Source organism: Oreochromis aureus, linkage group 9 (assembly GCF_013358895.1).
Source record: "Oreochromis aureus strain Israel breed Guangdong linkage group 9, ZZ_aureus, whole genome shotgun sequence".
Classification (NCBI taxonomy): domain Eukaryota; kingdom Metazoa; phylum Chordata; class Actinopteri; order Cichliformes; family Cichlidae; genus Oreochromis; species Oreochromis aureus.
Genome location: NC_052950.1, coordinates 26,933,790 through 27,077,968, shown reverse-complemented (window position 1 = coordinate 27,077,968; position 144,179 = coordinate 26,933,790). Strand labels below are relative to the sequence as shown.

General features: G+C 38.2%; 1 protein-coding gene and 1 long non-coding RNA gene across 2 annotated transcripts; one reads left to right on the top strand and one right to left on the bottom strand.

Annotated features, from left to right (window-relative positions):
- Nucleotides 1-23,853: 23,853 nt before the first annotated feature.
- LOC120441656 lies at nucleotides 23,854-83,265 on the bottom strand. The gene is made up of 4 exons (XR_005614162.1): nucleotides 82,937-83,265; nucleotides 82,737-82,822; nucleotides 29,335-29,379; nucleotides 23,854-23,943 (listed from the first exon to the last, which is right to left on the bottom strand). It is a non-coding gene; the product is annotated as an uncharacterized LOC120441656 (long non-coding RNA).
- On the top strand, nucleotides 39,687-139,407 carry LOC116324447 (cadherin-12-like). Its single transcript, XM_031745040.2, has 12 exons — nucleotides 39,687-40,007; nucleotides 71,182-71,575; nucleotides 91,033-91,327; nucleotides 95,604-95,723; nucleotides 98,029-98,196; nucleotides 100,609-100,796; nucleotides 116,304-116,557; nucleotides 123,391-123,527; nucleotides 126,871-126,992; nucleotides 132,266-132,383; nucleotides 134,878-135,129; nucleotides 138,089-139,407. The coding sequence occupies exons 2-12, from the start codon at nucleotides 71,330-71,332 to the stop codon at nucleotides 138,598-138,600; spliced, it is 2,412 nt and encodes an 803-aa protein (XP_031600900.1). The 5' UTR covers nucleotides 39,687-40,007; nucleotides 71,182-71,329; the 3' UTR covers nucleotides 138,601-139,407.
- The last annotated feature ends 4,772 nt before the right edge of the window (nucleotides 139,408-144,179 follow it).

Here is a 144,179-nt window from a genome sequence, read left to right as displayed (position 1 = left end):
GCAGTTTCCACTTGCTTTCTTTTACTTTTACTAGCTGTGTTAAGGCACCAAATGTCCTTGCTTGGGGTACGGAAAATGTAACAAGGTTGGGTTAAAATGTGATGAGTTGGGAGTGAGACTAGTAGCACTACTGCCTTGATACATGTGCCACGGCACCAATTCCAAAGGACATCACGTGCCCATAAAAAAGTAAAACTCAAACTATAAAAACAATACAAGTAAGATTACTATTAGCAAATATTAAATATTTATTGAAGTTTAATTATCAGTCATTTCACAATTAATGGGTAACAGTTAATACAAAAGGGTTAGGCTGTCCTTTTAAACTCAATAATACAGTAGATGCATGGCTTTGGATGTAAACATACAAAAATGTATAAACAAACAGAACAAAAACCATGTATGCTATGTTTTGCAACATTAGCATATCTGCATTACTGACATATACACTCACTGGCCACTTTAATAGGTACACTTTTTAACTTATCAACAGTCCATTTACTCAAATATCTAATCACCCAATCAAATGGCAGTGGCTCAATCCGTTTAGCAGTGTAGAGACAGAGAAGACAACCTGCAAAAACCTAGAATCAAAATGGGGAAGAAAGGTGATTTAAGTGACTTTGAATGTGAAACGATTGTTAGTGCCAGACATGCTGGTCTGAGTATTTCAAATAACCATGTCTAGGGTTTAGAGAATCATCCACAAGAAAGAATTATATCCCGTGAGCAGCGGTTCTCTGGGTCAAATTGCCTTGTTTTGCCAAAGATCAAAGAAGAATGGCCAGAATGCTTCAAGCAACCTGGAAGGTAACAGTAATCACTTGTTACAGTCCAAGGTATGTAGAAGAGCATGTCTGAGTGCACAACATGCTGAACCTTGAAGGAGATGGGCTACAGCTGCAGCAGACCATTCTTCATCAAAGAACAGGAAGCTGAAGCTACAAATTCACACGGACTTGCCAAAAATTAGACATCAGACACCTGGAAAGATGTGAATCTCGATTTCTGGGATGATAGGTTCAGAATTTGAAGTAAGCAACATGAAACCGTGGATGCATCCTGACTGTATCGGTGGATCAACCTTGTGGTGGTGGTGTGAAAGTCTGGGAGAAATGTTCTTGGAACACTTTGGGCTCCCTAGTACCAACTAAGCATCACATCCGTGATTCACATCACAAATGTGCAGCAACCGTTGTGCAGCAAAGAATGCCATGAACTCAAAATGGACCCAAAACTCTGAGAAAACTTCCAGCGACTTGTTGAATATATGCCATGAACAATTAAGGTAGTCCTGAAGGAAAAGTGGGATCCAACATAAAACTAGCCAAGGAATACCTGATAAAGTGCACTGAATACTGTACATATGCACATTTTGGTACTGGTGTATAAGTTGTTCCACATACTTTGGCCAGTTTCAACTGGACAATCTAATTCAAACATTTTACTCATAATTGTAAAACCAGCCTTTTCTACTATCTCATTCAATATCAAAGTCACATGTATTTTTCTCACTGTCTTGTACTATTTCTATCACACGAAGCAATAAAGAAAAACCAAGCGAGACAAAAAGTTTAAATTACTTCTCACAACGAATCTTTGAAATGTGTAGGTGAGGAGACAGGCAGCAAAGCACTGATTGGCTTGGCTCGCTCAAAAAAAGCCCATATTGCAAGCACGCCAGCACATTTACAGCATTAGTCACATCACCGCTCTTGTGTCTGCCTGACGGAGAACCTGCAGAGAAGAATGCAGTCGACCCATTTCTTTTTTCTACCTCTTCCATCTCACTCGCTATGATTCTCACCCTTTATAATAAGGTCAGTGGGGAAGCAATCATACCGACATCCTTCCAGAACAAAGAAGGTAAATACATGTTTCAGTTGCAGGTAAATGAAAATTCCCCCGGTCTCTCAAGTCACATGTATCACAGAGTGAATAGTGGCAGGATTTTTATGTCTGTGTATCTTCAATGCAATCATAAATCCCTTGTTTACTTTGCTCTTTGAGCTCCACTTGTTCTGTAAGAAAGGTTTCGATAAAACCTCAGTTTTCCTCAGAAACCAATTTATGGGAATTATTTTCTATTCTTAGCTCAGCATGGTGAAAATTCTTTGGAGGCTGCATGCCCTCTGTCGTATGTCATACTGCTTTCATTTTGTAACTGACAAACCAATCACTACTTGCGTAATTTCCAGCTGTTTGTTGGTGTTGCTGTTGGAAGCCAAAGACAGCCATGTTTACATGTAAGGCGTTGGAGCAAAGTTTTAGAAAACTTTCAACGATGGATTTCCATAATAGTATAGGAAGTGCTGGTCCAAATGACAGTGGTGAAACGCTGCAAACACAGTACAAATTGTCATGGAATAGCAATGAAGAACATCCTCGCAGGAGTTCACTTTCATGGAGCCTATACTTTTGGCTTTGCTCTTTCAAAAACTCAGTTTCAGGCCCATTACCTCTCACTGTTCCTTTAAAAAAAGGAAAAATAAAGTACCAATACAAGTGCTTCTCTCACCCAGCAAGTTTACCCATGCGAAGCACAAAGTCACATAGACCCAAGTATCAAGTATAAATACAATTAAACACTTACAGCATCTGGACCCACAAAAGCAACAAACAAAAGAAAGACGCTGAATGATCAAGTTGGCTGGAATGAATGGTTCAAACATGGTGGTTTAATTTTTATTGTACTGTGCTGATGAACAGAAGATTCATTCAAACAAGCCGACCACACTTAATTAAATCTTTACTCTCGGAATTATCTCATGAAAGCATTTGCTTTGAAGCATTTAGACTTTCAACAGTAAAGAAATTGGCAGATGGAAAGCTGCTTGTTCAGCAAATGCCTCAAGCAGAAGAACAAAACAGCAGAGGTGGAAGAGGACCAAAAGGCAAAGTGGGCATATGATTAACAGCTGATTTTGTTCTCATTTCTCTCAATTTCCCCCACATGGGAACTAGATCTTTGTTTTCTGGTCAGCTGGAACAGAGGACGAATCCAGGATATGCAATCTTCATGAATATTCCACTTAAAATTTCAACTAATTATCTTTTTGTATATTTTAGAGCTCAGCTTCCAGCCAAGATTTTATTATAAAGAGTACATGTAGTAAAATGAAAAAGAATATACAGTCATGCTTTTTTAATTTAATGGTCAAACACATTTGTGCATTTACTGCAGTGATATCACAGGAAGAACGCAACAACAAACTGTCTCCGTAAAAAACTCCTCCTCTCACATGTGAGCAGCCTGAGTGAATAGTAAACAGCAAGCAGAGTGATCAAATCGATCAACACTTTTTTTTTCCTGACACTTTTTTTTAGCATTGTTAGAGAAATATCCAGGTTTGATTATTCCACTGTTGGCACAGTTTTGTATATTATAGAATTCCATCATAAACCTAAAGAATTGAATCATTTGTTTCTTTCAAACACTGAGATACAGAAAAAAAATGAATGTGAAAATTTATCTTACTTTGAAAATAGCCTAACCTTTTTCATGGCAGTGAACAAAACTGACAAATAAATACAGAACAAAAACCCCCACCAAAACACACATAGACACTGATTTTAGGAAAACACAAAGACCTCCTGTGCAAACAAAAAGAAACATTAAAGGAAAAAAAAAGAAGAAGAAAAACACCTCCTTTGCTTGTCTGTCTTCAGTCCCCATGGTGATGTGCATGAGCACTTAACCCGCCAGCAGGGTGCTCGGCAGGGCTTCCACCCAAACACAGGGCCTGTCACGAGAGGGAAGTCCAGAGGGACTCAAAACAAAAGGCCACGGGCACGCAAGGCCAGGCACAATCTGTCCACCTCTGCACTTACACAAGTAGACAAACAGTGACAGGCAAAGCGAGTTCATGTTCTTAAATAGTGCTGAGCTACACAAGAGATATGCCAGTGGCACAGGGAAACATCTGACCACTGCCCTGTCACTTCTACACTTTTTTTTTTTTTTAAATCTCTCATTGAACACACATGCACACTACTGTTACTACCAGGGTGATGAGTGATGAAAAAAAGGGTAAATGCCACAGACTCTTGACAGTGAATATCAGAATTAATATTCTGCCCCTGGTAAGTATGCTAGAGGAATGTTCACTGAGGAAATTAGAGCCTAAGAAAAAAGCCTTTAAGATAGAAACACAAAGCGAAAGCATAAATCCCTGAGGTGATGATACTAGCAGTGAGACTGTCCTAGAAATACTTTAATCTCAATATGAATCACTAATTTCATGGAAAGCAGAAAACTGTCTTCTATTTAGTTAAGCTTTGAAGAAACATATTCACATGCTGGATGGTGAAAGCGCCCATTTAAAGTGTAATAAAAACTTCTACCATACCTTAGTGATTAATAAGAAATATACCAGGAGATATTACACCACACTGCACCTCGCACTTCTTCAAAACAGGCCACCTGAATCTAAACATGAAAGAGAACAAATATCAGGTGAAACAATGATTGTGGTATTGACTTAACCAGCTTGAAAATTGTAAATGCTCCACATATCAAACCACCTATTGGGAAATGCAATACCAAACAGCTCAAGTGCTAATACAGCTCAGAAAGAGGCACAGATAGGCAACATCAACTGCTCCCGCCTGCCAAGACTGCAGTAGAACAGAGGGCTCTGGGGAGGCTTGACGAAGCTATTCAATCGCTGAGGCCGGCAACTGACAATGAGGATCATGTCCAGAGGACAGAAATAGAAATTAGAACAAAGGAAATGGAGGCACAGCACAGCAAGCCATCTGAGGTCCCCCTTTAAAACAGGACTATTAAGATGGCAAACTGCCTCAGAAATTTCTACAACCTTATGATTCACTGAGCAGTCAAGGTTATTGATACAGGAGACACCACCTCCTTTCTTTGTCTAATGTGGCTGAATATACGGCATGCTGCAGCTGACATGAAGCTTCATGTAAAATATTATGACTTATGCTGATGCATGCATGGCAGCATTGCAATTAGGAGCTGTAAAATTAGTGCAAATCATGCCAATGTTCAAAATTCACTTTTTTTCTCATGTAAAGGTGACCTATTGTGCTCACTTCCAACTTTATTACATATTTCTGAGACTACAATGTAGCTCAAACTAATACCTGAGCCCTGATGCACCCACTCCACAGGCTGTATGTAAAGGATGAACACAGTTACCTTGGTGTCATCCACTGGCTTCCTAAAATTATCGTTTTGGCTACTGTCATGTTAGAGCTGACCATAATTGGAGAAGAGGGCCGAATGTGAAGTAATCGGGCAAAGTCAGCCTATTTCTAAGCAGATTTGACTCAGAGTCAGTGATACTCCTCATACATGCTGTTTTTACATCTCACTGATCATTTAAAATTAATTTAGACCCAGCTTCAAAATAACTCCCCAATTAAGCGCCTGAGTGTTAGCAGGAATGCTGACAAGAGGCAAGGCTTGGGAGATCACTAAGGATATCCACTCTTTGTCATCATACAGAGTCAAGTTGGAGACAGAGCATCTAATTCCTGTGAGCTTTTGGCTCACAGGAATTACTTGTTCATATGCTGATCTCACTGTCTGCAAAGCTGGAAATGTTTAATATGAGTATACTGTATATGACATGTCATCGCTGATGATTCCACAGCTTTATGGCAGCAAAATGAAGTGACTATCAGAGTTCAAGAGGTCAAGCCATCCATAAAATGTGTTGAACCAGTAATAGGACAAAATGAAACAACAACATCAAAATGTGTCTTCCCTATCCATTACAGTCTACTCTCATCTTTTCCCCGTGGCCAATCGGCGCCCATAATTGACACAAACATTCTTTTTTCCATGCAAAGGATGAATAAGACAAGCTAATTAGACACAAGATCCAACAAAAGAGTATAATGACTCAGTATCATATGATGCAAAGTGTTGCAATAATAATTCTGCATGGTGAAGTACCTTTCAGGACTTGAAAATGTTGCTGTGAGCTTCTTTTTTTTGGCACCCTCAGTTGTTCATTTTTCTCATACACAAATAAAGAAGCCAACACAATGAGACAGTCTGCCACTAATCCATTATGAGCAACACTAAAATAGTAAAGGCATGCTGAACTATTGTACATCGCAATGAAACCGTTTCAATTGAAGCCATCAGAGACCACATCTAATAGAATAATTTACACTGACATCTCGCCTCAAATATGTAGCAAGTAAAGAGTATTCTATTCCAATTTTAATATTGCTCATTGGCTATTATACTGATCCCTTATATAAATAGTATATATAATAAGATATTTTTTAACAATTACTTCTAAAACAAATACAGTACAGTATGTTCACTCTACTTCCCCAGGTATTGTAAGAGCTCCACAGGTTTATCTTGATCAGTAGACCTCCCAGGTATGGGTTCCAGTTTCTTAGTCCTGGAAAGCCTTGAGGAAATCCCAAAACACAAAGCTGTCTCTGTCATTGCTCTCGTAAAAGTACAGTATTTGGTTCAAATATAACCAAGTAGCTTATGTACTTCCAAATTAATATGTTTTTAAGATGTAAAGTAACTCTTCCGTGAGGTCTTAGCTCAATCAGTATATTGTGGATCAGCTTCCATAAAGGATAAAGACATTTAGAATCTATTTGTTTTAGTTTTAAGATTACTCAGTGGCAAATCTGATGCTGAAAGTAACTCTAAGCTGCAGCCCTCATTTTATTGTGGAACAAAACTAACCCAGCTGACATGATGGGTAAAATGCAGCAAAGTAGAAACATGGCTTTTACTGCATTTTCACCGGCTTGAATAGGGATGTCTTTGCCATTATTGGCAAATTGTAGTCTGCTTCAAGGGCACTGAAGAAACACAATTTCCATTCTTTGTGATTCAAATAGTTAGAACTGATCCCTCCATGCACATGTTGAAGGGTAGCATATTGGAGGGCACTGTGCCCTAATAGGATGGATGAGCCACACAAATCTTGGCCGAGCAACAGACAAAGGGGAGAAGGCTAGGGGGCTCGTAAGTGCGCAGCCAAGTCTGATTCATCAACTTTTACAGTTCAAATAAAAGTGAGTGCAGCTTGCCAGCTTGATTATCAGATAGCTCCTGCTGCATTAGGGAAGATGACATGCTACATTTTCTCTGATGTCTCTGCATTGCCTGGAAACCGCTGGTCTTTTTGAAGATGAGGAGCTACCAGGATAATAGTGCACTCTCTGTTGTGGTTTGCAAATATATATTTACTTCTAATGTGACAGTGAAATGTATTTTTATAGGCTCCTGATTAGACATGAGGTGCTTTTGTATTTCACTGGAAGATGTTTAATATTTGAGACTGTAGCATGAAGCTTTCTTTAACACAAGGTGGGGACACTGTGACAAAAATTTACACCTGACAAGATATCAAAACAGCATTATTGACACTTATATGTTTGTTCTTTCCTTCTTCTTCTTTTTTTGATTAACTAGAAACTACTTTAAATTTCTGTAAGCTTGTACCAACTAAGAAAAAAGAATTCCAGACACAGTTGAATGTGGTTTAAAGGCCATAAGGATGAGGTAAACATACGCTTTTATTTTTCAAATCACTTAAGACCGCCCTGCTTCACCAATGAAGCCTTGTTGCAGTGACAGCACTTACTGAGATATAAAAACACTGACTTGACATGAAAACATTACACTACCCTTAAGCACATCACTTGGTATGGATCACTGCCATATACTGGCTATTGTGACTTAACATTAACTGGGCGTATTGACTCGGTAAACGACTATTTATATGGGAGTAAAAAAGGCCCAAGGGCTTTTAGGGCAATAAACCGGACGAAAGGTATAAAGAGATAATGCACACATACACAGCAGTCTCTTCCTTTAGTTAAGTGGTCTCAGTGTCTCAGTGTAGTTTTATGACAGATACCTTTTGCTTCATAAAAATAGCAACTTAAAGATTGCCCAAGTGCCTCTAGAAAGCTGAAGGTTGAATAGAAGAGGATTCTCAGCACCATATTAAAGCTGTGCTCTATGGATTGTATTAGTGTCTCCACAGGCATCCACACCAAACACAGTAGGGACCTGAAAATCACAGCCCTGAAACCAATGCTTGTCCAGTGAAGGTCATGGAGCAGAGAGTATATCTGCTCCAAAGGCAGGATTACTTGAATAGATGAATCACAAGTGGTCGGAGCAAACCTGATGTTTCTTTTTTTTCTCTCCCTCTTGCTTGCCAAGGTGGAACTTTTGTCATGAAAACAGGAAAGAAAATGTGTCACTGATAAAGTTAGGAATGAGACTTTTACAAGAACAAACACAAAGGAAATGCTCAGCTTACAAATATTCTTTCAGACACTTGTATATGAGAGCTCACTACAAAAAAAAACATGAAGCAATTTCAACATAACCTGTATATATTCTCATTATAGGGGTTCACGTACCCTAGCAACCACAGTCACAGGTCATCACAGGCAGCAGAGGGGCATATTTTCGAAAGAGCCAACTATAATACTAGAAAAATATGCAGAAGTTAAATGCATAATACAGGCTGAATGCAACACAGCTGCAGCAGACAAATATCAGAAAGAAAAGCTGACAGCAAACAAGAAAACAAAACGGCTTTTGTGAATTCACAAGTTAATGTTAACATTATTCAAATCAGCAAGTGCACTTACTTGCAGTCTTTAAACGAGATTATCAAGTACAAGGCTTTACTGTTCTTTGCTTTAGAACTGTGCTTCTCTATAGAAGGCATAGATGACCCTGGAATTGCTTTCATCCAGCAGGAAAAAGAATAAAGCAAGAAATCAGCAGAATCTACATTCACCACACACTTTATTAGGTACACCTTGCTGCACCTCCATTTGCATTCAGAACTGCCTCAATTTTTCATGACATAAATTCATCAGGTGTTGGAAACATTCCTCCAATATTGATGTGATCTCATCATGCAGTTGCTGGGAATTTGTCAGCTGCACAACCATGTTGTTAATATCCAGAAAGTATTTGATTTGATTCTGGATGTTTTTTGGGTACAGTGAAATGAGAGAAAAGAAGGAGAAATTAGAAATAAGTTTGAGATGTTTTAAGCTTTGCACTATGGTTTGTTATTCTGTTGGAAACAGCCATCAGAATATGGGTACATGAGGTCTTACATGGACATGGCCAGCAACGATACTCATTGCTCTCGCTCACAAGGGGCCAGAGTGCACCAGGGTAATGTCCCCAAAACCAATCGACAGTCTGGATGATTGATACAAGGGATGAAGAAATGGTTTTCTGATCTCCTGTTGTCCATTTTTGGTGAGTGGTGACAAACTGTAGCTTCAGTTTCCTGTGCTTAGTTGACAGGAGTGGCACCTGGTGTGGTCCATCTGGGATCAAGGTTTGACATGTTATGTATTCAGAGATGCTCTTCTGAATACTTCAACTGTATAAAGTGGTTATTTGAGTGAATTTCCACTTTCCTATCAGCTTTAAGCAATCCAGCAGTTCTTCTCCGACTACTGCCATCAACAAGGTATTTTCATCTAGAAAACTGTCACTTACTAGCTTGTTTTGCTTTTTCTAGACCATTCTCTATGAACCTTAACAATGGTTCTGTTGGAAACCTGCAGTTCATGAAATACTTCAGTAGACTGACTTGACCTTGTCCACAAGGCTAAATGTACTGAATAATTGGCTGGTGAGGTATTTAACGAAGAGTTGAACAGGTATAACTAATGAAGTGGCCTGTGAGTGTATATGTCTGGGGATATAAAGAACAATTAGGACAAATAATAATAAGGCAGAACACTCAATGTCCCACTTGCTTGCTTACTCAAGCTTGTACAGATTATGAAAAACGCTCCAATTACGTGTTATTTTTATAGGACAGATAATCTCATTATGTTGGATTTGAACTGAAAATCATTTGACAATTGAGCAAATAATCACAGTGCTATGGCTACATGGAAGTCCAAGTATCTCTGCATGAGGCATACCAATCATAAAAAAAACAACATGAACAACGGCATGAGCGATCTCGCTCAGGAAGCACAATAGTGCACGAGCTGCTATCTTGTCACCTTAATAATTACAGGACAAACACAATTGGAACCAACACACCAATGGTCCCCAATCTCAGCAGCTCGTTATTAGAAAGAAGCCCAGTGGAGCTCGTTAGAGGATGAGGGGAGCTGCGGTAAATAAGGTTAATTGGCCGATCTGTCAGACCCGGGAAGATGCTCATGCTGACACGAAACAACCGGAACATGATTTCACCCTTTGTGCCCACACCAGCCCCTCTCCTGTTTGTGTTCATTAGCATTTTGAAGAGGTGATGTGGTAGCTGTTGTGGTGGAAATTGTAGCCAAGGTGTGGTGTGCTGAAACCACAGGTGATCATCATGAGAGCTGTTTTCTGTAAAATAGCAATCGCATCCAATCAGGTAATGGTCTGTTTAGAATATATAAAACATACCTTTGTGCCACTGAACGATATAAAATATACAGATAAAAAATTGCAAAAATTTAAGATGTTTGTTTGTAATCAGCATGTTAATGTGCTACACAAACATTGCACTTGTCATGAAGATTTTATTTTATGCTTCTTGTCTTACCTGGTTTAAAGCAATGAATTTGACAGCAGTGCTGAAGGCTAAAGCACTTGAAAGGAGAAGCCCCAGTGTTAATGAGACCGATATGACAATTACTTCCAAGGGTAATTCATTAGTTTTGGATAAAAGAAAAAAAAAGACAAGATAGTACTGGGCTGAATGGTTCAATATGCATGACATCAGCATGCTCAGCTTTCTTTCTTCTTCATGCTCCAATTTGCTTTTACATTCACTATTTCACAAGTATGGTATCGGAACAGCTAATGGAGGCCATGGTTTTGCATGTTCTCATCAGCCATCACGAATTTTGGCAGCTCCTGTTAATGACAATAGACAGTTAATTAAAGGTCTTGTCTTAAGGGAAATGTACCCATCATCACGTTTACTGAACCAATCACAACCCTGAAAGAGAAAAGGAATTCTATAAGGATGCTGCAGCTAATGTGTCTTGATTAGGTGAATATTCCTTCATTGCATTGCTATGGTGGTGAGTGCACAGGGAAAAAGTCTGTTTTTTTTTTTTATTGGTTGAAAAAATAAATCTTGTGAGAAAAATAATTAAAAAAAAATCTCTCTTTCTCGGTTTACATACTTATGTATGTGGATAAAACTGAACATCTTCCAATAATGTAATAATAACACACATGATTAACTTCAGAAAATTCACTATATGGACAAAGACACTGGGCCAGCTGCACATTACATCTACAGGAACAATGCAAATCCAGGCCACAAAGGTCATGGTGCACAGTTTTCGTGCTGATGTTAATGCCAGAGGTTGTTTGGAATTCTTAGGAGAGAATAAATTTAACTGACTGGCTCAGGCATCCTGTTACAACAAGCTCCTTACAGTAGTCTGTTCTTTCACAAATGTTTGTAAAGGCAGACTGCATGGCTAGGTACTTTATTTTATATACAATGGACTTGTGGCATGCTTGAATTCAAAGATTAAGAGGAGTGGTCATATATTTTCATCCTTATAGTGCAGTTACAGGTTCAAGTGACAGCAGCAACTTTAACAAAAAGTGAATATTCAAATAGGAACACCTTAATATTACATCTTGGATTCACACCCTTTAAATCTGATGCCATCCACTGCAATATCATACTCTATATATCTTTGAAAGTCAAGATTATGAATATTATATGGATGTGTGAAAGGTTTCATTGAATAATAATAATTCACTGTAAGTAACGATGGCCAAGTCTGTGGACTTAAAGTGTATGCATAAACCCTGCAAAATTTACATAAAAGTCAAAGTATGTGCTCTTTGTCCTGTAAAGAGGCCTAAAATTACGCTAGAAATAAATGATTCAAAAGAACAGTAACGTTACATTTGCTGAATTTTAAGATCAGTTTGAAACCATGTTCTCGATTCTTGTAGAATAATTAAAGCAGGTAGGAACTGATAGTCATTTTACTTTTATATTGGCATAGTACTAGTAGTAGACCTTTCCCCATTAGCTCATCTGCCTTTGATGTTAATTTATACTGCTGGATCCCCTTGTCTCTGCTGTGCCAAAGTAATGGATATTGAACTAGCGATCAAAGCCCCCTCAAGAATTCTTTTTCTCGCCTTACAGCGTGTAATCCTTCTGCATTTAAGCAGTCTATGTTGAACAAACCACTAGGTCAAATTATAAACTTTATGCTTTAGTTACAGTTTCCACCAACTTGAAACTTGGGGCAAATATCATTCTAGGATCAAGCAGCTGACTGGCGATGGAACAGACTTCTCTTGATTTAATGTCAAAAAAGATATTGTGAGACTTGGAGAAGGATACATGTTGGAGAAAATCTAAGATGGCATGCCTATATTGAACAGAAAGTGTCTCTCCACTTCAGCAGAAACCTTCATCAGATTTTATGAGACATACATCCACAAGCACATACTATACTTTGACTTCTCATATCTTTAAAACACTGACCCAAAATGATCCAAGTAATTGATGGAAACCAATTCACAATTCAACATTCAAGTTTTACGCAGCAAATTTATGTCATCACTGCATGCGCGGCAATTCATAATAAAAGCACTCGCTTCCTATAGGACTTTAATGTTTTAATACCTCCCATTATGTTGAAAAGAAATAATGAACCAAGCTAAATGTCCCTCATCTAAATCATATTTTAATCAACTGAGTGCCCTCTATAATAAACGCCTGAGCTGAGAAATGCTAGATGTGTGTGACCTTGGGTGGTGATGTATCTGCCAATGCTTTCATTTATGCACCTATCTTAAGAGCCCACACCAATAAATCACGAATTATACTTTGGAAGCAAAAGACTAAGCCATGACCTGACAATGGATAGAATGACTTTACAAGCACAAGGAACAAAAATTACATAAAATAGCCCTTCATAGTGGATTGAGAAGAATGCACTGGTTTGCCTAATATGACTGCACACAGTTAATGTCTTTGTGTTGAAATGGCTGACCTTTTATTGGTATGTAAAAACTACTTAAAGTACAAATGTTTGACATAGACACTATGACATCACCTGTTGGTTTGTTTGTTTCAGCAGGTGGCGTGCCATGTTATTGGCTAATGCTGCCAAACATATTTAGCAATCCACAAATATAGGTTGTGTAGGCTGACTGTACACAGATACCAACTAATAACTGCTCTGTCATAAACTTGGTGTGGTGTGCACCATACTGCAAGCCATATTATTAGTTAGGTAATGCCATTAAAATGCTCCAAAAGGCACTAACATGAGTGGACAGGTGCGTTTCAATGACTCTAAAAAGATGAGGAGAGGCTCTTCAACAGGTAGCTACAGCTACCTGTACTTGTTGAAGAAAGCTGATATGAAGTGGTAAGGAATGGTTTTGTCTAACCCAGATGGGCAAATGAACAAATTTGTACCAGGCTGTAAACATGCCCTTTAATGCTAGAAAGTTGGGCATTTTACTATGGGAGTCTATAGGGACTAAATCACGTTGGGAGGCAGTGTCAAGTGGCCACTGGAGGACGAACAATTACGTTATCAGTGCTATGAGCAGAACTGCTGCTGTTGTCAAGCTGTGGTTAGGGAAACTGATCAGGGAAAATCTTATTTCCTTCTCCATGTCAGTCTGACTTAAAACGATATCAGAGTATAAAAAATAAACTTCTCTCTGATATGACACAATTGTACAAATAAAAACAAGATACAGCAAGGTTACTTAATGTTGTTGTTAAAGTCAGACAAAGATTTTTTTTAATGTTCAAATACAGAAATACTCAAAGCTTAAATCTTACAGGGGTAAGGAGTTATATCTGAGATACTACATCTGAATTAATGCTAACTAACTGACTAATACAATTCCAAACCCTACATTTTTTTCCTCATTGTATTTTCGGCATCAAATTTTAGTGATAACACAGTGATACCATAGTGTCAGTATTTTCAGAGCTTGAATGGCTTCATGCACAAAGACTTCAATCTTATCTTGGTGATATATGACAAAAAAAATGACACTTGCTAATCCATTACCACGGTGCCTGATTATTCTGGCACGGTTTCCTTTTTAAAAGGTCACAGTCAAAAGGTGTAAAAGGTCCTGGCTCAGTTGAATGACTGAATGACAGGGAGGATTAGATGTGTCATATTTTGGTATGTAAGTGATCTCACTCCTGCTTCTTGAAAGCTATGAATATGTGGTATAGGTTGGTAGCAGCCAATTATATAATCATTTCTAAAACCTGAATATAATTTGCCAATAAAAAATCAACATCAACATGTCAAAAATTAAACTCAGTAATACCTTTATCAACAATATTAAAAACTGTTGTGTGACTTATAATATTGGTGCAAGATTGGAAATGTATTGCAAATTTTTACATTTTACAGTATCAGTGGAATGAGAGTAGCAGCTGAAAATAATGATTCCAATATTTCTTTTTTTAATTGCTGGTCTTTTTTCCCCTTACAGGTCCACAAAATTCTTAAATTAAGGTCTTGGGAGTGTAGCCTGTGCCCTGTTTCTCACGTGTTAAGACTGAGATAATCAAAAAGTTCACTGACAATGAAAACTTGTGTTGGCCTCTTTTGCTCTCCTACACAATCAATCAATAGGTGAAGCCTAAATGAATTAAAGCTGAAATCAGAATTGATAATGGCACTAGTATCAATAAAATCTCATCGATATCAGTCCTTCATAATGGCATATTTCTGATGGTTTATTTTCAGTCCACAGCTCTCCCTTTTGTGCCATCTGATATGCATTTAAAATAAATGCCTGTTAGGGCAAAGTGCAGACTTTGAGCATTAAACAACCTCAAGCACGTGCAGAAATTCAGGGGCATGTGTCACGCTGCTGGTCTTATTGACAACCTCTTTGGGAGACCACTAAATTCAGGCATTCAGGTCAGAAAAGCATTTCAGCATCACTGAAGACCCCAAGTGACTTTTCCATAAACTTTTATTCTTTTATTTTCTACACCAACAAAGAACTGCCTTGTGAAAATAACAATGCAATATTTTATTTTGAAATGGGGGATATCAGGGATTCACAAAATCTACATAAATGATACAACACTACACACATTACATAGAGAATAACAACAATTTGATTGGTTGTGTAAAGTGATATAGTAGTCCGTTTACAGTATGGCATACTGCATAGCATATTGTTATACTGATACTTTTAGTATTACAACAACATTGTATTCCATGATAACTGCTTGTTTTTCATTGATCAGAATGGACTAATGACTGGCTGTCATTAACCCAAATGACTGACTGTCATTTGGGCAGCTAGATGAAAAGCTACAGAGCTGACCTTTTTTTTTCCACTTGTGAAAGCACTTGGAAAAATTGATGAAATATTAATGGAGATAAGAATGGAATATCACAGGATCAGTTCCATTCCAGGATTTTGTGCAGTGTATTATAAATCCAGCGGCCTAAACGGACCTCACACAAATATGTCTCTCTGAAAATTTGTCTCCCCAGGTTGTTGTTATCATTATTTATGTTAATGCATGTAAACATCTTAAAAGTACAACATGTAAGTTTTTACAAGGGGGAATTAAGAAACTGGAAAATACTTTCTTTCCCACTGAGAACGGTAGGCTAGATTATTCACCATGTATATAACCGATGTTCGACATGATTCTGTCTTCACCCTGTAGTACAGCCTGTTGGAAAGAAACCCCTGGTGACTGTTTACTCTGTCATCTTATCAACTGAATGTGCAGAGCTGCACCTACGCACATGCACCTATACCATCTTTGCCACACAATTTGCTCTACAGTGGGAGGATAGCACGACATTAATCTGGTAAAACATTAAATTTACATCATGGTGGGCTCACTTCATCACTGCTGGTATGTTAGCCATGCTGTGTTTACTTACTGTTAATCTGAGGGTCTCCCAACACCTTTTCTGGTCCTCTCAAAAGCACGAGTGTAAAGTATAGTGACAATGTGCTCATGTTGTCTCTGCTACATGTTAGTCATGCAGTACCTTTAATGTCTGGTTAAAGAAACTACTCTAATGAAAGTTAAAAATCCTGTAAAAATGTAAAAAAAATATGAGTTGGAAATCTAACTATTATATATATATATGTAGAGAGAGTTTAATTATCAATATAGTTCCGATCATGTGATCAACCAAACCAAGTATAGTCTTGTTTCTTCAAATTTGGTCTTGGAGTGTTGGTTTGACCTTTCTGTGAAGTAAACAAAAGACAAATGCTACTAAATAAAAAATTATCCTGGCTTCATGCTTTCTGTGCATGCCCTGGATCTTTGTATCATTCCAAATCTCCAGCTTCCAAACTGATACTTTGTAGCAATTTAGATGTTCATATAAAATTTAAAAAAAAAAAATAGCTAAAGGATAACACAACTTCTACATTGAAAACACACAAAATATCTATATTTTTGTAACAGATTTCAAAGAGGCAAGTTTACCTGCTGTAAACAAAATTCATCAGCAATTTTACCCAAGTCCAAATCTTGTCTGGACATCTGTCACCTGCAACACTGAGATGATATAAGATTTGGTTTCTGTGTGTTTAAACATACACTTACCTCAGTTGCTCCACCCACTGAGGAATACTATGAAGATCCTCTGGGTACACCAGCTATCTCCCACAGTCCAAAGACATGTATGTTAGGGTAACTATTAACTGTCCATGAAAGTTTTTTTTAGAATAAAGCTCTCAGTGAATGTATTACTGAATGAAGATTGCTGTCTCCAGCTCTCTGATTGGTCAGTAAGACTAGAAAAGCACTATGTAAATGTCAGTCCATTTATTCCAAATTGGCCATGATGTGAACTACAAGTTAATGGTGGTTCTATTCTTGACATTACTTTGGGCTAGTGCCTCCTGTCAGTGCAGCAAATTCTAAAATAGTATCCCCTATTATCCTACCACAGGAAATGCTGAAACTACTCAAGTATAGGAACACTCGAGTGTTTCTTTGCAGACACCTATCGACATGTGATTTGAATGTTGGTGCCAGATGCATTGAATACGTGTCTAACAATGGACCAGAAAAGCTAAACCCAACATCATCCCGAAGGCAATATATTTTTTCATTTGCTTGGCACACGACTCAGACAGTTATACAATCTAATGATGAAATCATGGCTGTTGCTTACTGTAACAATTGGACTCTCGGTTGGAAATCAAGTGGAAACATATCTGATGGGTGAGAGTTTTTTAGAGTTTTGAAGGCTCAAGTAGAGAAAGGACAAGTTAAATGACTATTTAATGTCATTCACTCTTAAATGACTTTTTAAAGTCACTCACTGTTAAATGACCATTTAAAGTCATTCAGTGTTAAGTGGCTGTTTAAATTCCTTCATTATAGGTTAGACCATATAGGTTACACTTACAAGTTGTTACTGTCCAGTCATGCTACTATCCTCTGTTCTGTGGAGTATTCTACAAAAATGACCACAGATAAATCTTGTATGTTTTAGTAAAAAGTAAATAAGTTGAAATTTTAAGTATTAAAATACATTTTTCCTTAATTACAAATTTTCTTTGAAAACCATTTTGAATGCAGAAGATCAGGTAAGACAAAGGAGACGCATCACTCAATAAGGACTGCTAATGACTGATGTGATAACTGACATCTGATGGTCAGAACTGACTGTTTTGCGTTCTACAGCTTTTGCCATCTACTGGTGATTTCTAATCCAAAATCAAATCTGGCGTAATGGACAATACTTGCACAACAGCCAATCAGCCTACACATGGGAGAGTTAATTTCACTCAAAGGGATCTGAATGTGATGCATCTTTGTCTCATAATGAACCACCAATTGTCTTCTGTTGTGGTTTTCAAGTAGACAGTTTACCCACCCAAACAACTGGACATTTCAGGGCTTTCAGAAAGATTAACAGGACACCAGTAGTACTGTGAATTCCTTTAGTTGCAAACTTTACATTTAGAGAAAGGAACCAATTCATTTACATTATCAAAATATGCAAACCTCAACCTTTTTCTATAATATTCACTCACTCAATCAAAATGTATTTCTAATAGCGCTTTTTCAAAACATACAATAAATAAATTCATAAATACATAGGATAACAAAGCGCAAGTATAGTAACAGACAGCTGTCTCACTGTGGGGTTTATTTCTGACTTCAAGGACAATTAAAAAACCATGACCTGAAGACCTGAGTGTTCTAATAGGCTTATAATATGAAAGCGGTGTGACATACAGTGACAACTAAAAGACTTAGTAAAAAATAAAGTTGTAAAATCAATTTGGAAGCTGACAGGAAGCCAATGCAGAAACTTCAGAACTGGTCTTGTATGTGCTCTCTCGTTCTGACTTTTTTTTTTTTTTTGCTTGTTTCTAGGGAGGCTAAAAAGTAGAATATTACAGTGTGTAATGATATTTTGCATTGGCTTGAGAGAGAAACCCTCATACCCTGACAGTATTCTTAAGGTAATAAAAATCAGTCTTAGTTACACTTTTTATACACTGCTCAAAACTAGGCTCCAGGTTAAAGATGACGATTTTTTTTTTTTTACTGTTTTGGAGGAATTCATTGCCAATAATTGTACATGCCAGTTTCTCTGTCTGGGCTTCAGTAACTAATAATTACAACTTCTATGTCGTTGTGGTTGAGCCAGTTTTGTTTTCTGCAAGAATCACAGAGAGTTTATGAGTCCACGATAGCCGTGTAAAGCTGGGTGTCATCACCATAACTACAAGAATTAATGCTCTCCTGATGACATCTCATAGGGGTAGAATATGAAGATTAAAAAGTGTTGGAACTGAAATTGAACCTTGAGGGAAAGATTTTACAAATATCTCTTTATTAGCAATATTAAAATCATTAAAAAAGGACAATCAAATTGTGAAGTCTGTTTAAAAGAATGGAGTGGTGGAATGAAGGCTGCAGTTAAGGAAGCACTAAAACTAAGTCCTTGTTCTGATCTGTATTGGATTTGACGTCATTTATGATCTTGAATAACACAGTTTCTGTACTGTGGAGAGAGTGGAAGCCAGATTGATATTTCTCATTTATGTTGAGAGAAATTAAGGTCATGTCACTGTTTAAAAATAAATTCTTACAAGTCTTACTTAAAAATGGCAAACTGAATATTGGCCAAACTGGTCCCAATCATTTTTCTTCCGATGGAGTTGCTGTGGAAAAAAAACCTCCCTAATGAAGAGAATAGTATACTATGCTCAGAAAGTCATCCTTAAAAAACTTAAAAGGTTGCTATGATGAGGTCTAAAAGACGGCTAACTGGTTAAAGGTAGAAGTAACTTTGGAAAGCATTTCAGCATCAACCAAGAATAAACTTCCAGTTTTCATCATGAGTAGGACAGTTCTACAGATGGCTCTGTTGATGAAGTGGACAGCAAAGCCATACCATGTAAAATAGTTTTAAGTGCACTGAGTGGGGCCAGAATTAATTAAACTACCTACTATTAAACTGACTAGCAAAGTGAGCATTTCTACTTTTTTTTCATAAAATACTTCAGCAGGTCATCTTGACCATATCTACTTACCATAATCTGTTGAGTTGCTAATCAGATGTGTGCATAAACAGTTGAACAGGTGTGCCTAATAAAGTAGCCAGTGACTGTAAATAATAAATTATTTAATATCTCTAATGCAAAAAAAATAAAATAAAACATTCATTAATGTTTTGATAATACTGAGGTTTCAGGAAAATGCAACTTACATTTACAATGATAAGAAAGCCATGTTGCTATAAAATTCATATTCATTTCTATGCACTAACTGTAGCAAATTGTATTCTATATTGAGATACATGGAGCTTGATAGCTGGAACAAAGTATTGGCTCATTGCAGATCCTTCCACTGTTTTCCAAGCCTGAAATGGAACACCCTTGTGCTATTCATCATACACTACTCAATTATGAATGTCTGAAAACTTCAACATGCTGCAGTAATATATTTGCAGGGGATAAGAGGAGAAAGAGCTGTGCTCGGAAAGCCAGAGCAAGTCAAACCACTATTAGAATACAGAATGGATTCTTTGGGAAGTCGATTTTGAAATAAAACCTTTTCTCATCTCATAAATTGGGCTGCAATTAAAATAAATACAAATAACACACTTCTTACAGTTACTCGTGTTATTGACTGAACAGTCTTATAAATGCACATGATGAAATTTTGCTTAGACAATGGGTGTAATAAAAGCCTGTCACAATTCTGTTTTTTTTAGGTACCGGAAAACATAGCTAAAGAATTGGGGCCAAGTTATCATTCCGGCTATTGTCCTTGCGTAAGCCTAACTAGCACCAGTGAATCAGCCAAAGCCATTGGAGCTCCCTGAGTTAATTACCAAAGTCCTTTGTCTAAAGAAGCTGCATAGAAGATCTAAAGCAGCCTTAGATGTGCCCAATCTGATCGCCTAACCGAGATGAGATTTCACTTCCTTTATGGCTCTAATTACTGAAAATAGATCTCCAACAGTGAGGTCTACTGTAAAGAACTGCATTAGACAGTGCCTTTATCTGTGCATTTGTAGTCAAAGCTTTTGTTCTGAGTTACAAATCTTCATTTCTTTGAAACAGGACCATTTTAACAGACGCAAGAAAGGCCCATTCTTAGTTGCACCACTACAAGTGAAATGATGATCATAGCAAAAATTTATTTTTTAATAGTACCTTAATATTAATACTATGTTCCTTCTTGGTTCCACTTTCTAATTTGGTCCCTAGATATGAATAATAACAGGAAGGACTTGCACTTGAATGTGTACATTTGAACTAGTCCTTGAACTGAGGTAGTTAAACCTTGCCAAGAGCTCAATAAAGTGTAACATAACTATCATTATCTAGTACAAGTATGATTAAAACCTTAAAAAATGCCTGCTTCAGAATAGTTACGTCCTTGGAGGTTAAGTATTTTAATAAGATACTCACTGGGGGTTACCCCCCTGCTGGCTTTTATTCAAGAATGTAAAAATTTTTAATTTTCAAAATTCAATACCATCTATTAATATTAAGGTTAGTTATCAACACTAAATGATATTTTGATAATGCTGATGTTTCAGGAAAATGCTATTTCAGTCCAACAGAAAGTATGACAGTTCCATAACAGCATTCAATGAAAATATACACTTGTATAACTTCTTAAAGTCTAGAAGGAACTTTAGTAATGTTCTTTATCCAGCTAATGTTGCTCAAGCTGACTCAAGAGGTACCTTGAAGTGATTATAATTTCAGATGAAATTTACCACAGGCAATTGAGAAAACAGCTACTAGCTTTGCCATCAGCCAGCACTATAATTTGTCAAACACATTCGGCAAAGACAGCAGGCAGATTTCTGTTTTCCTTTCCCAATTACAAAGACTCCTGCACTGCACTTAGCATATGGATAACAAAGCTGCACACTGAGAATAGAACACATGATTTTACTATCAAATTATATATTCCATTTTAATTTCGTTGACTCTATTATCAAATGCTTTCGGAGTCTATCCTAAAACGCTGATCAATCTTTAAAAAGATCAATCGCCCTCCAACACCAGCTGAAAAGCAATTTTATCATTTGATAGTTGATTAAATGCTGCTTTCAATGCGCCATAGATTTCCTGAAGCTCTGATAGAGAGTTCATTTTTCACAGCCACACTTGATTCATTTGTAGTCATGCTTGAATTGAGCCAGTAAAACACACAGGGCATAGATATATTATATAATTTAAACGGCATGTTCTGTGAACTTCTGAGAAGTTAATTCAATTCTGGAGTGTTTACTCTTTCGTCCAGTCACTTCGGGGAAGTAAGAGAGTGGATCTGAGACAGGCGGTTGTAAACAAACTCAGACAACTAGAAAAGGTGCATTTTGTTCCCACTTTTCTGAGAAACTGGATAACAATAATGCCACAAATGTCAGCTGTGAGAAAATAGCTGCTAAGTGACAGCGTTTACTTTTGCATTAACCTGTACAATGGGAAAATTGGTGTCCATATAGTAGTTATCAAAATTCTACACACTCCAGTTATCATGCAAGGTTTTTGTGATGTAAAGAGACCAATATAACATATTTGCTGAACCTTTTCTCCCCTTTAAAGTGGACTATAACCTACAAGTCAAATGTAAAAACAAACTGAAAGATTAGGAAAAAAAAGGCACAAAAGTGACATTACCAAGAACTGGATTTCCCTCAAAAAATTATGGAAAGAAAACTGATCAGCAAGGCTACCAAGAAACACTAAAGGAGCTTGACTGATTTCTGGCAAGCACTGGTTATAAATATGTGAACACAACCTTCCATATTCATCATATGTGGACAATAGGGAAGCATTGCAAGACGTCTTCTTATGATGAAAATCTTCCATTCCTCTCACAAAAAGCAGATGCAGTCACAGGAGAGAAAAACTGAACTTTTTTGGCAATGATTATAAACCGTATATTTGGTGTAAAAACAACACTGCATGTCTCCAAAAGCACACCATACCCATGATTAAGCCTGGTGGTAGCAGCGTTATGCTTTGAGGCTTGAACTACTGCTTTGACCCAGGCACAGGAAATCATAAAAACCTAACAGCACAGAATACTGTCAAGAAAGTGCCAGCTTGCACTTATTGCTACACAAAAACTAAAAACTTAAATAAAATCAAAACGTGCATCAGCAAAATTTTAGTTTAAGGGTGTTCATGTTTAAGTTTTTCAATTATAATTTTATCCCCTAAAAGATTGAAAAAACTCAGTTTGTTAACTGAATTGTACAAAGATATTTAAATGTATCAGGGGTTCATGAGCATTTCATATCTACTGTACTCTATTATTATAAATGTTGTTTATCTAATCTCTCCCAATAAAGCAACACGCTTATCAAGGGGACGAACTACGGTTATTAAGTAAAGCCTTTTCATTATCCTAGTAGTTTTACTTAGTAAAATAAATAAAATAAAATAAAAAGCTAGAGATACATCTGTAACGTCATATATCATAAATCAGTCAAGTGGTTTTAATCAGCAGCATTCTGGAGACAATTTATTGTTTTCTTATTTCCCTTTCCAAAATAGGAAAGAACAAAATGCAAAACGTATTTATTTATCTATTTATTACCATGCAGGGTGAGCATATTTGCAATAAAAATGTGTCATTGATGTATGCTTACCACAGCTGACTTAGCAGCAGGGATAACAATAATATTTTCCACAGTGCAACAATTCTGAAAATTGATGGTATCAATATTTGGAGACCCTTTTTCATTCTTCTGGGACCAAGTCAATACTACTTGCTCCTGAGCAAACACTGCAGGTATGAATGGAATTAAAGTGTCTTTGTTGAAAAGGTATAACACGTCTCTTGCCCCAAATGGAGCTAAGTTTTACCTCGGTGCTGTGCTTTCTTTCAGCTCACTTCAACAGTCTGGTCAAACACCCATGACCTATATGACACCATATTGTTTGTTGAATTGCTTGGGGTTGCCTTCGGATTGAGATGAAATATATTGCTTGTTTTTGTTGTTTAAAGAAGGAATGTCTTTAGCGTCAACAGGCACTCAAAGACAACCTTACCAAACTGAACCGAGTGTGGTTCTATTTCTGTGGGATTATGATCTTTAAACATCAACAACATCAACTATTGAGCGCATCGTAATAATGTGCACTATGATCCGCAGTTTCACAACAATTTCAAACTTGACTCAGCTTCTGTTATGGACATTAACTCACCCCTGTAGTTCAGACCATCAACACAAACTTCCTAAACATATTTGAAGGACACTATTCAGCAAAAACTGTCTGAACTACTGTATAGTGCATGCAAGAGTGCCATTTCCTGCCAGCTCAGAACTCCTTGAAAACATAGTTACAGCCACAGGAACACAATCTTTTCTCACCACCTGGTGATTTACCTCTCCACTGTGTGGTCCGATCACGACGATGAAGATGAGGTTGGAACATCAATGTTTTCACACACTGGAGGAGATCCAGGATCCAATGGACTGGCACAAGTGCAAAGGGGAAAAATGGGGATTTTTTGTAAAAATTTCACCAGCGCTGAAAACAATCTAGAATTGCAGAAGATGCTTAATGCTGAATGTGAAATCAGTCAAATTTAAAATAGAGTAAGGGCTTAGACTTTTATAGACCCACTCCTGAACTTTCTGATCACACCTCGTGTAACCTAGGCAGAGTATTTTAGGGTGCACTCATGTAAGTACAGTTACCCTCTAGTGTGCCTGACTGGAGTTGCCCCCCTCTCCCCAAATCTACCTGCACTCACACTGCACTTAACAATTTGTGCCTGAGTATGCTTCAGTTTATATCAGCATGTCATCTCTCTCAGTCGCTCTCTCTCTCTCTCTTTCACCTACACAAATGCTTTTGATAAGTGCTGTTGTGCAGCACTGTGAGCTTCACAATTTCATACATTTTGTGGTTTAATTGAAGCAGTTGTTGAAAGTATCCTCTCACATGAATTACAGATTCACTAATTCTTTAACACGATGCTTTTCACTGAGCCAGACATCATTGAAATAACATTGGAGTCCCTCGAGTGATCACACCATATATTACATGCTATATATAACGCACTTACATACATAAGTTCTACTGAACTGCAGAGCCTAGGCCCACCTCCTCAAGAGGGTCAGGTCATCATACATTAAACCTTGCCCAAGGATAGTACGCTGCATGGATCAACAAAGTTCAGTACATTGTAAGAAGCAACACGTCTGGCATGGGAATTCTTATTTGAATGAGAAATCATTAAGGTCATACACTTACGGGAAAGGAATATTGGATTTGAAACCTTCACATAGACATCAATAGTGACATCATCAGCCAGAGAATAATGGGCTGATTTGTTTGAAATGAGTGCCGAGACCTAGAGGACAAAACTTAGGAGACCAGCACAAAGAATCAAACAAGAGTTCGCTTCACTAGTGTTGCTGATTCTATTTAGGAAACTATGCATATTATTATCAGCATAGTCAAGAAAGTGTGCTTCTGAAGCATGAAAATATTTGTAACTTTTTTATACTAATTTAATCCTGTGCTACCGGCAAAGAAGCCGGGCCTTGGGTGTAAAATAGGAGCAAGTCAGATAAATCACTGACATGAATTTAACCATTTCATATCAAGTGAAATACTTGAAAAGTAAAATTCAATTTGAATAATGGAATTCAATCTGGCAATTGTTGCTGTTCAGCTTATAAAAGCAATTATAATTTGTGTGCTCTCAGTATTAATTGAAAGGATGCTGCTTTCCTCAGTACTCAGGTCTTTTGTATTAACTTCCAAAGGTATTTGGCACAAGTTCATACTTTCCAGTTTTATTAGAAATCAAACCGTATGACTTTAAAACATCTATCATTAAGAACTGGCACAGTCACAATGCAATAATTTGCGATTCAGTAAAAAAAAAAAATCAGGGAAAAAAGAGGAAATATGAACCAAAGTATCACTACTATGTGATTAGTATTTGGCCAAGAAAGAAGCAATCATAAGCACTGTGTAAGGCAGCCAGCGCCCTCTGAAACTGCGCCAACAGCAATTATGCTACATCAATAGCATTCTTCCATATACCCAGTTGTAAGCCGACCATAGAGGAAAAGAGGAATAGCTAAACAGCCACTGCTATTCAAAGAGAGGAAAATAGTCTGACATACCTCCATGAATACATACAAGCGTCACTCTCATCACACAATTATAAGACTAAAACAAAAGTTACTGAAAGATATTAATTCATCAAACCGTGATGTTTTCCTAAAGCTAAAAAGGTAGTTATGGTGCTCAAATTTAACCAAAGTGTTAAAAATTTGAAATAATAAAAACCGTAGGAATATCACATGTTTAGACCCATTATTGTAAAATTAATATGTTTTGTTGACCAACATAGAAGTTAAAAATGTACCAACTTGTTTTATAAATACTTTTTTGGCCAACCTCAGGGAGGAAAAGCCCAGTAAACCGTTACTCTCTACTTGACTTTGACACAACACAGGATGAAGTAAATTCAGTAAAATTAAAGAACTACTACACTAGTATACACTCTGATGAGTTATGAGCTCCATTAGTTCATTGTGCGTCATCAGAGTGCGTTCCCACGGGGTTCAAACTTTCTTGGAAACACTCTGACTTCTGAGTGTCAGCAGCACGACAGGGCCGCAGATAATGGCCCATGTTCTAAAACGCTCTTCGTCCAATATAACTTCACTTTGAAGTCCAGTCAAGGGATCAAGCAGAACATTTTAAGTAGTTAATCCCTCATTTCTAGTCAAATGCACAGTATCCGCTTAATATTTACTGCAGAGAGGTTTCTAATTGTCCTGCTTACTAGTTCAGACTTAAAGGACCATACTGATATTTTATGTGCCCGCTGGAGAACTATAGGCTGTGTGCTGAAAAATTGACGAAAGAGTGTAAAATGTTTTTAAATGGTATAATTAGCATACCTTTGAAAGGGGAAAGTAACATCTCCTTTTCTTAGTTGCCTCAAGGTCATGGTTCTTAAGTATGGTAGTTTAATTAAATTTGCTGTCCATAAAGTTTTTGGGGAACATTATGCAAATAAGATTTTAATTATTTCCCATTCAAAGTGTCATCAAAGTGCTTGTCGAAAAGGGAATATAACCAGTCCTCTGTGATTTCCCCTACCCACGTTTCCTGCCATAAAGCAGGGAAACTTGGGAGGGAAAAAACACAAGTGAAGTAGTTCCAGTTTATCAAACAGCAGAAACTTTTTCCCCCAGATATTACAATTGTGCCTCCTGAAAATAACTGTAAGTCACTTAAATGTTCACAAGATGATCATCCATTTTGCTTTATCCATTAGCGCTACTGTAAATTTGGTTATGCGAATGTACTTATTATTATTTCATGAATGTGAATTTACTTATACTTGTAAAAAGTTTGTAATGTGTGCTTCAGCGCTGTTTAAGACTGTTTATATTATTTCAGTTTAGCATCAGTCGACTTGATGGTGTAGTGATTTACACATCCACAGGAGCTAAGATCCCTGGTCTGATGCAGGAAGGACACACAAATCCCTTTGGGGTTGCATCAGCTGTAAAACTCTGTCAAATTAATTGTGCAGAGTTTGGAGAAGTCTTGTGAATAAGGTAGCTTTCTATTATTATTTGAACAGCTACAATATGCTCTGTAAACCCGCATATTTAACATTCTCTTTCACATGGTGTGTGTGAGCAAGTTCCTCAAATGCATTTACAGACTTTAATTGCTATTGGCTAATTCAAACTCCAAAGAAACTACTGTTGTCTGAAATTAATACAGTTCAAGGTGCGCGGACTGTGGCTGCACACTTAGAAAAATCAAATATTGGCAAAAGCAGCCATCCCAGTTTAAGGGAATTACACAACTGGGTAGGGAATTAAAAGTGAAAATGGGGATGCTTAGACTCTCATGACTAGAACCTTGATCAAATATTGATTGTGTGGCACAGTAGGGAAGGTGAAACTGCTGAGAAATCCCAAATCCATACTGTGGAATTTGTTAGACGTGGGCCTCCATTATTTAATTATCACCTCCTTGAGTAAGATCAGCTCTCGAGTCAAGCCCTGTCAGCTCCTCTTGAAAAGAACCTGCCAGAGGAAGCAAGGAGTTTAATTTGCAGCTTTTTGCTTTTCTTTCATTTCCGCATTACTGATTCACCCTGAAAGCAGTCGATTCAATCCCTCTGCAGTGAAGAACACATACCTATTCCAGCATGAGTAATAGGCACTGGAATTGGGATTTACCACCTGAGAGAATGTAAAGAGTAGGAAAATACTCATTTCAGAAACTCTTAACAAACTGTTTCAGGACATCTAGAATTTAAAAAAGAGCATTTTCTTAGTGAAAACTGATGCCCTATTACACATGTAGTGGGTTGCAAAGGGTAATTGGAAGTTTCTGTAGAACCTGAACATCTTAAGAATTTGTTTACCTTGTGTGGTGTGATTTTTAATAGGAATTAGAAATAGAAATAGAATTTTTAAACCGTTTTTATTCACTTTCATTATTTTGTTTAAGCGAGGTCAACCAACACATGGTGATTCACACAACACTAGAGGTTTGGCAACAGACCACTAAATTCCCATTTCCACAACTGTGACAGCTAACAGAAATATAGGTTCATGCTTTTAGGCACTGTAAGGAACTTCTAATATTTACTGTGAACCAGTTATTACACGCTGACATGTTGTTCTACAACAGATGGACAGAAACTCTTCTGTCTCTCTTTTGATGACACACAAAACAGAATTCATAGGTCTGCTTATCAGATATCTGCAGAAAACAAAACCTTAAACCAAAGTTTAAGTCAGAAAAAAGCAGGACATCATCTGTTTCCCCTCTTCAGCACCTGAGTTGCAGAAAAAGCATACAGGCAACTTTTTTTGTCCCCCTCATCCTTGCTTTTTTAAAAATAGCACATGTGAACAGAAAAGGGGCACAACCAGCGTATTTTTTATTCTTAATGTGTATATTTGCATTCATCTCTTTATGAGTGTATGCAAGTGTGTATATATCACCAAAATACATCAATGGGAGTATGCCTTGAACCCTGTTCTCTTGAGGCCTTCATTATGTAGGGACCTCAGGTAATGAATGAACTATGAAAAACCTCTGTGGTTAGTAAATTACACTAGCATATAATAAAAATTCACTAAAACCAGCAGCACCTTGAATACATGAATTGGATCATTGCTGAATGATTTAGCAGAACAAAACACTACATTTGTCCTGCCAGTACATTCGAAACCTTGCTTGCTTTCTTTGGCTTTAGACTTATTTTTTACTGGGGAAAAAACAAAAATCAAAGCACAGCTACAATATAGACATGTCAGATTTATATGGGGTTAGTGTCAGAGAACTTTCTGCAATTACATGCATTAAAGTTTCACTTGCAGGATTTATACACCATGCCTAAAGTGATGGTATAATTAAAGATTTGAAAATGTGGACATTTTGCACATATTTAACAACTATTTGAACTAAAACCAATATTATGCAAAAAAAAGTGAATCATCACTAATTTTGTTGATCTTTTAAATATTAGGAGTCAACTTGTCAATCAAAACAAAGGTCAGTGGAGAAAGCCAATAAAACTAGGATGCCTACAGTAAATGCCTTTGGATGTTTGGAACTGAGGAACAACTTTGGAGGAATTCTCAATCTGGTCTCATTGGAGTGTGGAAAATATTTCAGAGCGTTGGTCACTTCAGTCGTCATTTCTTTAGTAATATAAATTTGAAACCAGCTGCCAATCCAATTTCAATAGTGTGAAAAAAGTAATATTTTAACTCCCAAAGGAGTTCTGAATTGTCTTCAAAGAGGAAGAGGAAGTTACCGCTGGCGCACAACATTTATTGCAGTTTATGAAATATCCTTACCCAAAAGGCTCAGATGTCCATCCTGCACTTCCTGTGAACCGAGTCCTAAAAGAGCAAATGCATGAAGCAGATAAATAAGTAAACACGTAGTCGGCTTGATATTCTCCGTATACACCCACCTCCTTTCATATCGGTGGGACCAGCTTCAAACAAGGTGAAAAGATACACCCTTACAGACTTCAAAAGTGCATTTGATATCCCAAGCTGGACATTTGGGGCATAAATAATAGATTTGGTGATTTTATTATTTAAAATTGAATGGGATGTTTCTTCTTCGAAGACCGTTTCCTTTTTATCATCTCTATGTGGAAACCAGCTGAAGACCAAGATGGCAACACGGAGTGCAATATGGGGGAAACCGTCAAAGCAGCACAAACTGACCCTCTTTATTCTTTTCAAAGGCCCTCCTCTGCTATACGCTGCGAGCGGCACAGTGCATTTGTTCCCTGCTACTATGGAAGGCGGAGGAGATCGAAGGCCAGTAAGGGTGAATGACTCACAAAGCAATTCTTCTTCCTCTGCAGATATCCGAGTAAGTGGACAGCCTGAAGTTTACCTGTATAACCACAGCATTTCCTGTTTTCTTATTACAAATCTCAGCACCAATCCAGTTCAGTCATATGCTCCTCCAGACAAGCCAATGTTAAAAAAATAGAATATGTTCAGGTACAAATGGCTACAGATTCTAAAGATCTACCTTTCAGTAAAAGAAAAAAAAAAAGAATGTTGGGACACTCACCTCGAAGTTCTCTTTTCTGTAAATAACTTAATTTATTATTGATTGCTCTTGCTCTCTGCTTCCTTTAATAAGGTATACATAAGTCAATTTGCTGCTTGTTCTTAAAAAAAACTTAAAAATTCAACATTACATACTGTAGATGTGATGGTAGGAATAACACAATCAGCCATGAAATATATACTCAAAAGTTATGAGTGAATCCTGAACAACTGTAGATATGACTTAAAAATAAATAAAAACACTAAGTGAAATGCTCTGAAGTTCAAAGGGGCTGAGGATGCTTTTTCCCCTCTAGTAGATCAGAACAGAAACATCCAGCATCATGTTCCTTTTTTTTAACAAAGGGAAAGAGAGAAAGATCAATAACCCAGTTGTACTTTGTAATGAACAGACAACTGAATAAGTTTTGTATTGCTACATTAACCTTTCTTTAAATTTGTTAATATGTTTTTAAACAAATAAGCCTTTTTTCCCCCCCATTCTCACTACTACCCAGTCTTATTACTACTGCACACATTTGCAATATAAGCACCACTGAAGTTGTATTATATATAGTGTTTAATATATGTACATTTATAGAATACTGTTTAATGTAATTTGTAAATTGTACATGTAAGTAAGAAAAACTTACACTTACATTATAATATAATGTATACATTTAATGTGTCATTAACAGGCACTAATTTATTTTTATAAAAATGCTGTGAATAACAGATGGCTTTCTAAATACACTACCATATAAAATGTTTTTCACCTTTGTCTGACATTTCAAAGAAAATAGTTCTTTCTGTAACCATGGGAAAACAAATCTATTGATGGATCATGAAAAAAAAGATCAGTTGCAGGGAAAACTTTCTTCTTGTCTATAACTGATGAGTGAAAATATTACAAATAATGTTTTGCAGTTCCCCAATCCAAAGTTTATTAATAAAAAAAAATCTATTCATTTTTGACACCACTTCTTTTCTCCTCTCCATATGTTATTCACTTCTTTCTCTTTTCCTATATTTGTTCATTAGCAGAGTTCCTCCCTGAGCTTTGAACACTGTTGAGCTGACAGATTCTGGCCTTCCTGACAGAAAGCAATTAGTGAGCGTAAGGTTGAACAGCTTGAGGCCTAAGGCTGCCAAAACTACTCTTTGCCTGCGCCTGTTGAAAGAAGCCATTTGATCATGTAGCTGTGCTCACCATAAGTTAAGTCCAATAATGACTGGACCCCTTACCAGGCAGGCTGGACCTGTTGGTGACAGGACAGAAAGAAGTATGTGTCGAAATACTGTAAAGATGACAACCATTCTTTAACCACTCAAGTTGTTGTGCAGTGCCACATAATAAGCTCCCAGCAGAGACTGCAAGTATTCACAGCAGAACCAATTTATTTTGTCTACTTCAGATGTAGTGTGCATGTGTGTTTTTTGGATTTGTCTAAATGAGAAAATGCATGCAGATTAAAATCTCCAAGTCTCTAATAGCATTCATGCAGGAATGGCGGTATTTGTCGTATGCACGCCTGTTGACACTGGTGAAGACTGTTTTGTGATTTCCGCTTCCAACGACACATAAACTGCACAAAATCTAAAAACTTGATTTCCTTTGGTACAAGGAGAAAATTAAAAATGCCCTTGCATATAAGGAGATCACACACTGTATTGCCTGAAACAGCCTGATTCCACTATCCAAAGCTTCTTTCTTCCTTGCTATGATGCACAAATGTGCGTCAGAGAAGAAAAGCACTATGAACTATGAATTATCCAAAGTCCATATCAAATGACAGCCTGCTATTAGCTTACACATTCAGAGGCAACAGTAAGTCCCAGTAGAGCCTCTGGTAGAGATTACAGAAAGAAATGTGGTGGCATTTATAGCAAGCACCCAATTCATTTGTAACTTTTTTTTCCTATGTAAATTATATAACCAAGAAATATCCTTTCTTTGAATCTACCAAAAAAAGAAAATGCTGACCTCTGTAAACTATAACTCTAGTTTCCAATTGGCCAATTGAAGATTTTAAAGCAGACCTTACTATTCTGTGTTATTTGATAAATTTATAAAAGTAAAAATTATTTTAGGACAATTTTAACACAATTTTACGGTCACAAGAAGCGGCTCAGTATAAAGCACAACAACAGCTGGCAGATTCAGTCGCTAAAACAACTAGCTGGAGACAATCTGGTGTGTTTACGAGTTGCACTAATGAAATACAGCAGGTGATACAAGTTTATGAAGTTTATGTATTTATTCCCAGAATTTTAGGGTCCCTTATTATTCACGGTGAAAAGAGTTCCTGAAGGAGAAGGAAGTCATTTGCTTGTATTTGCACCATCATTTTTAAATAATCTAGCTCCTGCTCTCTTTATCTGCCCTATGTGTGTGCGTCTGTGTGTGTTCAGCCAAACCAGTCCAACTAAATATTAATTTAAGCCCCGCTTGCCAAGTGTGGTGGATGCAGCAGAGCTGTAACAGAATCATTCTGGCTTTAATGACACAGTGCCAAGTGAATTAGACTGACAGCAATTTATTGACCCAATTTTGAAACCGAATTGCTGGAATCATCATCTTCAGTGACAAATTAGGCTCTGTATGGTAACTGCCACACAGCTACCTTGTATGTTCATAATATCCGAGCTACTCGAGAATCATGTGCAGGAGCTCATTATTTTCTATGTTTTATTTTTTATTTACTCTTTTTTTGTAATGAATAAATAAGTGGCTCACTGATAGCCTATTAGACGGAAAGGCACATGTAGTTGTAGCATCTTTGGTCATTTGGGAAACTTTGCAGCTTATCTCCCTCCTCCTCTTCCTATATTAATGTTTTCTATATGTGATCCAATAATTTCAAGAAAGAAAAAATACTTAAGTCATAGCAGAGAAAATTGAACTACATATAATATTTTCAATTCATTTGATTTACTCCATTGTACTTTTTAAAGTTCCTCTTGTGCTTACTAGAAAAGAAGCCTATTTAAACGAAACAACAGGGAACAGTATTATAACAATAGATGTGCACTGTGAATCAACTGCTGAAGTTCAAAACTCGGGTAAAAATAAAGCAGTAGAGCCTTTTTTTTTTTTTAAACTATTCAGGTAAATAGTCATGTTGGTGGAAAACCATAACAAGCATAAACAAAAGAGTTACTAATATTTGTACCTTTCCTGTATGTCTTGAAACTAGCTCCATGTTAGACAAACATCTGACAGGCTAAACGTCAAATTTGCTTGACAGACTTTTAAACATTTCTTTAATAGACCACCAAGAGCAAAAGAAATGTCGACATTGTGTTAAATATGACTAACATTTTATCATTACAATCAACCCCAGCCAGGAGAGGCCATGCACAGTGGAATACAGATCATACAGCATTTTAATTATTTGAATATAATTAGAATATTAAACTTACAACTGAAAACAATGGTCATACTTAATTTAAAGTGCTACCTTTAATTTCTCTCCTAACACCACCAGTTTTAAATCGCCCCGAGCAAAATCATCCACTTGATGTTTTCGATGAAGGTCAAATAATTTCTGTCAGATACACGAGTAACCTATTTGCAATTCACAATACTTTGGCAATCACAGTGAATTAGCTGTGATTTGTTAGAAAATACAATATCACCAGTTAAGGGGAAAAGGGGGCTTGTTGGGAGAGATGACAAATTCAGTTTAAACACATCTGTTGATTGGCCACACAGTGGGAATTCAGGGAATAATAACTCTGTGACGGCAGTGGGAGAGAGCTGGGATGAAGGGATCTAAAATCCAGGAAAGCCGTTTCCCTGGCACCGTTCTTCCCTCAGAGATTACATGTCTCTCGTTTTCATCATAACATCCAAGTTGGCTTGTGACCATTAATAGGACAGACCTCAGTACTTTTCCCCATTGCAACAGAGTGGCCAGGCACACAGACCGCATCAGAGGAACTGTGTCATCTACACAGCACTGACTTACAAATGCAAAACATGACATCACAGTGCAAGCTTACTGAGAGATATTTAAGTATATCACTTCTTTTCAAATGCGAAAACAACATAGAATTCTTTTCACAGCACCAAGCTTGAAGTACAATTATGTAGTCTGGGAGAAATACTTAAATGCTCTCAATAGGCTTAAGCATGAGGCTGTGGGCTGCATTCAGGTGGACAGCATGGAAACGTAATATACTGTCGCTGCAGAGCACAGTTCAGAGCCTGCAGTGAGTTGAGGCAGTTTCTGCACCACAGCCCTCCCGGCTGTTCAAATCATCCTCGTTCACTCGCTCAATATACCTCCACCTCTGCAGGCTGGAGCCTATATACTGCCCGCCTCATCTCTCCACAGTATTTAATGTGTTCCTTCCTTCCCACTCTTAGTTCAAACCTTTGCCAAACGCTTGCCTGACAACATATCCCGCAGCTTTTGCAGCAGACAAGTAATATGGGCTCATTCTGCAGCAGCCTGTGGCACTGACAGGAGTGGGCTTGTGTCTGCCAGAGCTGATTACTTGCCAAGATTGCTGATCAAATTGTCAAATCACCCAAACTTTCAGACAGTTTTCACTCCCACCTAGTAAAATGTGACCCGGTTTTATTTGTAGGGCAATTTCTGTAATATCTGTGTTTTGCAGACATAGACTGATGCGACTCCAAATCAAAATTTATGGGTTTTTCTCCCATACAACTCGTAGTATTCTTCTAGGAAACGAGTTCCAGTTCCAGTGTATTAAATCCTGGTCCATTAATTTGTCTTGTAATATTACCTTTTATCTTCTTCTAGAGCAGGAAAAACAACAGGGAAACACGTGCCGGCCTCACTCAAATAAGCGTTTTTAATCTCTTTCATTAAGTTGGCATTAGAGCTTTGAGAAACTGATTAGATGCCTCATTCCTAGTGGCTGCACTGATTGTTGTTAATGGCAACCTGTATTGCAGGGGCATTGTCAGACTTGGTGTCTGGCTCACTCTGTTCAAGCAACTCTCTGAAACACATGGCTGTTTTAATTAGGTCTCCATTCAGATCAATGCAGCATTGGTACTGTGATCAGTATTCAGTATTTGAGTTTTCCTTAAAAACTCCCCTCGCTTTCCTTCTGGTCTTGATTGTGAAGAGCCTGCTTTATATGAAGAGCTTTAATGAAAGATTATTCCGCTGTGATTTAACACTGTGGATGTGGATCTCAGAACCAAATGCAACTCCAAAAGGCAAAGAGATGAAAAAAAAAAATGCTTTCAAATTGGTTCACTAGAATGAAGACTGCCCTGTCTAGGTATGAAATGTTTTCTTAATAAAACCTATATTATAAGGTATACTGCACCATTGTCATAAATAGCTTCTCACTGGAATATATATTAAACTAACTAATCATTGTTTCTTTGTAAGGGAGAATGTCACACCCTATGAGCAAAGATGGAGCCTGGATCAAGTATTCTTTCTACACAGAACACTATCACAGGTAAATAAAAAAAACAGGTTATTTAGGTTCAGTTTTATTGATGCACTACAGAAATCTTTATCTACACATGAGCTGTGTTGAGGATAAAGCCCGTCTCTCTCCTACTAGTAAATGCAGTGAGTCAGAGTGGGGGAGGCAGACCAAGGCTCCAGATGCCCACTTCTGGGCTAGACCTCCCTCAGGACAGGCTCGCCTCTTCTTCGGCTTCATGATCCGGCAAGAGGCAGACTGGTGTTTCCATTAGCTTAGCCTCTAATAAGAACTACACCTGGGTCCTTGTTGTCCTGCAACAAATCCCTCCCTGTGTGACCCTCTTGATCCTAGTCATGCTCCAGGAAAATAAAGTACAAATGAATCTACATATTTTGTAAGTAATATGGACAAATTTCTACTAAAAAAAGGAAAAAAGATTACTGAAAATATCTGAAATATCACCCTGCCTTTGTTTATACATTACATTGCTGATCTATGAGCATTTAAATAAAAACATTATAATATGAAACATCAGACCTGATGGCCAAAGAAAAGTTCATGAATAAATCTCATGCCCTTAACTGCCCACTATAGCTACACCATCATTTAATATTTGTAAATAAACCAATATAATAAGTTATCAATCCTTGAGCACCAAACTAAATGGTTTTTAAGCATTTTTTGCCATTTTTAGGAGCTTTACAAATTTAACTTTATTGAAATGACACAAGTTCATGTCTGGTTTTGGTTTCCCCATTTGGTTTACAAAGGAACCAAATTTCACTATTAAAATCTTCTTTTTTAAATATAACTAAGTCTTTACTTGCATTGAATGCAAGACGAGGCTTTCTTCCACATCTTCTTTGAATCTTTTGCAAATGTTTAATTGCCATAGCAGTACTGTGAACTGCTTTTCTATTAAATTGTTGTGGTCTAAATAGCCTAAACCTTGTCAAAAGGAGTTCTAAACTTCTATGAGACATGTTTTCTTTAAACTGATCATTGAATTCTTTTTAATGTTTCAATTTTTACATTGCTTGTATATTTTTCTGAACTTTATTTAGCCTTTTCTTCCCCTTTATGTATATTTAACTCATATACATACATATGTGTCTACTCATGTGAAACACAAAAAGAAAATCTAGAGAAATAAAATTCCTATTTAACAACATTAAACCAGAGTTTGTATCGTCTTTCTTGTATATCTACAGGGTAATGCAATGTTGAAACCTTAACCCTTATTCATCTTAATATATTGAATGTCTATTCAGTAAAAATGTATCATCACAGTTACTTTTTTTATGACACCAATGGATTCATCTCTTCCTCTGTCTTATATGCATGCTTCTGTGGGACACTTTTGTGTCCCATACAGCAGTCTGAAATGCCCTGATTGACGCCTGACTCCAAGCATCCGTTCAGCCTCTTGCTTTGCAAAGCTTGTGCCAAGAGGATTAAAAATGGAGTTCTCTAGGGCCATGCCATGCCATCTGGACAGAGTTGATCTGGGAGCAGGGTTGTCAGCCAGGAGTGCTGAGTGCAAAAAATACTGCATAACTATATTCAAACACAGCCTTTAGCCTTTTAGAAAGACATTAAAAAACACATTTTTTTTCTGTGACTGTTCACTCCATTCAGGAAGTAATACAAAATATGGTAAAAAGGAAGACAAAGACTTTGTTGTCATTTATTATTACTACTTTTATTTATTTATTTTACTTTCTTCTGCCTAGTTTGATATTGCCACCTATTGTTGTATAAAAATGAAATGAAATTGAAACAGGATGACTGACTAATTACAGTTAACAGGGGAGTCTTGATGTAAAGCTCTATTTTGCACTTTGAAGGCAATTACTTTCTCTAATATAATGCTAAACTACAGACAGGTGACACATTATATGAAAAACCATCAATGTGTCTAAGTTGAGATATGTTTTGTTTTAATGTGACTTAGGATTTATTCTACCCGTGGGTATCTTAAAGGGGGCGATCTTAATCCTGTATTTTCAGAAGTTATTTGTATATGCTGAAAAATCTTTGTTTTTCTGAAATTAAAAGCACAAACTTTTAGAGTTTGTAATAAAAAATAATGCAATGAAATGGACAGAAAAGGAAATATAGTTTTACCATGAGTCCTGTCTCTCTTTAAGACATTCAAAATGAAATATTGAGAGGACTAAATGCTAATGCCTCAATAACCTTTTTCCATAGAGTGATGTGTGTCACCTTTGATTCTCCCACTATATCTCGGTCTAACTTTAAAGGTTAAAGTGAGCGGTTGCTCTTCAATATGCCTGAGAGAGGCAAGATGACATCTGTGCTCTGCGTGGCCAAGAAAGCCAAGCATAAGTGCATTAAAATCATGCACACATGAAAATAAGAGAATTTAGGTCACCGTCAGTGACAACTGCCATACTTCAGAGGCATCCGTGAAGTTTTGATGTTTAGATGATGTAATTCTTTTTCTTTGGTGATATCTGTTGGGAATAGAAGCGGGAGATGTTGGGTTTCTTTATTAGCTTTTTCTCTTTGAGTGGTTATGGCTATTAGCAGTAACCAGCTGATGCCTCCTTTTCCGACTGGATTCCCTCACCTTATTTTCACTGCGGGCCATTCCCTGTACCATTGTATATTATTGCATTTTTTTTGAAAGCTGGCATCCACATAAAGACATATTTCACAACCTCATCCACAATCTACCCCTGAAGATGCACATATTTACACTGATGCATAGTATAAACTGATTAGCTTACCCAGTACAAGCTCTGGGGTAGCCTGCTAGCTCAGACATGAAAATGGAGACTTCCCTAATGGTGCTTTGTTCTACAAAGCTTAACATGTTGCCATGGCATTACATTTACTAGTCATATATGATCAGGGTGCAAAGAAAAGAAAAACAAATTTAGTTAATAGAGCCCACAAGTTCTGTGAACTCATTGGTTTAATTTTGTAGTTTTTATTTCATTGCAATACTTTACTGAACTACAAGGTCTACTATACTTTACAGTGATATACTGAGCCACTTAATACAATCTAATAATTGCAGTTTTTACTCAATTTCCTGATTTTGACATGCTTGTTTTATATAGAGAGATTTAACATTTGATTTGTCATATTTTATTTCTTTATATACCATTCCACTTTTTAAGGTATTTATGTGTAATTACATAATTACATTTATTTTTACTGCTGTAAGAAAGGATTTTTTTCTAATAAAATAAAAAAAAAAATGTATAAATTGTTCCCATTTTTCCATACACTGTAAAAAGCAGCTTGATAAATAAACAGAATTATGAAAAAAAAAAAGAATTTGGAGTTTCACCTTTTAATTGCAGCTAATATCTGTCCATTTAAGGATTTGCACAAGGCTACATCATTGCTATATATGAACAACGCTCGATTTCATGTTGGAAGTGCAAAAACAATAATAACGAAGACTTTCTTTTCCCCTCTTAAAATGAATCATCAAATGCCGTTTTGGTGATTTGGCAAATTTCAGTTTTAGCTTGTGAGTCCCAGTAAACAGAGTAAGTTTATTTACACTACACCTCCATCTGGCTGGTTCAGCTGCCACTCAGTCCAGGATAATGGCCCCACCCAACACTATACTCTTCAAAGCACTGACCAACAGTCCCAACAACTTCAGAAAACCAAACACACAAATATACGTGAATCTTCTTTTTAAAGAAATGATTAACTCACTTCTGTTTGCAAATACAAATAAGTCATCTAATTTCAGTTGAACTTTAAAGGCTCAACATCCACATGAGCTCTGGACAAAGGAAGCATCTCCAACCGTCTTTCTGATTAGAATATCCCCAGGGACCACAGCACGCATCATTGCCTCTGTGTGTGTGTGTGTGTGTGTGTGTGTGTGTGTGTGTCTGTCATTGGGAGTTTTGGGGGTGGGGTGCTTACTAGTCGGTTTAATCTGCTTGATGATGAAGATCCCGGTACTCAGGGGACCTGATGGGGAGGGTAAAGGGTTTTGAAGAGAGGTGTTGCTCTACTGTCTTGCACCAATGCAATCACGACCGTTGCTCGCCACTGAAGCCAGCAGCGCTCACAAACGCTCTCCCTGTCTCTTTCCCTCGCTCTCTCACTCCTCCACACACACTTCCTCTCTCACTCTCCGATACACGCACACACAGACTCGCACACGAGCTTCTTCTCTCACTTCACTGCTCACTGACTCGTTCGCCCTCCCTCAGTCGTCACTGTGTAACGGTACGGACACACTCGGCTTTGCTACGGCTCCTGTGTAATTCTCCAGCTATTCCAAAGCTGCTGTCTCAGTACCTCGCGTAGTGCATTCACTCATAAGCATCTGTTCTGATCCAGCGTGGGCTCAAAGTGTACACAGAGAGCGGGATAATGAAAGAAAGGCACCAAGGAGGAAGGCAGGGTGAGAGAGGGAATTAAAAGGAGGAGAAGGATAGAGCTTGCTCTTGCATAAAGGTGGGAGGACAGTTTGATTCAGTGAGAATTTGGATTAAGCTGGCTACGACTCCGCTCTAAAGTTACCACTAAAGGTAAGTGCATCTTCTCCTTCAGATATTTTCACTCTGCCTCTATGCATTTCACATCCTAGTTTTCGCCTCCATATAATTTAAACTGATTTCCAGCAACTCTGCAGCTACTTGGTTTAGTTGAGACTCGTTTTACAGCTTGTTGACAGAGCTTCACAGAATAGACGGAGCTTTATTCGATTAAGTCACTGTCATCGTTTCTTTTGAGACACACAGTTGAGACTCTTCTTTGCAAAAGCTGGTTAAGTGGGATGAAATTTGGATCGGCAGTGCCCTTGACAGTGTTGTAATGCCGTTTAAGTCTGACGACGGCAGACATTTAGTTGTCTGCCTCTTGCACTCTCTGTCACGTCTCCCAGAATTAAATGAGAATTCAGTGAGTGTCAATTAGACACATGTCAGGGAACACTTCACTCTGAATGTGCTAACCCCGTTTGTAGGTCTCAGTTATTTCAGCTCGTCTACATACAAAAGACTGTGAAGCTTTTCAACTCTGTGTACTGGAGGGTGCTCAACACTGATTAACACACCATGGTGTGTCAAGTGGCTTTGGCAAGTTTTCCTTGTGACTCCAAAATACCAAAAAAAACAAAAACCATGAACATGAACATGTTTTCTTTCTTAAAAAATAAAACTACGGTAAAATATTTAAATTAATAGCTTCACATTAGCACTAATATCAACGCTTTCAGCTCAGAGTTAAAGCACACAAGGTCTGATGGCTCAATCACAGGCTTGAGATTATTCTTTTTGTCTGAATAGTGTATATCTGCAACATTATTAGTTGGTAAGGCCATTCTTGTGGTGTGGAAAGGGATTAGGGAGAACAATCTAAGAGGATATCAGACAGGCTTGACAGAATCTGATTTGCTGAGAAACATGGGATCACAGATGCAACCTTGCCCCCATTTCGCATAACAGATGCTTATTTGGATGAGCTAGAAGGGAAATCTAAGGCCACAAAATATGGAAATGTACCCTTCAGCAATGCTGAGACATTTGCATTAAATATATACATCTGATCGTTACATCGGCAATTCCACTGTGATTTGTAATTGCATCAAATTTGCATTTCTCAGACGAGATCATGCAGTGGACAGACACAGACACAATGGACTTACCGGACTTCTGAACCAATGTGCGTCCTTTTTATTGCAGCAGGAATAATTAAGATCACAAACTTCCCAATCTCTCTGTGTGTAACATCATTTCAGTCTAAAGCGATACCTTTTGAATTCAAGCACAGCTTTTCAAAGTCAATCCCATCTTTACTTACAGATTAGATTTAAAAAAAGTCTCTTTCCTTCCTCTACTTTAAGCACGTCTAATGTAACTCACTTTAGTGTCAGAGGAGCTGAGTCTTCTTATCAGCATTCAGCTGAAAACACCTGCTTTGGAATAATCAAATTACGCTCCAAGGAGTTCACTTCCAGAGGAAAAAGAGGAGCTGGACCCTCTGAGTACACAGAGGCTACTGTGCAGAAAATGAGCATTCAGGGCATGCAGCCACCAACCACTCAGGTATTATAACTGCATTAGAGGGGATAAATGAAGAGGCATGCAGTATACTTATGGTATATTAAGTGATGACAGTGATATTTGCTGACTCAGGTGCATATTAGGACAATTATGTTAGCCAGTTTGGAGACAACATGAGGTGGGAGGAAACACTTTTCAAACGACAGGCAATCTATAGGAAATAAATAACTTTTTTTAGAATAAAATAATGTCAGGTTTGTATATTTTGTTTTACATTTTCAGCATTGCCCTACATAAGTGAAATTTGTCTGCACCGGGAATAAGCGGCATCCTTGCAGATTTCAGATCCCCCTGTTTCACGCACCACACTGCCTTCTATTTACATGGATTTAATCAGGTCTCAGTGACCAACAAAATTATGATGAGCATGTCTTGTTTTTTTAACTACCTCTTCTAATCACAACAACTGACAATTATGTTTGATTACTTCTTGGGATTTAGAATTAATTTAGTTCAAGGCACTATGAAAAAAAGATATTAGCACTTTGTTCTATTTGTTGTAAATGTAAATGTAGAATGTCCAGAATAATGCATATGCATATGCCCTGATAGATAGATGGGTGACAAATGAAAGGACATCAGGTGACTTAGTAAGCCTCACTCTGATTTGTTTTTATTCACCAAGTCTTTGTAACTACAAAAGGAGGCATGGAACTTTAATTTAAAGTTTTGGTGACACCATATAAGACATTTGTTATTGTCTGCATTAAGCACACTGAGTGGTCTAAATATTGCACAGGTATTTAGTGCTGCTGAGATCTGGTGTGTATGAGGAGGATAGTGTAAGAGCCACAACCCAAACCTTTCACTGACTTTTCATTCTCTATGAATAAGAGCATCTTCATCCTGGTGAGTCCTGACTGCTCACATCAGGGTAGACATGTTTCAGTACAGAACAAAGGTGACCACTCAAAACAACTTTGTATTGATTTGCTAACTCTAAAGGGATAAAGTGGATCCAAACCACGCCAGCAAAATACCTTTAACTACTCACTCTAAGGGTCAGTCATTCAGGTTTTTCCTTTAATTTGTCAGCTGTCCGTATGAGACCGTGAGCCCAGGAGAATGTAAAGCCAAGCAGCTCCTGATGCCTTTCTCTGCACTGTGTCCATGTAAATTTAATGGCAACCCAGAGTGCTTTGTGGTAAATTACAGCATTAGGTCTACAAAGCTGTCATCATACGTTAGGATCCACTGCTCTGTTTGATTAGGGCTGAGCTTTTATTTATGGAGAGTCTGCAGCCTTTACCGTAAGCAGAACTACGGTGATCAGTCATACAGATATGCTACCTATCACTGCATTTTGAAGTAAGTGTCCATCAAGAGCCTTGGGCTTAAACGGAATCAATACTTGAGATTATTTGAAGTCCCCAGACTCTCTTTACCTTGGGCTCTTCAATCTCCGCCCTCACTCAACGGACTCATTTTGACATCATTCCACTCTAAATGAGGTGTGTCCGAGTGTGTGTATATGTGTGACAACTAAAGTGTGTCTGTGTTCATTTCTGTAGCACCCTAAGATGTAATAAGCCATCTGTCAGAAACTTGCCTCCATCGATTAAAGCATCTGAATGCTAATCAGACAGTGGATTCGGTTGTTCTGTCTGCAGTCTCTATTGTACTTGCATAAATGCGCAGTGATTTCTTGCCCTCATCCACCCACACCCCCTCCCGCAAGCCGCTCTCAACTAAGAACCCTGCAGACCTCTAAGACCAGGCTCTCCCTGGCTCTCATCAGCAAGAGTCCTAAACATCTCAAATTAAAGTCTTGCAGTGATGGATGACTCTCAATCTCTAGGAGATATTGCGCACGCTTCTGCTCTGAATGATGGGCAACTCCTCTTCACTCTACTTAGTAATTATTTATATAGATTTGTCTCTGCTCGTTTGTCAGTTTTTGAGACGTGTCGTTTCTTCCTCTCTGTGGTATTAATACCCAGCAGAGGTAAAACCTCACAGTTTCTGCAGCCGTCTGATGCTGGTGTTTCTTCTTTTATATATATTTTTTTCTCCTTCTGGAAGGAAAACGAATATAACCTTCCCTGTGGTATACGCTTGTTGTCTGAAGCAATGGTGAAAACAGAAGTAGGAAGGATGCAGTTACCTGACGATACAATTTATAGAGGACACAACTGTTTTGCCCTACGAAAATACAAAACAGTGAGCTCAGTGTGGTGTTCTGTGTGAGATAAAAGGTGAGGCAGGTCCTCTGAGACTCAACTGTGCCGAGTTTCAACATTGATTATTACTCATATCTGAGCACTGCTGTGGCTTATCTTAGAATGGCCACAGTTGGAAGCATCAAGGAAAATGACAACAGTTTTTTCTTTTTTCCTTCCTCATTGACATTATTAAGCTGCTTTTCCTCATCCTCTAAGAGTTTCACCTAAATGCCTCGGATTTTTAAGTCTTCCCTTTGAAGATATTTCAAGGAAAGTGAGGTCACATCATTGTCTCTCCTTTTGTTCGATTGCTTTATGAACTTTCTTTCATAAATGATTTTAACATTGCAGTGCAAAGTCTTTAAATATCCCAAAGAGGCCCCTGGGCCTTTGCGTCTTTGAATGTATTTGTGCCATCCCTTTGAGAAATCCACCACAGATTCTCAGCCAACAGTGGGCAGAAACAGTTGTGGTTATAAAAATCACCGGAGGCAAAGCACAGGCACAAGTACAAGCGGATGATTGAGGGTGTTTTTGTGCCAACGCTTTTACGCCACCATTTATAATAGTTGTTCTTTGTTGTGTCTCCATATTCGAAGAGCACTGAATAACGGGTTGCATTGTTTTCAGTCTTGGTCAGACAGGCAATTAGCAGGTTATATATGTAATCTCCATCCTCTGCATTTGTGATGAAATACTTTCGATCTGACAAACATTTAATCACCAGGAGTCGTCCAAACAATAAACAGTCATCTCTGGCTGGACTCGACTTTATAACCTTAAACACAACCTCGCTCGCCCCAGGGGGGGACGTGGGAAAGATTTCCTGTCACACAGGTGAATGACTATTAGTTTACTGACCCTAGAGGTAGAGGGAGATTGTAATGATTTTTAGAGAGGGTGCTGGGGGGCCTTTCATTATAGGGGCTGAACAGGGCTGTGGAAGTCCTGCAGGAAAGAGGAAGGCAGATATGGAATGCTCTATTCTGGTGAACTGATTAAATCTCGCAGATGACTGCAACCCATTGGCTTTAAGGGGTCAATAAAATTATCACAAGTTTATTTTCATTTGAGTCCGGCTCTTCAGAAAACACTGGGAATCGTTTCTATGTTGGCAATCCGTCACTTAATCCGTCGGTGATGATAAGATGACCACTGAGATACAAATACAGTGACATCCCTAGGCCAGACAAAAAATAAAACGTGACACAGAGTTGCAAGGCACACACGCCATAGAGGGCTCTTACAAAGCGTGGGACTTTTCCCCTACAGAACATCCTGAAGCAGGCATTAGTGTTTTAAAGGCCCGTGATCCCAAGCCAAGTCAAGCCATTGGCTTTAGCTTCAATAATGCCAAAGATGGAGTGCTCAAAGCTGAGGTAATGAAAGCATAAGAGATGAGCCGAGGAAGTCGAGGGACCTCCTAGCCATCTGCAACCATTACGAACCCGGCTGTAAGAGGATATGAAGAGAAAGAATACAGTCTGGTGGTGCACCTGAAGCAGTGGAAAACTGAATGACTGCATCACATCTGAACACTACTAAGCTGAGCATTAGCAAAAAAAAAAAAAAAAATACCAAGAGTGATGAGTTTTGATTAGTATAGATTTTAAAATGGCAGGGTTTTCACAGACTACCACCCAAGTTGGCAACTAGGGGCATTAACATTCATTCATTTATGTATTGCTTTATTGTTTTTTATTCATTTGGTTGCAGTGTTGGTCACAACTTATAAAAATGCTGATTTAAAACTATACAAAAACCTGATGTTATGTTAGGTTATCTTTAATTGCTACTTTTCATTCAATTAGCATCAGCATTTTATCAGTCATACAAATTTAGCTCACAGCTCAAAAACATATTTGTCTCTCTTTAATGCTCATTACTTAGTATAGTATATAATGAGGCCACATGGTCAATCTTATTAATGCTAAATACAAGCTTAATTTTGATTTAAGAAGATGATTGTGTTGTTGTCTGGTATATATTATCGGCAATGCCTCCTTTTCCAGTTTTCAAGAAAACTTTGCAATTAATTAATTCTTCTACTACATGCCACATAAAATTGTCACTTTATTAATCAAAACTCTTTTGTATTTAATTAAAATGAAATTAGCTCGTTAAATGACAATATCCAAGTGCTGCAAACACTACTTTTCCATGAAGTACCCTCAGCAAATACATTTTGCTTAAAACACTTGAAGAAGCTAATCATCCGGAAAGTAGACTTCAGTAATGCAGCTGGTGAAGCCGAAGTGTTTTATACTCCGTTTCCCATGTCCAGCAATACTATCACAGTATCAAATTCATGTTTTATAAGTCTTTGACACTGCAGAATATTATATATATATATATTTCTAAAGATGAGAAAATCTCTTCCAAACTACAGGTGAGCCACAAACTAAAAGAACAAAGGGCATATAAACACAGTTGTATGATTTATAATGTCTGAGGTGTAATTTCAGTCCTGTGTGCATAAAACGCTGGTGTAGGTGTTCAAGGTGATTTGATAAAATTACCCATGGAAGTTGCTCCCGCTGGTATCTCCTCCTCTTATCATTATTGTGGTGGAAAGGAAAATTACATCATAACTTACTGAAGTAGAACAGAGGCTGAGCTAGCACAGTGGCAGGCTGCTGTTTGATATGGGAGCTAACCACAAAAATCACTTGAATTATCACTCATTCATGTTATCACAGTATTGGTACATCCTAGAGTCAGGCTGTTAGTCCTGTCAACCATTGCTGATATGGAGGTTCCACTCAGTGCCTGCAGAAACATGACATCAAACTTTGTAGAGTTTTTGTTGTTGTTTTTGTTTTTTATAGATTAATTAAAACTGGTGGCTTTTGGAATTAAAGACAAGCTTTCTAGAGTTTTGTGCAGCATATAAAGATGCTGATGTTAGCAAAACTTGGCTTTTCGAATGGGACCAAAAACATGCATTTTAGGCAATCTTTGATTAATTAACTGTAGAAAAAGGTAAGTTAGTAAACTTTCATATTAAACAACTTACAACACTGTAATTTAGGAGCTGTTGTTCAAATTAGCCTACAACGAGATTTCAGCCCAATCAAAAACCTTCGGAGGAAAAGAATTAAGACTCCGAAGTGTCGTCTTTGATGACGTCTTGAGGACAAAGAAACTGTTTCTTTTGTATTCGTTCGTGCTTATCTTCCAGTAAATGCCTCAGTGAAAAATGTCACTGAGATAGAAGCAGACAACAATGTTTGCCTAAGTTTACTATTGAGAAGAGCGCCAATCCAATCTGAAATTACCCATTCATTCCCAACACACTTAAATCACTGTGACTCTTAAGGACATGTCTTTTTTGTATACAGGGTTTTTGACTTAACAGCTTACCATTTCAAACAGGTTTGGCCCTTATGCCTTATATAAACCATGAACTTGGGGAGTGATAAAGCGTTGCACTTCTTCCATTAAATAGAATAAGAAATCATCCTGACAGACCCTAGATCTTGGCCTGGGTTAGTCTTCTTATGAGCGAGACTTCCTCAAGGTCAGCATGATGGTACTTTTCTTTGGTGTGTGCAAGCACCTGTGATGAATAGGACACAGTGTATGCGGGGAGAGGATGTGAGGGATGAAGATTCACGAGGGTTAATGTATTGTGTTTACCTGTAAATAGAGGCCACGGGTTTCAAAGACGTGACAAAGAATTTTTTTTTAAAAGAGCGTACCCTGATATGTCCCAGTATTTATAAACTGTTAATGTCACTGCACAGAGAGACAGGCACAAATCACCAGCTATTAAAACAGTTTGTCAAGTTAGTTACCAACTGAAAGATTATCTCTGTGTAACTAACTATGCTTTCTTTTCATTTCCTTGAATGATTTCACAACAATTCAAATCAAAAAAGATTGTAATAGTTGTATTCAGTACTTAAAAATGTTAACAAGAAGTGTGAGTCATTTTTAAAGTTGAAAAGCTTTCAAAGTAATTTCATGCTAAACTTGGAAGTTAAAAGCAGTGTGACACTGAGGTGACCTACATCAAAAGTGCTGATTGGAATACTTGAGATTAGCATGGAAAGTCCCTCTCTACAATCAATATATTATGCCAAAAGAATTTGACAGGTTTATGTGACAATGTTTCATCTGGAAATAACCCATTGAACACGGTGAAATGGGCAGAGGAACATGACAGTTTCTTTGTGTTTACGGGATGTATTTTTTCTGAAAGTGTGTTGAGTACACTAGGAAAAAAAAGAAAATAAATAAAAAGCACTACTGAAATATTACATATTACACAAAGGCGGCCCTTCAACCGGGGATGGAAATATGCTTCTTGTGTGCTTCAAAGAAAAGAATTGTATCTGAAAATGAGAGGATCTGAATACTGAGTGTGGATTTTAGCAGTCAAATACTCTTGTCAGTGCAACAGACAGTTCAAGACAGGTTGCCTTGATGTGGCTGGTCAAAACTAGTGTCAGGCCCATGCAAACCATCTTGGCTACAGTATCACAGGGGTGCTGAATGCTGAATGAACACACTATCTTGGAGTTTACGTGCAAAATCTACTTACACTGTAGGGACATTATTTTGTGGTTTACTTCTCTGTCCGATGTAAATAAAACTTATGGACACAATTACCTGAATCTATATGAAAGTGCTATTAAAGCAGGTTATCAGTGGTCGTGGTTTAAATAGCATGGGTGGCTTTTTCAATTCTAACTACCCTCAAAGTCGAAGTGCCCTAAACTTCCACAGGTTCTGCTGTACTTTACTTCTCCAGACCAGAACAATGAGTCACACAAAGCAACAAAACCCCAAAGGCTTAGGGCCTCTGTCTTTGACAGCTGTGGCCTAGCCTGCTGAGTTTTCCTGATGAGCAAGACTTCATTGTCTAGAAGATAAACAAGAATGTGCTCAGTCACCCTTCTGCAAGCAAGGCCTCTGTGAACCCCATTTCTGGTAGTCCGCACAATTCACTAGACTGACAGATCTATCATCTTTGTTATATAGAGCTATAAATCACTCTGGCTATGTTTTAGTAACTTAAAATTGGTTACATGTTTGATCAAATAACCTGCAGTAACAAAAGGTCCACAGTGTTTACAAAATATAATTTATGAAAGGGAAATCTAAGCTACACACACGGAGCAGCTTTTCTTTTTGAATAAAAAAAAAAGAATCTCCCTTCATACATTTTTAAATACAATTTGTATTCTTTATCACAACCACATGCATTGCACAAGTAAGTGGGCCAACTAGGACAACAAAGCACCCGGCAAGGCTATATTTTCTTTATATAGCGCTATCCATTAGCACTGCTGCCTCACAGTAAGAAGGACCTAGGTTTTAACCTGGGGCCTTCTCCCTGTTCTCCTTCTGCTTGCACGGGTCTCCTCTGGGTGATGCACTTTCCTTACTCAGTCCAAAGACATGTTTGTCAGGTTAACTGGTCATTGTCTGTCTCTCTGCGTTAGCCCTGTGATGGACTCAGAGGTGCAGCACACCTTTCGCCATTAGTCACTGGGACAGTGTATACACTCCAGGCTCACAAAGTTGGAAAAGCGGTTAAGGATATTGATTGTATCTAAAAGAACATCTGAAGGCTTGACTAACATCTTTAATTTAGGAATTAAATCAACTGAAATATGTTATAATTCAACTAGAAATGTGACATTGATGATTTAACTAAATTTTTGGTTCTCTGTCAGTGTCATTAACTACTGCTGCCAATATTCAAGTGACTGGCAACACTCGCGTGTGCTTGCATCCAAGAAAAAAAACAAAAAAAAGTACAACAGCTTATGTTAGTGTCATGACTCAAGAGAACTATTTCTTACTGGCAGTGATGATCTGTTTTAGACTGTGTGATTTTAAGAGTTAGGGTGAGAATTATTCCCCAAAATGTTTTTGTATCGTGCAACAATAGTGGTAGTCTCTGTTGTTTTTGGAGTATTGCACATTAACCCGACATGTGGACCCCACTTGTAGACCAGTGCACTTACTTTCATTAATTTTAAGTGACTACTAATGCACTTTGACATGTGGCACTTTGATTGCATCATTGAATAAGAGTCAAAGTACACACAGTACAAGTACTCAGGACTGCACGGTGCACCGTGTTTTGACTTAAAGCAAATACGACAAGGTTTGTGACCGTGGTTAAGACAACAAAATATGTGCTGTAAACTTGGATTTAGTCAAAGAAAAAAAACAATAAAATTCCATGTAATCCATGTATAAACTGGTGTTGCAACATTGCGTACAAAAATTTAATCCATTTATTTCACTCTACAGAGAGCCATTTACTTTCCACCTCAAAGAAACATAATTAAAACATTCTGCAGATGTTTTTGGGTGACGGGTGATGATTATGTCTCTACATGTTACGCACGATAACTGTGAAAGAAATAAATAAAAAAGGCAAATAACTGGTACATGTGACTCATTCAAGAAACACATGGCTGATCTCTTATCTTATCACACGAACAGGGATTACATAATTAACAGTTACTCTGAGAAAATAATGATTTGATGGTTGAAGCAGCTGGAAAAAAAAAAAAAGGAGCCGCATAGCGCTGTCAGATTATACAGACGATGCCTCACAGTAGCTGCTCATCAACACTTAATTTTCTCCTCTACAGAAAAAAAAAAAAAATCCACACGAAGATTAATTCCCCCCCCGCTTATACTGTTGTTTTTGGAATGTTATGGATGCAATTTCTAGTCATTTATAGCCAAATAAGAAAATACTTCTTGTTCATGCTGAAGCAGTGAAATCAGCTACGTGTGATTAAAATAATAGATTATAAACATTTAAACATTGCAGCTTATCTATATATTTGTGTTTAGATTTACAGATGTAGAAGTAGAGGTTGAGTGTATTGCAGCCGACAGCCAGCAAAGAGTAAAAATATCTTCTTCCTGTTGCATAACATCATACCTGGTATACAGCTTACAGTAAGAGATGGCTTTGAAACACCTATGTATAGAATAGTTTTATATTCACTTCAGTTCAATGGATGATGGATGAATAGTTTGTATTTTCTGGCAAAGGGGTTTTTTTTCTGTTTTTAAAGGAATTCACATTAACCTGCTCCAGTTTCACCACATGCCAACACCTTTTCTTCCCAAAGTTTACTTGCTAACTGGAACAGAATAATGTAGAGGAGATGAAATGTGGTATGTGAAGTTATTCATAAACCTTTTATAGCTATTGTCAGCATTAGACTCCATCTTTTCAATATTTCAATACAGCTTGCAAAGAATAAAGTACAATAGAAGGAAAGCAAGTGAGAAAGTTCCTCCCAAAGGGAATTTTAGGTCCAGCGCTGTTGCTTAACAGACAAAAGATATTATACCATTTTAAATACTGAAAGAGTCCTTTATAAAATAAACCAGCACAGAGATATTTCTTTTTCTGAAGTCAATTAATGTACTTTTTGCAACAATTAAACAGTCAATATTGCAGCTTTTAAATAGACGAGTAACTACTGATAATTAGCCTTAACTTCCAAATTCAATGACAAACACAGATGCACACAAATGCTAAAGGATATAAAGAGCCTTCAAAACAGAGGAAACCAAGTGACACAGACAGACTATCAGGTAAACCTAACTGCTTTGTTTATGAGCAGGAAAAGCCAGAGTCCTGTACTCTTTATTTATTTATTTGTTTCGACTTGGTTTGTTGCGGGGGAAAAATGTTCCCGTTCTCTTCCCATCAGTGTGAGTCATGAAACTCTAGTGCAGCAACCTCAAATCTTCTTCTCCAGTTTTGTATGCCATACCATTATGCACCATTGACCCAGTGAGACAGGGCCATTACAGAAAAGACTAATTCTTAATCTAGGATATTGCTTTCTCATTATTCCCTCTCCCTCTGGCCTCTTGCGTGATAACTGTTTGATTAAGGCAGTTATGTCACTTGAGGCCCTGAAAGAGCCCACCTTTTAATATTACCTGGCTGAGTGATTATGCCAGCACTGCTTGAGGCTAATAATGTTGAACTGTGATGCTTGATTACAAATGCTGATGGGGCCTCTTTGACAGCATTCAGAATTCTTAAATATTAATCAATGAACACTACAAACTGAATCCCAGTGCCAATTCATTTTTAATAGCATGCGCACTCAGATTGACTCTGAAGTTTACATTTTTGTTTAGTCCCTGTGTAATTCTAACATTTCATACAAGACACACTACTGCTGCCTTTCAAACTTCATTCATCTGCATTGAAACTGAAGAGTATGAGCAGTCCACTTCAATGAAATAAAGACTGTCATACCTTCAAGAATGCTTTGATTAAACACTGTTGGAATGAGGCTCGTGTCACTTTAATTAAGTGCTGAAAAACACTGGGGCTTAAGTAGCTTTCTGAATGCCTGTGGGGTCAGGCCACTCTATTATAATAGTGAGGCTCAGCTGAGGGTCCATTACATTATCTGTGCTTTGAGATGAGAACTTGACAGCTTGAAAAGGAATTTCAGGAAAGGGGAGCGACATGGAAGTCAAACTGTGAGGAAAAAAAACTGAGAAAAACTCTCAAAGGAACAGATTATCAGTCAAATAAAGACGCATGTAGCAGCTTTTTTATTTACTTATAAAATCTGTTTTCAATTTCAGACAAGCGCAGGCTTATATGCCGTGAAGTTACGCTGAGCTGGAAGTGTGCTGTGTATACAAGAAACCCCCAAAAAACAACCTCTGTTTTAACTGAAAGCATATCATCCTTGCCTGTCCTAATGCTCTTTGACAGCTTTGTGTCTCGTATTGTTTCTCAGTAATCAGTGGCAGACGACAGCAGGCAGGGGAAATGCCAAATAAATGAGATCACAACAGTTTCAAAAAGATAATCCCACCAAACAGCCACCTCAAAGTCACTGACTCACAAACTGTTCCCTCTTCTATTTGCACAAAAAGGTATTACAGGTTAAAGTGGACCTTTTTGCCGGCACAGTAATATCACCCTGCAGTGCGGGGTGCAATGCTGCAAACATCAATAGCTTGCAGTGCAAATTGCTAAAGGGGAGGAAGATGAGATTCCGTGAGGCGTATCATTTATATCACATAGTGTGGTCACCGAGGGCCGCCTAAGGCAAAACCCTGAACTCATTCTCTTTTACTTGCATTTCTTTGATCTTCATTAATTAATTAGATAATTATTACACCAAATTTCAAGCGTGTGAAATGTGCATAATGGACCATTAGTTTGGGATGATGTGATTGGTCTACTGGGTTTCTAACACTTGCAAGTCAATGAAAAGCCTAAAGAAATGTTTACTGCTCAGTTCTTCTGTGTCTTCTTGCATTAACAGTGAGATACTCTGCACTCAGTTACAAACTCGCACACTTTAATATACATATATACCAGCATGGCCATTTGGCTACATGGACACACATGAAAAACACAGAAGCCCATTAGCCTAAACCAATGACATGATCATAACTATACATCAGCGACTTCCAACCCAAATGTTCTTTGTGTTTATCTTTACCCTGATAATGAGACTCAGCTTAATGTGATTCTGTATCTAATAACCCAGAACACCATGACAAAAATATTTGCTTTTGTCTCTCCCTTTCTAGTTTTATTTTGCAGCATGGTTGAGCAGAAAATGTGCACCACGCGAGAGAAAATAAAAGAGCCATTAAAACAGAGGATAAAATAGAGCAAGCCGAGGAGGAGTGGAGGTTGACTGGAGGCCACAGAATGGCAAACTGGTCTAAGGTTGATTCACTCCCACACCTGTCCCCCCCCACCCTTGACAGATAGTGGAGACCAGAGAGTTCAACTGCATCATTTTAGGTTCACTGACTTGGCAAAACCTAACGGTTAATGAAATTAGGTGCAGAGGGTTTTTTTTGTCAAGAGATTTCATTTCAAGGACATAACTCCAATAAAGGAGAAATAAACCTGGCTGTGTTACTGATATGATATTCTTCCATTCTTCTGATATTCTACTTTTCCATTTTAAATGTTTCTCTTAAAGGGCTTACATCTATATGAGCTATGTAGATGCATTGATTATATAAGCTATTTAATCAATCTAAGTTAGATGTGTCACCTTACATTTAAGAATAGCATGTTTTAATCATGCTTTTCATCAATTAATGATTCAGAAAAGGATGAAGCTCATTTAAATCAGTTTTTCTGTCTACAAACGCGGATAACTACACTTTGTCTTTTACATGCAAATTAAACCAGCTTCTCTCTTCTTCCATTTGTCTTACAGTTCTGAAAATGTTATTGTTTCACAACACTTAAACCAGGATTTTTCAATAAAAGTTGCCCAGGAGCCCCAAACAAACCTAAGTTAACATCACTAACTGTGTAGTATGGGTGAGTCTGTTGCAGTGATGCAGGCTACTCTTCTGACAATGTGTCAGGAAGAGGAAGACAACAAAGAAAGTGTAAATTACATCAGCAGATACACAACAGGCACTGCTCATGAATAGAGGACAACAAATCAGACTCCTGATATGTTTTTGTTAACGATGTAGCAGTCTGACTGTGCACAAGTCCAGTCGCTCACACAACAGAAACTATTGCTCCAAGAGTAAAACTATAACTTACTAAGCTAACATAAATAATATAAATAACAAGCTCCAGGCTGCATTTACTGTCAGAGTTGGGTTCAGAAATTCAATGTTCACCGGTCACTAGGGGTGAGCTACATAAAAACGGCCTGCTCGCCATGTGAAATTGGCCTTTGATGATGATTTTAATTTAACAGTTCATTAATGCTCATAATGCCAGACCTTTCCCGACCAAGGAACAGATGTGGTGTACATCCCCCTGCTTTAAAGAACCTTTTTCTTTTTATGTTTTAGGCAATGCTTCCAAGTAATTAGGGTCAGACAGGGCAGGAAATACCAGGTTTAGTACGAACCATTTAGCTTTAAAACTACATGCAATATCCTCCACCTCTGTCTTGTGATCACAGGTCCCACTAAATGACTCAAGAAGAATAGGTGTGCATCCACATTGATCTCAAATGACAGCAACCACCTCAGAACATTTAAATGGGGATATGCGGTCAGGATCACTTCTCTTTTCCTTATCTTGGAGGTTGTCCTGATAGTCCCAAAATAAAATGTCAAGTGTTCGATCCATGAAACACCAATCAATAGTTTAGTCCTTCTCTCACACAGGCTGATTAAGAGACACATTGAACCTATGTATACAACGGTTCTGCGTAATAAATCTAAATGTTAATGTGCTGCTCAGTGTGCCAGAACTGTAGCGGACTCCCTGCAGTCACACTGCATCTTCGTTATCACTTGTTTCAACAGATGTAGGCCAACAATAGAAATACCTGCGGTTTTGCCTCATATTTAAATCTGTCAAAATGTGAAGAGACTGTTCACTTTGTGCGTGCTCTTTTAGTTGGGACATCATTTTCATTCCTCCTTGTTGTCACAAAGGTCATATCTTAAATAATTATTGCTTATTTGATAATACATGCTGGCATTTCACATTCGTTAGATGGGGCATGCAAATAAAAAAAAGTGTTTTCTACTTACATATTCAACTGGGTTTTCTATAGAGTTTCTGTGGTATTTCTGTGGTAGTAATAACAGTCATATGTGTGACCTCATGCCGGTGTTTATCTATTTGCTATAAACTACTGAATCCATTTGAGCACATAAATAATTTAGAAAACAACCTCTCTGCGATAGCATTTTCTCATTATACTCTAATTGCTAACTTTTAAGAGCTATTGTTTCATTCAGTGTTTCTACATGTTGTTTTGGTAGGTCACATAACCCAAGTTTCATACAGAGTTGACCGCAAGACAGAAGTGAGTGCAGGCATTTGATGATCATTATAAAATGTTCAAAATCAATTATTAACTATGCATTCAGTGCTAATGCTGCACTGTATGCTGTATTTAGCAATCTTGTGCAAAGTTTATCTGGTTTCAGATATACCCAGAACAAGCTGTGTGGCTCTGCTTCGATCCATCATGATACTGGGATGGGGAAAGGCAAATCAGCATGACAGAATGCTGAAGGATAGGAAAAACAAGACTACTGTATCTCCTCAAATAAAAACTAGCAGTCAGTTTAAAAGCTGAGTTGACATGTGGGTTTAAAAAAAATACAAAAACAGAATAGACAAGCTATTTCTGCATAATTTAAACCTGCCAAAGTCTCAATAAAAGTATAACGCAACATCTGTGTTTAGTTAAAAGTCAAAGTTACACAATGTGTTAAAATTACTTAAACTGCATTCAGATTGCATGTCAGAAAACTTGGCGTTTTAGCAGTAGCCAAGCTTAAAGACTAAAACGTTATGGTTGTTTTAAGTAATTTTATGTTTTGCCCCACCCCCTCCCCTCATTTACAGTTTGCTGGATCATGCTGCGTTTTATTTCACCTCAATTCAGATCAGCAAAGCTGTGACACTATGAGTGCAGTTGATGGAAGCATACTGAAATAAATGTGAGTAATCCCTTTTGAGGAAACAGAGCCCACAACACCCGCCCCAAATTTAAAACAAAACGCCAGCCTCTGATACAAGTTTGTTCTCTTGAATAGTAGAAGCAGATAAGTGCTCTAAGGTGCTGTCAGTACTTCATCCCTTTGTTCAAACACCCACATTACAGCAAAGCATTAATACCAGACGATTAAGATTTGGAATTTCTATAATCATATCACTGTGCCCATTGAAGAATAAAGTAAACCAGTCTGTGTCGCAAAATGACTGGGAGAATAAATAACAAATGAATTCACACAGTATCAGATGTAAAAATGCAATTCCGAAACACACAAAAAACACAATTATCTGTCACTCACTACAGTGTTTCTACAATTTAGCATTTTTGATTAAAAAACGATTCCACTTCCATCAGTGCAGGAGTGGGCGTACATTAATTACCTAGCAGTACTTTTTTGCACAGGTTTTTGTTCCTGTGCATTTGTCTGACCCTTGATCGTTTTGCCTCTTTCTAAGCTGTTGTGAATTAGTGGAAAATAACAACATTTTAACTGGAACATTAAATCCTCTTTACATTAGAACATTAATACACAGACAGTACAATTTGTCAGCAAAGACTATAAAAGTGTGTAATTAACCTCATCTGGAGAGCCTTCTTGCACTCACCAGCCTCTTAACAGGTACTTCAACAAGCACTGATGGCACCCACAGTGTCAGCAGTACTCAGTTCTTTGAGTCTCATTTTTATTTTGGTCTTTTTTTCAGGAAATTTTCCCGCTGTATTGGAAATTCTCTGTTTTTGACAGCTTTGAGGAGATTAAAATTGTTTAGAATTTCGCAACAAAACCAAAAAGGCTTCCACTGAACTCAGTTTTCTGAAACTCTGCTTGTTAACAGGAAAGATTGTCAAGAGAATAAAATTCCCTGTCTCATTTAAACATCCTAAGCCTTTAAATCTGCAACAGGGGAGTAGAAGACTGTGGGATTTCATTGCCCACAAAGTGTAAACCTTTTATTTAGTTTTTATGTTTTTTCTTCCAGGTTCATCCTAAATAAGTACAGCTCTTCTTTCCCCAAACATCAGGCCAAAATGTTCTATTTTTTTCTGAACAAACAAACTTTTCTTTTGGTATGCAGGAAAAATCCTGCTAGAATGATATGAGAAAGAAAAATAAATAGAAGGGACTGGACAGCATTTTCTTCTTGCAGATTAGTTTTGTAATTTCGAATTGCGAGAGGCAGATGTGTTTCATTTTAGATAAACTCAAACAGAAATTGAGTGAAGAAATGAATGATATGGACTCTGATATTCCACAGCTTCTAATGAAACGAAAATGATAGGAAAAGGCCATGAGTATCCCTGACCACGTCGGTAGAGTACAATTGAGTGGCAATGCCAAAGCAGCAGCGTGCAGAGGTAGATTATTGGTATCAGACCTCAAACATGTGGGTTTAAAGTTACAGAAGGACAGGCACGTTCAGCTCCTATGCTGTGGAAGTATTTACAGTGCTGCAGAAGAGGGGAGATAGGGGAAAGCAACTTCCCAGGTGTCACTCAGGACCATATCCATGCAGGGAAAATTGATGATGGCACAAGAAGGAAGGCAGGAATGATGAAGATTTTCACTGCCACCAATCCATATCTGTATCCGGGATGTCTGTGCCGCCACACTGCGTGTTTGTGTGTGTGTCTGTTTCCTCATTCTATGTGCAATCAAAGTCGGCAAACCTCTGAAAAGCTTCCATCTATGTCCAAATGATAAATGCAGCATATCCTCTAAGAAATGCATGTTTTATGTAAAAGTAAACTCCCCAAATCATAATTTGATTAGATTCAAAATTATCTGCATCACCAAAGACAACCGCCATCCATTCCTCACCTACTGACTGCTCCATGTCATCATTTAGTTCAGTATCCTATTCCGCTATTTAGGCATCCTTGCACATTTCCTCACTACTTTTATCGCTTTTCCTGAACGTACAGGCAAAAATGTGTCAGCATCTAACCAAAAAGCTTTATTTTGGTTCAATTAGTGACATCTTTTACAATATGTCAACCTGATAAGCAGTCTCTATTCACTGGAAGTAAAATTTATGTGTAACAAAGGTAGAATGGGAAGGGAAAAACCACATCTCAATTCTAGTGCACATGCTGTGCCAGAAGCATCATTCTGGTGGAAAAAGGGGCAGTTAAAATTTGCATTTAGATTACTATGGTAATAGAAAAAAACCACAGCGATGAATCTTGTTCTGAAAGAGAGACTAATGTGGTTGTATTTTGAATAAAATTGTAAAGTTAAATACTTGTGGTAATCTGTATGAAAAGATGTATAATGTAATCCTCATAATTAATTCAACAGGGTTAAACAATAAAAGCCAAGCCAAACTTACTACCATAAGGAAAACATGGCAGTAGTTTTATGGAGATGAGCCAAATCATGTGTCACTACCATTGTTTATCCCATCAAGTGCGCTAAAGATTATGTGAAGTTTATGCTTACTTTTGCCATGTGTACTTTATAAAATGGACTAATGGTAATGCAAAGCAGTAAAAGCTGAAGACGAGTCATTATTTCTTCAACGTGCATAATCTTCAAACATTGCATAAATAACTATATAATTGTAAAATAAAACTTAAAGACATGAGAAAGTCAGTCATGAGATGAATTTGCCACACACCACACAAGTGCTGATTTTCATATTCATGAGCACCACATTGTTTGTCAATAGTGCATACCAAAAGGGCTTAATTTGTTTTCAGTTCTCCCCCGTCCTCCAATCGCAAAAGTGATGGCTCTGCAGCATCAGAGCCACTTAATTAAGCATCGCCGAGCACACACACACGCGCTTTTTAGAGCTGTCTCAAATAATCAAATAATAAGGCATTCTTTGGGTGAGAATTCCCCCGTTGACTGTAGTCATTACTGTGGAAGGGAAAATGTAAACAAAAGGCAGGCAACACAATTGAACACAAGTTGGAGGAAATTTATTCAGAGAACTTATTTTGTACTTACTTCTCAAGTTGAGAGAAGTTTATTTTGCAGCCCAGGATGGCAACAGGCCAACTGTTACTCCAGACCGCCTGAATTATTAACTGCGTGTGACAAACAGAAGTTGGGACGTTTTAATTTCTGTCCAAGACTTACTTGTTGCACAGCAGATGTTTCAGTGTAAAGTCAGACGCCATTAGCATTCAGTTGACTGCAGAGGTGGAGATGTCAGTCCGATTAAAGATTCAGCATGTGACAATATGCAGAAGCTTGCAATTCATACATTTGTAAGTACTTAAAAGTTTGACTTAGTATGGACTTTTTCCCCCACTTCAACCTCACATGCTTTTCTCACTGTATGAGAACTATGATCCATCCCCTGCATCAACACGATGAGCATAACAGAGAAGCTGCGGTTGATGTGAAGACACTTATTAGGTAAAATGCTTTTGATCTGACTGTTGAATATAAGATGCAACATTAAAGCAGGCCTCCATAATAGCTATGCTTTTAAGTACATAACCACAATATCATGGAAAACAAAATAAACAGCAGGAGGGAGGGTGGGAAGAGGCGGAACTGCTCATAATATCAGCTCCAAACTGTTGATTAGAATCTACAGAAACACCTTCAAAAATACCACAAAAGCGAGCAAAGGCTGTTCATTCTCTGCTACCATCAAACGGGATTTCAGAAACTGTTTAGACTCATTTCTCTCTCCCTTTCTTTCTTTCTCCCTCTCTCGCTCATTTCTAATTTATTGCCATCTGCTCTGCTCGGGTGTAAATCTGAACGCAGGCTGACTTGCTCGCCCAAGCTTTATCTGTTAACATTTAGCAATGTCTAATTAAGCAAAAATGGGAAGTGCGTTGGCTGAAAAATGCTGCGGCCGGATAATGACAGTCATAACAGTTTGGGATATGTGTCTGTCACAGCAAGCAAATGCACTTATTAGATCAGGGTAATTAGAAGAAGACAACAGCTATAATAGGCAAAAGCTGTTCAGCTGTGATTAAAGAGGCCAACTTGCAGTACATCGCTTGCTTCGTTTTTAAGTTTCAGATGTGCAAATAGCTGATGAAGGTCACTAAAAAGGCAACATACTTCATTCACCGTACACACCTACTGACAAAGACAACAAATGCTTTAATTAAAACAAATGTTTTAATCTGATGAATGCAACAGTAATTAACTTTTCTGGCTCAGCTAGACAATACTCAGTAATCATCACTAAGTTGGCTAAATCAGAGCTTTAAGTTGGCGTATCCTGAAGTAGCCAAAGTTGAGCAACAGCAGAGATAAGGAGTGAGGAATTAAGTGCTAATGCCGTAGTGCCCCATAGGCCTTCAAATATTATTGCATTTGGATATTTAAATATATTCTATATTTAAATACGATTCTCTGCCTGTCCCACCAATCAAACGTGTGAAACCAAAGTAAAAACAACCATGTGGAAATAATTCAGCTGTCAGACTTCAATTTTATGAACAAAAATTATATTATGGCCTAGTGAACATAGCAAAAAGAACTTCTACTGGTTATACATTCTTTTTACATGTCGCCAAACCAGTATTTAATTATAAGATCGGTGTCGTCTACAGGAGTAAAAAAGTCTATACATAGAATCCCTTATAACCCCTTAAAACTCCTCTCAGCTTACATGGGGAGTGAAATGTCCCAAGGTGGGTAATTCAAGTCAACAAACAACTAAATAATGCTTAACAGACCAAAAGTAACACCTTTGCGATGCTAAATGGTTGTTCCTGAGTGTCATTAAAGAGTTTATCCCATGACTGACTTTAATGTGCTGTATTTGCTGCCTCACTAAAAGATTTCCAATTTGTAAGGTAAATCTAGAAAGGGCTATCTGCCTCACTGGAAGTTTAATGTTTATGTGTATACTAGGACCGGACAGTTTGACCAAAAATGTTCTTTTCACTGCAGTTCTTGAAATTCTGATGGTTTTACAGTATAAAAATTGAATGTCACAATAAATATATAAATACAAGTAAAAAAAAAAAAACACAAATCAATAAATAATCTTCTCTTAAGCTCTATCAGTTCAATTATTTTCCACACTGCTTGCAATGTTGAACAGCATTAGTTTGGATTGTTAATTGTTGTCTCGTGTAAAAAATGTATGTCATGTATGGAATTACATTAGTATAGAGGTAATAGAGTAATCTAATAGTAATTTAACTACACAATCCCCTGTTATAGCTGATAAGAATGTGTTTGGGTGGTGGATTTCTTGCATCTACCAGTCCTTTGGGCTTTGGGACTCAAAAGGTAAAATTCATACAGTCGACTAAAACAGCTGGATGAATTTATTCTATACTTTAATCCCAGCTGACTGTACTGTTAATCTTTCAACAAAAACTCTGTGTATGTAGTGAGACTATAGGAGATCAATGCACACCTGCAATGCAGTTTCTGGAAGCAGACAGAAGATAATGGCTTTATTTGACACTTGCATATACTCTGCTTCTTGGCATTTTAGTTAGCATTCTATATCTGGGATAAATAATTTTCATAAAGTTCATAAAATGATGTTTTAGATATTTTTTATCCTCAATTACCTTTAAACTTTTCTAGCGTAGAAATTAGAATCTACCTTTCTGCAAAAGCATTTACATTAAATTACCAGTGTTCTTCATGACAATTATGGTTTTTTTTTTTTCTTTTCATGAGTTTTGATTACATATGGTTTTCTGCAACTCGAAACTTAATTTTCTTCTCTCACCTTAAAGAGAACCGGTACTTGGCCACTTTCCTGGTGCTATCAGTCTTGTTATAATCTGACTTGCCTTCTCTAACCTTGTCTGTCAATAGTTGGTGCTGCCTTCAGCAGAATTTAATGGCACACACTGTAAGGCAGCAACAGAGTTCAAAATTCGGCCTTCGACCATTTCTTTCCGTAGCTCGAACTGAAGCAGCAGGGGCCGGAGCACTATCTGAGCTTCTACTGCGTACACTATAGTAGCGAGGTAAAGTAAGATTCCTCCTACTGCCAATTTGGCTTCTGGGTCTGTGCTCAAGCTGAGCACTGACTGGTCTTCACAGTCACACCTTTTATTTTAATGTACATTCATTGAGTTCAGATCAGAGAACAGCAGTAGCTTTGACTAAAACAGCATGAACCAGGAATCACTTTTGAGCTGTTCCACCTTTAGGGCCAGTTTTTCTTTTCTGTATGTGTGGAGCATGTCACAGATTATCCATAGCATCTGAACTTTAGAAAGAAAATACAGAATTCCGATCCTGGGTGCCTGTCTGAAGTTTTATACATTTTTCCTTTTTAATCATAACCTTTCATTTGAGCGATATCTGTTGCATCATAGATTTTGTTGGCAGGGGATCCAGACATGTTCACGCTGGGGAGAGCTGAGTCAGTGTGGAGCTTTTTTTTTTTTTATTGCCTCAGGCCAGTTTTGTCTCTACAGCTAAGCCTTCCATATCTTCAGGGGGGAAAAGTTCAGTTTCTAACAGATAGGCAACCTTCGTTCAGTAGGACACATAGCGAATTCATTTTTCATAATCACTGGATTATATTCAAGGTGTTATACCGTCTCACAGAGTACTCAGTGGTATGAAGAGTTCCTAAATGAACAAAACTAAACTGCTGAAAAGATGTTGTAGTTTGTAATCTAGTCTACTTTTCTTAAATGACAATACAATGGAAAGCCATGCAAGCTGAAGTAATCAAGGATTCCAAAAACACCCCAGCAAGCACATCATCAGTTTTCCCCTATCTGTCTCTGAACTGATAAGGAGGTGACAGATTTATGACTGGAATAATCTCCAAAGTATCAGGTATCCACAGCTTTGGACACATTTTAGCATAAATCTTTAGCTGTTGGTTGTCGTGCACTTGGTATGGTTAATTTGTAATCGACACCACAATATCCCAAATATGCATTCACCAGTGCACAGCCATTACTGAATTATGAGCACTGCTGCTGAAATTTCATGGTTCATCAATATCCACAATGGAAGGTAATCAACACAAATTGTGGTTTCTACATTGCAAGCAGCTAACTGGGATCAGTATGAAACAAAGAGGACTCTACCAGATAGCGACAAACAAATGCATGTATAGCTTAACCACTGCTTACCATAGATGGCTCATCAAGTGTTACACAGACAGCTGGAGTCAAAAGTTCATGGAGAATTTTTATTCCCAGGTACAAAATTGGAACTAGACTAGTGCAACAGTGTCCTGCACAAAGTGTATTCACTACAGAGCTCCATCAAGTCTCAAACTCCCCAAGGCAGACATAAATCATCCTAATGATTCAAAGTTTGTTTTAAGCTATTCCTTAGCTAGTGTCTGTGTGTGTGTGTGTGTGTGTGTGTGCGTGTGCGTGTGCGTGTGTGTGTGTGTGTGTGAGAATACTGGTCCAGTGTTGCACTTTAATGGACATGGGATCAACAGCTTCACTACTTAAAAGAAATATAAAAAATCTGCTCCTAAATATATTTCTGGAAGTCATTTCCTTTTGGCATAAACACAATAATCATCCATTGAATTGTGATTATTTCTTAGAGACAGAGCCCCATACAGAGGTACTGTCACAGAATGCATTCAGTTTAAAGTGAGAAACTCTGAGGACCACTGCTGCAGTCATGCTTCTCAAATGCAGACTTCTACTCTACATCAAGATAGTGACTTCCTACCTGCTTACTCTAAATAGATCCTCTAAGATACCAGTTATGTTAAAAAAAAAATGTAAAAAGCTAAGTGATACTAAATGCCACAAGACAGAGCTGGGAATCCCTCATTAAGTGCTGTTTTCAAGCAGCTCAAATCACAAGGTCAAAAATTTGTTGTTGTCTGGCATCCCTGTGAACTGTCTGCCTGAATGACGACAGTTGCCTGTGTACCATTGGTGCACCATGGCTGCCTTGGGGCAACAGGGATGTTTCATTTCATCTTAGTAGCTGCTTGTCTTTCACTGCTCCAGAATAAGATCAGGCATGTCTCCTGACTCTGAATATTTGTATCTGTCAAAACCTCAGATGTCAAAAAAGTGATAAAAGATAGCTGAGGACTGGCTTATCAGGATATAGGGGAAATATATTTGTTACTGTGATTCTTTGGTGTACCTGGGTATTAAAAAAATACTATAAGTGCTGACAGAAAAAAATGGAAAAGTCTGAGTAACAATATACATTGTTACATAAACTTAATACATTATGTATTAAGTTAGACTTACATAAGTCTAACTTAATACATAAGTTAGACTTATGTATTAAGTCTAACTATATTAAGTGTAATCAAAAATAGTTTGGGTATTTGGGATTTTTTTTTTTTTTTTTGTACACCAACACGTTAAATTTTAAATCAGACAATCGAGGTGTGACTGAAGTGAAGCCTTTCGCCTCTAATTCAACTGTTTAACAAAGGCAATGTGAGAACTGACACTTTGTGTCAAAGTGAAGTGACAGGGTGACAGACATTTCAAATCAAAGGCTTAAACAAGCTGTTTTTGCATTTCCTGCCCGTCTTGTTTGACTTTATTATAAAACTCCGCTTTTTGGCAATCACTTGTCAGTGTTTTCATTACAAAAACACTGCATGTTGCCAAATCCATGCACACCTAGATCAATATTCAAAGTCCTTTCAAAATAGCAATCTGCTGACTCCTCGTCTGATCAGATACTAGTACTAATTGTGTATCAGACACACTGAAATACCAGCCTTTTATTTTGTTGGAACACCTTTTACTTCACAAACTACTTCATCCAAATAGTGAAGGCCCTTGTTCCAAACTATTAAGGTGATGAGCTTAAATTATTGATATGACTAATCACTTCAGTGGGTGAAGTCATCTCTTGAAGTTGATATAAATTGAACTGCTGGAGAGAAGACGTCTCACTCTCTGGGGCCCACAGAAATGCTCAAGATTGTAGAATAGTCTTAGAGCAGAGCATCTCAGACACTAGCGTGTAAAGTTACAATAATTTGACAAGACATCAAACTTAATTACATAAGAACTTATTAAAATAAATACCAGTAGCATCTACAACTTTATTTTTCCCTTTCAAAAGGGAAGACAGACAGAAATCGGTGCACACAAAGCAATACTTAGCTACCGGCGTGCAAATGACAAAGACTCAAGATGGACAACGCGGTACAGTACAAAATGTGTCATTTTAGGCAGTTGAACTCCCTGTCCTTGTTGTGATATCTAAACATCGCATTGTTTATGTATGTGAAACAAGGAAAGCAGTAAAAGTATACTTCCTAAGCAGCTTCTCTGGACTACCAAAACCCCTGCAAAGTCTCTTTGTAGTGATGACTTCTGGTTTTGTCGATGTTGCACTTTAACAAACATCAAAGCACATTCATCACAGAAATAGTCTTGGCAACAAGTATAGTTGCCATTTGTCACTATTAAAAGAATCTGTTTTGGGCTACTGTCTTGTAGTTGTAATAAACTCAAAGGATAGAGTTATTCTTCAACAGTCCAATTTAACAGTTTAGTTTAAAAATGCATACTGGCATTTAACAGTGGTATCACCTCTTTCAAATCAATAGGGTTATTTGCTGCTGAATCTATTTGTTGGCAAGGTAGTTTTTTGAATGCTTTTCCAGTTGTTGATGCCCAAATAAGACACATATTGAGGGTGTATGCAAAGTGGAGAAACACTTCCCTACAGGACCAAAGTGTAAGTGCCAAACTTTTGTGATAACTTTTCAATACGTTTTATGATTGGAAGCAAAATATGTACGCAACCTTTTTGAAGGACTGAAACTTTGATAGATGTGGACACGAATGTATTGCAGACAGAATGCCACAGGGTACCTATGGGAAAATAAAATTCATCATATTCCTGTTATGCCCACAGTATTTCATATCGACAACAAAATTTAACATTTTTCCAGAAGTAACACGCGTTAAAGTAAGGAAGATGACTTATCACATCATAATAATAATGTTTTCATTGTTCAGGGAACAACATTTCGTGCTGCTTGCACATTTGTGCTATAGACCTTACATGCTGACGCCCTCCAATGAATGAAAGTGAAGAATGTTTCAATTTCCAACATTAGCTGTGTTATTTTACACATGAATAAAGGACTGTATTTTAGGGCAAGCCAACTGCATGGTAAATAAGTAAATTTATCTGAGTAACTAACGGAGCCCTTTTGTTCACTATTCATTACTTTGGTTGTGCTATAACCTACGCATGAGGTGTTCCTCGATAATTTACCTTGACTGGCCAGCTGTGTTGTTACTCCCATTTTCATTACATTGCTTCCACCTACACCTCTCTCCTCCCACTCTTTCCCTGAAGGGTTTCAATGATATTACTGTCTTCTTCTGCCTTAGCTCTACAAAAAAAAAAAATTCTTCCAGTTATTTCCCTGACACTTTTTTTTCCTCACATGTCCTCAGCTTTAGTGCAAATATTTCTCCTCAGTCAGAGCTGTACTTGAGATTTCTGCCTTGAACACTGTAGTGATAGAACTGTGACAAGTCCTTTCCTATTAAAACTTGGAAACAAAACTCCCACTATGTTGCAGATTCTTTAATGCACATAGAGACACACATATAGATCCTAATACCGTTATATCTTTTAATATCACCAGCTGATAGTTTGTCACATATAAGCACAGACAGAGGGAGACCAATTCTTATCTAGATGTATATGTAGGTGGTCTCAGGGAATTGAGTGAAAAGCCTAACAATAATGCAGAGGTGAATGAGTCAGCACTGTGCGGAAACACCTATATTCAAAGGACAAATTATTTCTCATGAAGCAGCATTTAAAAAGGTTATGCTTGGTACACACTGAGGAATTAAAAGAACTAAGGATTGTGGACTGGGTTCATAAAAAATGTCAGTATAACATTCTCAAACATTATATAAATAAGTAAAACAAACTGACAGCACATTACTTGAATATAACCCTTGAGATTATTAGAACAGCCTTGTCTGTTCTAAAGGGAGACCAGACATGGCATTCAACATAAAATTTAAATGTGGTCCAATGTCCAGTATTTACAAAAGGATTTTCAGTTCTGTTTAGAAAGGTACACTTTACACAGTTAAAGAGGGAAAAAATGTTTACTTGTTTTAGTTTGCTTGAGTCTCCACAAGAGGAATCTTTGGTGAAAGCTTTGGAGTTTTGCAGAGCTACGGGAAGCGAGCCTAGGATATGTTCAGACCAGAGTTCAATAAGCTTTCTGAGATGCCCTTGCACCCCTGTTGCCAAGAATGATTCATTACTCCTATGCACAGAATTCAATTTGTAAAGTATAAATTGTAGCACTAGGGATAAGGACCCAGGTCATTCATGGTCTGGCAAAACATGTGTCCATCACAGTCTGTGACCTCATATCCATAAACTCAACATCACTTCTGCAGAAGTGCAAAAATCTTTACGAAGATTTATGAAAAAAGAAGCCATAAGACAATAAATTATGTATTACATTCTTGCATTGTTCTGCTCAGGCTGCACTACTTGATGCTTCTGTCTACAGTGAAATGTGCATGCTGTTGCTCTACAATCAGTGGAATATTTATTCATCTCTATATAAGTCAATAACCTCATGTAGATGATCCTCAACATTTACACAAGGTTAGTGAAATCTCATTTGGTAGTTGTACATTCGGGAAATCTAAATGCTGCTGTTAGGGTTGGACAGGATGGTAAAACCTCTCATACAGGTACGTCTGAGGAAAATAACAGCATGCAGTACTAAATTATAAAAACATTAAATAATAATATTGTGGTATTACTTGTTATTTGGAGCGTCACATGGAGAATACTGTGCCTGACAAAAAAAGATATTACATTAATAGAGAAAATAACAATGTACAGTGTAAGAAAAGATGTGCTTTGTGCGAATGCTTTGTAGCAATTGTGTTACTGATTAAGCCTTCCTCTTTCATAAGGTGGCCTTGTGTGCTACCTGTGTGTATTGTACACAGGTAGCACTCTAATTAAAATATGAAATCAAGATAAATTCCTTTGTATATCAAACGTAGCTAAATCCCTAACCTTATTATTCCAAGTACAAATTCTCTGCTGGTCGCCACTGCAAAACACTGCAGTTTTTAAAGAAGGACGAAAACAAATATCTCTGCCCACTTGTCTACCAAGACATTAATGTGTTTGCAAAACAACAACTTGATCCAGATGACTCATTTCTCCCCTCTTTTCCAAAAGTCAATGCCTACTTATTCGTTTGTCATGTTTATAGCAGCCTTGACGACTAATAACTTTCTGTGGGAGTTTCTTGTGGGTGGTAATCTGCACCAGCAGATCGGCCAGCCATATGTTGTTTGATTATTGAAGGTGATGTGCGAGAACACTGTCAGCCTACTGCGTTGTGTTATCTGAAGTAGACACCTGGGTCAAGGCTCACAACCGAAGCCAGACATATGCTAATTAACTTATCTCATAAAATATGCATCGAGCCCTCCCAGGACCGTACAGTGGCAGAGGATCGTGATTTTCCAGGAATTATGGGAACAGTCATTTTCCATTATGTCGATGCTAAATGAGGAGTGACCTGCGGGAGAGGCATGTCTGACCCATGTCAAGACAGTTCCTGCCAATTTTGCACAGAGAACTTTGCAGATCAGTTTTGACTTTTAAGATACTGTCGTGACAGAGAGAATAAATGGATCCAGTTACACCGCATAACCTTGTTGAAGTAATCTTCCTCTGAAGCCGATGTTCCAAGTCAGTATAATTAATCAAAGACAATGATGTCAATGAGGGCTCCAGTTATGAAATTAGAGGCACGCTGTCTTCCATTACTGTACAGCTTATAAGTGCATTAGGAAGGAAAGAGGAATAATAAACCAGGTGTGGAAACCATTAGCTCTATTCTTCATTCCAACCATTTGTGGTTGCCTTCTCTTGTTTTCAGCACAATTAAGTGTCTTGTAACAAGGCCAGAGTTGAATGCGTGAGTGTTGATATGGTAGTCAAGATTGTAAACAAGGTGTGAACAGCAACACTCGGTACAACAGTCATTTGCTCAATAATGAATGAGCTTAACAAATTAGGCTCCTTGTGTAATATTTCATTCTCTTCAGTGCAATGGTCTAATGAGTGATTGTTCAATTACAATACCATTTCAGTCCTTTTATTAATAATAATTTTAAAAAAAAAGACTCACCTGACATCCATAATTGCAAGTAAATTAGTTTGAAACTGTATATTTTTATGTCTGTCTATACGCAGACAAAAATGGGGATTCTAAATTATGTACTTTTGCAATCCTGTTTCTCTCTATAATCTCTAGACACACACAAACAGACTTGTTTTTGTGTTCCATTCTCATTTGTTTATTTAAGACTGGTGGATATGTGTGTTAGGTCACCACTCTAAAGTATACCACATCATCTTTTTAGGGCCGAGCAGTCAGAAAAACTATTAAAAATGCACGGTTGAGTTGTTTCAATATCATCTAAAATCTGCATGCCATATTTCTGCAAATACTGCAGGGCCATTATTTAGATGAACAGCAACAAGAAAAGTTTCATTTGAAGCTGGCTTGAATTAGAGGCAGGCTTTTATTTCTAGTTTCCTCTGTTTAATCAATACAAGTGGCCATGTATCAGCATTAAGTCTCGTTACACACCAGTGTGCCCTGTTAAAGTCACCAGATTATGCTCTTAACACTGTGGGACGTGGTAACTTACTTTTGGGACCGAGAGAGCGTGTGATCAGCAAGGTACTTTGTATTAATGACTTCACATACATGTAAAAAAAATAATTCTCCAATGCACCGATGTTTAGGTCACAACAATCTGTAATAAAACAAGATGTTTACTGTACTGAAAAAAAGTCTCTAAGACTTCTCTAAGAAAGGCAGGCAAAATTAGGAATTACTTCTCTTCACCACACAGTCTGTGCATTTTCATTAACATAATTTATGAACATAAATATTTAGGCAACTTAATTTCTTATGTTTACCAAGCAGTTTAGGTTTGTTCATACTTTAACATCTGCAGCTATAGCACAAGCAGCAACAGTCAACAGGATTGTGTTTTGTTCACGCCGACCACAACACAATCATTATTGTTGGAACTGTTTTTTAAATTCTTCCTTCACTCATTAAAATCAGACCAAATGAACTTCTAATGAGTTTTATGCAAACAAAACCTCTTGGATATACTGTAAGTTCTAATGAAATCTAACATTATATGTCTTTGAGTGGTAATATATATATAATGAATATCTTCTGCATGAGGTGCCACTTTTGTAGAATACATGTCTGTCAAATGACACACTACAGCAATAGGTTCAATCTCCTGTGGCCACTAGTTGTCAAAATGCACTCCACAAAAGAGCGATGCCTGAAAGAAAGCAACGTATCCTAAAGAAATCACTGAGAGCATGCTGACATTTTACACAATACACATGTCAATTTGATATATGAACTGTCAATGTATCACATTTTATTTTCAGATGGCTGCGTGCAACGTTCGTCAGGAGTTTTTTTCAGTAAAGAATTCAACTTTCGGGTTTCAGTGGGTTTCATACTAAGAGAAGGTTTGTGAGGCAAAACATAAAGCTCATCAGCAACCTCTCATTAAAGCGTCACTAAATAATACATAACTTTGAACCTCTGTGGGAAATCATGGCAGTGACAGGCCCACAGCACAGTGGCACACACAGTGGTTTGACAGCGAGAATAAAGTCTCAGTTTTCACTAAAGAGATGAGTAGCCTACATAATTAGTGCATGCATCAATAAGAACCGTCTGGTGTAGAGGTAATCTATCACCAGGCAAATAATTACAACAATTATTTTTATGCTTGAAAATCAAAGTAGTGTCATTTATCACTGTGCAGTTAAAAAGTAAAGCATGGAGGTTGGGGGAAGAATAAAGGCTACGGTGTACTACCGATTCACTGACATTTATGAATAGCAGGATAACAGCACTCATATCAACCTGTGATAATCACAAGTGCTGTAAGACATTCCTGGACTGTCTCTAATCAGAATAAAATAATAATAATAATGCTGTATCATTACATTTTGGTGCAGGTCTGGAGGATAAGGAAATCTTTTTGACTAAATATTTGTTTTCCTTCCTTCAGGTGATGAGCTCCACAAATCTCTAAGAGGGATCCTGACAGACCCGGGAGAGCCACCCATTTTCCATACACGCCATCGCAAATTGTTTCACTGTGGCTCAGTTCTCGTCACTGGACTTTAACTTGGGGACCTGAACCGCACAGATCGCCAATGCTAACAAGGAACTGCCTGCTGCTGTTCCTGTGGATTCTTGTCGACGAGGGTTCGGTCTCTTATTTACGTCCACCTTTACCGCCACTGGGACGGAGCAGGACGGGGAGGGAGCACACCAGGAGCTTGGTGGGCCCAATGAGGAATGGGGCAGCTGGATTTCAGCGGGTCAAAAGGGGCTGGGTGTGGAACCAGTTCTTTGTACTGGAGGAGTACATGGGGTCAGATCCGCAGTACGTGGGCAAGGTAAAAAACCACCTTTTTTTTTTTTTTACTGTTATTTATGGTGCAGCAGAAGTCATAAATCACATAGTAAGGAGCCTAGGAGAAATTGAATTGGGAGTAAATGGAGGGAGCGATAGAACATGAGGAAGATAAAATGGGAGGAAGGGAACAGAAAAAAAACCCTCTAGTTTGGACTAACTATAAAACTACCCTAAAACTACCAATATTTCAGATGGGAAATATTTTATTCCTTGATGTTGTAATTAATTATTGACTATTTGTACTTATGTACTTATGCAAGTAACAGCAATTACTGGAAATCTCCTATTTTCATTCATCCCCAAGAACTTTACCTCTTTAATCTAATAATGCTCCTAAGGCTTGTAAATCTGCTCCTATTTGTTAGTGTTTTATGATGTGACCAGCATCAGGCAAGAAAAAAAATCCAGACCTAATAATGGAGCTGTGCCACAAGATTTCTATGTTAGACCAGCCACACATGACATTGAAGTGGTGAAAGGTTTGATGGTGTGGTAGAAATAAATTTAAATTACAGTCCTTGTAAAGCTGTCAGAACATCATAGTTATGAGCCACGGAAGATGCTGACAGCAATAAAAAGACCCAACAGCCTGAACCGAAACCAGACGGAGATATATACGCATACATCCCATCAAACTCACATCTTTTTGTGTCACCTCAAACCTTGGCCGTCCCCGCTTTTTAGTACAGGATTTCTTATTCGCTGTTCTGGCTTAAGACATTCGTAAGCAAACTCTGTGGGGGTTTAAGGCTAAAGTTGTAATTTGGCACTCCAAGCTTACATAGGATAATAGTAAGACTGACTTATCTGCCCCAGTGCCACTGCAATCAGCCCTGACAAGCCATGCTGTTTGTGGAAGTCTCTGAGGCTAAAGCAGAGAGAGGGAAGCAGCTGTCTACTGCACTCCTAAGTCACTTAATCCTGGGCGGCAGCTCTTCTTCAAAATAATTGACTGATTCTTCAACATATGAAAAGCATTTGGAGATCCTCGGACCTTTGTCGGGAAAATCTTAAGGGAGAGGATTTTCCTTTGAATCTTAACCTTTTTTATTGTACATTGTTAAATGGCACAGGAAACACTGGAGTGGTCTACCATTTACACACACTTCTGTGATATCATATTGAACGGTAACGTGAGAAATGTTCAAACAGAGAGCATACTAAGAGATAAAGATGTAGGTGAAAGGGTTCAAGGACCTTAGGAAGCAGCTTTGTTTACAGGGCACATTAATGGACTATAATTGACCGTAAGTCTGCAATGAATGCTTGTTCTATATTACATCAATACCTAATGTGGTAATGTTTTCACTTTAGAGTGTACTCATGATTTCCAGCCAGTGACCTGCAGTGAATTGGAGCTCAAGACACTTTTGTTTTATCCTCTGTGGCAGAAGTGCCCTTCTGGACCAATTGAAGTAGTAATTATCTGACAACAGCCTCTAAAGAGAGGCAACAGAACCCAAGAGGAAAAAGCAGTTTGGGTTTTTTTTTGGTTTTTTTTTTTTTACATATGCTAAGTAATATAGAAAGCACAAGTAGTGTACATGTGACTAGTTTATCCAAATGCACACCTATAGCTCAAAAAAGGTATTTTAATGAGACATGGTTTGTGAGTATGTTACCTGGAATTTATTTAGGTATATAGCAAACACAGTGCTGTTATTATTCATTACTTTTTGTGTTTTTATTATTATTTTTATTGTTTTGCCTTTATTCGATAGCTGCAGCAGAGATATATGGGAAATGTGGGGAAGGCAAAGAGGAGAATGGAACATGAAAAGGAACTAGGAACTGAACTGAATCCTGAATACAACAATCACTGTACTTCAGTACATGATTGTTAAAAATGCTGTCATAACAGATTTAGCAACAATGGACTAATAAGGAGGGAAAAAAATCCCGGTTTTGTGGTCACTGAAGTATTCATCTTTGAGTGTACGAGGTCCACTTGCATGCACCCGGAAACCTGAAGCTCTTCTCTGTACATAGCAAGGCAGATTTCAGAATTTACAACACCCAAATTTATCAAGAAGATGATTAATGGAGACAATTAATATTTTCTTTGTAAGCTTAAATGGCACGATCTGACTGTAGGAACAGCGCTCACAGAGGAAGCTCAGAAAAAGGTACTTCTGACAGCAGCAGGAGAACGACTTGCATCCATGCCTGTGTGAGACGAATGACAAACACTACTAAATCCTGACCCTGTTAGCAATAATCAAAATCTATTTCAAGAGCATTACATGCATCATTGCCAACTGTAATTTTGACAGCCAAATCACTACTAATTAGTGCTAGCCAATAAAAAATAAATAAATAAATAAAAAACATGAGTCACATTACAAACAAGGTGTAATTCTGCCAGTTGTTCTGACAGCACAGAATGCAAGACATGTATCGGAGTAGGAATGGGGACAACCACAGATGATGAAGTACACTGCCAGTACTGGTGTTATGGATCAGTAAGTCTGCCTATTAACTAGTGCCTTTCGCCTGAATACACCAGCTGTTTGTGGAGAAGGAAGATGTTGAGCACAGCGGGATAACATTTAGTTGTGCTTACATCTGCCTTGCTGTACGTCAAATTGTCAGAACACGCTCACCTCAGTCTTAGACTTCACTGAACCCATATCAGCGCCAATGCAATCAGCACAAATATAACTGGATAACATGCAGTTCTACCTGGTTTTACTGCCTGACTATTCCCACTAAAATAGCAAATGTTTCAAAGCATCTGACAGACATAAATAACCAAATCATTTTGTGTATCTCAGAATATCCTGGTTCTTCTATTAATCTATCTATCCATTTAATAATGATGCAACAAACCTAATTGGGCATTTCTGTACTTCTACCTGGGGCAGCATGAGCATGGTGATTAGTATCATAACAGCAAGAAGGTCCCGACATCTGGCCGGGCCCTTTCTCTGTGGAGTTCAGATGTTTGCAAGGTTCTCTCTGGGTAATCTGGCTTCTGCCCGTAGTCCAGTAATTGGGGTTAGGTGGTTCTAAATAGGCCATAGGTGCGTATGTGACTGTAAGTGTCTTCCTCCATGTGTTAGCTGTGACAGACTGGCGATCTGTGGTAGCTGGGATGGGCTCCAGCCCCCCTGCGACTCGGATAAGCAGAAGAAGATGGATGGATACAGTTACCTGATATAACTGATATAAAAAGATGATTCACTGGTCCAGCTTTAGTTTGCTTGATTTAATTTACCTTAGGCCTGTCTTAGTGGCTTACATAAGGTTTAGCTAGAGTAACTGATGAGAAGGTCTTTTAAACATGATATAATACTAAAAATAAATGACAAGGTTCTGGGTGACAGACCTATGTAGATTTGTGAGACTAGGTTGTCTGTAAAGGGCAGAAGAAAAACACATGGAAAAAAAAAAAAAAACATCAAATGCTGCCTGATCTATTTTGGATTAATGAGTGCAAGCAAAGCAACATTTCTTTTCTTCTGCACCACAAGCAGAAAGATATGCCATGTCTGCACTTTCACTTGTTCTGTTATTATCAGATGAGTACAAAATAAAGAAAATGAATCTATACTCCGGCTTATATACCGTTTAATATATGCCATCTAAATTAAAAATACAAACTGTATAACTGTGTGTGACAAAAAAGAACTACAGAGCTACAATATTCACACCATTTTTATACGCATCATATATCTTAATATTTAGATAGGATTTTATACATTCCAACACTAACAGCTACATGCTCAGGAATTTAAGGTAGGAGACACTAAACGTGAGGGGAATGTTAGAAATGCTACAGTCACAACTGCAGGTTCACCTCCACTACTTATTTAATTACCCCTATTGCTCCCAGAGGTGTAAGTAAGGTCACAGGATTCAGCAAGGTCTTTAGCACTACTACTACTACTACTAGTCCCAACTGCTTGTATTAACCAATGCTCTGAGTTCTTGCTTTTTTTTTTTAACTTTTCTACATACAATCACAATGTTTTATGGAGTTTTTTCTATTAAAGATGCACTTAGAGTGAATCACATTTACATTTGAAATAGTAAAAAAAAGGGCATGTTAATACCAGATTTGATTTGTAGTGTAAATAAAGGAAACACAGTCTGCCAAGGATATTTTAAAGGTTTTAAACCACATTAACATGTCATGCTCATTGTTCACTTTTATGGTGAGGTTGTTCTCGGCAATGTGAAGAAACAAGCTTTAATGCCATAAACAATAACCATAAAAGTAAAACAAATATATTTCCACCGTCTTTCTCTGCTGTTTATAAAGATAGCACATAAAGTATTGTGTCACTTATAAGCGTTTGTTTGTACAGCATTGTGTCTTTGCTGTTGTATTAGTATTTTCACAGCACTTTTCATTCACCGAATGGTTAGGCACCTAAATTTAAATTAAGCTTTCCACAGTGTAATTGTCTACTAATGAGACTGCATCATCAATGTGGTTTCATTCCCTCAAATTTAAAGTAAAACGCTGCACCGACAATACGTTTGCAGAGACAGTTACTGAAAGTTGCACCAGCAGGTAGAGCTTGTCACTAACAGAGGGAAAGTTACAACACCAGCTGTGGTGGCCACATCATCTTCTTGCTGACAACTTGATATAACTGCTGTGGAATGTTTGGCACACATTGCAAATGTTTTCTTAAATCTGATGCGTTGGCTGTTTCGATGTTTCGAAACTCGTGTACATTCAGTATCAGTTCAGTGCAATTAAAACATGAGCTGGAGGGGAACTTCATGTGCTGACCCAATGTAGCAAATAGTAAATTAATCAATTAATCTCTATCGTTAAACTATAACCAACAGAAAGGCATGATCGCTAATAAACGCAACGCTAAATGTGCATTTGCATAGGGATAAATTTACTGCTAATGTCAATAAGCTGCACCCGTTTCAATACGGGCATCAATAAAATCCTAACGACACCTAACCATGCACTTAATTGAAGAATATACGTGAAGAGAATTTTAAGACTCTCATGTTGACAACATCATTATTGCAGTTTAGCAACGAAGCCTGGAGGGCTCGTGGGGGTTAATATAACAACCCTCTGTACCCTCAATAAGATAATGCTGAGGCCTTTCGTGTGCCAAGTAGTGATTATCTGACGTAAAAAAAAACTATTAACAGCATAGCTGCATATCAAGTCAAACTGCTTCCTCTCACCCTCGATTAAACTCTCCAATGAGTTCGGGAGCTATTTTCAAGATTTTTCCTCTGACATCATGTCACTCTCTGTTTAAACTTGATGGCTATAGATGTTGGAAGCAATTCCCTGAGATTTTTAATAATATGGCAACTCAGAATACACTTAAACAGCACTTGTCTTTTGAATGACAACACTATCTTAATACTTAACAGAAGAGATGTAATCAAAACCCAATGTATCTCTTATGTTTGCCAACCAGACTGCTGGGATTTTTCTAACTTGATGCTCCAATTTTATATAAAGGTATGCATATTGTCAGTACTTTATATTGCACTGCATATGGATGCTCAAGACAATATGCTTATATACAGTTAGAGGAAGGTAAAGAGAGATTTATCAAAGAGCAGAAAGGTTAAGGCTTCATTGATAATAAATTAAAAACTTCAGTTTTTTCAGGGCAACATTATCTAAGAATTGTAACTGAGTACTGGTCCCAGATAAGAAATGTTTTCATGTTATCAAATCCATCTGAACAGTATGCCTGAATTGTTTTTTTTTTTTTTTTTAATCGAACAGTGCACTGTAAAATGACAGTATAAAGCTTGTGACAGTGGATGCTTTTGCAAATTTGAGTCACATGCGAGCTATTTTTTCCTTTTACCATGTCTTCATTCTAAGAGATAATTAACCAGTTGTACTGAAGCTGAAAACCAGTGCAGGCCTGAATGTAACCAAAAAATAGACATGATAGGGAATCCGCTATTTTCTCTTTATGCAAGTCATGAGAAAATGACAACAATGGAATGTGTTGCCAATGACACTCTCAAAAGATACTTAACAAATTATACACTTGGCAAGAAAAAGCAGACAGGGAATTGCTTTCATTAAAAAATAAAATAAAATTTAAAAAACGCAGCAACACTGTGGCACAAAGCAATCATTTAACCCGTAACAGCACTGAAGGTTAAAGAGAAAGATTTAAAGAGCCACATTTACAACCTATACAAAGAAAGAAAAAATATAACTTCAATGCAGCGCATGCAAAGACATGCAGGACATGCCCCAATGCCCTGCTTTTCACACTTGCAGACAAAAGGTCACTTATTTACATATAAGTCAATAAGCCTCTTTTTCTAGAAAGGGCAGAGCTGTTTCTCCCACAACTTGTTTATTCCCTTGTTTCCTGCCTGACAAGGAATGACCATCCTTCTTTTTATTGATGGCTCTTCCTCTCAGTACCACCCCACACCTGGCTGAGATTTATTACTGATGTGAAGCCTGCAATTTAATCTTTCAATGAGGACCTATAAGAAGGACATAAAAACCTTTTCAGCAAGACTTATGCACCAGGTCCAACAAAGAGAGCGATTCCATCAGCTGACCATATGAAATTTACAATCCTTACTCTGCGATAGTATGTTCCACACTGTTAAATACAGTTTGTTTTAAATGCTATGGAATTAAGCTGTAAAGCTAAAACCTGGAGACGACCATATAAAAGCAGCAAACCTGTTTACATCATTTGATGATGACAGCCACTGCTGTAAAATACTTGGGATAAAATACTTTGATTGACTGCAAGGCAAGCCAGCGGATAATTAACTTCAACTCCAAAAATCTCAGCTTTCATAAGACTGTTTTGCATGAAGCTATGAAGACTGGTAGCCAGTGATCAACAGCTAAGGAAAGCTACAATTTGAAGAGTCTTTCAAGAATCCTGTTGAATTGTGCATGACTTCTATACGGTATGTCCAATGCACCACAATACATTAGATTATGTTACACAAGTACATATGCTCCCTACCCGTCTCTGAATTCACCAAAGTTTGCCACCTTTTTAATTCACTGTCACATTCTACATAATTTGAAAGGATTGCTCTTCTGAAGAGTATGCATGGAGTGTGTCGGTGATTCAGCTGCTCGTTAGAACATATTAAGAGGTTGAGAGCATTTACAATTGTAATGTACGTTAGTGATGAATGTTGCAGGGATTTCTGAAAAGAACAGCTGAAATAAAAGCTAATGATGCCATTCATCTGTCCTGCCAAAGTAATATATATTTCACATATTTTGTCCTCATGGGTAATGGGCTTTTTCCCCTGAATTGCTTGGGCCATATATCCAAATGGTGCAGTAATGCTCCAATCAGTATCACTTTATACCATAGTCCACATTTTCTATGTTTACAATGACACTGATGGGCAGTATTGTTGGCACTGTAGGCAGAAAATTGCATTGTGCATGTCATATCACACATCAATATATTGTTTAATCATGTGTGATATGAGAAAATGGAATGCGGCCTTAACCCTGTTCTCTGGGATCAACAGAATCATGTATATCAATATTATTTTTTTTTTTTAAAAAGAAAAAAATCTGTTCTGCATAATGTTATTTGCAAAAGATAGCCTTGTATACAATCAGAAATCTTACCGCGAGTTCCTCAGATTCTTGGCCTAGGAAACATTTACATCAAAAACAATTTACAATTGACCCATTTCGAAAACGTAAACGCAGTTGTCTCAGTTTTGACTGCTGCTGTCGCACACCCATGACAATATCTGTCACTCGGTTATTGCCTCTTGCTTTCGCTCTCTCCATTCCTCACACGTGTTTTCTGAGATTGCATATCTGCCAGTATAGCCTCCTGTATGAATATCTTTTTTTTTTCTTTGTTAACTTTTCGTCCCCATTACCTGACTGAGGTGTGACACAAACCAGACAGGGAGCTCTGAGTTGTCAGCAGCAAAGAAATAGCTCGGAGGCCAGTATCGATCAGCTATAATAAGCTTGCAGGATTTGGCATAGTGTTGTCCTTCCATCAGCTGCTGCTCACCAAAATTACCTGCAAAAACTTACCTTGCAACCAGGAGTCATCATGTGCCCTGACAATACACGAACTTCAAGCCACCTGCAACGTACCCCCATGCCAACAGACTGCCAGACTGTCATCATACTCCTGAGTTGCTAGGACAGTGGTTGAATGGCTGAACTGAATGGTGGTTTCAGACCTTATAATGAATACAAGACAGCAATAGAACAGGGGCGCATAAGAGCAGTGGAATGTTTTACTCTCATTAACAGTGCACAGTATAAATTCTGACAGGTGACATATAGAATATGCCCTGGTCTTGCTCAAAGCATAATCCACAATTAAATATGGATTAGAATCAATTTATTTATAAAGTATAATAAATATGCAAAGAAGAGCTTTGTGATACCAGTCAGGAAACATGTTTCGCTTGTATACCACGGAATGTAAATAATCCACAGAGACATTTAATAGCATTTAAATACAAGAAGAGCAAGTACGTTCTAACTCTTTTCAGACTTGTTTACAATTTTGTAAATGCACTCACTGGTGCGGGATTGCTGGACCATTCAAGGAACAATGTTGGCTCGCTATCAGCAAAGGGTTGTGGCTGTGATATGCATTCCTTAGAGGAGCTCCACATAATCCTGGTTGCAGAAATCCAATTACAGCATTTTCTACAGAGGTTGGTTACGTTCTCTGAAATCACTCAAATTAATCAATATGCAGGGTTTACTGCATTGCCAATGAGGAACCATGCACTGCAAATCCTAAAAGGAACAGGGATCACCGACCTCTTGCACAGTCAAGAATTTACTGCAAGGCAAATTCCAAATATGTGACTATTTTACAGCCGGTAAGATGAGCTACCATTTCCCATCATTTCTGCTAGTAGTTGAGTAGTCTGAGTCAATATTAGTATTTTGCCCTGATGATTAATAGATGAGTAGTTGCCTTAGCCATATTTGTTTTCAAAACATTGCTGGCGCATTGGCTGCTCATCATTTCCTCAATACTGTGGAAATTAAAGGTTTAACCCTAAATCTAATCTTTTTTCCCCTTTAAAAGCTATGCCAACAAAACCTGAACTGCTTCGTGATCACTGAAAAATTTGTCTGACAAACTGAACACTAAAGGAGAAAAAAAAAAGAAAAAAATGCATGTAAACAAATGAAATGTAAGTGCAGTGACAGTGTGAGCTTGGATGGCAACAGGAATCTCATTTCAGCTCCACACACGAGCAGTTTCTTTTTATAGCTGCCATGTCACCTGATACCCTGAGCAGAGAATTTTACTAATTGTCCTTAACATGAAAAATGGAGAGGAAGGATATCATCACAAGCCAGCCCTTATTCACTGATTCTGCACAAGTTGATTTACTTAATGTGTGCAAATGAAATAATGGCATTACTGAAAACTGTAACTGTGTTGTTCACGTGTTAGAAATTGGAAACAGTGCTACAACAATGGAAGGAATTCCCCCGTCTTTATTTTTAAAAAGCCGTATTGTTAAAAAGGTTATGGATACGAACATGTCTCTTGTCTTGTGGGTGTTTTATAGCTTAAACAAAGCATTTGTCTCCCTTCTTATTAATGGACTTTCTTTACATAATTGATTACCATTGTTAGTGCAATGGAATTTTTAATTAATATCAGTCAAGTTTCACTTATAATTAATGGGGCAATGTGCCTGTTCATTTTGCATTTGCATTTCTTTTTCATCTCCAATTCTGCAGCTCTGAATCAATGTGCAGGTTCCTCTCTTGGGTACTTGTATTGAATAAACTACAAATGTGAAAAATATTCTTTTTATGCCAATACCCAAAAGAGGCTTGTTTTTTCCCCCACTCTCTTCTTCTTAGTTAAATGACAATTAAATATAAACTCTCCATTTAATCATAAATACAATGTGATTATTTGCTCAATAGTACACAAAAATATGAATGCGCCCACAGTAGTACTGTGTTGACTGATGATAGGGCAGCCTATTGAGTCATTAGTATATTGATTAAACACCATCACATCACAAAGTAGAGTACATGGAAGCTATCGCAAACAACTAAACAACCTTAAGCAATCTGAAACAGTGCACTGTAAGAGACAGTGGTGTGAAAATGTTGGCTCAGCACTACTGACTACAGACTTCAAGTGCTCCCTATTTTGTTCGCTGGAACTGTGTCAGATAGCGTTATGTAACTGCAATCACAATGTGTGATTCATGTGTGATCAAAAAAATTATTTTAAAATTCATTATCATATTACATTGCTTGTTGCAGAACCTGTATTAGACTGCAGATGACTGAACACAGGTGTTTGTGCTGAGTGCGACCCTGTATGTTTCCTGTCAGCAGAGGTGGCAAAAGTACAGACATCCTATACTTAGAAGTACAAGAAGAAGTGCAGATACTAGTGCTAAAAACCACTCCAGTAAAAGTCCAAGTACTGATTCAATTTCCTTACTCAAGCAAAACTAAAAAAGTACAATCTCTCAAATGTAATCAAAGTAAGAAAGTAAAAAGTTGCTCTTTGGGGGACAGTTCCATTTTCGTGCAAAGCTAACTGAACCTTGTGCTGTATTAACATAATGATAAAACAATATCAGGAGATGGGAATACAAAAATTTTAGTCCAAAAATCAACTGTAGTGGCTCAGCGTGGGGAAAAGGATCTCACAGTAATTTCTACTGAGAGCTCCAGTAGATTTTCTTAATGTACAGGCTGTGATCAGCTGACCTGCTTCTCTCTGTGGATGTACACAACTGAATTCAGCAAGATGTCAGCAGATGTTTCACGAGTTGTCTTGGCTGATTTCCATCCTCACTGACAGTACACCGTCTATGCCTTCTTTTTTCTAGACAGTATAAGTTGGTATGTCGGTGGAATTCAGTCAGTGAATCTAAGCATCATCTGCTAAAGTTCACATGAATCTCTGCTACACTTATTGTAACTCTGACCATGAAACCACAGCCGCTGTGCACCAGTCACACACTGTTCTTTACTTTAAATCCATCACAGTACAGCAAACTAACCTGTTTAACCTTCACCTTCACTAAACTGCAGAGGATTTTCATGCAGCCTTTAAATAGCAGTTAGTTTAGTTTGATTTACAGCATGTTCCACAATATGAAAAAAAAAAAAAACCCATAATTTTCCAGTTTATCAGATACCACTGAGCAGTTCTTACCTTTAAATATATCTCTTCCACTCCTGTCCTGTTTTTCTTATCTTTCTCCATCTCTGAGTGAAGTTAGCGCTCTTTCTTTTCTCTCCCTGTGAAATACAGCAACTTTAGCTAGCAACACAAAGTGCGACAAACTGCACATGAACAGTTTTTTGTCTTTGCTGGCGTTTGTTGAGCGGACAGAAACGTTGCATTTTAATTACCTGACACTTAAAAAAGTCACTCCTTTTATGCTCGCGCCTCTTCAGTAGGGCTAGTCGTTCCAGTGTTGTGGCAAAAAAATAAATAAATAAATAAAAACACCAACCCACTTTTAGCCCCTTAATTTGGCAGACGTCATCTCTTTTTATGCGACGTCCTCTGGCGATTAATACAGGAACAGGATTTCCTATCATATGTTACTGTTTAGGCTCAAATCGGTTTGTAGACAAGCAGTGACATAAAATAACTCCCCTCAAGTGCATTCAAGCAAAAGTTACGAGCCTGTTTTGAAAATGTAAAGAGTAGGACTTAGTCATGTGCGATACCACGGATTTCCTTTCCGATCCGATACCAAGTCAAACTCAGGGTGGTATCGATGATACTGATCCGATACCAATACTTGATGAAGAATTATCATAAAGAAATTTCAAAAGAACTAAAGTTGTGTGTTAATTGATGCTATTTGAACTTGTCATTTAACATGTACATACTTGCCTGGACATTTCAACAAAAGCATTCAACATTCACACTTTCCCTCATTCACAGTAATGCTGAGCTACACTACAAATTTTGGTATCGATCCAATACCAAGTAAATACAGGGCCAGGATTGCTGATATCAGTACCAATCATTTTAAGTTATTCAGTCAGCTAATTGGGGGAGAGTAGGTGCCATGACTTATGAGATTAATTCTCAATTTGCAAATTCTGAACACATTTTAAACACCACTATATCACTGTGATTGTTACTTTGTTACTATAATTAATTAACACAACAAAACACGCCTTTCAGCTTTTCATGTGTTTTGAAACTGGGTTTTTGGAGACCTGGGATATAAATTTTCTCTGTCTCTAAAGCGCACAAAAATGTTCAGACATTTTTTATAGTGCATATTTGAGGTTTTTTTGTTGCAAAGAAATAACACTGTTCAGTGGGCTACATACTGAACTTGATGGATAAAAGCAAAGTATCAATCCAATCGTGCTAGTATCGATCCAATACCAATACTAGAGTTGGTATTGATAATTTGATCGGTAAGCCCACCTCTAGTAGGAAGTACAGATATTCACTACGTATTCACTAGGGGTGAGTTTAAAAAATCGATTTCCGGATTCAAATGGATTTTAGTTTAAATAACGTCATATCGATTCATTAAAACCTGAATTGATTTTTAAATATAAATGTATTTTTCCAGTAACACCACAATCCTGCCGACATCTCACAGATTGTGAAGCTGCAGGTTTCATCAATATCCAAACAAAACTCACTGAACCAGCAGCAAAAGAAGATCAACACTACGCTTCACGTCTGAAAAACTTTGTCATGAATTCCCTCTTATTTTTGCTTTTAATTCCTGCACAGCTCTCTGTCAATGTACTTAGAGACCAGTTTACCATCAAAACTCTGTTTTCTGCATTATTTTCTTGCTTATTGTGCTTTCGTGCTGATTATGTGCCAGTCTACCGTTGTGTACAGTGCCTTTGGGAGCTGGTTTTTTTTCCCCAAAATGACCTCCAACAAGAAAGCCTCATTTCTGCTGTTCAATACTAAAGAAATTTAAACTTTAACAAGTTATGCCAAATTGCAAAACGCTTAGCTGTGTCTCCAAAAAAATATCTGTAACTTTGCCCTGCTTCACTTCAGCAGCATCAGGTAATGTTCATATGTTGATTCATGGTTTTCATCTGTTTTTGATTTCCTGTGGAACATTTTTTAATTGGTTATCTGCCATAAAAAGCCAGGCCAGCAAAATCTTCTTCATGGTTTTCCGTGTTTTATCCTCAGTTGCTTTAACAGAAAGGCATCTGCTGTGATGTTAACACCTCTGATGAAGTCTCACAAGTGTCAACTTTGTTTTTATACATGGATATAAAAATCTGAATATGTCTGATCATTCATATACTAATGAACAGAGATTGGCAGTAACGCGTTACTTGTAACGCGTTACTGTAATCCGATTACTTTTTTCAAGTAATGAGTAATGTAAGGGATTACCATTGCAAAAACGGTAATTAGATTACCGTTACTTTCCCGTAGGAACGCTGCGTTACTGCGTTACTAAAACCGTGAGTTTTTTGCGAGAATGTCTCATGACAGTGACGTAAGCGAGTGCGACGTTCGTGACAACAGCTGTCTGCAGATCAACAATGGATAATATATCGAGTGCGGGAGAGAGTATGAGCGTGCAGCTTTTAAAGCGTGGAAGTACTGACCTTATTTTGAGTTTGATTCCATAAAAAGTGACAAAAACATTAGTGTCCGTTGTGCGTGGGAAGAAAACTTCTTTTTACAGCGAAACCCCCCCCCTAAACTTCCAAGCAAGCACTGAATGCGCTACGACTGTAATGGGAAATTCACAGAGAAACTCGTGGAGTCTTCAACTGACAGCTGCGGCACCTGCACCAGGGCAAACCTCCGCCTACCCCAGTCCTGCTTTACAGGTGAAAATAGAGCAACTAGTCTTTGACTTTATTTATTTTCTGCTGTGTTTTACTTGCATCTATTTGAAAGAGTGAGTGTAAACACAAAAAAAATATTTTATTTTATGTGCTGGAATGTGCAGAAAATAGGTTTAAATGTTAAACAAATTTCTTCCAGTCAGAGAATGTTGCATATAATTAAATTTTTGCTTGATGCATAAAGTTAAAAGATTAAAACTAATAAAACAAGTTTTAAGAAGAGACTTTTCCATTTGATTACATTTTGTATGATGGATTATGCAGAAAAAGTAGAATTGGGCTGAAAGATCTATCGCTTTATCACCTATTCAGGTTGTAAATTGTGTTTTTAAAAAGTAACTAAGTAACTTAGTAATTAATTACTTTTGAAAATAAGTAATCAGTAAAGTAACAGGATTACTTTTTGGGGGAAGTAATCAGTAATTCGTAACTGATTACTTTTTTCAAGTAACTTGACCAACACTGCTAATGAATGATCAGAATTATAATATATATGACTGTCTGAGTCAAAATTGAATCGAATTGGGATCTTGTGAATCAGAATCGAATCACTTATAGAAATCAGTGGCGATACCCAGCCCTAGTATTCACTCGTACGTCAAAATTATTGAATTCAGGTGTTCCAGTCACCTTCATGGGCACAGGTAATATAAAGGACTTAGGCATGCAGAGTGCTTCTAAAAACATTTTCGAAAGAATGGATCACTCTCAGGAGCTCAGTGAATTCCACTGTGTTATTGTGATAGGATGCCACCTGTGCAGCAAGTCCAGTCCTAAAATTTCATCACTGCTAAATATTTCACAGTCAACTGTTATTGGTGTTATTATGAAGTTGAAGCGATAGGGAACAGTCGTGAATGTACGTCACATGCATCGCCAACACTAACAAAAAGCATCAGATACAGTGGTGTAAACGTTGGTGCCACTTGACTCTAGAGCAGTGTTCTCTGATATACCATATCACTGATGTATACCAATCTGATGTCAGTGGTCTCGGTTTGGCGATGCCAGGAAAATAGTGCGTCTCTGACTCCAACTTCCAAAGCAAATATAAACAGAGCAGATGTTACAGCAATCGTGCAGTTTGAGGAGAAGCACAATCAAAACACAATCTGTAGCAAGGATAGGGCAATAAAATCTTTAGTTAAGCTCACAGTGTGTAAAAAAACCCTCTTGTGGAAAACATTTAAGTGAATAATTCCCTCCCCAATTTTGAAATATGTATTTCAAGCCCTCGCTGTTCACTATTAACTTAATTTTATCTTCCGCTGTAGTACAAGTGATTTCATAAACCGTTTGAATAGATTTTGAACGTTTACAAGATTGCAAAACAGGACAGAAGGTGAAAGATGCATGAATCATAGTTACACAAAACCCTTATTCATCTTGTACTCTTCTTGATGCTCTGTTACTGTCCAACTAAAACACCAGGTACTAGAATACACAGTGTTTTATTAAAGACCAGCAAACTCTGAAGCACAAATTGCTGGGGAGCACCTGAGGGCAACAACACTTAAACCATACTGCTGTCTGTCAAAAGATCCACAAGAAATGGCTGCCTTTCACTTGGCTCAACAAAATACAACTCTCCACATAAGAGTGTGTATATCCACAAAGGACTGTGTTTATACCCTAGGCCCTAGGGTACCTGAATGTAGTTTAACCTGCAGACATGGTATTGTGTTAAATATAGCATCAGAAAATGATAAATAACTGTAATCATTACTGCTCCAAAAAGTGCTGCCCAGATTTTGTGATGAAGACAGTTTAATTAGAGAGGAAGCTCTCTGCCCAGCTGATTTTACAAGAGACTGATGCATCCTACAAAAGCGGAGACAAGAAGCAGGGAACTGCAGCCAGCAACATCATGGCAGGTCTACTAAATGATGAAATGCACAGCCAAGCACAATGGCCAAAGTAAGAGCACAATGGCTTAAACCAAAGTAGAATATGAACAAAGGAAAATAAAACAGCAAATTATACTTTATAAAGACAGAAAACATATCAGGAAGCTGGCGATGTTGGCGAAGCCATCCTTAAGCAAAGCCATCACAGGATTCTACGTTTTACAAATCAATAATCCGAATAGAGAAAAAGTAAACCACATTAAAGCCATCTTTTTATATAGCCACTGAAACCAAAACCCTTCTGTGTTTTCTTGATTTTTATAATTACTGAGTCACACTTTACATTTTTGAGACATGGCATGACTCAAAATGATGGGAAAAAAAGAATCATAACATCTCAAACTATTTCATCAACTTCTCTGCTGCAATAAATAAATGTCAATTGGATATCTGAAACAGCTGAACAGATGGCCCAAAACCATGACGCACATGCTTCACAAGCCTGCACACATGCTAACAGGAAATAAACAAAATTCAAGCGTACATGAATCAAATCTCACAGAAGCTATAAGCAGGACATCAGCCAGGCATAATGGCACAGCAGCCTATAGCCAAACAGCACAGTAAAAAGTAAAATAGATCATTACAGATAATAAATAACAATATTCCTCTTAAATGTTTTAGGTCAGACGCAAAAAGAAAGCAAGCAAGAAATCAGAGAAAAAAACAGTAATGATTTAAATTAATTAATTAATTTTGGACTTGAGAAACCTGGTGAAATAATTGGCATACACTGGCAGTCGATACGCCGTTATATATTATGCATCACCCAGCCCTTGCACTCATACACATACACAGGCAAAAATGAAACTGTGGCCAGCCTGAGATTGACAAATGGCACAGAGGCACAGTGGCACCCAGCAATGGAGAAAATGACAAATGGAGTCACTGAATCATATGCTATATTTTGTAATCAGTGTTTTCTTTAATGTGGTGTTTAATATGGTATTTTCATCAAACCCAGAACTCCTTGGGTCTTTGCAGTCCTTTGGAATGTTGCTATGAGGAATATATTGAGATGTCGCACTGACATTCACCTCCACACCCTTCATATGTTCTGGTGGACAAAGCCTTTTTTAAAAGCTCCCAAATGAACTTATGTTACTCCATTTAGCAGCAAACCATTGTAACATTAAGCAAAACTATTCCTGGTTTCTGATGGCATAGGTGTGTGTGTAAGTGTGTGAGTGTGTTTTTCTTTTTAAGCTGCTAATTACTTGGCATTTTGCACATTAAGTTCTATTGACTTCATCCACAACATCTTCCAGTTACCGTCTATCATTCCATCCATCCAACCATCCGCTTAACCAAGATCGTTGGGGACTGAAAGCTTTCCCAGGTAGGGAACACCCAGGACAGGTCACCAGTCTGTTGTCTGGGCAGTTCAAATTTTATTTTTTATTTTTTTATTTTTAGCACTTCAAAGTTTAACTAACAGACTTCATAGTCTTGAAATTCATCACTGAACTGGGAGTCTTTTTACATTTTAAATTTCTGTGTGGTTGCTTTGTCTGTCTTCCCTACAAAGTGATTAGGGTTACCCTGTAGTTCCCAAAGCGAGGCTCCTTCCCTATCAACATATCTTCCAAACTAGATGTTTCCACCTGCAACCCCGTGTCATTGCCCATTGGGTTGAGTGCAGGCACTCATCCTCAAATGAAATTAAAATGCATTGTTAAAGTTTTAAAAATGAGTTTTTCTGTACACTTACAGTGCTGCCCTGTAGGCGGATAGTAATAAAAGAAATACCCCAAAGCCTTTTACAATATTAATTTGAGACACATGAAAAATCACAATTAATTATCATTAAAATTAAGAGACCCTCTGGGATAAATGAAACTGCTCAACCATTCAAGCATGATTGGAAAGAGGTTTTCAGTTGCAAATACTGACACTATTGTTTCATAGTCAGCACTTGCAACAAGTTTTCATTTTATTCTATTTAGTTTTAATACTTTATGACAGGCACGTTATGACATCCCTTTCTTTCCATGACTGAATTCTCTCCATGTGGAGACACTTGATCCACTAGTTTCTCTTCATTAGAAGACCAACATGTCACTCAGCAAGAGGGCTTTCAGCCAATAAACTTTACCATCTTTTGCTTTACCTCACATGTCAGTTAGTGGTTAAATTGACAATAAGATGGTAGTTTTAAATTAACAGTATTACATAAGGTTATAAGCACAGCACATCTGCATATAGGAAACCAAGTAAAGAGGTACTTTGAAAACGTTAGTTGTGGCCCACATTCTGCTACATCACAATATATACTGTTAAGATGTTACAGTACATGCCAATCATAAGTTGGAATAACCTTATATTACTAACTAAGGATAAATGCAAACACATTTTGTTGTTACAATATCTAGTTTGTTCCTGAGGATAATAATTTTATCATTATTACTTTATGTATATTAGACAAAAATAATAATCTACTTTTTGCATTTTTTCCGGTCATTGCAAAAAATATTATGTGGTTTTGGTGCCATCCAATAGGGGTCATGCACTAACTATAATTTTCATTCATTTCTGTAGAAATAAATAATGCACCACGGGTGATAACATTATAATGCCAGGCTATGCTTGCGTGAGCTTGGGAATTTGCTCTGAATCTCAAATTACTTCTAGTGTGTTTGTGCATATGTCTGTGTGTCTTGGGTTGTTTTGAACCATAATCTACAAAGAATTCATGGCCTCATCCCACATTTACTCTTGGCTCTATGCCGGGCATTGCCATGGAAATTCACTGGAAAATTATCTATGTGCAAAAAGGTTAATATTTACAGGCTGAGGAGAGGCTAATTTAAGGGAGGGAAAAGTGAGTGTTAGAGTGTGGATCTATCCACTTTTTAGGTGGTGCCATTGTAAGAGGGTGATTACGGGAATCAGTTCACAGGTTTAAAAGCAACCAGAAATGTAGCAACCTCCATTCAGATTCCTTTTTTGATAGAATAAAAATGAAAAATCATTTTTGCCCCAAGCCACAAGTAGTTAGCTGGCCATGGAAATTCCATACTTTATCAAGCAAAAATGCATAATCATATATGGTGATGATCACATTGCATTACAGCCTTTAAATATTTAAAAGGCTTTGAATTGTATGAATGAGCGCTGCAGTGAGGAAAACATAACTGTGTCAATAGGCTTTCGAACACCAGCCCAGAACTTGTTTGTCTTGTACAAAGAGAGCTGCCACAGTCCTGGGTTTATATACAAAGAGGTTCTCTTGCTGGAGCTGTGATACTGTGAAACTGTGCTGAGTCCTCTGGTTACAAGACTTTTAAGGTGAAGGTTGAAAACAAGTATTTACTTCAAGGATTTAGAGTTTGAACTTTGCTACTTGGAGAGAAAAAAAGAAAAAAAAACCCTCACATCTCCTGTTTTATATAAGAGAAAATTTTTTCGTCATTCATGATTAGGAATTGATCCACGACGTTGAAGAGTTATCACTGCAGCGTAATTGCACTGAGAGAATACATTATTTATGAGAGATTTAGCCTCATTAATCTGTGAAATGTTCTGAAAGCACGATCATTTTATTTTTCTCATGACTTAGTGTTTTGCAGATCTGTGCAGAGAAATGAATTTGCTCTTTGATGCGCAGTCAGTTTCCTTGGCTGTCTTTGTGAAATAGTCTTCCTTGACAGCCCTTCCCCAGCGCATTCAATGAATCATTATCTGTGCCAATGTTTGCACTCAACCTGTCTTTTTTTCTGTTTTGTCTTGCAGCTACACACTGACCTCGATAAGGGGGACAGTGCAGTGAAGTACACTCTCTCAGGAGAAGGAGCTGGCTCCATTTTCACAATTGACCAAACAACGGGGGACATCCATGCCTTAAGAAGTCTTGATAGGGAGGAGAAGCCTTACTACACCCTGCGCGCCCAGGCTGTTGACATCAACACCAATAGGCCCCTAGAACCTGAATCAGAATTTGTAATCAAGGTCCAAGATATCAACGACAATGAGCCAAAGTTCCTGGAAGGACCATATACAGCCAGTGTTCCTGAGATGTCACCAGTAGGTAAGTAATCACTCAGAGTTACTTTTAAATACTTGGATCAGTATCATCATCGGCACACCGCAATTCTCAGCACTGAAAACTTTCTTTTTTCCACTTTGGAAACACATAAAGTTCTCTTTCAGGAGCATCTTTACAACCACAGGGTAAGACTGCTCCCCCCAACAGATTTTGACATTTCAGAGGACCATTTATTCTTGGTGTGCCCCGAGTGAATTTCACTGCTTTGTCTTTCAACGCTATCCCCAGGGAGAACAGATCAAGGTAATTCACGGGGAAAAAGGCTCCTCTTGATGTGAATTGCAATAAAGCCCTCAAAACTCCAAAATCAGCAGTCTTTGGAGAATTGGTAGGAAAAACAGGAACAACACAGCATAGCCCCAGTGAATACTCCCAAATCACAGGCTGCATGGTAACTGTTTATTGTAGAATAAGAAAGAGACTTTTAAGTTTATCAAAAGAAAAACATCTGTTGTGACCATGGAAACAGTGTACAGATATGAAATTTAAACAGTACCCACACACTGGATTAATGGCATTGCTTACAAATAACTAGTTGTTGGATTTCTGAGGTCCAAAGAAAAGAAAGTCAAACAAGCACTGATGATTTATATTGTGACTTTTATTCTAAAGCATTAGCGGAAACTTGACTTTCCATCAAGCGACTGGATAGTACAGTTCATTTGTGAATTAAGTCAGTGATTACATCTGCAACAACCTCATCCCCCACCCTGTTTGTAACACTAGCTTCCTGCTATAAGTGGAAAGTCTTAAGCGGAAACATCCCTGATGATATCATATGCAAAATGATTGGTGAAGCACCCCTGATGGTATCATCATAGTAATTTTTTCAGACTTTGCAGAGCTCCCTCAAGATCCATAGAACACATATTCCAACTGTTTTTACAGCTTGAGTAATACTCCCTATGGTGTTATGACTAAAATGACCTTCGTGCCCATTTATTGGACTGCCCATTTAACTGATAATGGCAATGTGAATAAGCTTAACCAATATGTGACTGATTACTGTTTTAGGAGAAGGCAATATCTAAATGTATAATATTCTGTGTAAAAATAGTAAGAGTATCCTATTTCTACACTGAATAATATGTATATGTATATTTTTTTAATAATATCTAGTCAGTTTAAAGGTTTAGTTGTGTGTTTGGGTGATGGAACTATTATTCCAGGTCCCATTAAAAAGTAATGGTGAAACCAAATTGGTACCAATTTATACAGAGGGACATTACTACCAAAAAACCTCTTTGTTGAGAATTCAACTATGTGAATTCAGCCGCAGCGGCCAGTGTAAACTACAACCCACAAGGATGCCTATACTGAGCTGCAACCATTGGATTAGCATTAAACCAAATGAAGTCATTATCAATATTTATAGCAGCAAGACTTGGGTGATCAATGGGCTCATTAACTGCTACATCTCTCTTGTTGTCTTTGTTAGCAGGGCAAAATAAAAGCTAAAAGATGCTGAGCATAAACACTGTAATGGTAGATAGAGTCAAGTAATCTATTTGCCCTCGTGGTAATAATCCTTTGTTAGCAATTAGCTTATTCATGAAGTTTTTAGAAAAAGTTAATGTGCTGAAAAGAATGTACCATACTGTGCAGAAGTCACCTCTAATTTCTTTATATTTTACTTCTAAGGAGCCAGACCAAAGCACCTAGCCCAAGGGATGAATCATCTTTGTATCTAGATATATATGAAAATGTAGCAAAGAACCAATTTTAAATTGTATCTTTAGCCAATATGTTACTTGCAGCCTGTCTCAAAAAAATCATAATTTGTTCAAGCTTCTTTAGTTCAATTTCTAAAAAAAATCCCAATTGGACCAACAAGATAATTTCTAAAGAGCTAAAAACATATCTAGGCATGTGTGCAGTGTGTCCTTAAAAAATCTGAAGAAATTAGACAAGAGGAGAACAAAATTGTCATGCCTAAAAAAATCAATCTGCATAAGATGAACAGTATCTGAAAGTCATGCCCTTTGAGAAGGTCAAAATCCAGCAAAGACCTGACACAAGACCTGAGAGATACATCTGACCCTTAAGCTGATGCATCTGCAAAGCATCTTTAGAAAAAAAAGTCTCAGTGGAATGGATGCTGTTGAGGTAAATGAGGAGAAAAGGCTGAGGTATGCCAAATTACTCATGAAGTGGACAAAAAAATGGAGTGTAGTGTCAATAGGTCTAATGGAATGATGACTCTAAATTTGAAATTTTTGGTTTCTGTTGTCACCCATATGTACAGAGTCAGGTACAAGAGCATGTGTTTGCAGCCATTTGTAAACCTGCACGCTCTGACATGCTTTGGGGCTGCACTTCAGCTAGCAGTATTGGGGACCTGGTCAAAATTGATTAAGTTACAAACATAGAAAACTACTATCAGATTTTGATCCACCATTCAATATCATCTGGAAAGTCTCTGACTGGAAATAGCTTTATTTTTTTCAGCATGACTATAATTACAAAAGCACTGTAAATGCAGTGAATACCTGGATAGAAGACATAGTGCTTACCAGAGCTCAGACCTCAACATTATTGAAGCAACTAAACAGAGGACAGAACAAAAGGCAGTCAACATACAAAGAAGAGCTGTGTGTGTTTCTTTAAAGACACTTGTCAGGCTTGAATGTCCTCCAAGAAGCCTGGAGAACTATTCCTGAAGACTACTTTAAGAAAGGACAAGAAAGTTTGCCTAAGAGAGTTCGGGCTGTGTTGAAGATTAAAGGTGGCGATACCAACCATTGACTTCCAAGCTCGTTAAAATCCATTCTTGCCTTGTATGCTGTTTTTCCATGCACCAGAGTTCTTGACTGATGCTCATTGCACTCATTCTCTTTTTTTTTACTTCATATTTCATTTCAGTGTCATTTGGCTTCCTCAACATTCTACTGAAACACATCATCGCCATGTTTTTGAATACTGACTGAGATGAATTGAATATTTAAGGTTAGATAAATATAATATATTTCCTTTTTGCAAAATGTTACCAGCAGTGACCTTTGAAGTCACTTCTTTCATCGTGTTCCTACTTATGCATTTGAATTTCCATAATAATAATAATATGAGTAGAATTTATTTGACTTGTTTATAGCCCTACACCTAGGTTGGTGCCTGCTGCGTAGGTGTATGATGTGCTTAAAGTCTCTCAAACTCTCTCTGCATCTGAGCTCTTACTGAAGCGGATTTCCTCTCCTTGGATGAACAGAAAAGGTGTTAAGTGTATTATCTCATCTATTGTATACCATGTTGTAACATGATGCAGACCTTCTCAGGTATGTCTAATCAGGCACATGTGGAGGACTGAAACACTAATCCCTCACACCATGTTTAATTCCATTGTTACCATCTCCTCGGACTGAAAAGCCTATTTAGTATACATCAAGTTCTTTATAGAGAGCTAAAAGCTTAGCAGAATTCCAAGCAACTATGTAAATACAATCCCTGTGGTCAGCCTCTCTTGATCATACTAAGTATCCCATAAATCCTTCAGCTATATTTTGCACAGCTATCCAGACGTAGGCATGCGGTTGAGATGTGGACATATGTGCACTGCGAGTGAAGCATCAATGTCAACCTGTCTGCAAGTCCTCCTAAACAATTGGTCCATCTGCACGAGAACCCCCAGAAATGGGTTGTGGAGTTGTCAAACAGTCATGCTGTCAAGGCATCATTTATTGGTTCCTCAGACTAGAAACTTTTGATTAAATCTGTTTAATTCCAATGCATGTAATCAGGATTGTGTTAGTGAAATAGTGTTTTCACTGCCAGCTAGTTAAGAGGGATGAGCAAAACATCCAACAAGTAATTATTCTGTCCCTGTTACTGAAGGAGTTTGGAAGACTGCCATCTTAATACTATTCTTGCCATGCCCCTTTGTTTTCTTAATGGTTACACTGTATAATGAATAGTCACATAAGAGTTTTAAGGGGAAAAAAAATAACCAAAAACATAAAACTGCTGCTTTATTGTTAAAGAACAGCTACTTTTTAGCGATGCACAAATCAACACACACAACAAGAAAATTGAACAACTTCCCAGCACATTATTTCTCCTCTGCACTCCTCCTCATTGCTCATTGCACTCCATCAGGGGCTCTGAATGTTGCGCATTAGCTGAGGCTTTCTCGGCAGAGATTCACCATTCATTAGTGTCAGGTGAGATTGTTTAGCAAACTGATGAGGTTCAAAGAGTTTGGATCTCGGTCTAATGAAGAAAGTGATTAGATCGAGTCAATATGTCTTCTGACTCCTGTCTGCAGGGACATATGTGACGCAAGTAACGGCCACAGATGCAGATGACCCTACCTATGGAAACAGTGCCAGAGTGGTGTATAGCATCCTCCATGGGCAACCCTATTTCTCTGTTGATCCCAAAACAGGTAAAGTACTTGTGTTTTTGTTTTTTGTTTTTGTTTTGCGCTGTGAACACATTTAGAATTTAAACAAAATGATAATGCAATGTTTTGCAAATCTCAAAAACCTATATTTTATTCACAACAGAACACAGAAAGCATATCAAATGTTAAACTGAAACATTTTATTATTTTATTAAAAAATAGAGTCTCATTTTGAAATCAATGACAGTAACATGACTAAAAAAACTGTCTGGAAGACTAAGTGGTACTAAAAAGAAACAGCCGGAGGAACCTTTTGCATTAAGTTTGTATTAATTGGCAACAGGTCAGTAACATGACTGGGTATATATCTCAGAAGTAAACATCAGCAGACGTTCACCAATGTAAAGAAAAACTGCATCTATAAATTGTGGAACATTTGTAGCACAGAAATAGCATTAAAAATAGTCATGATTGTGTTATGAAAATCACTTAATAGGCTCATGAACACTTCCAGAAACAACTGTCTGTGTTCACACAGTTCACCATGATATCCACAAATGCAGGTTAAAGCTCTAGCATGCAAAGAAGAAGCCTTAAGTGAAGATAATCCAGAAACACTACCTTGTTGTCTGGGCCAAAGTTTGTTTTAAGTGGACTAAGTCAGGACGCTACATCCTCCTGGCTTGGAGGAATGGAACATCTGATCTGTGCTGAGTTAAGTTTTCACACCTTTACATACTGTTGTTGAAAGAAGAGGGGCTGCTACACCGTGGTAAACACAAACCTGACACAAACTTTTTTGAGACATGTTGCTGCAATCAAATTCAAAATGAACAAATATCTTAATGAAACAGTAAAATGTCCAGTTTAAACATTTATGTTCTCTGTCTTCCACTGTGAATAAAATAAGGGTTCATGTGATTTGCATTGTCCTAAGAGAACTGGGTTTGTATCGAATGTATGAGCATGTGTGAGAATTTAACACTCGGGAAAAACAGGCCTCAGAATTAACCTTGGGGCAATAAGACCTGAGAATCTGAATTATTTATTTGAAGGTTTAAAATTGGATTATAGGATGTGCTACACTAAAATCAAACTGCTCTAACATCAGACATTCACCTTGAATATGGTGAATGTCATTACTTTGTTACTGAATCTCGGGCAGATAGATGCTGGCTAGCCAGTGTTGTGTGCAGATAGAGGTAGGTCATTTTAACCAGTATCTATCTCTAAAAGACAAATAATTTGGTGGCATTTGGTGGTGAGACATTAACATTGTTGGTTATTTCCATCTTATTTATATGTGGTCTCATATGAAGGAAATGGCACTAAAAAGGTTGTGGAGTGGCAGCAGGGGGAGCATGGCAGATGATGGCTCTGAATCTAAAAAAAATCTAAATAAAAAAATAAAGAATACTGTACTTTCATACTGCCAGTACTTGCTGGTAGTAGGCCGCTGTTGGCTTGCTATCTGGAACTGTTCAAAGCATATGAAAATAGGTTCATACATATCACACAGCCAGATATGGTGGAATCTGTTGCTGATTATGCTGCTCATCCCAGAGCTTTACAGAGCACCTACTGTGACTGTATTTCAAACTGAAGCTGGAAAAAAATCAAACTGTTAAAGCAAATGTTTGCCCTGCTGGGTCTGCAGCTATCTACAAACGCACATAAACAAGGGGAACAAACACTGGGAGGTAAAAGGTGAGCAAAGGCAGGAGGACGACAATATACATAAATCACCATGCATGTCACAGGGAGAGACACTCTCCTTCTTCCCAAAAGAAAAAGATGACAGAAGTTAAAAAAATAACCATAGTCTTTGATTTTGGATTCTTACATGTTAGATGTTTGCGGATCAAATGGGACATCCTCACCAGATTGAGTAGAATGAGAAAAGGAGAAAGTGTGGACCCACCTATGCTGGTTGCCTCTTTTTAGCCTGCCAACCTCCCACTGACCTAGCTATTAATCTGCAGTACAAACGCTCTCTGATCTCAGGGTCTCTGATCCTCAAGTGAATCATTATATGGCTTCACCAGAGCTCCCTATTGAATGTCAAGTGTTTCCAGTTTGTAAGATGACCTCTATTTCAGCCTTGGTCTGAGCACATATGCAGCTTCTTACTCAGGAGTCAGCTGCTTAGGTGGAAATATATTGTGCTTTTTGAAGTAAATTGTGCATCTGGCATCAAATGTTTTTTTTCCTGAGAATTTTATGTTCACCACTCTTTTTACCTTTGTCTCTCTATCTCTCCATCTCTGTCTCTCACTATCTGCTCTTCCTTCTCTGCTATATCTCTTCTTTATTATCTGTATTTCTCATCAATCTTGCTGTACACCAGGGGTTATAAAGACAGCTTTGCCCAATATGGACAGAGAGGTGAAGGAACAGTACCAGGTATTAATCCAGGCCAAGGACATGGGGGGCCAGCTTGGGGGGCTGGCTGGGACCACCACCATCAACATCACCCTCAGCGATGTCAACGACAACCCACCCAGGTTCTCTAAAAGTGAGTGCACATTGCAGAAAACAAAGTCTTGGCTGTTATGTAGAGCAATGATGATGGAGATGACCTTATACAGGTTCACACATTTTTTTGATAATGAAATAAACACTGTGCAATTACAACGGGGCAGGGGGTATTCATCATATCTACTCTTTGTAATTGCTTTTCATTATTTGTCATTATGCACTGTCGTAAGCAATGGCCTGTTTATTTTGCATGATTGCATCTACCGCTACTACTCCTGGCAAATAAACCGGGGTTGGTTTTATTTCGCTCATGGGGCATCCTTCTATATTTGGATCAGATTTGAGTGTGTCGCTGATGCATCAGGGATTGAGCCAGTGTATTTAAACTCAGTATTTTATATAAGCTGCTAAACAGATTAATTCAATTGTACCGTTCACCAGGTCATGTAAGAAGCCATGCAAGGGGAAAAAAATTCCACAATTCTGTAAAATCATTGATCTGTGAAAGCTTCTCTACATATACTAAGCATAAATATTAAACTCTCTGCACAATGTTTTCTATTCCAAGCCAGCAACTGTATGACAGGAAAGCACAAATACTGCTCTGTATTGATGCAGACTCTTTCGGTATTTCAGGTGACACTGAATGGCCTCCTCTGAATGTAAATAGATGCAGTCAGACGGTCAAGCTCCTTTGGCTGCAACAAAAAGATGATATTTCCATAATGCTGTCACAGCACAGAGGTTTGGGCCAAGTATGGTGGCTCCTCTGCCCTGTCCCAAATCCTGCCTTTGTCTTCTTCTTTTTTCCATTTATATGGGGCTTGCAGGTTTAAATAATGTGCTGCGGTCATGTGTAGAAGAACTCTTTAGATGATTCAGTAATATATTGCCGTATGAACCCACCACACATCTGTCTTTCCCTTGCTTGTTATTATAGATTATGTGTTTGGGAACTGTCAATCCCCTAAACCTCTGTGATGGAAAGCCAGCAGATGCCATTACTAATAGCGGTGTATAGTACCTGCATCTGGCTTAGCTGAATTAAATCCTAGAAGCTTGTTAACCCAATGACAGTGCCACATAACAGCTGTTTGTTAGCATCTAATAATTTCTAACTTGATATTTTTCACTCTGGGGTTTACAAAAAGTTCTTGTTCTATCCTTGAAAGGACACGAACCTGAAAAGACTTTGAAATGAAAGCATGTTCTTGAGAGTATTTGATTATTTATTGATTATATTTAATCGGAGCTCCTGGATCCACACATATGCTGCAGCTTTCCTCTCTCAATCCTTGGATCAATATGAAGGAAAAAGCTATGATCCATAGTAAAATTGAGGAATAACAAATGAGTCCTAAGATCATACGCTATTATTTTCTTGTGGTATTGGACAGTTTGTGGTTTTGTTTTAGCATATTTATTTTTGAGAAACAAAGTAGGAATCCACTGTTATCAGAAGCACAATCACACAATTTCTTCTGCACATTTTGTTCTCTTTATTGATCCTTTCTAATCCTCAAGTTCAAGCAAGATTTTATTTGTCAAATAAAGGCTGAGTAAATAAAAAAATGTGTAACTGGTCTTTGCTGGGTTTTTTTTTTAAAGTATTGATTCAGTATGATTAGAATTTGCTTATTAAAATGGCAAAGCAGTGAAGCTGGTGCAGCGGTCAGGTTCAGCTGCTGGACTCTGATTAGAAGCACTTGCTGTGTTTTGCTAATCCAGTCATCATGAATAATATTGCACTGCCTTCTGACATTGCATCATTCTGACATTTCTTAAACTCATATAGATTGCAAGGACAGAATCAGTGATGTAATTACCCTAAGACATTCCAGGTCCACTTGCAGTGTGCTACAGAATCGCCCACACCACCTCCTTGAAGTCACTAGGTGCAAGCACTCGATTTTTAATGCAACAGTAAAGTTTTCATTTCTCTGGCAGCAGCAGAAACTGATAGTTCAAACTGATAGCCTTCTCAGCCAGAGTAGGGAAATTTAGAATGAAAAAAAAAAAGATGAATTTCTATCCACCACCTGGTGTAAGTGATAATCAATCAACCTGCTGTTTGTTTGCTTATAGATTTCTTCCCAAATCCTCGGCAGAAATGTCTGCTGTTGGTAGTATCAAAGCCCCTGGACTCTTGTGTATGTTGGTCTTACAGGTTGAGCCAACCAATTTCAAGGAGCCGAGCAGCCTTGATGTCCAAACACGTCAAAATTGAATAATATCATGCCTATAGCTACAGGCCTGACTTCAGACACAGAGAATATCAGTTGCTTTGCCTGTGGGTGGATAAGACATCCTTGGCTTGGTGAGAGAATACTTAAAGCACAGAGGATGTAAGGAGCTCTACATTTCCATTTGATGACAACAGATGATAACAAATGAGCTTGAGTCCTGTCTGATTTATATAAACATATTTTTGTGTTGTTGTTGTTGGCAGGTTTCTTTCACTTAAGAGTTCCTGAATCGTCTGCAGTGGGCTCTGCTGTGGGGAGAATCAAAGCCCATGACCTGGACATCGGAAAAAATGCAGAAGTGGAGTACACAATTGTGCCGGGCGATGGAGGCGCCATGTTTGATATCACTACCAATGAACACAACCAGGAGGGGATCATCATTCTCAGAAAGGTAGCTTCTCAGAAATGCAGACTGTTTCATGTTTTATTAATGACATTAACACACGCATTTGCTGGAAGTATTGAGTTACCAGAAATGGGAAAAGACCGGACTGTGTCAATCTCTATGGGTCAGGTAGTTGCAGTAACCTGAGCATATTTACTTACTGCCATCACACATTGTTTTTTGTTATCTTTATACCCAGGATGTCCACATGGATAATATGTTTAGTAGTGTGATTATGAGTTTTGAGCACTGCAAAAGGTTTTTTGTAGCATTTTTAGGCCATAGCAACAATATTCAAATAAGTAAAAGTGTTCAGCTAGTCCCTCTTTATGTTATGTTGTATAATGCTGGACTAGGCAGATGCAAGGGCCGCACCTGTGATCTCTCAGTTGTGAGATGTTGCTCTCTGCTTGAGTCCTTGCTTTCCATGCCTTAAAGCACAGCACGGAGACATGGCATAACTCTCTCTGAGCGCCTGTGCTATATAAAGCATTCACTCAGCACGTCAAGGCTCATTTAGTATGCCATATGTTCTTTCTGCTAAATGGATTAATACATCGAGTGCATGGTGACCCACAGCAAGAGGTCTTGGTTGCTGGCTGTTTTGAACCACAGAGCAAAAGTATCTCATTTAATACCAACTTCTTTCACCACACACAGCATTAGAGTGGCCATGATAGCACTTCACAAAATGGTAAGTGGCACATAGTGATATTAGTGAAATGTATTACTCCTAGGATAAACCCACTGAGATCTGTCATCACATTTTCGAGGGGGGCCTGTAACTGCAAGAGGTGAAAAAAGGCCATTACAGCCACAGACTAAAATTAGAGAGAGAAATAGAATGGCCCAGCCAGCACAATCACTTCTAATCTGCTAAAAACTAAGCTATATTAAGACTGATTATGCAATCCATTATTACATTTAAATATGTATAGACAGTGCTGTGCAAAAGTCTTCAGCCACCCATGGGGAATGGAAATGGGGAATAGGTTCAGTGATTTATTGAAATGTGCATACACGGAGACACACTATGTCAGCCAAAAACAGAGTTTGTACAAGTCTGATTAGCTTGAACGTACAAAGGAGTATTAGGGCCACATTAAAAAAACAGAACAAAATGGCTTGGCACTATCGTGTTTTGTGATACAGCATACATTCTCTTTATTGCACAAGAGTGTAACCATTGTTTCCTTGCATTTGCCCATTGTCAGCCATTTCGTTTTGTACAAATCTGGCCAACTCCTCACAGTTTGTGTGCTTTTTTTTGTTCTGACCAGATGCAGATTTTTGCACCGTTTCTTCAACGTCTTTATAATTATCACCACATTGTATTTATGTGCTAAAAGAGGGATAATTTCCTTGTAACTGTAAGTGTAAATGATCTGAATTATGATTTCACTACAGAAGGCAGTTTGTATAGAGCATAACAGCTGTGGTCATCTTTCTTGAAACAACAACAGGAATCTTCACATTTCAACTTTTCCCGAAATAGAATTTTGACTTTATTCTCAAAATAATTAATAATATTTTTTTTCTTAATGTGGCCCTGATACTCTGTGGTATGAAAGTCAGTATTTCCCATGACCACCTTTGAATCAGAATCAGAATACTTTCTTAATCCCTAATTAAGAAAATTATGTAATTTTTCTTTTTTCTTTTTAAGACATCGAACCTGAAGTTTTCTTGTCATGAACTAGTAACTAGTCAGGAAGACTACTCCAAGTTTTTAAAGGACATTCAAAGCTTTTCTTTGGATGTTGGTCATGATGATCTCACACTGCTACATTAATGTTGAGATACGGGCTCTGTGTTGGCCAATTCATGACCAAAAGCTTTCCATTGTGGGTTTTTCTGTCCAGGTATAGTTGGACTGAATTGGCAGTGTGTTTAGGATTATTGTCATGCTGAAAAATCAAGGTGTTGCCAACCAAATGCTTTCCAGATTGCATCACATGGTAGTTTAAAACCTACGTTTGTAGTTCCATTCATTTTCCCTAGATCCATAACACCGCTGGCTGAAATGCAAAACTATGACAGAATTGATCATAAATCCAACTTTAATAAATGAGAACAAATGATGTGTTTTTGTAACAGGCAGCAAGTTACAAATTTGGTGTGATTTAATTTGAGTCTTTACAAAGTTGCTTGTTATGTATAGAGACAACACTGGTTTATCCAATGAGGTGCCTATCTTATACTTGAATATCAGTGGTAAGTGGTTCAGGAAACCAAAATAAACATTCCTCTTTAAACAGTCAGGTAGAAGGACTGAAAACAAGTGAAGAAGCAGCCAATGTCCAAAGGGAAACTTTGGAAGACCATCAGAAGTATTGCTCAAGACCACCAAAAAAAAATGTGTGATCACCTGACCTGTGCTGCTACTCCAATATCCATTGCTATTTTGTGGATTTAATTAGTATATATCAATTGTCCAATGTCTGATTTTAAAACTCTTTGAAAAATAAATTCAGAACATTGCATACCAGCTTTAAATTTCCACTTTATGAACTTGTGTGCTGAATAGTGTTGACCTTTAGTGTTACATAATTTCTTTCCCTGCGAAATACAGAAACTGTATCTTTGTCACGAAATGTGTCTGCTGACACAAACTGCGCAGTTTTGTGGGTTTTTTTTGTTATCTTTGAGCAGGTTGAAAAGTTGCATTTGAAATTACTTAAAAAAATTACCTCATTTACTCTCATTCCACTTCTGTGGCATTAGCTAGATGCTGTATAGTGATCGAGTGTATTTACATCTGCACCATGAATACATCACAAAGATGAGAACAAAAAAGGTGTGACCAGGTCTTAGAATGTCGTTTTCATTATTTTCTCATTGCTGACTAAGTGTCTTCGTACCATTACTGAAAGCAACAGCCAGCTACAGGACACAGGCTGCAGGACACAAAAATGAACCCGTTCAGCAATAATATGCATTAATCTGTCTATCAGATTCAAATGTTCATTAATTCAAGGTGCAGGAACGCTGTAGCGGATTGTGCCGGTCTACTTTAACGCCTGAGTACACCCCGTGATTCAACAGCTTGTAGAACCACCTTTAGCGGCAATAACTTGAAGTAATCATTTTTTCTATGACTTTATCAGTCTCCTCACATCTTTGTGGAGGAATTTTGATTCACCCTTATTTACAGTTTAGCTTCAGTTAATGAACTGAAGGGCCCACTGTAGGTTTGCAGACATTCATTTATGCACAATTCTTTTAAGCACAGTGTTTCAATCAGGTTGATCTATAGAGAGAAAAACAGCTAGATAGAAAACAATTTTAGATTTAGACAAAGAGCTGCGACACACAAAAGCAAACCTCTACATTTCTTCAAGTCAGAATATCCTCATTAAAATCATTTTCTCATTTATGCCATGCTCTGTTCTGTTGTGACCCTTTCTTTGTGGTAAATCTGGTTAACAACTTGAAGAATCATGGTGTTTAAACACACATAAATAGACATAATATCGCTCTTACACCCACTGCAAAAGGATGATATTTCTCTTTGGACACTGAAAGCATTCAAGTCAATTGCAGTGGGTGGGTGAGTGCTGCATGGGCAGAGAAGAGTCACATTGTGGTCTCATTAAGGTTTCACAGGCCATCTCTTAAAAGGTACACCTTTTACAATGATGGCATGCATCAGAAAAAAGTGCATTAATAGAATTTTATATAACTTTAATTACCACTGGATTGATTTTTTGCCTTCATCGGGCCATATTAATCAAAATCAAAGTCAAAGTGCCTATGTACACAGAAACGTGGGCTTCCTGATGTTGATTTGTTTGCCTCTCCACTCTGTTTTGTTTTATGAAAGCATCAAGCATTACAGGCCTAACTAATACTGTGCAATATGTTGTTTTCAGCAGTACACAAACTCATACCTTTCATTGCCATTTGGAGCCATAACAGAATAACAGAAATGCTCACGCTTCCACAATTCTGCCATCATGCCAGTATCACTAGAACAGCTGGCAAATGTTTGGCTCACTATCTCAGAAAGTGCCATGCAGCAATAGAGAACAAATAATATGAAGGTGTAAAAGTTAAAATTACCCACACAATAAACTACACAGATTCACTCATATAAAGTTTTTCATGCATTCTCTCTTTCTCTCTATCGCATGCACAAAGAAACATGCAGAAATATCAGCTCTCAAACCGCTATTGTGTTACACTTAGCAGCTGACTTGCTCACACAAGTCTATTGTTACACTGACACCTTCATATTCTTTTGCGCATTTCACTTTAGCAGGATGCAGCAGACCCCTGTGGTGAGTTTAAATGGCATTTTCTATCAGTGCTACTGAGATTCAAGAGAAAAGGGGAAAAAAAGTGCGAAGGAAAGCTACATTTGCATGATGAAAAAGCCCGAAAATGTCAGCATTGTGGAAAAGAAGACAATATAAATGTCAGTTACTAAAGATTTGTGTACTAAATCCTCAAACGTATGCTTAACATACTTTTATTGAAAACATTTAAACGAGTTGGAACATATTTAATTGATAAGCCACAACTTTTGCTGTGTTTTTTTGTTTCTTTTTAAATAATTACTTAGCAGTAACATTTAATTTTAATTTCATTTGATTTCATTTAATTTTTCTTGTCTCATAATCATTTTTTGTTGCGTGTGTTATTGTGTATAAAAAGAGTCTTTCTTCAGAGCGTTGCAGCTTCACAGGAAAAATCCCTTCTAGAAGTTAAAGAAGTGGGTTTCACATTAAAACTTGCCTTCTTTACTAACAAAACACTGCTAAGGAGTTACAACAGATCCGTTTGTGTCTCACGTTTTATTCAGGGACGGAGCATGTATTTCATCTGATTGCAGAAGTATTTGTAAAAAAGGTGCAGCCAATTCTATCTGTATTTTGTGCCTTTCAGGCTATTTCTGATGTAAGTGTCTAAAATTTTCTTTGGGGGAATGCAAATCTGCATTTGTTTTTGTGATCTATCAGACTGAGGTATTCGTTAACTGGTACATTTTTAGTACATGCCCCAGCACACGACTACACAAAGGTGTGTGATCCTTTGATCCTCCAAAAATATGCAGCTGAGTGAGTAATTGATTCACTGCTTAGTGTAAGAGCTCCCTCAGTATGCTCTATACATGTGTGCATGAACATGTGCAAACCAGTGTGTGTAGATCATAGACACGCGTCTGTACACTGAAAGCGAATAGTGGATATAGTCATAGCTGTAGATCATTATATCGTGACCTTCTCATTGACAGTAATGGAAAAACAGAATGAAACAGGAGGCAATTATAATGTAAATGAAGACAGTTATTTGTTTACATCAGGCATAGCCTCGATGGATGGCAGGGATGCATCTTTCCTGCTATTGTTTTACTTCCAATGTTTGATATGCTGCCATAACAACAATGCAGCATTGTGATGTATCCCCTACAGTAGCATGGTTCTGTACAAAGCCAGCATTGAAGGGAAGCATTCTGAGCCCCTCTAACTGACCAGACCCCCCACAGGGTAATTTGCCAAACAACACGTGCTCCTTCCCATCTGGGATTACGATATTAGCAGGAGTGAGAAAGAGAAAAGAGGAAGAATGAGCATTGCCTTGGAAAGGTGTGGGAAGCAGGTAGCCAAAGATGAAGCCTTTAAGAGTTGTTCACTGTGTTCCCAGAATACTGACCCGCCTACGGACTTGTCTTTTTTCAGGTTGGTAGACTATCCCTAGAGACAGGTGTGCAAATGTGCACAGATCACCCCTCACTCTACCTTTTCCCCTCCTTCTCTGTCTTTCTTGTCTTTTTTTTTACTTCCCTTCCTCTCGCACACATTAAAAAACAGTGGGGTAGAGACAAGAGCCACATTGTGCACAGAGCAGAGTTTGGCAGACCCCAAATTAAAGACTCAGGAAGGTTGGCTATGATAAGAGGATCAGGCTGAGTGTTGGGTTCAAAGGATGATCATCTGTTTCCCAGTCTACCAGTACAGGGAGAGAGGTAAAAAGAGGCACAGAGGCATAGGGGGAATTTGTACATCCCATCTGCAAAGCATAAGATTATGGGAGACAATAGGTAAATCCACCAATGAATTCCCAAGGAGACATACTGACAAATGTGTGCATACAGAGGGACATACTGTACATGGAAAAGCATGCAGTGGCACACAGTTTGTTCAAATACCACTATAGATATATGGAGAAGACTCACACATCCACATATTGAGAGATCTTGCATGATAACCTTGGGTTACGGCGCTAGAATAGTTTTCAGTCAGATTGAATGCTGTTTGTCCATTTGCCTGTTTATTTGCCTTCTCCTGGGAGGAAAAAAAAAAGATGGCAGATATGTGTAATTGAAATGTGCGAGGCCTAAAGGAACAGCATTGTTTAATGACAGCTTGTGTGGCTTAATATTTGCTGGCTCACATTCAGGGAATCTATTTTAATACAGGACTATCTCCTCCCTGTAAAAACTGAATGCCCCCAGCGGCCACAGCGCATTGAATAAAGAGCATTTGCTGCAAACCTCTGGCACCACTTCCAAATCCATTACCACAGAGAGTGACAGTGGTCCATAAACCATTGTAGAAAAGTACAGAAGACTTCAGTTCCAAGCTGCTGTATCTATAGCTTAACCATGAGTATTTATAAAGACATTGGGGTTGGTAAAAGAATATATCTAGAACATATGTATGCAATATGCTAGGGAAAATCTGGACAGCTCAGCCAGCATTCCTGTTACCTCAGGTGATAACAGCATTTCCATGCCAGTCCATCTTGCCTTACACCTACATGTATCTGGGCATCCTACTGGCAAATCTCCTTTTTTAAATAAATTTGAATTGAAATATTTTTATTTAAAAGGGACAGTGTATATTAATGAACATATCAATGTAAATATGCCAGAGTTAGCCAAATGGCTATGTTTCATCTGTAGTGCCTGGCAGGTCAGACGAAAAGAATTATAATAAATTTAACACATCATTAGATAAGACAAATATGATATGGTTCTTCGGATATTACAGTGTTTTTGAGCTGCTGTTGGATATTTTGTTACAATGGTGTCATGTCTGGTATTGTTTTTGATTGCAAAGGTTTTCTATAGTTTATGTTCATGGTCTGGCTATTTCTTAGCAAGAGTGGAGTAAGTTTATTAATCAAAGGTTTGATGCTACAAGATGTTGAACTCCAATTATTCTCTGTGGCAAGGCTAACACCTTTGTGCTGAAGCTGTACCAACATGAGGGTGAGAATGGATTAATGAAAGACATATTGTATAGAGATTTGTCCTCCCAAGCTTTAATGGTCCAGTCTATTAAAAATTGGTTGCCATGGATTTTGAAGTCGTCGGTTGGGATTGTTAGATTATTGTTAGTATATTTAAGTTGGTTGTCAAGGCAGTGTTGGAAAATTATTGCATAAAAAATGCACAGAAAAAGTGAAAACTTATAAACAGCAGGAAGCGTAAACTAGAAACTCTTTAGAGTTGGGGTCTGCCAACTCTTCTTTTCTTTTTGTGCATAAATTCTGTGCTGCATTGTGCCACACATGCAGCAATGGCAAAAGTACACTTGATGTAGAAATAAGTTTAGTGCTTACTATAAAAGAAATAACATAGTTTTACAGAGTCAGTGAACATAGGTCTCATTTCTCACTCTGTCCTTGGTGCTGAAACACATATCTGACAAAGAAAAAAATGGCTTGAAGGTTTCAGACTTAGCATATACTCACCAGCCACTGTGTTACCAACCACATCGCCACAATTCACAACACTTAGCCATGTAGACATCGTCAAAATGACCTGCCGAGGTGCAAACTGAGAAACAGGGATATAGGGATAGGGAATAAAGGGGAATGTGCCATGGTTTTTGGTATCAGACAGGCATTTCCCATTCAGAAATCTTTCAGTTTACAGAGAATCTGAAAGACTGAAAAAAATATTCAGTGGGTGGCAGTTCTCAGGGTAATAATCATTTTCTAATTCCAGAGGTCAGTGGAGACTGGACAAACTGCCTGGAGCTAATAATCAAATAACCACTTGTTACAACCAAGATTTGCAGAACAGCATCTTATAAACACAAAGCTGATTGAATGGGACAACTGAAGCCTACACCAGGTACAACTCCTGTCAGCTAAGAACAGGAAACTGAGCCTTCAATTTGCCACAGCTCACCAAAACTGAATGGTACGGAGGACTGAAAAAATGTCTTCTCTGACAGTCAGATGTAGGGTCAGAATTTGGTGCAAAAAACAGGAAAATAGGGATCCATCTTGCCATCTTCAGGCTGCTGGTGGTGTTGATGCAATGTTTGCACACTTTGAACCATTTAGTATCAATTCAGCATGATTTAAACACTACACCACAGCCTCCCTGGTTGTTGTTGTTGACTGTGTCTGTCCCTTTATGGCCACAGTGTAAGCTAAGCTCAAACGATCTCAGACTGGTTTCTTGAACATGAAAGTAAGTTCACTGACCTCCAAAGTCACCAAATCTAAGAGCACCTTTCTGGGGATGACAAATCTGCATCAATGCACGATCCTGTCATGAGCAAATTTACTAGTACATAAAAGATTTCTTTTTTTTAAGCCACAACTTGGGCATTTTAGTCATCACCATCTTGGTCTCACCAATACTGTGTGGATGTGAGTAATGAACACAGGGCCTTACTTGTAGAACGAACCTGTTATTCCCAAATCTAATCATAATCTAACATAATCTGCTGTATTGTACATTTTAGACTATATAGAAACATAATTTATAAAACAATCATCAGGTTGTATTAAAAAAAATCAGAAATGAAGATGTTAAAATAAAATTTCAGACCATATATGGAAAGTTTGCACTGAGATAATGCTTCATGCAAGACATCTATAAGACTCAAGACTCCATGACTCTTGCTTATAGATGCTATGGTAGCACACAAGACAAGCTGGATTATTTAATGTATTTAAATGTAAATAGAAAGAATGTCTTTCAAGATTTTGAGTTAATAAAGCAGCAGTCAAAGTCAGCCAATGAGTCATCCAGCTTGCATAAGGTGACATTTTTTTTCTGCTCCCAAAGAACAGCATGTTCAAGTGATTAATGTTATAGTGTCGCACGGCATTTAAGAAAAGAGTGTGCCACCAATAGGGAGCAAAACAAATTCGACTGATTGCTTGGTTTGCCTTAGCTCAAAATGTCCATATTTAGACTTCCCCATAGTCAATTGACTGTACTGAGAGAAGAAGCCTTTTTTTCAGCCTTCCTGCCATCAATTAAGGACTTAATTTTACTGAAGCCATAAAGTGACTGCAGTCTAATTTCTTCATCAGACATGTCATTACTGTGCTGTTTGAACAGTAATCATTTCAGAGCATGAATGCTGTTAGCGACTTTCAATCTCGCTAGGATACTTGCTTAAAAAAAGGTCAAACGACAAACACAATGAACAAGCTGCTAGCTTGAAGGACCAAAAAACTGTGAAGAATATTGGTTGAATGCAAAAGAACAAAGAAGACTGTAAAGTGCTGATTAGACAAAGGCACATTCACATGTCTTGAAATAACATGCCCTTGTATTGTAAAACCATCTGAAACATATAATGCTTATAACCTATATTTTTGTATGGGATAATCACAGTAACCACCCCAAAGAAACAAAAATACAAAAACAAACAAACACACACACCTAAAACAAACCCAAAAAACCAGAGACCATGGTGTGGCATGATACTACCTAGTCCTGCTCAAAGACAAGAGTTGAAGCTAATCTATTGATTAACGTGGCGAATGTTCCAGTAGGAGGTGAAATGAGTTATTTTAGGCCTGGTGTAAAAGGAGTCTAGAGATGGGGGGAAGCAGGAAACAATATGTCAGCACAGCGGGAGATTCAGGTGTCCAACACATGAATAACACCTTGCCGAGACGCCAAGCAGGGAGCAATGTGTGTGCATGTCTGTGTTTGCATGTGCCGTCTATGAGCAAATAAGTACAACAAGAGAAAAAGAGGAGAGAGAGTGACAAAGAGGTGGCTGAGGTGGTGCTAGGAGTCGATGAAGTGCCTTCTCTCTCCGGTGGCCTGGGGAGGCGTGGGTGTTATAGATTAAACTAGCGTCTCGGGGCTCATCTCATGGCTAACCCTGTCCTATTAAGAGTGGCAGCGCGAGTCTTTCACAGTCACTCTACTCAACTGCAGTGTGGACAGAGCTGCTGGCAAGGCTCTCACATGGCACTCCACTGTTGTGAACACTGGGGGGATGGAGATGCTTCGAGGCAGCCAAGGACACAAACCGATGTGACTGATGGCAGCACAATAAAGTGAGCAGCTCTTCTCCGCAGTGTTAGGACCCCCTGGTATTCACAGGGACATGAAATGGCTCTCTGGGGCATGTAAGCTTTTCTCTACTGATGATAAGCTCTTTGTGCTCTGTGGTCAGTTGACTGCTGATAGCACAATTGTGGCCCGAGGGCTTAAGTATTCTTCTGCATGGCCGAATTTCGCCGAACTGTCAGTCAATGACTGCGGTGACTTCATGAAGGTGTCATTCATTTTAGACAGCCCTACTAAACCGGCGACAAACCATGCCTCATAACTGCTCATCTCAGAATCTCAGTGGAATCTGAAGCGACTTTGTATCCAACAAATAATGTGTTTAGCTTATTGGACTGGCTGTCATGTAGGCTCGGAAGGTATTGATCTCACAAGAAATAAGCATCCAGACAACACGCAGTGTTGCTATTCAGAGAAATATGTTGGCTCACGCGGCTGCTATTAGAAATGTGTAATATTCTGGGCATGTTTGGCTTAACTTTGATTTGCTCTCGTGGGGGTTGGAGGGGTTAGTGATTCATAAGCAGTATTGTAAATATATAATACTGTGGTTAAACGGATTTAAAGCCGCTCTGCATATCACAGATTAACCAACACTGTTGGATTTTTCACCCATTTAATCTTCGGCCCTCTTCAGGTAAAACAGGCATTCAGCACAAGCAAATAAAATCAGCCCTCCAATGGCTTGCTGTGCTGTGATAATGATTCGTCGGTGGGAAAGACTAGATACAGTCCCAGCTATTGGCAGAAAACGATCCCCCCCATTAGTAGGTGAGCATAGCTGAAGTTGAAGAAGAGTATTGAACTCTGCTATTGTTACAGTATACTGAAGTGAATGCACAAACAAACGGTGAACTTATTAAATATGCATATCATCCTGCCTCTCACATCCCTAAAATAACCACCAAGGTAAAAAACAAAACAAAACAAAAAAACAACAACAGCTGGGACAAAACACTTTATACTGTTAAGAGAGAAAGCTGTGAAGGAGCGACTAGAAACACAAATGAGTGCCAAGTGAGACGTAAATTACTTTTTTTTGGACTTGCCCTTATAATATCTCAGTATAAATCGTCAACGAGCTCATCCATTGTTCTGTATTCACACATGGGAATCTGTCGATGTAAGGACTTTTTAATGTGTGTGAAGGATAATACTGTACCTGTGAGACTATGATGCTGTGATTAGTCCCCAGCTCTGAATTAACAAATTCCCTTGGAACATAACAGGTTCAATTGGCAAGGAAAAGAAAAAAAAGTTCCTTCATTCAGTATCACTGCCAGTGCAATGAAGGTGCACATTTACATATCAAAGGGCGCTGCGCCATGTCTAGAATTTCAAGTATGTTCTGTTGTGATGTTGAAGAGCAGCAGCACTGACATGAGAGGAACTTGGTCTGTCCTCCTTACAAATTCCGCCGTTGATACGCTTCCTTGTTGTGTCTGCAGTCACCCATAAAAAGGTGCATAACAACTGAGGCAATAATGAGACACTTTAAACATGTAATTGAATGGTATGCGACTTGTTTATGGACAATATACGTGTGTGGATATGGGTAATACTTAGCAATACAGAGCTGGCTTCATAAGTAGGTCATCTTCGAAGGAGAGAAAGAAAAAAAACTAAAATGATACATGCAGGCGCAGAATGAATGGCCGTTTTTTTTCCTTCTTGGGAAATTTCCCCTATGGCCTGCAGATCTGATTTGATTCTCCCCAAGTCAAGCGTTGACACATTAGCACGTCTTCTCATTAACTCAGAGTTTCTCATTACCCCCTCCTGGTCCCATTTTATTCCAATTTAACCACAGCTATCCCAGACATACTTGGACCATCATGTGTCTCAGACACATTTAAAAGGCCGTGAAGCTCTGAACATTACTGTTTGCACTCAAACCAGAATATGTAAATCTATCTGTGGAATTTGCTCGATGGTCTGTCCATGTATTGTCTAATCTCCCGCTTCCATTTGTGAAGTAAATGAACTGCACTTTGCCCCTGTGTCGTCATCTCTTTTGATTGCCCCTATTTAATGGGAGACTCGATATCAAAACCTTTCAATCCTGATGAAATAAAGCAGTAATATGTGCTTTATTATGCCAGGGTGTTTGTTGTGTGTTTTTAGTTTTCAAATGCTAGTGTAGAATTTGAGAGCTCTGTTCTTTATTTTGATACTGTAGACGAAAATATCCTGGGGGGTCTTTGTGCAATCAAATATTATTGGCAGTGTTTGGTAAGCTTAAAACAATATGATGGGGAGGGTATTAAAAGGTTTGTATTTTTTAAATTATTTTCCTAGTCTGCTGTGCACTATATTTTAGTCTTGCACTCTGTTGAATTATTACACACTGAATAAACATGTCAAATGAACTTAATTAAGTTTCATAATGAGCGAAATGTTATAAATGTGATAAATGTTGCATAAAATGATTCAGGGCAGGAATATTTTTATGACATTTAAAACACTTTCTAGTTGCCATATTGGCTGTTTCAGCTAACAAGGTGAGTGTTTCATAATTAAGAAAAGACACACATCTTTCAAAGAAATGCATCATATTAGTTTGTTGGCAAAAAACCTGGGACATCTTGATAAGTAAGACTTTTTTTGTCAAACAAAGCTGTTGTGAATGGGAGGGTGAATGTGAATACACAGATTTGAGAGCATCTTGTAGTTAGTGGCTTGTGAGAAATGTTAAAACACTTGCAAATATGCAAATGCAGAGAGTATAACTTCAGAAGCAAAGAAGTTGAGAAAAAAAGAAACAAGAATATATGAATCATAACTCATATGTGACAAATATGTAGATGTGTAATGACGAATAAGCCAACCAGCAATTTTAAGTTATAGCAAGGTAACTTTTTGAGTCCGACAAAATTGAATGCAAGGCTAAGCGTTGCTGCAGTTTAAGAGTGCCTTATTAAAACAGTCACATTTAAAATTCCTGAATCCACATGCAATTAAATAGCATTGCTCATGCTCAACTGTTTTCAGGCGTTATTTATGCAAAGTCATTTGTCAGCTGGAGCTCCAAGACACCAGCTGCGCTTGCTAGGAGATTTGTGTCAAAACTGTGGCAAAGTCGGTGTGTGAAAGGAGCATTTCCTCATCGCATCCCACAACACTGTCCTCAGCTAGCTGCGGATTACAAGAAAATTAGACAGTTATAAAGGGTGAGATTTTGGGCCTGTATCCTAATTGTGGTGATGCAGCATGTTGAGATGGAAAGCAGAGCTTCTCCCTATCCCCAGTGAGATTCTGGCTAATGAGGCCGGGCGTACACCTCCTGCTGTCCACAACCCCACCACCGCCTTCCCTCCTCCTTCTCCACCTGTGCAAGTATTACTGTTGAACTATGCATGGCTGTCTATAGATGCCGGTCCAGGCACAGTATGATGTACTATGCCAGAGGGCCTATTATTAGTATGTTATTCATTTTGCTTTGTTTATGCGGGGTTTGAATCAAATAAATCCAAGTAATGAGAGCTGTTTTAAATATCTTATTGGTGCAGTTATTTCAGTTCTCTCAAACATACTTTTTAAGAAACAAAAGCACAGAGAATTCCTTTTGATGCTGGTTTCCAGGAATTCACAGCAGGAAGCTCAGTAAACACTGACTGTTGTACATTTTAGACTACTTTGCAGGTGTCGGTGTAACTTTGGGGAAACTCTTCTCGCTTGATTGCGGCGATCAGTGTTTGACTGACACCCACAATTAATTCAGTTTTTACACCAGACTGTTGCTTCAGGGAGCTTGGTCTTCCCTTGATGTTGTCAACTCTTGAGAGTGATTGAAAGGGACAGAGTGTATTTCCTGTTAAAGAATCTTATAGCTGTGCCTAGCCAGTTGCATCTGGTGCACTGTAATCAAACCAATCATGGTGGTTGATGGTCAATGATTGCTTTCAGATTGGCTTGCCTTCACATAGTGCTCTCACTCTCTTTTTTTCTTTTTTTTCTTTCTTTTTATGGACACCTGCTGTAACTGCAAGACTGTGAAGCCGTGGAGATGGAAGAGAGACAGAGGGCTTGAGAAGCATCTGTTATCACTGTGAAATCATGACTGCACAGCCTCTGATTATTTCTAGTGGTTGGACTCTAATTACATCGCTAATTCATGTGCATTTAATTTGGACAGATGATTTAGTCATATTCATTTTGCATGGCAAAAAAAAAAAAATCCTCAATTTTAGGCATCCTCCAGCGTACCTACTCCCTCACAGCCTCTGTCTCTTCACATAAGAACATTTCGCAGCGCTATTACCAGCTGTTTTCACTTGGTGTCTTCTGAAACAGCAGGCCAGAGAAGCCAAAGACCTGAGGCAGGGAGATAGCATTGCTGCCATAGTGGTTACATGTTAGTCAATTTGAAATACACAGAAAGGAATGTCTCTCATGTGACTCCCGGCCAGTAGAGCGTGACCGACTGCAAGCTCGCCAAGTACGGTTGGTCACACATGAGAGGGCAGGAGACAGGCAGAAGCACGAACACGGGTGTCATTGCTGTCGGATGTGTACACCTCATTCGCAGACATGCCGAGGCCGCTCATTCCATCCCTCGCTTTTGACTAATTGACCCTGAGCTGATATGTCAGAGGCTCAAGTAGGAAGAACATATGAACTCTGAAGCTATTGTTTGAGAACTCTTGTGTGTGGGGTAAAGTCCTGCTGAACCAAATAAGCGCTGCTTGACTTTATCACCCTGAGGGGGGGAAACATTGACCTGGTCAGGACCTGCAATATGTGTCTCATGAACTTGATGCTACTGTACTATTAACTGCCAATTGACCTGTCATGTAAACAACAAGCATACACACAGTCATTATCCTTCATATCATATCAGTGTTGCTTTTTTCACATGCATTTACTTTTTATTCAGCTTTTCTTTGCAGGCAGGTGTGAACAATGCCGCTTGAATGTGTTTTGCCCAACTGAATAAATACAGGAAATAACACGTAATGCTGTTTTTTATTGAATGTGAAGACTGATGTTGACATTTGATAGCAGTTACTCATGCTTGAAAATGATAATATAACAAAAATGAACTGAGTGGAAACTGCTGTCAACAGCGATGCTGATATCGAGTTGCAGCATTTTCCTCAAGAGCTCTTAGCACGTACATGATGAACACTACACCAAAAGTGCATTAGATCAGAAGTGCGAACACATGACACAATTATGATTTGCAAACAAGTTGGAGGTAAAAAATTACTTCTTTTTTTCCCCTCACTCAGCCGCTGGACTATGAAACAAAGAAGGCATATACCTTTAAGGTAGATGCTTCCAACGCTCACCTGGATCCAAGATTTCAGAGCTCTGGGGCCTTCAAAGACACAGCAACAGTGAAGATTAACGTTTTGGATGTGGATGAGCCTCCGGTGTTCAATAAGCCCTCCTATGTGATGGATGTGTATGAGGACACACCTGCGGGGACCATCATCGGAGCAGTGACTGCACAGGATTTGGATGCCAGCAGCAGTCCAGTCAGGTAAAGTTAAACTCTTCAGGATTAAAAAGTAGATCCTGTAGACATATATTTCTGCACATGGTGTTTAATCACAGTTCAGTTTTATCAGTTTTGTTATATCTCAGTGGTGGGAAAAGTGATCAGATTTATCAAAGGGTAAGCCAGTCTCAGGTTTCTTTCAAGTTAAACTGCCACAAATATTTTGCACAGAGTGAAAACTGTCTGGAAAACCTTTGTTTTTAATGCCCCAGGAAATGGTTGTATTTAAATCAAAAACATATATCTCCACAGTACTACACAAAAGTCTTGAGTAACCTCTCATTTCTTTATATTCTGCGACAAAAATGGGAAATAGGTGCACTGATTTACTAAAACATGGGAGTATAATTCAAAAGGTTAATATTTGTCATAACCAGATAGTATAAGTAACTCCAGTATAGCTTGAACTCTCTTAGGCAAGCTTTCTTGTAATTTCTGTAAGCAGTTTTCAGGCATAGTTCTCCAGTCTTGTTAAAGGGCATACAATACAATTCTCTGGATGTTGGCTGCCATGATGAGGTCTGGACTTTGAAGAGGCAAAGCCACAAATTATTTTATACTTTTCTAGCCAGATACACTTTTGTTGCATTAATAACATGCTGGAAAAATGACGCTGCTGCCAATTAGATGCTTTGCAGATGGCATTGCATGATCCACTAAAATCTGGCTGGACTTTTCTGCATTCATAATTCTATCAATTTTGACCACATGCCCACCACCACCACTGGGTAAAACATAGCCCCAAACTGGAATTTTGGAATTTTCTGTAGAGTCAACTAAAGAAAGGAGAAAAACTGTGTTTTTGTGACAAACTGTTGTAACAAAGTACCAAAAGATACCATTTAAAATAATTTCTATGTTAAGTTGTGTGAAGACATGAATTAGGTGTGTTTATACTTATTCACAGTTTAATAAACTATAAGAAGCATATCTGTGAGGCTTCTCAGTCATCCAGGTCATCGTAGTGTAAAGAGCTTGGAAAGAAAAGCATCTGGAGCTGTACACCTGCATCTAAAGGACAAAGGTCACTCTTTTGAGAATGCCAATGTCCACTTGTTGGAAAGAGAAGACAGAGGGTTTGAAAGAGGAGTGAAAAAGCCATCTATGTCCACTGTGAATGACCATCTTTGAACAGAGGCGGTGGCTTATTACACCAACTGTCTGCCATCTGTAATCCAGTTTTGAGATCCCTTCCCAGACACCTTAACGCCCACTCACATCTTAGGCCATTTGTTCCCAGTAAGTCACGTGATAGGGTGGGGCAAGGTCTCACAACAGGTTCACCCAAAACCTTGGCTGATTGTGACCCACACCTGTTTTCACACCTTTGCTTGTGTGATTAGGAAGAGGAACAATAGGGTTCCAGGATCCTCTTAGTGACACTCCTGTTGGGACTTAAAAGTCTGGGACTCTCCACCAATTGCTCTTAGAACTGAAGAAGCTTCTCGGATGAGAGGTTGAGAGGTGAAACATCTTCAAGAAATTTTAAAGAAGTCCAGACACTTTTAAAATATAAGAACAAAATAATAAAAAATGTGCCTGAAGAATGTTGCACAGCACTGTATATAATTTGAAATATTTCTTTTTTGTTTGTAGGAATGTTCAGACACAAACTGCACTTGAAAATCAGTTTTTCATGTGATCACTTATTCCCAGATATGCCACTGACTGAATATGATGCTTTAATGAACAACACTTACTTCTTTTCTTAATTACTAAGATTAACAGACTTGTCAAGATGCTATGCATTTTGTGCCAACTTAATTATACTAAACTTGCTTGGATTAATAGCAACATCATGATGGTTTTATGTAGAACCTTGACATAACAGCTACATTACAGTGTTTCCCGTAATTCAGAAATTCCTGCCATTAAAAGAAACACACTGGTTGACATTATTCAGACTATAATTTGGACTAAATACTTGAGTAAAGTATGGCAGGATCTAAATGTGCATCCATCTTCAAGAACTCGGGCTATTGAGCCAAATTGCCCTTGCTATTCTCTTGAGAATAAAAGTGTTAAATAGGGAAATAGTGTCATTCTGCAGCCGGTGATTGAAGGTTTTAGATCTCTATTCATCGGTGTCTCCAGTCTTCATTCATCAGTGTCATCATAGCTTTAATCTTGAGAGTTTTGTCAGGTTTACTCATCAGTCTAAAGCCCAATCAGTCTATGTAGAACATTTGACACTGCCATGTAAAATCCTGCTAGGATGATCTGTTAGCAGGTCTACACTTGCCGGTAATGTTATACAACATAAGCAGACTATTCGAACTTTGTAAGTGGTGTCATTAAGTATATTTAAATATTCTGTGTACTTTCAAAACAAAAATGAGTGACTTTAGTTTTTAATAGTTTATAATGACTCATTAAACTAAACTGAATGTATTAAACCCTGCCTCTCAAGCTGAACATTAGAGATACCTGTTGTTTAGTTATATCTAAGTTTAATTTGTTTTGCAGATAACGAATAGGGATAAAGCAGCAGGAACCTATGTAATTATGCCAACAAAGGCAGACAATTTGGGAATAAATCAGTATATAATCAAACATTACATATAAAGTATATACGAAGTATAGTAATGAGAGTGATTACATGCAATGCATGTGAGAACTGTGGATGAGTTGAAAGCCAACAGCCTCCCTGACCAAGAGGCACCTGCTAACTCTGTGTAACAACATCATTGAAAGAACACTACAAAGCTGGACACTGAGAGGCGATAGCACACTGGGAACAATAGTGAGCAGTATGGACATAATAACCCAGCCCTGACAGAAGAAAGCAATGCAATGACCAATGCATCTACTGAGCTGAGGATAAAGATTATGGCCAAACACAAGGTATCAAACCAACTGAGAAAGATCCGGAGCTGAAATGGAACAATTCTGAAGAATATGTGGGAAAAAGAGTTGTCACACAACACCAACTCCAAGTGTCTACTGGAACTAAGAACACACCTCAGCCACCTCCCAGAGCAAGAACCAGTCAACTTCACAAAGACAGACATCCAATTTCTGGAATGAAGAACTGGACAGTACCAGGACCCGGCACAAGACCAGCCTGTGAAAAAACTATCTCCTCCTGAGATCCAGCCTGTTCATTTATGGCCCCTGTAGTCAACATACAAATCACGAAAAAAGTTAAATTGGAAGATATTTGTTCCTTTGTTCACAAGAGGATATGGCTATCCATGATTGCCTGGCAGCACAAATAAGGGGCTGCTAATAGCAGGTATTCATCCAGACAAGGCAGAACAATCCTGATCATGAAGGATCCCCTCAAGGCAGGTAACAGCCAATTACCTGCCTCTCCACAGAACAGAAACTCCTATCAGGCATTATAGCAACCAAGCTGATTAGGTATATAAGTCAACACGTGACCATGACCGTTTTCCAATGCTCAGAAGAGCAATGCTCAGAAGAGCATTGGAAAACCCACCAGACTGCCAAAGCATCAGCTTCTGGTTGATAGAGCAGACAGTAGGAACACATGTGAAAGGTAAAGTCCAAAGTGATCCCAGTGGTAATAGCTACATCAGAAGCTGTAACTCCCAAACTGGAAGAGAGACCCCACCAGATTCTAGGCACAACATCAGAGGTCTCTGTCCAGAAGATTGCAGTTTTAGCAACAACTAAGACACTGGACTTGTTACTGGACTTTCACCTTTCCTACTGTTTAAGTCCAGTTAAGAAGGAACAGGATGAACATTTTCACTAATCACTTTTAAAACTGCAGGTGACAAAGAGTGGACCTTAAAAATCCTCATAATTTACAAAATTGATTTTACAAAACAGATTTCATACCTGTTTTGTTTTGTTTGTTTCTTTTCTTTTGTTTTTTTGTAGGGTGAGGGTTGTTTTCCAACAGACTTCTATATAAACATTTAAGATTGCATGCATCATGTTTTAACAGTGAAGGAAATACTTACTGTATCCCATCATGCAATCAAAACCCAGATTCTACAGTGAATTATGTTTTACCTTCTCAAATCTAATCCCTTTTGTTGTATCAGTTTAGTATTGCTGATAAAGTATTTTCAAGACATTTTGAACAAAACGTGTTTTTATTAAAACAAGGTTCACATACATGCTTGAGCACAATATATCCATGTAACCTTACAAGGGTACTAAAAACAAATGGAAATTCTTCCCCTTTGCTAATTTATATTATTAGAATTAATTACTCAGGTTTTAATTTCCTCTTTAATAGTTTTTTGTTGAACTCTGAAATCAACCACCTAGCTTATGAAAGCTGAAGGGTCCTTTATAAGGCACTGCTGCTCTCTCCTGGGTAATTATCAGGTGAGACATTTTAACATTACTGCTCAGTTTTATAGATCTGACATGCCTCACTCATCTTCTGATTTATAATCAAGGCAAGACATTCCTTTTCTTTCTCAATCTCTCTGCCTCGATATGCACCCGCCACTGCACGCACACACAGACATAGAACGCACACTTACTCATGCTGCCCCATTTTCTACCATTAAACCTCAGTGGTGGATAACAATAGATTGTCCTTTGCAAAGACAAAAGAGTGCATTCTTAAAAATGTATGAGAACCCTTTCGCTTTTAAAACATATTAGCTGCTTTTATTCAGGTGGATTGCTTTATAGTAATGGATTTCAGAGATGAATTACCAGTGTTACGCAAAAAATGGGGGAAAAAAACATGTTGCATGGACAGTAGTTGTTTTATTATGAATATTTCATCCCAGGGAAAACAAAAGAAGAGAAGAAGCAAAGATTTGTACAACAAAAAACTAATGCCCTCCATTCTGTGGATCTCCACTTTGTCTCCAGCACTTTAAATATTCATCAATACCACAGCTGACATTGTTCATTTGTGTGCCTTTAGAGAGCCGTGCATTCTTCACTTCAAAACAATGGACCCAGTGACCCATCATGCATAGGGAATAATGCTTTTAGACTATAGACTCGACCAATTCCACTATTTAGCAGTATAGTGTCAAGCTATCTCTAGCTGCAGGGACAAAAAGGGCATCATGAATAGTGCATTGTTGGCTGATTCTATATAGCTTCCTACAGCTTGCGTTAGTTTTCAAAACTTAAAGATGGAAAGGCCGCTGCCTAAAAAAAGGCAGTAACACAGATCACAAGACTTTGAAGAGCCACATTGGTCATGGACTTTAAAATGCTACCACAGCAAAACCATAAACTCTAAAAACCAACGACTGTAGAAAATAAACCGAAACATGCCTTCCTTTTTTCCCCCCACTTAAATCACCTTGTGCACTGTGTGCAATGTGCACTGAAGTGAATTAACATCATCGCAATTCAAAGAAGGAGATAACGCCATAATTAATTTTCATATCTACAGCTGTCTGCACTGAGTTGATCTTAAATAGACTCTTTATATCTGTGATTTCTTATTCCTAGCTGTTGATGAGCTCTATTCTATTGAAAGATAACTCGGAGATTAGGACAATTACAAGTAAAACTATTTTTTCATGCTTTTTGACCCACATGAATACAGAATGTATGTTTTTTCATCTTTGTAATGCACTTTTAGAAACTGTGACTGATGCGTTGATACGTATTGTGTCGTTGAACTGAATACCAGCGCTGTTTGTTAATGAACATGTGATATCTTGTAATACCAACTGCATGGGCCACGGTGAAAGCAAAACATTTGCTTCACTAGCAGGTTGACAACAATGATACCCACTCCCCACAAAAAAAAAAAAAATGTTTTGCCCTGAGGAAAAATTGCACCTATTGATCTTTTGAACTTTTGATGGGAGTTTGGCTGTAATATTTATCAAAGAGACTCACACTAAACTATTTTGACACGATCATGTTCACTTCAAGGCCGCATGCAATGCAGAGTTAAAGAGAAAATGTGGACTGACCCAAAACTAAACTGAAAATTTAATGGAACCCAAGCTCATAGAAAATATTACTCAAGTGGTGTTGTTATCAGCCTGATTACAGTAAAAGACTTGAGGGTGTTAATGTAAGCCAGGCCTGTTTCTCTTAATGACTGAGTCAAGTCCAGTTTGAGGCTCTGTAGTGTGGAAAACAAGCATTATAAATATTCACGAGAAATAGCTTTTTAAGATCAAATAGTTTGGCATCTAATGAAAAAAATACCAGAATAGTGGCAAAGACAGCCTTTTCTGTATGTAGTGAATGCGGACCCACTCCCATGAAAAATTAACCATCAGCCCTGTGGAAATGACCATGAGCAAGGCACCAGATTCCCATTACATCTCAACTGACCTAATTGTGAAGGAGAATGAAAAAAGACAACCTATTTACTCCTGCTGGAACGCCACTGACGATCACAAAATTATTAATGAAAAATAGCCTTTTAAGATCAAATAGCATGGAGTGATGAATGGCGCTGTCACTGCCATGCGGTCTGCTCTCAGATCTCTTTTGTGTTTCATAGTTTGCATTCAGAGCAACTCAGTAAGACCAAAGATGCATTTCACAGAGAGGACATCATGCCTTCTGTTCTCAGACATCGAACCAACACTTTATGCCTTTGTTGTTCATTGAGCATGAGAGATTGATACGGTTTCAACTGTGCCCAAAATTCATTTATGTTCCCAAGAAAACCGTTAGCTCAGCATGGCCAAAGTACGTGTGCCCCATTACTAGATTGGAATGTATATGCAATCCTCAGCACATTTCCTGGAAATGACCATTCAGAATGAGTAATGAAGGCTACGCCAACATTACATTACACCTAACTCATATACATGAAGCTAGAAGGAAAATCGCTGTGGTTTAATTTGCTGGTTTGTGCTGAAAATGGATGTCTTTAAACTAACGTTTTCTTTCAGGTATTCCATTGACTGGAAGACCGACTTGGACAGCTACTTTGACATTGATCCAGTGGAGGGAACGATTTCCACAAACGAACTTCTTGACAGAGAAAACATCGCCCAACACAATATCTCCATCGTAGCGACAAAACTCAGTAAGTATGACAATGAGATCAGTTATGATTCATGCAGGTGTCATTGTCCTTCCCCCACCTTAATCTGCGTGAAGGATTTAAGGCACTTTTACTCAAGTCAATACTCAATCCCATTTTGCTGGAAAGGTTTATAGGTATCTATAAACTATGATAGCTCTCCCAGAGGGATGTGTCTTCAGGACATTGTCTCCTCTAGCATACTTGCCTTAACTCTGTTTTCATTTTTAACTGCCTTTTTTAGCACGTTTGATGACACTGGCATTGGAAGAGAGCTTGTCTTGCCAGAGTCAACTTTTACTTACGCCGCAATAAAACGTGAACCTTCCACAGTTTAACAGCCTGCCGATGCAGCGGCATCACAGCATGTCGTGAGCCAAGCTCAGAAAAGGATGGAACTAATGTGGAGCTGTGGCTTTAAGACATGTCATCAAGCTAATTATGTTTTTATGAAGGAAGTGGAGCAAATTTCTGGATAAATAAGCAAATCCATCGTCATCAAGTCATCAAATCTGCTAAGAACCGTCAAAGTCATTATCCCAGAGGCAGGCTGGTGCTCAATCAAAATTACACATGCTGTATATTCATTAGGACAGACTGTGAAATATGGGCTGTTAAAACTTGAGTCATTGTCGCCTTGGAAACTGATATTAGTCACTTCCCCTCAAGGTCATGGAAGTGACATGCTAATTTTGTTTTCAATGTGTGTGCGCCTTTCTTTGTGTGGCTTTTGTGCATAAGTGCCAAGAAATTGCAGGATGAGGTAGACTGAGAGGAAACGGCACAGATGAGGAGGAAGAGGAGCGAGATGGAAGTTTTACAAGGCAGTTGCATGTTCAGTGTGTCATACTAGATGCAGGAATCAGGGAGTAGTTCTGCTCATTTTATCCTCACCCACCTGCGCCTCACTCCTTTCTTATCACCTCGCTACAAGTCGGGCTCTGATCCAGACCTCTGCCCACCCCTCTCAGAGGACCAATGTTCATCTACAGACAATGTTACTCACTGACAATAACAAAAAAAAGAAAAGAAACAAAACTTCCAGAGCCAGTGTTTAAAAATAATAGTTGGACTGGTGCAGCAAGAACAGAGATAAAACCAGCACCCCAGAGTTTGTGTCCCAGCTTGAGTTCAAATCTGTGTTTGACCTTGAGTTAGATTTGGCAGTACTTTGTGTTCTGGGTATTGAATGGCTGTTATGGCTCCACTGTTCTGGATACTATTGTCATCATTGGCATGTTTGCTGTCTGTTATTCAGGTCTTAAACCATGAATAACAACAATAAATACTAAAGCAAAGATGCCTTCAGTGCCCATACAAAAAAATCCAGTTGTTGAGGAGAGGTCACGCACACACAGAGGAAAAAAAAAAATGTTCTAACTTATCTGCAGTCTGTAGCAGCCCTATTTAGCATTGCACAACAGTTTTCAATAAACAGTAAATTATTACAGACCTCTGTATTTGACCTGCCTCGGTATCTACCGAGTGTTCTTGCCGTTAATGCTTTTTAACATTTATCCGCCCACACCTTTTATTCCCGTTACAATCACTTGGTGGAAAGCATCCAGCGGCATCGACAGAGTTGCTGGATGGCATTTATGCTTTCGTTCGTCGGTGATAAACACCTGGTCACAACACCTGAGCTGGAGACTCTTTAGTTCGGAGACCTTGGCGATCCGTCTGGTCGTCTGTAGACACTGCAGTCATGCAGCAAAATGAGAGCAGTGCGTGCTGTTCCCCTGAGACACTGGGCTGAACAGAAGGCGTGCTAAATAAGAGCCAGGGCTAGATTAACTGGTTGTGTTTTGGCATTTAAACTCATTGGTAATTTTAAGGCAAGGGGAAGATCTATTAAATGCTGTAATAACCATGGCATGGGGCAATTAGGAAGCACACTTACTATCTCTCGCTCTCTCTTTTTTAAATGAATTTAATAAAAACACGTTTTTTTGGCGGTTTTCTTACTTATGTTATCTGCAGTTACACTTTTAACAGACAGATATTCAGAATAATTTCTTTTTATTAGTGTTCTGCAGTGCATTTTATACATCTGTGGTTGATTGCTTGCAATAATAAAGTTTTTTTTAATTAAAATGAGAAATAAAAACATGAAATGTGCATTAGAAAAACAGTATAAACTGGTAACTCCAAGGCAAATCACTCAAGCATTGTACAGCTATTCAGGACTCAGTAAATAAATAGAGCATATGTTTGGGCTAAATTGCTGCTGGAAGTCAGATTCAAATATAACCACTGTACCATTGCTCCATCTAGTGGGCTGAATGATATATCACTCATAATAACAACAGTTATGGAGATGAGTTCTTAAAATTAGATGAGAGGGAAAATTGTGAACTTAATTAGCTCAAACCACTGAGACTATATAGAAATATAGAATTTATTGATATGGAAATACTTTGTTAGTTTTCCCCACTTTTATAAATAGAGTTCTCGATGACAAGGAAGCTTAGTGTCTTTTTGCCAACTGAGCATCAGTGTTAGTAGTTCAGTCAGTGCAAAGCAGCAAATCCCATGATCAGTGTCATTTTTACCTTGGTGGGAAGATTGCTTTTTCCATCAAGGTCAGAGACAGGTTGCTAACTGAGCCGTGGCTGCTTCTCCAATCCCCCCGCCCGTGCATTTTTTTTCCTCAACCACCCACCAACACACAAACCTACCAAACGAGAACACGCTAAGCCTCCCAATGTGCACCAAAGCCTATTCCCACATCAAATCCATAAAGTTTACCTTACCTGGGCTCTCACACAAAGAGAACATTTCCCCATTGTATACCCTCTGTGATGAAACACTCTAACAAACAACTGTGGATTCAAGCTATTCCCACTCGAAAGGGCTTTTCCCAGACTAATTAGAATCGGATGCACATCTTATGGTTCACACCTATAACAGAACCTTTAAAAAAGGCTTGTAATAAGAAATGTCCTCTCGAAAGGGCCGTATACAATAATATGAGGTGTGCTTTTGAAGCAACACATGGGATGAATTTACTACATGTATTTATTTTATTTTCCTTCTCAGTGTCAGTCAAAAGCATCATAAAACAGCTGCATTTATGCATCACTGTGTTCCACACACATAAGACGTTTTACAGAATTTAAACACTTGCAGTGGATAAGCAGCTATAACATCTGTTCAAGGAGACTCAAGCATGAAAGCCTCTTTAACCACTTGACCATGCTACTGCAACAGTGATAAACCTTCAAGCTCTGGCTTGTCATAAGATGGTAGTACTTAATTTAGCCACATGATGTCAGTGCAGTGAACAAAACACCCAAAATGTCTCTGTTTCTGAACTCATGTAATCATTTTTTGCTTCTCTCTGCAGATAGTCCAGTTCTGACCAGTCGAGTAGCCGTCACTGTCCAAGTGCTGGACATCAACGAGTTCCCCCCTGAGCTCGCCAGTCCTTATGAGACCTTTGTGTGTGAAAATGCTAAACCACGACAGGTATGTTTTCAGCTGCTCACATCCCTGCTTTTGTCTGACAGGTGCTGAAGGAATTAGGCAGAACTCATTAAATTGTGTTAATTTTTAGCGAGATAACAGCTGCTTGTTGGAATATGTGTTCTCCCATAGAGGGGGGTATGGTTTTACAGCATTTGCTGACAATTATCTAAACATGTCAAACTGAATATGAAGGATATTTTTTTATGAATAGTGACAAAGTGTCCCTGTTTCCACTTTGGCGGAAATAATTTCAGACTTTTTAGAGGAAGCTTTTGCTTTTTTTGCATTTAGCTCTCACATTGATATCTAACCAGCTATTGCATCTTACTCAAGGTCACTTGAATAAAAGCTTTTATTTCAGGGGATTTTTCTGAGAACACTTACAGAGTAGTACAGAGTATGAATCAAAATCTCGAACTGACTGAGTCACAGAGTTGGATTCAGTAGGAGAAGCATTCATAAAGCAAAGCAGCGCTTTGCATATCAGCAACCTCGAGCACATTTCGGATAATATATTTGAGATGCAGTGGAGAATTTGCCTGTGTGGATTGTAAACCACCTGTGCCTGTAAATTAGCCCATTAACTAGCATCTATATGCAGTTAGCGTTGTGAGGGAACAGCGTCTTTGGCAGTCTATCAAATCACCGTAGACGCCTCATCACATTAAGGATGTTTTGCCGGTCGTCAGGTCTGTTGCAATCAAAACGCCCGTGCCCTTCATTTGAAGACATCACTGTCTTCCTCGGCATGTGAATTTGTCATGTTTCTTGCTTGCCAGACTGATTTAAAACACAAAATTGTTATTTTTCTCCTAAATTTAACGTGAATGGTTTCTCATTTGACGTTAACCTCCACTCAAGAGCGTGTTTTGCTCATGGCTTCACTGCGCAGGATGATGAACAGTATTTGATAGTGGAAGGATGTTTTATCATTTATCTCCTCGTGGAAAAATTTGTCTTAAACCTGAGTTTAAAGCATGTACCTGTGAGCATGTAATTCATCTAATCACACCTAATTGGACGGCAGTTCTGGACAAATATACAAGTTACACTTCACAGCATAATGTGAGCACAGTAGTGCGGCCTTGTGCGGTCAGCAAACTTCTTTTTTTTCAGTCTAAAAGAAAATATATATATTCATAATTCATTCATACACTGAATGAATCCTAGGCAAAGATCAGATCAGTAACTAAAGATCAGTGAAGTCTTGGGCCAGTTGTGAGTGATCAAATGATTCATTAAGAGAGACACATCTGAATATTTCTATTCACATTCTGAAAAATAAGGTGTACAATGCGTCCTTTAAAGGTTTTGAGGCTAGCAGCCGTGGACTTTATAGTGGCTCATGGGAGGTTTAAGGAGAGTGTATAAATGTGCAGATATGAGTGGCTATCTGGTGCCCTGAGCATCGTTTCTTTTTCCTGAGGTTGCACCCCCAGCTTTAAGGATTAGGAGGTCATTATGTTCAATTATATGACTGCTTTGATTCTGCTTCAGATGAACCAATAGAATCAGCTTTTTATTTTGCTCGGTGTGTTGTTTTGGGGTTTTTTTTTATTTGTAATTCCTTTATTTAACAAGATTATCTCATTGAGATTATGATTTTATTTATTTATTATTTTTCTATATAGACCTGTTATACGTGTGCAAATGTATTAGGAGGGTAAAGAAAGTAAACAAGTTAAAGTAATATCAAGGCATTCATATATTCAGGTCCACTGGTCACATCTTGCAATAAGTGTCCTGTATATAAAACACATCACATCTCCGTGGGTGCCATGGTTTCGTGGCGTATAGTATTACTGCTTCACTGAGTTTGAATCCACCTCGGAGCCTTTCTGTGTGGAGTTTGCATGTTCTCGCTGTGTTTGAATGGGTTCCCTCTGGGTACTCTAACTTCCCGACACAGTCCAAACACATGCATGTTAGGTTAATTGGTGATTTTAAATTGAACATGGTTCTGAGTGGTTATCCTCGTCTCTTTGTTAGCCCTGTGATAGACTGGCGACCTGTCCGGGGCGTACCTCGCCTCTCGCCCTATGACAGCTGGGAAAGGCTCCAGTGACCCTGAATTGGCACGTCTATTTCTCTGGAGCTTCTTTTTCCTCAAATCTGGAACATGCTTTTTCTTCCACAGCATGGTCCCTCCAGGTGTTTTGCACAGCTGAAAGATTAAAAAAAAAAAAAGAACCGCAGAGCCTCTCTTGTAAAATCCGTCATATGTTCCCCTTGTCTGCACTCACACTGCTAAAAACATGTTGAAACAGCTTGTTTCAGAGTGTCTCATGCTGCTGCACAACATCCAATTCAAAATGATTGGTAACTTGAATGAAACCAAGCAAGCAGGAAAAGCAACTGATTGTTTTTATGTAAGTGTGTGTGGAAAAAGCAGGGAGGAGAGAGTCCTGAAACCTTCAACTGAGTTTTGCATATAAAGAAGATCAGGGTTGTGGCAAAGTTAGACAGCAGGTCGTTTCTACATCCCATAATTTACTGTACTCAGAGTCAACTGGTCAAGTGTGAAATGAGAAAAGCAACCATAAAGGGAATATAAAACAAATGACTTCCTACTGTGGAGTTACATATTAGCGCAGCTGGTGCTACAGTGTGTTCCTTCTGTTATATTTGCTTTGTTTTTGATAATGCTATATTAAAACAGTGACCTAATGAATCACACTGATTCGCTGGAACAATTACATTTGCATTTACAGCATTTAGCTGACACCCTCATCTCGCTGTGTGCAAGAGTGCAGAAGCAGGATACACTTAAAACCATTAAAATATATATAATAGAGCCCAGTAATAAGTGGTTACTGCAGCAACAGCTCCACTTGTGATCAAGAGGAGAGGGGAAGCATTTTTGAGAGCAAGGTAAGGTGGATTTGCACATGACAGATTATAATTAATTTTCTGGTTGTGAAAAATATAATAAATGCTGTTTTAAATTGGTGATACGTGGTACTGATGTTTCAGCAGTGAAGCTAATTGTCAGTTAATACTGCATAACATGGGTTTACTGTAGTTCATAGTGTTGTCCTTGATAGGTAATGGACAACTAAAACACATTTTGAGTAAGACCGAGATTTTGTGTAGCCAAAGCTGATGGAGGTATACTTGCCAACATTTAATACAGGCTATTTTACTAAGGTTTTATTCAATATAAAATTCAATTGATGCTAAAAGACCGTAACCTCTTTCATCCTTTACTTGGGGATAAGTATCCACAAGGGAGGTCTCCTGGGAACTACATACCTTTCTAGCCTTTCTTTCCCCCCCCCTATTTGCTCTTGCATCTCTAATAGCGAAATCCAGAATGATGTAATTCATGGCCAATGGTTGGTAATGCAAAGTCACCTTTTACGTTTTATATTTTCTTGTAATCCTGTTTCAACTTCTTAATTTTCTCTCTACATCTACCACATTGCTTTGCTTTGTGTTGGATGCCCAGCAGCAAGTCAAGTGGAGCTACTTGTGAAGATTTTTTATATTTCCTCTGTCGCATATAGGCTTAGGCTTCCCTGTTTTTCCACCTGACCTCCGTGCAGAGATTAGGGAGCCCGAAGTGTGTGTATATGTGTATGGTTTTGTTGAGTCTGCGTTCTCAGTTTACTTTTGTTTTTTGCTCTTGCATAATTGAACTTTTTGCACATCAGCATTTTTAGTCTTTCGTTCATATTGTATTCGTGCTCTAGTTAATGTTTCTGTTGTCTTCTATTTGTGTTCATTTTCCTTAATGTTACTTTTGTTCAGTGTAGCAGTTATCTCTGGATTTAGTTCTTATTTTACTTTGGCTGTGGCTGTGCTTAGTTTTGCTTCCTCCCCTGTCTCATTTTCTTGATTGTCTACACCTGTGTCTAGATCGCCCCAGCTGTCCCCACTTCCATGACCATGACTTTCATGGCTTCCCTTCACTCTTTCTTGCAGTGACTGTTTAAACTCTCACTGTGTTCTCTGCCTACTTTGGATTCAGTTTCACATTTTTCTGCTGGACTCAGCCAGAATAAAAGGCCGGTCTTTTGTTATGTAGTCTGTTTTGGAGTTTGCATTTGGGTTCTCTTCTTGCAATTCATGACACAACCTGACCTTATTTCTGAACCAATCACAGTACACCTACAGCATTCAAAGTTCAAGGTTTTATGTGATACAGTTTAAGTTCTTTTCCTTTGGAATAGCCTGCAAAACATGATTTCCCAGTCTTTTGATGGCCATTAGACAAAATTGCCTATATTTATTGAAAAAAGATGAGTCTGTTTGTAGCTTGATTTATTCATTAAAAAGCTAATTTGGTTGCAGGGGTTCAATAGTGCAAACTGTACATCTGCAGCGAGGACCTCAACAGAGTGCTCATCACACCTAGTGTCAAGTTTACTCCCCTGGAGGGAATTTCATTTAAATACTGAGAAGGGAAAACCTCAGACACAACACAGCCAGGGTGATGTAGCAGGGCAGTGGGGCTGAGTCGTGGCTCCTGCAGGTGGGGGAGCCAGCACCAGGGCACTGGGTCTCCCGCAGGTTAAATCCAGTGAGTGAAGAGCAGCTTGATTGCACAGCTGGATTGGCAGCATAGCCATTTCCAGACATATCTCTGAAATGTTTGGGGAACAAAAGAAAGTAGAAAGAAGTCAGCAGCCAGGTACAGAGGTGGCTGAATCAGCAGTCTATGTCTAACAGGAAAGTGCAGAGGGGATAGTGGCTGTCATGGTGTTCTATTAGTAAACTCTATTTCACATGTAAGTGATCCAGTTTGCTGAGGTGCGGTAGTACGTAACAGTCGGTGTCGGACTGATCAAACTGTGTCTTTTTCCTGCATTTGTCTATGCCTAAAGCAGATGCACTCTAAAAGAAATGCAATTTAAAATAGCTGGCCTCTTTCCATGACCAGTGCACAAGCTCCAGCAGTTTTGAATGAAGTTAATCCATCACTTTATGTGTTGAGGTGATCTAGCAATTTCAACAAGTTTTCAATCAAGTGCTGAAAACGACCGGCAGAACAATTCAGTGGCTTGTTTCAGTACTGGCAGGTCTGACACACAGGCAGTTTAAAACGACTAGACGTTCAATGATGGATAATTTTCACCTCCAAACTGTGCAAATTCAGACAATTTTCTGCGTGTGTGGTTTGCCAGTCTTCTACTAACCAACAGGCAGGAGAAGAGCAAACCTCTTAAAAAAACCGCAATGTTTAATACACATGAATGGCAAAGGAAAAAAAGTTGATTTGAATAGTTTTATGATCAAACTGTGGCATTCATCTATTTTATTTTATTTTACAGGTGATACAATCTTTCAGTGCAAAAGACCAGGACTTACCAAGCGCTGGACAACAGTTCTCCTTCAGATCACCAAAAGAAGATCTGAAAAACAGGAATTTTACCATCCTAGACTTTGGAAGTATGTATTCTCTGTTTTGACATACCTGACCAATGACTACAGTTTGAAACATGTCTCCTGTTTGAACAGTTTATGAAATACTGACAAACAGGTAATAATCTTAGAAAGCAGATGACCTTTTTCAGAAATAAATTGAAATTGCGCTTGAAACACTTTAAAGTGACAGTGAAAGTAATGATGATACTGAAATATACTGGGATAGTGACATAAAAATCACCTTGGGTTGTATATTCAAGTGACATATTACTCTTCAGTCGCTGCCTGCAAATAACCTGTCTCCAAACAAAACCCAAAAGCACAGAGGAAAAGACTTCAGATCATCTTTTCATTGAAAGGTTTGAGTGGCATGTCTCAGTGCTAAAAATAACCCAAACACATGCAGTCAGACACTGTATTGTGATAAGGCCACATATCACATGTGAAGCTCTGCAGTCTGCACCGGTTGAGGCCTTTGAAGTCTAACCAGAAAGACGGGTAATGAAAAGTGAAAAGTGGGACATGGCAGGATGAGGCCAGGGAAACGAATGCATTCACCATCCTTGACAAGCACTGGTCCGAACCTCTGATCCAGTTTTACCTTTTGGACACAGTGTCTTGCAGCTTCCTGACTGCCAGAAGCCTCAGAAGCACACTCTCCAGATACAAAGTGAGATCTGATAGGTAGGGACAGGAAATGCAAACACCACAGGCTCTGCGGACAGGTTGGGTGAGACAGGGGGAGAGAGTGCACAAACAAAATCGTGCTTGTGCACAACATGCAAGGTGTGCTAAAACGCCTGACCTCCTGTCAAGAAAAAGTGCTAGGCTTCGTCACTGGAACAAACCTGGCTTGACAGGGGTCAGACAGTCTAGCTGTAGCAGACAGAAGCAGGCAGGTTTAACCTGACATGTTCCCTCTCCCTCGTATACATTGTCGACCTCTATTCAACTTGAATTTCTTACACCTTTGGCTGTCATCCCAAGTTGTTCCCTTTGTGTGTTTTTAGGAGTGTAATCAGCAAAGCAGCAGTAACCCCACTGCAATTATTCAGATTATTTTATTCAATCTTCTTTTTATTTCTTTATTTATCTGTGCTGCAAAAGGTTTATGAAGTCAGAACCATAAACACAAACATTTCACGACACAATATTCAGACCACAAAACTTTAGGTGCTGCACACAGAGGTGCCACTATCAAAATGAAGTTTACAATTTTGCACATAGCTCAAAAACAGCTTGGCTTGCGGTGGTTACTTTTCATAGTTTCATTCTCTGAGTCTTTGTTCCAATAGTTTTCAGCCCCAGAGTATTTTCAAAAAAATTGTTACGAAGTCAACTGATACATCAGATTCGACATTATAAAGTAAATCAATGTTTATTTATTTAGATCGATAATAAAAAATAAAATGAATTTTCCAGTTGTCTGAGAAAATACATTTTTTTAATGCACATTCACTAATGCGCGCTGAACTTTTCTCCAAGTGTATTCATTCATAAATAATAGTAACAATTTTAAAATCATTAGAAGTCTCCATTTAAATGCTACCAACACTGTTACAGATGATTTGAAGAAAGCGATCACGTTTCAAATCGTAATCAGACACGTCAGTGGTGAGACTTGTCTGAACTGCTACTGTATAGTCAGCCTATGGAGGCAATTATAGTATATTGTATACTTAAAGTATTTGATAATACATTCAAAACTAGCAGAACAATATTTTAAATCAACATGTACAGCTCAGACAAAAACTCAGCTGTACACATGTGATGTCATTACACGAAGATGTGAGAGAGTATCGTGAAAACCATGTGTCCCCCCCACTGGTGCAGCCAGTAAGTCAACTTCAGCGAACAAATAAAAGTTAATATTTAACATCCCTGGTTTCTCTCTCCTACTTGTGTTGACAGAGATCTGCAAATGCTTCCAGTAAGCCTTGACCCAAATTATTTATAATAGAAAATTATCTACTACCTGTAAAACAAGATAACATCATAAATAAAACATACATACATAATTACAAACTCTCTGCAGTTAGTGGTGTTTCAAGGAATACTGTTCCGGGTGTGGCTCGAAGCAAAGTTTTGAAGCAAAGTTTTGTAAAATAGTGAGAGCTTTGAGAAGACAAGTCTTTGATATGTTCCAGTTTCTTGTCTCACTCAGAGAAACAAATTGAGACGATTTGATATCACACATAAAGAGTTATCAGACATGGCAAAATTTCATCTCTCAAACTTGGACGTTGAGAGTTGTAATTCAGCTCAGAGGATTGTCTGACTGATGTGAGGTTATACTTGGAGGAATATTTTCTTTTACTTTGGTCAGAACTTTCTAACCTGCACAGATCAAGGAATAAGCAGTTGCTGCACTACTTCAGGCCTTTCCATAAAAAAAAAAAATAAAAAAAAATAAGATCTCTTAAATCCAAGACTACATATGTTGTCAAAGAATCAATGACTGTTTTGAAGCTCTTTTGTGCATTTGATGACATTTTTTAAAAGCTCTTGTCTTTTTTAGATAACACAGCTGGAATCGTGACAAAGCGGAGTGGCTTTCGAAGACGTTTACAGGAGATCTACTTCCTCCCTGTGGTTATTGAAGATAATGGCTACCCACCCAAAAGCAGCACGGGCACATTGACCATCCGTGTATGCGGCTGTGAATCGGACGGTTCACTGTTAACTTGCAGTGCAGAGGCCATCTTTCTTCCTGTGGGTCTAAGCACAGGAGCGCTGATTGCTATACTTCTATGTATCATCATCCTGCTGGGTGAGATTCGGATTTTATTCTCAAACTTTGAAAACTCCAAACTGTGTGAAATATGACTATATTTATGGCAGTTATACATAGTAGTCATTTTCTTTGTGGAAAATATTTCATGGGATTTCAGGAGGATAAGTCCTAGTCTGCCCTATATTTATACTTTGTACTATAAACTCTATTAAAATGTGAACTAGTTTGACATTTTGAAATATAACATCACTTTTCATAACAGCTGGAGGCAGTCCAGCAAAACTGCTCCGTCCAAAGGCTGATGGCTTACTATCATTGTAGAGGCTCAAGGGCACTCAATGTGCATATGTTTAAGTTGTATGAAAAACCCATTGCGTCCAATTTTCCTGGGTTGGACTCTTTCTTGGCTGGGTTCAGCGACAGTCTGGAGTCTTCACTGTTTGCCTGGCAATCTCATAAGGACGTCAGGACTTGGAGAAATATTGATCTTCTCTAACTTCTGAGGGGAGAAAAAAAGAAAAAAAACAGGGGCTGACATTTTATGAAATATCAAACTATTGACATTTCCACTCTACAACTATTCCTTTAGTGCAGGCTCCGAAAAGTTGAGGAGAATTTATTTTTTAATATCTGAGATTTTAGTAGCCAAATTCTGATCTGAATTTAACCAAAGAAAACGGTAAAGTTTTAGAAAACCCTGTGAGACTAGACGCATGTGCATCAAAGAATATTGATGCACGTGCTCCAGATATACTTCCCCTTGTGTCTGCCAGTACCTGGTTCCAAACCAGAGCTGAGCTGACCATCAGAGTTGGGCTGGCATCTCTCCAGGAGTGTCTGCAGTTAATTATCAAACCCATGTGAATATTGTCATTCAATGAGATGTTAAAGACTAGAGGGAGGGTCGCTTGGCTCTATAAACTAAATCCAATCTTGCTGCCCTGTGGCTGTTTCAGAAGCTACAGCTTTTACATTTCCCACAAGGTCATGGTTGTAAAACTCCTTCCTAATTCTCTGCTATTAATGCCTGAGCTCATCTGCATAGCTGGGAGGAAGTAAATGTAGGTTTACGGCATCATTTTCTGAATTATAAGCATGGGATGGTCGGTTGTTAAAGAAGACCTCGTTTTATACTGGAAGTCCATGACCTTTGAATTTAGCTGTATTTACTTTTCTCTATCTCCTTCTAATTTACGATGCACGAAGAATCCACTGTTAAATTCCACCTATGCCTAATCATTAATCCTTTTTCATTACCCTCATGAATGTATTCATGTGAAATATCAGCCTAAGTTCCACTGTTTTATATGTGATTGAACATAAAAGCACACGGTGGATTGTGGCACTGTGCTGTAGAGCTGTGTCGGTGTGTTCACTTCATTTGAGAAGAATGTCTTCAAAGCTCCAAGTCGACCCACTCCCAAGGCTAAGGCTGATGCCAAACTGTCATGCTGTCCCTGAGAAGGGAAGAGGCAGAGAAAATCAGCACTCCCACTGAGAACATTTCCATAGAGCCACTTAGTTTCTGTGCAGCATTTGTAAGGATGACCCAGTTGTCCTGTGAGGAAAAAAAACGAGGAGTCGAAATTAAACAAGCCAGGCGTTCATCTACATTGCTATGTCTCCCAAACTGATGTGGATCGGCTGCATCTAATGACAATGCCTGTAATAACCGTCTGTTGTGAAAGTCTACAAATGAGCCACTGGGGGGAGCTGGCACACCACTTAAAGTAGGATAAAAATAACTTGAGAGTAAAAGAAGGGAGAAAGAAAGTGAGATACAGAGAGGTTGAAAAGAGGCGACCTAGTCAGGGCTTTTTTCAGTCTGAATGTATTTATTGGAATCTTTCATTTGAATGATTTCACTTTTTCCTGCCCATTGCTCTTACTCCTAGATGCAACTGTATATTAAAAGCCCAGAGGAAAAAACACATTTTACTGCAGTTTTCAATGAATAGGCTGAGTAGGGGACACAGGGGGAGACAGACACAGAGAGACACATTGCACTGACAGGAGTGAAGAGAGAGTAGGAAATTTACCATGCTGAAAATAACACAGCGGTACTACGGTGTCTAAAATATGCAGCACCTCGAGCAATCTCTGATGGTTTGTGTGAAAAAACAATAAAATGTTGCTTTGGGTATATTGTCAGCAGTACAATTTCACTTCCAACAATGTTTACAGCTCTGTGCTATTTTTTTCTAAGCATGTATTGCAGTGAGTACATCTTATTCTTTGAGATGCCAAAGCAAAAAGAAGGCATTGATTTGCAGGTCAGATGTCTAGACAACAAATGACAATGATAACAGGCATCCTGTGTTGTTGTTTTTTTTACCCTCACTCTTATAACTGTTGTTCCTGTGCTCTATATTAACACTTGTTTTTGGAGTCATACTACCTGCACTTTGCCGAGCACATGTCTACACTAATCCTCTTTGCTAGCATACTCATCATCTTTGTTTCATGTGTAAGCATGTTAATAGCATTGTATATTATTTTTTAAAACACAATACTCAAAAAAAGAACACTCTGGGCCACCCTGTATATAAATCTTGATCCTATTAAATATTTTCAGTAGGATTACGCATAAGACCAGCTGGTCTCAGTGAAGGAAGGAGACTCAGGTGATGCCCTTCTGTCCATCTAGTCGAGTAAATTTTGTATAGGGTTTAATATTTAAGTTGCCACAGTTTCTCTGCATGGTAGCCTGCCATACAGCCAATCTCAGATGCAGTATCTGTTCTCATGTAGAGCCAAGTAAAAATTAAGGCATACCAAAATCATCTTTTTTTGACTATAGGGGTTCTGTTTAAAATGATATTTTCTGTTGAGTAATCCAAATTCATACCTCTGATCAACACAACTTGACATATTTTGAGCTGTAAATGGTTAAAACTATACCTCTAAGAGGCTCTACTCTTCTCACAAATAAAGATTCAATAACCTAAATTTTTTGGGAAATCTAACATGGATACATTTTGATTTGTTCTCGTAGTTATTGTCGTCCTCTACGTGGGATTGAGACGGCAGAAGAAGAAGGAGACCCTTATGTCATCCAAAGAGGACATCCGGGATAATGTGATTCACTACGATGATGAAGGAGGGGGAGAAGAGGACACGCACGCGTTTGACATGGGGACACTTCGCAATCCCAAGGTTGTCAAAGACAACCTATACCGCAGGGATGTCAAGCCTGAGATGAAAAGAGGTCCCAGGCCGCCTGTCTCTCAGGACAGCGCAGATATCCGAGACTTCATCAACCAGCGTCTGAAAGAGCATGACACGGACAACTCAGCCCCGCCCTACGATTCCTTAGCGACATACGCTTACGAAGGAGATGGCTCTGTAGCTGAGTCGCTAAGCTCCATTGAGTCCCTCGCAATAGACCTCGAGGAGGACTATGATTACCTCACTGACTGGGGGCCCCGCTTTAAGACACTGGCTGGGATTTTCGGGGAACAGTCAGAAACTCAGTCGAACTCAGCAACCACAGAGAACACACATTGATGTTGTTCACAGACTCAAAAAGCAAATATGTAACAATATTCTTTTTGTTGGCTCAAATATTTCACCATTACTTTCTTCCCATGTTATCCATTTTTAATGTTTTGGGGTTTTTTCAGCTCACTGTTTTCTATTTCATTGGTGCTTTACCATGCTCAGTCCCAAAATTGTCTAAAAAAATATTTAAAAAAAAGAAAAGAACATATGATAACATAAGTAGATGAGCTAAGCAGTCATTCAATTTCCTTTCGGCTGAATATAGTTTCTTGTCTTACATTTTATTTCCTCTCGGGGATCACGCATACGCACGGAAATGTTGCCGTTTCCAACAACATCCTTTAAAGTGCCTCAATATAATTGTTCTTTCACTTGCTATTTCATGCCACATGTCCGGTGATGTTCTTTTGAGCCCCATAGATAAATTCAGTCAGCACTGTGCTCTGACTGGCAGAAGCATCTACCAACACCAATGTAACTCTGTGGGGACAATGACGTGGCCCAAGTTTGGCCAAAGATGTTTTGAATGTTATTTATTGTTCTATTTATTTATTGGCTGATTGAGTTTGATTAGATTTTTGTGTATTTATCTATTTATCTCTCAGTCATCAATCTGTATTTTTATTTTTGGAGACACTTGAGGATTTTGTAATTAATCGAGGCCCACTTGAAAATGTATGTTTCTATTAGGTGGGTCCTGTGAATAGACTTGTACTAGAGTTGTAAAAAAAAAAAAAGAGAGAGAGAGCGAGAAATTAGGGCTAAATACTACAGTTGAGTCATGTAAGCACTGTTTTGTTAAATAAACCACACTTGGATAGAATCCCTCTCCATCTATTTATTACTTATGAAAGTTCACTTACCACTGATTAAAATAATACTGTCTGATTTATGGTGAACTTAGAAGTTGTATGAATGGACCAGAGCACTCTTGATAGGTACATTAGGTGTAATTGTAAAGTTATATATATTATACATGTGTAAATAATCAGTTCTAGCTCCATATTATTAAGATGTCACTTCAGAAGCTAAAGTAGAGGTTTCGAAATGCAATGATCACAAATCAGTGGGTGACGTTACAGTACTAAGCGCCAGCATATTCATACTGTGAGCTGCTAACTAACTTAGCCATCAAATGTTATTATGTTTAAATAGCATACATACAGCCATGGTAAAAAAGAAAGTGCACCCTATTTCATAAAAATCATCTACTCCTTACCAGGGCTTAAAATGAGTTAAATACAATATTGTTTCATTAGTTATTTAACAAAGAAGAAGACAAAATGCAGAATCAGTGTGTGGTAAAACTAAGAACAGCCACGTGCTCCTAATCAAATGTACTTGTTTGATTAATCATCATCAACTGTGAGCACCTCTATAAAAGCAGAGGTTTTGGCAATTTGCTGGTTTGGAGCATTCGGTGTGTAAGCAATTGTTGATGGCCATCAGTCTTGGAAGGGTTGTAAAGCTGTTTTCAAATCATTTGAAGTCCATCCTTTCACAGTGAAAAAGATTATAACCAAGTGACCAAAGTATTATAGAGACAAATGTGAGACCATCTGTGTGACAGCTAAGCTTGGCTGAAATTGGGTCATGCAACAGCACAATGATCCCAAGCACAGCAGCAAATCTACAATAGAGTGGCTGGAAAAGAAAAGAACGAAGGTGCTGCAATGGCCCAGTAAAAGTCCAGACCTCAGACTGATTTAAGAAGAGATGTATGGATAAACAAATGCCAATAAACATCAATGAACCAAAGCAATGTTGTAAAGACAAATGGGCTAAAATTCTTGCACAACAATGTGAGACTGTGATAAAGTCATACAGCAAACAATTCTACTAAAAGTGATTCTATAAGCTATTGAGTCAAGTGGTGCACTATTTTTGTTTCACACTGCTTCAGTATGACAGCTTAGTTTCTGTTAAATAAATAATGACACTGTGTGGTAACTCATGGGTTGATGTTAATCTGAGGTTGTATATCACAAATTTTAAGACCTTTTAAGGACCAGATCATTTTAATATGTCCTGACATATAAAACCTTCGAGCTGAAAGACTTTCTTTTTACCACGACTTCATGTCTCTTTACCAGGTCTCACCACCAAAGTAACACAACCTTCCTGCAACTGAGAAATTACTTTGTGTTCATTTGATTGAAATAAATAAAGGTTTTTTAAGAGAGTGTTTCTGGATTTGGCCATGCTGAACAAAGGTAATCAAGGTGCAAGCATTTCAAGAAACACAGAAGCTTCAGTAGGGTATTAGAATGGTTTATTCCTCCAGTAACTGAATGAAGCGGCTTGGTCCTGTCTTGGCATGGTCTGGTGACAACATAATGGAAGGTTTGGATGAAAGCCAAAGCAGTGACATACAAGGTAGATCTTTTACCAGTGGATGATAAGTGATTCCCCTTTCTGTCTCTCTTTGTCACATCCAACAGGTATACCAAGGTAGAGCTTCAGTAAATGTGTAGCGATGTGTTTAAATGGACATTAGGTAATCTATGATCCTTGCAGGCAGCAGCAATTGCAACGACAGTGATATAAGTTAACTTCTACACCCTCTCTGTCCTTTTTATGGATAGTGGTCCGCAACTGACAGTGATGACAATAATGCTGCTTTGTGCTTGTCATTTTGCAATTTGTCAATTATAAAACTGAGCTTTCCTCCCAGCTTAGCTGCACCACTGAAGTTTACTCCAACTATGCCTATGATGCAATATGTTAATTTTGTGCTCTTGTCATATAACGAGTTCTTGAACCAATAAAACCTGTAAATTTTCTCATTTGCAAAATTGCAAGTGCGGTGCAAAAATATTCTACAAATTATAGGCTTAGTAGACAGAAACTGCAGGCTCTAGCATTATGATTAATAATTCTCATCTATCTCACATTATTGCTACTACCATAAGAGTCTCAGGTTTTTAGCCATGCATCTACCAAATGGATTGGCACCTGATTTGGTACAAACTATTTGGTATTCATTACATTACATTCAATTATTCCTAAAACATCTGAATTTTCCCTTCAAGGTCCATCATGAGTTTGATTTTTAAGTAAACTATTGCCATTGTATGTCTTTTAATTATTTGAAGTTTATGTCCTAAAAGTAGTAATGTGCTTGCTAAAGTAATGCCACCCCATCAGCTTCAGAAGCACTGTGCTTTGTGCTAATTGGAAATGTTTTCTGCCTAAAAGGCTAAAATATATGAATTCTACAAGGTGAACAATTATAGCTTCTTCCGCTTTACTTTGAGCATATATGCATAATGATTAAATACAGCCTTATAGGCCCAAGGCTGTGTACTTTTGTTGTACTGTATCAACTGATGGTGTAATATTGCAATTCAGTTAATGCAGTTCATTTAAAAAAATGAAAAGAAATCTTAGCTGCATTCTTATGCAAGGGGTCAATTTGGTGGCAGCAGTTCAAATACTATGGCATGGTGGTGGAGTACTTAGAACTGTTGTCTCAAAGGAAGATGGTCCTGGGATCCAAACCGTGGGCCAGCTGGGGTACTTCTGTGTGGAGTTTGCATGTTCACTACATTTACAATCTCAAGGGCATTCTTGTTGTTGTAGTTTAGCTGGCTATTTTAAATTTGCAATAGGTGTGAATTCTTGTCTGTCTTTATGTGTTAGCCTTGTGACAGACAGATGACCAGTCTGGGATGTATCCTGCCTCTCATCCAATGACAGCGGTGAGAAGCTCCACCTCCACCCCAAACCTGAATCGGAAAAGTAGAAGGACATTAATGGATAACTGAAAAAAAAAAAAAAAAACGGTAATGAAAACAAATCTTTGCTACAACCCCAGTTTGGTGACGCAGTATTTGAGCGGATACAGTAAGCAACTGTGATCAATAAACACCCCGTTCCCCTGTGTGGCTGTTCCCGAAGGACGGCATTTCCAACACTGCTTGTGACTCACTCTGTCTTGTGGCACAGTCTGTGTACACAAACCAAACAGAGACATCAGGACTAACAGGGGGTTGTGGTGGGTGTGGGAATGAGGGGGATGCCATCCCCTGCATAAACATGAGAGAACTGGCCCAATCTATGCTATAGCTCAGGGGAAAGCAACCATTACTACCAGCCAACAAAAAAAAGTGATGGCATTGATACTGTTTATGTTGGATTGGGTTCAGCCTTCTGTGCCCCGGTGAAGAACACTGTCCAGTCCCATTGTTATTGCTCCTCTTTTCTTTTTACTGCCAGTAATCCACAATGAGTTAAGTGACTTCATAAAATTAAAATGTCCTCTTGGTTGCAAGTTACTTGTCAATAATTCAATCACAAAACTGTGACTTTAGAACATAGGGAAATATCACAATATACAGGACATTCATGCTCTGGGACCATTGTTTGCCTCTGAACTAAGATGTTTGTGCAGCATTCACTTTCTGAGTCATATAAGCCTGTGAGAGCATAGCTGTCATGATTCAACAATCATGAGTTGTCAAGACACCTTTTAAATCAACTCCCCTATTGTTGTATGCACTAAACTATTTGCTTAGACCGAAATAAATGAATACACATCACCAAGAGTACTCTGTTATTACTTTGGAGTTGGCTATGGAAATATGCCTCAGTTACTAAAGAACCCCTGAGGGATTATAAGGCTCAAAGATGCGCGTGCGTTAATTAATACCAGTCACTTTGTATTATTCTGCATGTAGGATGTTTTTAGAAAGTGCATTTCATATGCACATGGCAAAAAAAAGCCTGTCACTACTGCTGCTGAGTTCTCTCTAAGCTGACAGGTTTGCTTTACAGGAATTTGCTGATCTTAGTGTGCAAAGCTGCGCGTCTTTGGCCACTTACTTTTGTTAACCCTATTAATTATGCAGTGACAGCTGCTGCTAACCTTGAGGCAGAGGAATATAGGTAAACACAGCACTCATTATTGTACTCTAAGAACATATTTACCCTGTGTTATGGAAAAATTAAGACATGATGATGAAACTGAAATAACTTTTTAAATAGGCAGCTTACACCCAGATGTGCCAGATATATGGTACATCCAGGCAACTCAAGCTGATCACAGCCAAATAGAAAATTATTATTGACATGATGTTGGAGAACTGCTGTCTGAAGGTTCAGATCTTATCCAAGGGGCACATTTAGCACTTAATTGTATTGTACTGCATGGGTATCAAATCCCATTTACTTCAAAAAGTGTGAAAAACGGCTCTTATTTTTATCCCGAAACATGACAGACTGCACCATAAATGACACTAAAAATTCTAGGCATATGTACAGATCATTTACTTGGAATTAACTTAGGGATGTGTGGCTTCCTATCTTTAGTATTACACCAGACACATAGGGTTGAAAAGAACTGGGTGAAAAAGTCAGCCAGTGAATAGAAACAAAAACCACAGTATTTTTTTCCTTTGATGGTATTACAAAACTAAGCCACAAAGTAACTTTTTGAACCCATCCACAAATTTCAAAACCATGTGTAAAATAATCTGAATTCTTTTGTTGTATGGAGTATCTTTATTTTCCAGCTTGTCACTGTTCTCCACTTGTGCTGTGATTCATAAGAAGTCAAACTAAATCTTCTTTCGCTCTCTGTGTGC

Coding starts and splice junctions, on each gene's coding strand:
- LOC116324447 (XM_031745040.2), top strand. CDS start 71,330: ATGCTAACAAGGAACTGCCTGCTGCTGTTCCTGTGGATTCTTGTCGAC. Junction 100,797..116,303: donor GGATCATCATTCTCAGAAAG/GTAGCTTCTCAG, acceptor CCCCTCACTCAG/CCGCTGGACTATGAAACAAA. Junction 123,528..126,870: donor CATCGTAGCGACAAAACTCA/GTAAGTATGACA, acceptor TTCTCTCTGCAG/ATAGTCCAGTTCTGACCAGT.